This window comes from Oreochromis niloticus, linkage group LG3 (genome assembly GCF_001858045.2).
Source record: "Oreochromis niloticus isolate F11D_XX linkage group LG3, O_niloticus_UMD_NMBU, whole genome shotgun sequence".
Lineage (NCBI taxonomy): Eukaryota > Metazoa > Chordata > Actinopteri > Cichliformes > Cichlidae > Oreochromis > Oreochromis niloticus.
In genome coordinates, this window is record NC_031967.2 from 53087431 (window position 1) to 53196842 (window position 109412).

Here is a 109412-nt window from a genome sequence, read left to right on the forward strand (position 1 = left end):
CTGTTCGGTGGTGTCGAGCCAAACGGACTTTAACGTGTGTTTGAACGAGCTGACGGTTCACTCGTTAAGCTGAAAGAAAGATGCTTTAATCACAGGAGTCACACATGTGTCCACTGGACCATCTGGAACTCTTCTTGTTTAGCACTCGTAATAACACAAACACTAAATCCTCCTTCTCTTGTGCTGTTTTGTAGCAGTGTGTACACCTGAGACTGTCACCTGTCTGTCCTGCACTCTCTCTCTGTTTCTTTCTCTCTGATTGTGGAATAAAAGTATGAACATGTATTTATAAGTTACACTTGTGTTTGAATCCTGCAGCTTATCACACATTTGATTTCCATGTGTGACAACTGCAAGTGTCCAGAGTGAGGACAGACTGAGGGACCCACTGCTGCACATCATCTGTGAGGCTTTGCACCCCTGATGATCCACCAGGACAAACTCAGCAGTGTGTGAGGAAGAGGAGGAGGAAGAGCCAGCAGCAGCTGACAGATGGAGAGAATAGACAGACTGTTCCTGTTTGTGAAGGACTGCTAGGAAAGTTTAACATAACTAATTGTCTGTCCTGAATCAGTCTTATTAGGTAATGTTCAAATAATGTTATCATCCCAGTGTTTTCAGTGTGGGAGAAAGTACTCAGGGCCTTCAAGTTACACACTATGAAAGGCAGCAACAAGTTTAATATTCAGAAACCTAAAGTATGTATCAGCAGCAGAATGGAGCTAAAAATAAATGTTTATTTCAGTTCTATGAAGCTTTGAGTATTTTGGATTAGTAGCACTGCTGTGTTTGTTGCATCATATTGCTGTAATTGTTTATATGCTTTATATATTCTGAGCTAAGTTGATCTATAGTGTTACATCATATTCTATAAGGATGTTATGTGTTTGTTTACTTTCTGCCCAGTTTGACCCATTTAGCAGAAGTCAGCCTGTTTAAGGCTCTGATATCTATTCTGTATGACTTAAAGCAGTTATGACATGGTCTGATTTTCTCACCCAATAAAGGAATATTTCATATATCAGTCTGATCTTCATTCTATCAGAAACAGTTATCACAGCTCGTACGTTTTCTTTTTACACATATATATAAGCATTGAGCCAAATTTAGTAATGCCAACATATTAAAAGAACAATGATTGTCTCTTATATATAATATATCTGTATATACACTGTCAGAGATACTTGTCTTTGAGTGAAGATTTAAGGTGATAGGAAATATAAATAACTGCTACCTGCATCTTTGACCCAGAGTTCAAGCTCATATATATATATATATATATATATATATATATATATATATAGATATATATATATATATATATATATATGATAATCTGACAATACATATAATGTTGTCCATATTATATTAACATTACCACAGTGAGATGACTTTAGTCTCATGAACAACATGAGCTAATTGTTATTTACTAACTAATCTTGAAATGACTGTTCTTTACAGAAATGAAGCCCAACTATCATGTTTTACAGTCCTGTGGTCTCAACTAATCAAAGTGATGTCATGACAAAAATGAATGACCAACAAAACATTTTTTCTCCTTCATTTCTGTCAAACAATGCTGTAAACGTTTCGCGCGGTTAGTATCATGCTTGCTAGGCAACCTGAACAGCGCGACGAAGGCTAGACCGTCCCAATTCACAAGCCTCTCACTTCCGCACTTCCCGTACTTGTAGTACGCACCGTACGTAGTACCCGTAGTGTGCGTACTTCAAGCGTGCATACCCTGAATTGGGACACAGCCAACAGGGGGACCTCTTCTTTCTTCTTCTTTCTTACATTTGTATTGGCGGTTGGCAAACAACTGAAAGGTGCATTACCGCCACCAACTGGTATGGAGTATGGCCTGGAACGACGCTCAAAAAAAAAAAAAAAAAATTCCTCAAACCCTTTCAAACAGTTTCCCTTCCTTTAAAAACTGAAATAAGGCCTGATAACTTTTACTTCCTGATTCCTTTCGCAACAAATCAACAAGATCCAGTTTGATTTTTAGGTTACTGAGATTTTGAATCAATTGTCTCCTCTCAACCTGATACCTCTGACACTGCAATATGACGTTCTACAGTTTCCTCTACCCCACAGTAATCACATTTCCCAGTACTATGTTTCCCTATCATGAATAATGTGGCATTCAAGCCAGTATGTCCAAATCGCAGTCTGGATATGATCACCTCCTCCCTCCTAGTCCGTCCTGCATTTCTCATTCCTCCCACCCTCCTTTGAATTTCATACAACCAGCGTCCCGTCCTTTCCTCCTCCCACTGCTTTTGCCATCTCGCTCTCATATCTTGCCTTACCATACTCCTTATCTCTGCTTGGCCAAAACTAACAGCCATGTCAACCACCCCATGTTTTACGGCCTCCTTTGCAACTCTATCTGCCTTTTCATTTGCCCATACTCCACAGTGCGCTGGAACCCATAAAAACACCACTGCAAGTCCCATCATGTGTATCCGGAAAAGTGACTGCTGAATGTCCGCCAAAACATCTGCTCTACTGTCTGAGTGACTATGCTGTAGACTGACCAATGATGAACTGGAATCTGAACAAATGACAGGATGTAACGGCCTCACGTCTTCCACCCACTGAACGGCTAGTAATATTGCGATCATTTCCCCAGTGTATACAGAAAGCCCATCACTAATCCTTTTACCCATTTCCACCGAAAACTCTGGGACCACAACTGCAACACCGATTTGACCGGTTGTGTTCTTTGAGGCGTCTGTATATATTTGAACATAACTATAATACTGATCAATGTAAGCCTGTACCGCATGAGAGTTCAAAGTAAATACCTTATCCTCATTCTTCTTGGTCAACAATGTTAAGTCTACGCTAGCATCAGGAAGTATCCATGGAGGCACTGCTGGTAACGGCACTCTGTGACTAATGTTTAACTGATCCAGATTTAATTCTGTTGCTTGTCTCCCCACAATCCATCCAAAGCTCTTCGTTTCGCTCCTTTCCTTCTCCCAGCAAGGTTTAAGTACGTCATGCGTTGGGTGATCCTGTGCGTGGCCCTGTAAATTAGCCCAATAACTAAGCATGAGCTGCTCCCTTCTCAGTCCTAATGGCATCTCTCCCATCTCCACCAGTAAAGCTGCTGTTGGAGTTGTTTTAAAAGCACCTGTGCAAATTCGTAGTGCCTGATACTGAATATGGTCTAATTTTGCCAGAGTTGTGTCTGCTGCTGAGTTATACGCTACACACCCATAATCCAACAGCGATCTGACCAACCCAGTGTATATGGCCCTCAAAGACCTAACAGGGGGACCTCGATCAACTACCTGTGAATAAATATTGGTTGAAAGTACACGTGGATGTCTGGGATAGGTCAGTCATCCCATTGTGCTCTCTGCAGAGGCGGTCCCGGGAGAACGCTCTATCTATCTATCTATCTATCTATCTATCTATCTATCTATCTATCTATCTATCTATCTATCTATCGAGGGAGAGAGAGTATGCAGACGGCTAACAAACAGCCATTTTAATTTGTTGAGAATAGCAGACAAATCAACAATAAATCTCTTCCAATTAATGAAAAAATAATATTATGCTGAACACAGTCCAAAAGATCCAATAAGCCACACCAGCGTCTACTCTGTCTACTGTTTACTATCATAGCCAAGTAGCTAACAAAGATAAACAGAAGTTTTCACTATCCCTACCAATAAATGTTATCTTGTTTCAGGATGCATGTCGTACATAATACCTGCCATTATCCAGTGACACATCTGCTTACCTGTATCTTCTGCTCCTTTCTTCTCCTCTTCTTTTTTAAAGAAGAAACTGAGCATCTGATGGCTTTGACGTTCTCCTGGCTTGGATTTACGTTACATTACATCACTTTACACAAATATATTGCACAAGTTGTGTATGAGACTTCAGCACAGCAACAGCAGCAAGCAGGTGCACCGAGGACCCTCACGCTCACTTTTCGCGTATATGTGTGTGATAGAATTTACAAAACACATTATTACATTAGCACACATTACAAGTTATAAGTGTATATCATGATGTGTGGTGTTTTTGTGTTTGTTGGCCCCCACCACGATGCCACCGTGGGCAACTGCCCATATTGCCCATGTAAAAAACCGCCACTGGCCCTTCTGGTGTGAGAAAGAAGAATAACTGGATTTCCCCATAATTCAGTTAAAAATCAGTGACACACAAGATGCTTTTCGAGCAGGAACTTAGAGGGTGGAAGGTCTCATTATGACATTTAAACATATTCAAGGTATCAGTTCATCCAGAGAGTAACATCATCAAGTCCACCTTAAAAGTTGTGTAACATCATCAAGTCCACCTTAAAAGTTGTTGGGGGGTTTTTTTGTTTGTTTTTTACGGTGTTGTGCCAAAAAATGCTTGCAGGATTTTAAACTGTTAGAAATGACTTGTTGGGAAAACATGTCAAACATCTCTCATGAATGATATGAGGTCATTTTGAGCCAGAAAAGATATTCCTTCTAAAAAGCAGAAACCACAATGAGTCTTTGGCTATTTATTTCTCCAGATAAAAAGTGTCATCAACAGTAAAAGTGTCTTTTTCCATAGAGCTCGGACTAAAAGGGCAGTAGAAACTAACAAATACAACATCACAGACCTATAAATATACTTTAAGTGTCCACAAAGATAACACAGTCATACAAAATGACTCAGACAAAATGTAAGGGTCAGGTAAACAGGTAATGTTATCTCACAGAGATAACACAGTAAAGATGGAGGTAGAGCAGACAGATGGCAAGCGAGAACAGCAGAAGATACGGATGGAGACAGCCTGATGACTTTAAGATCAGAGCATGAAGTCGGTCTAATATTTGATCTTATGTTCAGTTATACTGACTAACACAGGATCAATGCCAGAGCACTGACTGGACGGGAAACAGTCTTTAAAGGAGGCACTTTACTTATTTTGGGATTAATTAAAAAAAATCTATCTATCTATCTATCTATCTATCTATCTATCTATCTATCTATCTATCTATATGTTTATATATATAAACATATATAACATAAAAAAGGAGAGTGTGCACTTACAGTGTTATTTATGCTTGCACTCATACAAGCAGTCCAATAAAGAAAAGTTACACAGCTGATTGTCTTTGTTGTAAAACTGACTTCACAACTAAAGCACATTTAAAAACAATAATTCTGTAAAAGTAAAACAGTGAAAGTTTATCATCTTGTCCACATCTGATCACCAAACCTGCAGCCTTTCATCCACCCTCCACTGTGCTCCGCCTCAGTGGTCAACTTCACCTCCTCAGCTCTCCTGCTCAGGCCTGAACCTGGATTTCACTCTTTATTTGCTCGGATTAGTTCTCCACACTCTGGACTCTCTGCTCAGGTCCACTTCCCAGCTGCTCTGCACAGCCAAGTGTCACGGTCCTGGGTCGGTGATCCAATGTTCTGACACCTCCATGAGCCTCATTTCAATTCTGCACCTGTCCTTTCTTCTTAACTTTATCCCATATTTTACGGCCTCAGATCACATACCAATGAAACATCTCAGTAAAAGTCTGTCTTTATTTCTGTCAAGAATGGTGCAGAAAACAGCTAAAGCGTCCAGATGTGCCGTTGCAGTGCAGGAATGGTTCTGCATGGGAAAGAAGTTAATATTTACTCTATGAAATCATGATAACATCCACTGCTTGATGGAAAAATTTCATATTACATGGAACGTATTTTTCAGATTTAGAGATTCTCTACAAATGTTTAGATAATTTTAACAAATGTATGTTCCTATTCTTCATGAATGAAGTTTTGTTTTTTTTTAACACTCTGGGGCTTTCTCTTTAATAAATGAACAAACCCTTCAATCCTTAAAAGTGGCTGCCCCCTGTTTCCCAAACATGTGCTACACAAACACAGAAGCAGGAAGAAAAAGCAACATCTGTGTGTAAAAACTATTTCAACCTGGGAATGATCCACTCAGCGCCGTAGCTCCGCAAACGCACATAACGCACACTGCGTAGGGCACCAAATGGCCGGTAGGGCACCAAAAAAATCAGGGTCGTAAAAAAAAAAAAAAGTAAACCATATTAATACTATAAATATCATATGCATTAATATGGTTAAACAATACAAAAGCAACATAAAACAATTTTCCCGAGAAAAGGGGTGAATCTGCTTTGTGCCCTGTCTCCAGTCTCCTCCTGGTGCCCCCCCCCACTCCCAGTGGTCTGTTCTATAATGCCTCAATTCGGTATTGGTAAACACCTGTTTGAACATGGCCTCGAAACGGCAACAGGAGTCGGGAGCGGAGAAAAGAAAGAAGAAGAGGAAGCGTGATGAAACTCAGGCGTCGCTTGCCGGTAAGGCAATGTTTAAATAATAACAATAAAAAAAGTTCATTATTGTAGCCCTTGCTTGCACGCTCATGTCCGTCAACTCTGTGATAGCTCCTGTTAGCAGTGTTCATACTGTGTTAACAAATGTTGCAAATGATTGATGTTGGGTAGTTTGTTTACGTTGTGGATATGAATATAGAATGGACTACTAAAAGCAACTCATCATGGTCACTCAATTGACGGTTTTCAGATAACGTTAGCAATCGTGAGACTAGCATTTCCCTCCTCAGGTTGCTAGCTGGCTAACGTCATGCATGCTACTGATTAACCTTAACTTTGGGATAGGTCAGTGATGCAGTCAAGTATTATTATCAGATTAGACAAGATTACTTTGTATGTTGCTGCATTTCAGGATATCTATAAAGACGCATATCTTATTTATGCGGCATAAATAAGATATAGGTTTCATATTACAGTGTAATATGAAACCTATATCTTCCAGTAATATAGATTTCCTACTTGCGCATTTATATCAAATTATGTACAGCATGTTTATATTGCCATTTGCCATTATGAAAATCTATACATGTAAAATATAGTTAGTAATTTTTAAATGTACCAGTGACTTACTTAATTTATTAGTCTTATAATGCAATTTTTCGTAGGCCTACTGTAGATTCAAAATTGTATTTCTGTAAAATCCCTGAATATTTTCTCTTGTATGCAGGGTCAATGCTTAAATATGTTCAAGGAGGATCTCAAGGACAGGATGAACCATCCAGTAGTAGTGCCATCCCTGGACATCAACCACCAGCCATTGTAGACCCTGCAACAATCCCTAGCCAAGAAGAACAAGAACCATCAACCACCAGTTCAGGTACAGTTCCATACACAAGTACCACTGAGAGTCCTGTCACTGAGAGACTATCAGAAAGTGACACTGTGGAGACATGTGTGCCCCCTTCAACCGATCCTGCTCTTTGGCCAGCTCACATTGTAGATGCTGATCGTGTTGAAATTGTGCGGAGAGGTCCTTTTAATGTCAGCTCTGATTTTAATTTTCCAAAGGGGCCTGAGTATTTATTTGTAACAGTATTTTTAACCTCCTTTAACCTTATTTATTTGTTTAACTGTCATGTTTGTTGTTATTTAATTAAACAAATTCCACTGAGAAATTCAAAAGTATTAATGTTTTTTTTTTTTTTTTTAAGTGGCGGGGGGGGGGCACCATAAAGCATTTGTGCTTAGGGCACCCAAATGGCTAGCAACGGCCCTGGATCCACTAAAGAGACAGGCTGCTCTGTCAGTCCAGAGTATTTTGTAAAACTGGCACAGAGAATACATCTTTGTATTTGCATAGTATCTATAGAAAACCCACTCAGACATGGAGACTGAAAGTGGAGAGCATGACATGTCCACAGAGAGACCCCAAATGAGGACACTCATATCAGGATCCTTCTACCTGTGATGCTGCAAAAACCTGGAGCAGAGAGTAAGATGAATGAATCTAAACTGCCTGAACCAAATCCTGGAGGTTCCTCAAATCTGTCATGACCCGTCTGTTAAGGTCTACAAACATTTTAAAGATGGACGCAGCATGTGTGACGACACCCTCTGGTTTTGGTCACATTTTAGCATCAATGATGTCACCACGTTGTTGTTGTCGTTGTTGTTGTTGTTTTTGTTTGTAAGCAGAAGTGACCATATTTGGACAGGGGTGGGTACTAATTTATGAGCTCATGATGCCAAGCTTAGTTGCTTAGCATGCAGATTGAACAACTTTTAGAGGCAGCTCCTAGTGGACATCAGATGAACTGCAAGTTTTGACACTTAGGTGCAGGCTTCAGTTTACAGCTCTGCAAGTTGATGCTTTCTGAGGTAATGACAAAAAGGTAGGAAACACTTTCTGCAGTCTACAGGAAAATTAATCTTGTGTCTGTCAATATGAAACAGGATTGATAAAGAAATCAAATATTTTCAGTAATGCAGTCATTAAGTTCAGTTTATCTGTGAAAAAAGAGCTGAAACACATCCCTCTGATTTATTTGAAGTGTAAGTGAAGGCACCACAAAGGTTCTGCTTTTGTAGAGTTGTGGGAAAACAAGAATGTTGACACCAAGTCAAACAGAAGAAGTAAGAAGATGAAGAGGAGGAGCAATGTTTTACTTGACAGTGAATTGATATCAGTGTTGGTGTGATATGAGTGAGCAGTAGGATGGAGGAAACATCTCTGCTGTGTCTGCTCAGTAAGTTCACTCTGTTTTTCATGCCTCTGCTGTCTTTGACCGGGATGGAGATGCTATGGGCTGTTTTAAGGAGGAGGAGGTGCCTAAAAATAGACAGTGGGTCCCAAGATGTTTAGCAAGTTTGAATGTATTTCTTTGAACTGTGTCTCAGGGTTTGCTTCTGTTTTTAATTCAAAGCTGAGATTTTTGTTGAATTTGTTTTTATTTATTCTGTTCTTATTCTGATGAAATAGCACAATTCAGTGCATATAAACATATTTCATCATACAGTATTCATCATTTTCAGTCACATGACCGACTCACCACTGTTGTGCAAAACATTACTTCATTGTGACAGTCAGCAGTCCTGTAGTCTTTTTCTTTTTCACCTGTCCTGAGCCAAAACTACTTGGATCACCTATCCATGGAGGAAAAACAAAGATATGAAAAGAAACTGTGAATTTCTGGGGCTGTGATAAAAAGACATAAGCTTTCATAGTATGGACAGCTAAGTGTAGTTTCAATCTGGATCAATCTGTTTATTGTTTATCGTTAAAGCAAATGTAAGCTCTACCTATCGCATGCAAGCCTTACTTTTTGTTGACTTGAACGTTTACAGTGTACGGCCAGAAAAGTTCTGGTTTTCTTGCCCTACTCTGTCATAACTAACAGTATGTGTTGCTAAGGAGAAGCAGGCATTGGTGTGATTTGGTCTGTAAGGCAGGGTTAGGAGAGGTGTGCTCACATGTTGGTGTCATACTCTACATTCTTCTGACAGCTGTAAATAAGCACTGATTAGTGCATCCGAGAGCACAGCAAACATCTGGCACTTTAGTTAAACTCGAATGACTGGAGGGCAAAGGACCCAGTATAGTTTTTGCCCTCCAGGTGGGCGTGTCCCAGTAGCTCTAACATCATGTGAAAATTATGAATATCAGTGAGTCTGTGGGTGTGGGCAGGATTAAACACAAATATTGCAGGAGTGGGATTAGAAATACTCCCACATGGGGCTCTACTCTGAACTAACCTGAGTTTAATTTCTCTTTAGTTCTGATCTCACTGCTCAGCTGCACCACAAACCAGGGTCAGTAACCTTCTTCTGTCACACTGTAAACATGACTCACTCTTCCAGGAGACTGTGGGACACATTTAGTAAGACCATGGTGCAGCTAACTGCAGACAGACTCGTCTTCAGTCACATCAGCGATATCTCACAGATGTAATATTATCTACAGATACTTTTAGTACCATTGATATTTATTTAGACTCTTTTTCTCCAATTGATCTTTCTGAGTTAACTTCAATAATTAATTCCTCCAAACCATCAACGTGTCTTTTAGACCCCATTCCTACAAAACTGCTCAAAGAAGTCCTGCCATTAATTAATGCTTCAATCTTAAATATGATCAACCTATCTCTAATAATCGGCTATGTACCACAGGCCTTCAAGCTGGCTGTAGTTAAACCTTTACTCAAAAAGCCATCTCTAGACCCAGCTGTCTTAGCTAATTATAGGCCAATCTCCAACCTTCCTTTCATATCAAAAATCCTTGAAAGAGTAGTTGTCAAACAGCTAACAGATCATCTGCAGAGGAATGGCTTATTTGAAGAGTTTCAGTCAGGTTTCAGAGCTCATCACAGCACAGAAACAGCTTTAGTGAAGGTTACAAATGATGTTTTTCTCTGTATGTATTATTGTAGAAAGAGAGAGCACATTTTTCAGTATAAAGCTCCTTGAGGCGACTGTTGTTGTGATTTGGCGCTGTACTGAATGCAACTGAAGTAAATCTTACTCCTCATAGTCCAAAGGTTTTCATATCCTACTTTCTTTAAACATACCAATATTTCCTGTTTTTGATAATGAGCTAGTTTAAGAAATAATGTCTGTTTTATTAAACATCTAATACTGAGAAATGGCAGCTGATGTGAGGAGTTTAGTGTTTGTAAAAGCTGTCTGATTACAGAAATATTTCTGTTTCCTCTCCATTTCCTCACAGTTCGTCTGACTGTGAGTCCCAGCAGCTCTCAGCTCTTTAAAGGAGACTTTGTGCTTCTGATCTGTGAGGAGGACGACAGCTCTGCTGGATGGACTCTGAGGAGAAACACAAGCAAACAGAGGACTCAGTGTGGAGATGTGTGGTTAAGTTTACCTAATTCTTCCTGTTATATCAGGAGCCTCTTGGCAGCTGACAGTGGGGTTTACTGGTGTGAGTCCAGAGAGGGTCCCATCAGTAACATGGTTAACCTGACAGTCACTGGTAAGCTGAGTGTGTGGAGTTAGTGTTGATGAAGCTGTGTGTAAATGGATGAAATGCTGTAGTTTGTCTCTGTGTTGAGGTGGATCAGTGATCCTGCAGAGTCCTGTCCTCCCTGTGATGGAGGGAGATGACGTCACTCTGCTCTGTAAAACAAAGACCACTCCCTCCAACCTCCCAGCTGCTTTCTATAAAGATGGCTCCCTCATCAGGAAGCAGCCTACAGGTCACATGACCATCCAGCATGTTTCCAGGTCTGATGAAGGCCTCTACAAGTGTGACATCAGCGGTCATGGAGAGTCTCCATCCAGCTGGATCACTGTCACAGGTGAGGAGCTTCACTCTGATTTCACCTCTTATTTCAGCCACATATTCATTTGAACAGGTGGGATTCTCTCTGCAGGTACACTTACAACCACAACCTTACCACCTACCTCAGCTCTGCCCCCTCACTCATTCTCCCTCCACCGTGTGTTCAGAGTGGTCCTCCACCTGGTGGTGTTCTGTCCATACCTCATCTCCACTCTCCTCATGGTGTCTTTGTATCGACACAGAGCCAAAGGTAACATCCTGAATCATTCACTGATTGATCAATGTGCTGATGATTAACTTCTCTCTCTGTCTGAACTCTTTTTTTTTTTTTTACAGGAAATTACCTGCATCCTTCAGACTCACCCACTCAGCAGCAGGGATTGGATTATAAGAATAATGATGTCACCACAGAGCATCACCTCTGAATCAGAGCTCTATTGTTTCTTGGCGGGTCTCATTTACATTGTCGTCGTCACCTCTGTTGTGGAGATGACTTGAATAAATAGACTCTGATGTACATCTCTGGGTGTTTTTTTGTAGAATAAATAACAGCAATTGTAAATATTCCAACTCAAAGGAGGATATTCATCATGCGCTGTCTATGTATCACTGCAGCTATAATGTGTTGTGCAAAGCATTCCTTTTACTTCTTGACTGATTGATGGGATTTTCTGTTTTCTCTTTGTTGCTCTAGCTTCTTTACCTTATGATATGAAACGCACTGAGGCAACTGCTGTGGTGATTGTTTGCTATATAAATAAAATTGAAAAGGTACTGGATCAATACTAGTGAGAGCAATACCTTTTTCTATCCTTTAAAATCAGTATGTAGCCCATTGAATTGTGTTATTTTTTAAAATGAAAATATATACTTCAAACTTTATTATGACAAATGTTTGAACCTTTTTGTGTTGCCTGTCATGTCTATTTGTGTCATGTCATGTGTGTGAATGGGTGAATGACTGGATATGTAAAGCGCTTTGGGGTCCTTAGGGACTAGAAAGCGCTATATAAATACAGGCCATTTACCATTTACCATTTGATTTATAGCCTATATGAGATTTAAACAACAGAGGAAGTTGACCCAAAGTGCATTAGTGACAGATACATTTACATTCTATGTCTCAAAAAAAACCTGGCTTCAAAATACATGAAAAGCTGAAGGTGTGTTTTGTTGTGTTCAGTACTTACTGTAGAAAATAATCACATAATAAGAAAATAATCACAGTAGTTTGATCATTAAAATGTGTTAAGAATCTATCCAAAATTGATCCAGCTTTTTGAAGGCTACATTTTTTTTTAAATAGCCCAGCTACATAACAGTACAGGTAATGACTTGTTTATGTTACATATATGGTTTGTAAACTTACAGTCTGTATAGCAGGATGCAGACAGACAGCAGAGAGACTCAAACTTCCCAGCACTCATTTGTGAGCCTCTTAGTGAGGACATCAATGTGCTCACTGAGTGTATCGGTGATTACATAACCTTCTGCAGCAACTCCATTGCCCCAACTCGGACTTTCCATTGTTACCCAATAGAGCTCTTGATGCCCCCCCTTCCCTCCCCACTGATTTAGCTGTAGTAAGCCTGCAATCCACAGCCATGCCACTCGTTGTCCCTCTCTCCACATTGCACTATGGCCTCCTGTGAATGTCATGGCACCTCTTTCCCACCTATCCCTTTCTTTGATAAACTCTTCATAATGAGCGTGAGTCTACAGAAGGTCCCAGTGTTGTCAAAGACAGTATGCCTTGTTCCTGTACCAAAGACACCACATCCCATTGGCCCCCAGGATCTCCCAGGATCTCCCAGGATCAGGTTCCTCAACATCGGGAAGCCTGGCGTTAACTTTCATTGAGTGGAAAAAAGTTAGCGTTCATCATCCAGCTTCACTGTTTATATTATGCTAACATAGCTGTGTCGCTAGAGACCACGTAGCACATCATCATATACCAGCCAAACTTCAGTAACTCTACAAACGTCACTGCTGTTTAGTTTCTTTTTTTCATTTAAGAAGTGATAGCAGAGCTGTACGTCTCAATTTGTTTCAGAAATCTCTCAGTCAGAACATGCTATATTATATTTAACGAGCTAACTTCCTGCTAACGTCTAACTCCGTTAAATTTAATAAATTCTGTTTCCATGGATGCCTGGATGTTAAACTTAATTGTTACACCTGTTAAAGCAGCAACGTTGATCATTTTTATTACAGATAAAATAATTTAGACATTATTTAGAGTTGAAATTAGAGTTTTTCAACTCTCAGTGATGCCGCATTTTTCATTTGACTTTGGGACCTGCAGCAGAGTTTGTGCCCAGACACGGCTAATGACATCAGACTTAAAGACCGGATGGTGAGGCCACACTGGGATCCCCTCAGTTCGCTTAACAGCACTGTCTTGGAGTTGAGGACATCCACCTACATATCTGGATGCCTCTCTCGTTGCCTGGATTGTTGCTTAACTGACAGAAAGATCACAATACGTGCATCTTCAACATTTTGTGTCTAACAAGGCGATCAGCAAAACAGGGGCACCACAAGGGACCATCCTCTCCCCTTTGTCATTCACAGTCTACACCACAGACTTCAGCCACTGCACAGAGACCTGCCATTTTCAGACGTTTCCTGATAACGCTGTGTAAGTTGGCCCCCACCTTCTTCAAATCAAACAAAATTAATGTCAAACGTTTGTTCTGCAAAAGTTTTTGTTTGTGCCTCTATCATTTTAAAGATATTAATAAAAGTTTCTAGAGGTCATCCAAAGTCAACCAACCCCTTTCTTAACTGTGAAAAGGTTGTGAAACATAAACCAGTGTTGGATATTTTTTTTATCATGGCCACAGTCGGTTAACATATAACAGTCAAAATAAACTATGCATTCTGTTTTATGTTTTCTTTACTCACATCAATAAACTGGGTTAAAAACACCACTGCACTCCAGGGGAAGAGCGAGAGTCGGCTTTATTCTCCGAGGCAGCTGGGCTCTTTTAACATCTGTCGGACAGTGCCCAGGATTTTCTATGAGTCTGTTGTGGCCAGTGGCATCCTCTTTGCTGTTGCATGCTGGGGCAGCAGGTTGAGGTTTGCAGATGAAAACAAACTCAATAAACTGACCGACAAGGTCAGAAAGTTGTCAGAAGGAGCTGGACTCTCTTAAGGTAGAGACAGAGAGCTGGATGTTGTCCAAGGTAAGGACAATAGTGGACAATACCTCCCACCCACTCCATGATGTGCTGGCCAGTCACAGGAGCATGTTCAGTGAGAGACTGAGATTACTGATGTATTGTATTGAATGTACGAATGAACGACACGGGAAATCATTCCTACCTGTGGATTTGTCTCAGTACAACTTTTGCATCTAATGCACAGGACACACTCCAATAGCTGTACACCCTTGATATTTGCACATCCCCTATTGAAAGAATTAAGTTTTAAAGTTTGGTAAGAGGAGTACTAGAGGGTAATGGTCTTCAGGAGCTGTAATTCTGGCCCTTTACATAGAGAGAGCAGGTTGGGTTTTCTGTTCCACAATCATTTTAATTAAACCGTCATCAGTGGAGCTCTGATATAAGGATTCCTCGTGGTCACAAGTACAACAACAAAGCCAGAAATTCAAAAAGACGTTTATGCATGTAATCAGTACCTACCTAGCTTACATTTTCAAGTTATCAGCAATAACTTTGGATTTTGGACAAAGCCAAAATGGACTTTTTGAGTAAGAATGTCATAAAGTTTTCATGTGTCAGTTAGAATGATTATTTTCTTTGTTCCCTGATTAGATTTGAACAATTAAATAAATATATAAAAATACATATTGTGATTGTACAGGGTTCAGGATGGGGTAAACCCTCATGAACAACAGTAACATCCTGTAAGAGAGTCAGAGAAACAATTTTTAGCTGATAATTCCAGTGATCGCTGCCTCTGTCCTCATTCAGATGAGTATATTTTATTACAAAAATAATGAACTCTTACCTAACAGACTTCAGTGTCTGTAAAGACCCACACTTGTGTAGATTAGAGCTCCGATATCAACCGTACGATACAGGACATTAGAAAGTCTGACGTGACAGGAGGATTCAAAGAAAACCTGCCTCCTTCATCCATCCTCAAAATTAAAGCCTGTCTGCTGTGGGAGACCGAACCTGCAGAGTTCACATTAAATGGTCACACTTATGGCTATATAGCATCACACAGACTCTGACATTTATAAAAAAAGACGAATACATCAGAAAACCCCCCCCCCACAAATATTTACTTCAATCATTAACACAATTAGACAACATGTAAAATCAAATAATTTAATTTAAAAAAAACAAAAAACAAAGAAACAAATTTCATATATTAGCATGTTTTTAGCATCTTAAATACTACACAACAGATTTCATGATAAGGTGTCTCCATAAGTAAATACATACAGGTTCAAATGTCCACCTTTGCACAGGTATAAAAACAGGTTCATTCTCTCTGGACAGTTTCTTACTTTATAAAAACTCTACAGGGGTGATTTTTTTTTAACATCCACCTGGATGCTGGAGATAAACTTATCCACCCACACATGGAGGCTTTCAAATGTGGAGTCTAACCAAAGGTTGGTGTCACCGTGTCCAAGTCCTTCATTTATACAGTTTATAATTGTACCAGGAAAGTTAAGCTCTCTCCATGACCCGTTGATCATGTGTTTAATCTACTCTTAAAGCTGAAGTTAAAGGAACTCGGAGATGTGTCCGTCCTGCTGCTGTGGTCATCATCTTAATGACAGGATAACGCTGCAGGAAAGTCTGGTTTGTCTGATGTTGAGAGGGCCAAACCCAGAGTGCAGTTAATGTATTCATGAAAAAAATAAAACCACTCCTCTCCGTCTCTTTTCAATTTGTTACACCGACTTACAGAAAAAAAAGGTTTGCTTCAGTCAAACGTCTTGATCAGGAGGAAGGTCGTGTGAATTCTTCTCCTTGCATGTAACGAATTTATAAATTATCCCAGCCAAGACTACAAAGATCAACAAACTACCAACTCCCACTGTGAGTCCAACAGATTCAGCCTCCTTCCCTCCATCCTCTGTGAGTCCTCCTGGTTGACCTGCAGGTGAGAAACAGATGTGAGGTGTCAGTTGTCAGGTAGGTGATGAGTGAAGAACAGAACAGAATCCATTTCCTCTTCAAACTGCTGTCAGACATTATCGTCTGCACTCTGATCACATCACTCAGACCAGCTGTGGCTCAGAAGGTAGAGTACGTCAGGTCGTGATTCAATCCCTCTCGTATATATGTCAAAATATTCTTGAGCAAGACACTGAACCCCAAAATAACCCGTGCAGCTTTCACTGATACGGAATATTCAGTTCAAATCAGGTTATATCGCCATGGTAACTCATGTTACTCATAGCACGGAAAGCTCTTGAAATTTATTGTACCATTTAGCTTTGTACTACGCCCACCCGGTGGTATACCCAGGGGAGGTAATGTTGTGAATAAGCCTGTCTCACCTGGGTCAGTAACATTCAGGAAGACAGTTTTATTAAAGAGCTGTCTACCATGGTCCACCACTTGAAGCTCGTATGTCCCACTGTCGTTTCTGGTCAGGTTCTTCAACGTTACAGAGACGGTGCCGCTGATATTGCTACAGTCCATCCCCTCCACCCGACCCTTAAATGACTCCTCCTGGTCACTGGGACGTGTTGGTGTTAAGTCTTTGCAGTAGGAGATATATTTCTCATTGGGAAGTCTTTTTAGCCATACAGATTTGGTGCCAGTGGGAACCTGAAATGTCAGATTGACACTCATCCCAGCTTGTCTGAAGATCTGCTGGTCTGAAGCTGAGGAAAAGAAAAAAAGCAGAGTGAGGACTCATCACCTTCACAGCAGCCAATCGGTTTCTGTTCAGAGCCATCCACCAAACTACTGAGCCAAACTTTAACACTAGAAGTGATGTCTGCTTAAAAGTAAATCACTTTTAAGTAGACATCTGATGACCCTCTAAAGTACTTGTACTGAAAAATGCCCACTTTGCATTGCCAATGTAAAAGGTTAAAATGTATGTTTAATAAATTTGGATTAAATTAATAGTTAAAGAGTTACAAGATAAAAAAGACTTATGGGGATTTTAGTTCAGTTCATGTCTTCATACAAGAAAAAAAAGGGAACACCCCAGTTATATTTTTTTGTGTTTGTTATGTCTTGCCGATTCAGTATTTTCCCACTACACTTTACATCTTCCATGGCATTACTTAAAAAGGCCACTAGGTCAGTGTTGCCAACTCCTCAGTAAGGAAAATCGCTATTGGCTGTCCTAAAAGTCGCTAGAAGTCGCTAAATGACGTCATCACCTAATTTGCATAATTGGTCACGCTAATGTAATTGTTGTTGGAGAGAGAAATAACATCGTGGAAGAGACATAAAGTGAGTAAAAAACGTCCTAAGTGCATTTAGAGTTTATTTAGAACTACAAATTAAATTTCTTTTAGCAATTATTATTTTTTTAATGTCACAATTCCAACCCTGCTCCTTCACCCGGGCTTGGACCGGCAAAAGTGACCCGAAATAGGCACTCTGGTGGCGTTACTTTGTGTGTGTGTGTTTATAAGTAGTTTTAAACCTTGTGATCCACAAAACAGCATAAGAGTAAAAGAGTAAAAGAAGAACTGACTGCGTTACAGCACCCGCTGCTTGTTGAGAGTAAAAGCGATACGCGCTTTCACGTCTTTTTTTAGCGACTTTTTATAGAAAAAAAGTCGCTAGGGGGTCTGAAAACTCGCTAAATATAGCGACAAAGTCGCTAAGTTGGCAACACTGCACTAGGTGGCGCATAGCGCTCAGGAGGAGCGTGAACCCCCCTTGGAGGCAAATCTGCAGAATAAATCCTGCAACTGTAAACTAGTTCATGATCTGTGCCTCTTTATTTTAATACACAGGTGGGTTACTAGTCCTCAAAGTGACTCATAGATAACACAGTAGAAGCAATAAGACTGTTGTGAACATGTCATTCAAAGTATAACGTTATAAGTTAAGTAATGCCGAAGTATTGTGCTTAGAATGAGATCGTAACGTGAACGTGGTCGTGCTAGGCTAATGGACTTGCTGCTAGCGGGGAAAGTGAGCTTCAAATACCGTAGTGATGCTAATGAACGTTTTCAGTTGTAGTGTGTTTTCTATATGTCTTGTTGAGGTAAGAAGAGATGCAAAGGCTGTAATTACTGCTTACAGAGCCCACTAATGTGCTGTATATGAATGGTTATTTGCTATTCACTGGCTGTGAGTTACAGTATATTGTTTAGTGGTGCAATATGTATGTGTAACCTGAACAAAGGCTGAGGTACCACGGCCGGTGTGAGCCAATGTTATATATTGTTATGATGGTCAATGTATACTTGCTAACGTTATTCCTGTACTTTTGGACAATTTATTGACAGCTGTTATGCCACACCCCCGAAGAGACTGGAGACTGCACTGCACAACCAAATATTGTTCACCTTCTGTGGTGTTTGGCCACCATGTTGTTGCGAATTACTTCCAGTGTGTACAAGGCTTCAGTGGAGAGTTAAGAGACAGGATCTGCTTACCCTGTGATCAAAACCCCTTTCCAAGGCAGTCATCTACCTGCCAATTAAAACTCTGAATTGCAATCCAAAATACCTCACTAACCTATAAATCTCTCTTTGAGGTGACAGTTCACAGGTCTCAGTGGATCATGTCATTTAGACTGAGATCCTACTATTCAGATCAGTCACAACATTAAAATCAACGCAGTATTATTAAACGGGTTTCTTTAGATAACGTGTTTTACAGTTACGACAATCTGCCTTACCAGTACTGTGCTGTTAATGCACAGTACTGGTAAGGCTGCCTTACCAGTGAAGGCAGCCTTACCAGTACTGTGCATTAACAGCACAGTACTGTACATGCCCTCTGGTGTTGTTTCAAAAACTGGTTTCTGTAGGTGTTTTTTTTCTCTCCCCTTTTGCATGCGTTTCACATTTTTTAGGCCAATAGTTCATTTACAACCATAAATACCGGCAATCTTCTTGTGACCAATACCTGAATTGATATTGGCCAATATCCAATTTTGACACAAGACCCATTAGTAATGCAAAACCTGCTCTTGTTTTAAACAGGCATTTTAAAGCCTGAGTTTACTGCTCAGATTAATATTTGGATTGACATTTGGATCAGTGGAACTCATGTAGTGCCTAGTTTACCATAACTCTGTGAATATGAGCATCCAGTGTAACGGAGAAGAGGCGTCCCTCCAACTTGTCGGGCGTGGGGGATTTGATACAGTATAACGTATCATATCTAATGGAAACCTCAGCTGATACTAGAGGCGTTAAATGGAAGAGTCACGTCATCTCCCTTCACTCCAGTGGACCAGTTTTGTTTTTTGTTTTTCCTTTTACAGCAATGGTAGACTGAGCACAAGAGAGAGGATTTTATTATGGATTTCTAAATCTTATCTGGTTTTCTTATGTACCTATTTTTAGTCATACCAACTTTAACAACAAGAAATTAACTAGGTACATATTTTTCTCTCTCTTTTTTTGCCATATTTTTAAGTAACCTATATTTGACAAAAGCGTAATAACTAGGGGTGGGTTTTAATAATCGATTCATCGATTAAAATCGATTCTGGCTTGGATAACGTGAAATCGATTCATTAAAATCCTGAATCGATTTTTTAATATAAATTTATTTTGCCCGAAACGCCAGAATCTCAGGTGAAACCTCACAAAATTTCAACAACCACCAAACAGCTAAGACAGTAAATGAGAGCAGGTACACGGATTCTGCACAAGGACGTAAACACACAGCGCGGACCCGCGGATCAGAATCAGTGAGATGTCGCCTTTCTCACCCGACGGGCGCTGCAGCTTTAAGCGGCTGCGCGCGCTCCCGCGGACGGCAATCACTTTCTGGCAGACAATCACTTTTTGGCACAACAACTGCACGGACACGGTCGGGGCTGAAAGCCGACAGCTCGCTGATTCTGATGTTTCGGCGGGTCCGCGCTTTGTGTTCACGCCCTTTTTGCGCTGATTCTAAAGCTGTTAGTTTTATCTCTCTCCAAACAATATTGACTGAACCAGCAGCAAAAGAAGATCCAAACTACGCTTCACATAAACATCGTCATGAAATCACTCTGACTTTTACTGTTTTGCTTCCACCATGATAAAATCACACTTCATGCACAGCTCTCTCTCTCGCTCTCTCTGTACTTCAAGAACAGTTTCCCGTCTAAAAATCTGTTTTCTGCATTATTCGCTTGCTTGTTACGCACAACTCTACCGTTGTTTACAGCGCTGTCCGCCGCTGTTTTTTCCTTTTTTTCATTTTACATACTTCCGAAAAGAAAACCTAATTTCTGCCGTTCAATACTGAACAAATTTAAACTTTTTAAAATTATGCAAAATGCAAAACGCTTAGCCGTGTCTCTAATAAAACCGCTGTAACGTCAGAGGTAACGTTCATATGTTGATTAATGGTTTTCTTTCGTTTTTGATGTACTGCAGAATATTTTTATAAAATCCCAGGCCAGGAAAACCACCTTCATGTTTTTCTGTGTTTTATCTTCAGCTACTTTGACACAAAGGCATCTGCTGTGACGCTCACACCTTTGATAAAGTCTTGCGTGTGTCAGCTTCCTTTTCATAGATACAAAAATATGTAAATGTACTGATCTGAATTATAATATTTCTGACTGTCAAAATTTCCCAGATTTAAATCGAATTTAAGTGAATCGAATCGAATCGTGGATCGAATCGATTCGGGACCTTGTGAATCGGAAACGAATCGATTCTAGAAATCAGTGACGATACCCAGCCCTAGTAATAACACTGGAGCCCCCATATGGCCACCTCTATGAAAATTTCTGGAGGCGCCCCTGTTTGCAAGCATATTTGTGCCTGAGGCTTTTTTTAAGCCAATTAAAACATCTTTAGCGAATTAAAGAGATATTGTATATTGGCCCTCTTGAAAGGTGTTTTTTTATAGCTATTAAAGTTTTTAGTTGGAAAAAAAAGGATTGAAAAAAAGACACTTTGCCAAAAATTGATTGCAGCATCTCCCTTGACAGCAATGTTGTTTGTGGCTCAAAATGTTTGACATGTTTCAAGTAACCACTGTAGGGAACTATCTGAAGGCTCCATGTTTAATGTCGCGACTCTTCCATTCAAAGGCTCCCAAACTTAGACCAACACGCCATCTACGAAGACGTGACGTCGCCACAACTTTGAGATTTTTGGACCATTTCTATAACCAATAAAAGTCACCGAATACTTATTCACACATAATGACGTTTTCACAGTCAGCGGAGTGATTTGTTTTGTTCGGTTCGGTTCGGCGCCAAGGCGAAATCTCACCGGCGACAGTGGACGCGGTGGCGACGACAACGAGCATCAAAATCCAGCAGGGCCACGAAAACGTTACAACAGCCATTTGCGCTTAACCCTAAAACAGCAAAGAATGAGGAGGGAATAGACGCAGGATTAAAGTCACGGAGTCCAGTTAGTTTACATTGCACAGTAAAGATTTACTGAAATATCCGTTTGTTTACCGTCGTTTTACACTACGGCAGAAAATGATGTGACGTTTCCGTACCAGCTCGTACCGTGAACCCGTTAAAACGTTAGCGCTTTACAGATTAAAGGTGAATAACATGGTAAACATCGACGGTCACGTCAATGTCTCAGTAAAAACAGAGGAGCCGGTTAACGTTTATCTTTCTAAGGTTTTCCGTCAGTTACTCACGAGCTCTCAGCCACGTACCGCCAACACGATCACGGTGAAAACTACTCTGAATGAGCGCGCCGGTTCCGGTGAAACTTCTTTACCGGCTCCAGAACTTTCCGGAGTTTTCCGGACCAGCGGAGGAGCCGAGACTGCTGCGAGGCACCTTAACCGACAGTTGTTTATTCGTTTAGATTTTTATGTTGCGATTTTACATTAAAGTAAACATGGTTCATTTAAATAGCTGATTGATGTCGGTCCTTAATTTTTTTCAATAAAAAACTGAACTAATCACACAGAAATCATTCAGGAAGTCTGTGGGCGGTTCCCGTTCATATAGGAAGTAAACAAACCGCTGTTTTTTTCCTCTTCAAACTTAGTTATAAAACACGTGATACCCCGCCCCCTCCCCTACAAAAACAAACAAACAAGAAAGCACTTGCCGTAAGGTACAGCACTAAGAGAATCACTTGTAAGTAAAAAAACAAACAAAAACAAAAATATTTAATTTATATCATAGAAAGGGAAGAGTTTCATCTTAAATAACTTTTAAACTCTTGGTGCTCCAGTTCTTAGCACTGTTGCCTCACAGCAAGAAGGTCGTGAGTTTGATTCCTCCACCTGTGCTTGTGCATGCTCTCCAGGTAATTTGATTATAGATTTTAAAATGCCACTGTTCCCATTGGCAGTAATGTTTCAAAAATAATGTAACCATTTTTTGTTTTTCCTGGACACCAGTCCTGACATCAAAGACAATCACATTTTGGCCTCCATGTGATATGTGTAACTGCTTCTATGCTTAATATTTACTCTGTGACATGATGATGATGATGATGATGTCCAATGTTTGATGGAAAATACATAAACATTGTTTTCAGATTTACAGGTTGTCTACAAAGTTATTACATCTGCATGTTACATCTGTCAAATATTTAAGTAATTGTAACAACTGTATATGCATTAAGTTTTTTACAAACAGTCTTTGGCTTTCTCCTGTGCATCAGTGTCCAAACATGGATTACACCAACAAAAACAAAGCAGGAAGAAAAAAGGATTATCTTTCTGTAAAAGATGATGTTTTCTGTTCAGACTGTTCTCCCAGGAAGGTGTCATTTAGTGGTGATCAAATCACTGATATATAACCATTTATATTTCAGATACAGTAACTATTAGTAAGTGACTTCTTAGCAGCTCATCTAAAGTGTGATTGCCTGTTTGATGTCACAGGTTATTCTTGTTTTGATAGCAGGAATTAAATCTGGCTCATTTCCTACAGGGAGACACAACTAGTTTCTATCGATCTGCAAACCTATTATTTAAATCAATCCTTTCAATAATGTAGCTCAGATTCTTTTTTATTTATGATGAAAAAACTGCAAAACACACCCCTCTGAGCAACCACTGAGGTTCTGCTTTTTGTTTTTGTAGAGTTTTGGGGGAAACAAGAATGCTGACACCAAGTCAAACACAAGGAGGAAGAAGAGGAGAAGGAGGAAGGTTTTGCATGAACTGATCTCAGTGTTGGTCTGATATCATTGAGCAGCAGGATGGAGGAAACGTCTCTGCTGTGTCTGCTCTGTAAGTTCACTCTGTGTTTTTCATGCCTCTGCTGTCTTGTTGAATGTGAAACTCTGAACTAACCTGAGTTTAATTTCTCTTTAGTTCTGATCTCACTGCTGAGCTGCACCACAAACCAAGGTCAGTAACCTTCTTCTGTCACACTGTAAACCTGACTCACTCTTCCAGGAGACTGTGGGACATGTTTATTAAGAACATACAGACAGACTCCTCCTCAATAATGTCAGTGTTGTCTTATTCCTCCTGATAATGATTTCATGTCCTACCTCATTCAAATAAAGCAACAAGTCATGCTTTTTGACAATCAGCCTTGTTTAAGAAATTGGTTCTGCTTTATTAAACATCCAGTACAAGGATTGTTGATGTGAGCAGTTCAGTCTATCTGAAAGGTCTGATTATTGAAAAAAGTAAATATATCGATGTGTCTTCTTCCTCACAGCTCGTCTGACTGTGAGTCCCAGCAGCTCTCAGTTCTTTGAAGGAGATTTTGTGTCTCTGAGCTGTGAGGAGGACGACAGCTCTGCTGGATGGACTCTGAGGAGAAACACAAGCAGACGACAGAGAACTCAGTGTGGAGATGGGTGGGGAAGATTGGCTGGTTATTTCTGTAACATCACAGTTTACCCATCAGACAGTGGAGTTTACTGGTGTGAGTCCAGAGAGGGTCCCATCAGTAACATGGTTAACCTGACAGTCACTGGTAAGCTGAGTGTGTGGAGTTAGTGTTGATGAAGCTGTGTGTAAATGGATGAAATGCTGTAGTTTGTCTCTGTGTTGAGGTGGATCAGTGATCCTGCAGAGTCCTGTCCTCCCTGTGATGGAGGGAGATGACATCACTCTGCTCTGTAAAACAAAGACCACTCCCTCCAACCTCCCAGCTGCTTTCTATAAAGATGGCTCCCTCATCAGGAAGCAGCCTACAGGTCACATGACCATCCAGCATGTTTCCAGGTCTGATGAAGGCCTCTACAAGTGTGACATCAGCGGTCATGGAGAGTCTCCACCCAGGTGGATCACTGTCACAGGTGAGGAGCTTCACTCTGATTTCACCTCTTATTTCATCCACATATTCACCTGAACAGGTGGGATTCTCTCTGCAGAAAAACTTACAACCACAGTGATGCCATTCACCTCGGGCCCACACCCTGATCTCCCCTCCCTCCAGCTTGGGTTTAGAGTGTTCCTCATCCTTGTGGTGTTCTCTCCATACTTCATTTCCACTCTCCTCATGGTGTCTTTATATCTACACAGAGCCAGAGGTAACACTCTGAATCATTCACTGATCTGGTTAACTCATCTCTCTGTTTAACCTCTTCCTGAGTTTAGACCTGATACTTCTTTTCTTGTTTCTTTTTTAAACAGGAAATGACCTTTGTGCATCAAACCTGGCCACTCAACCTGAACAGGGATTGGATGATGAGTATGATGATGTCATCACTGATGTCACTACAGAGCATCACTTCTGAATCAGAGCTCTGTTGTGTCTTTGAGCATCTCACTATTGCCTCAGATATGCTTCTGTGGGAAATCTCGCTGTAAACTTCAACATGACCTGATGTGCACCTCTTGAGAAATGTAACTACACACACAGCCTGCAATGACTTGAATAGCGTGGAAGATTGTGTTATGGGGATAATGGGAGTTTCCAGTGACTAGGACGTCAAGTTCCCGCAGACTTTTATATCAAGTTTAACTTTGTCAGCCTGTCACCTCTTTTGTGGAGATGATTTGAATAAATGGACTCTGATGTTCATCTATAGCTGTTTTTATATAGATAAAGTATTCCTGCTCTGAAAAAACTACAAACATATAAATATATGAGTTAAACTAGACATCTCATACATTTCTTGGTTTTGATTCTGGTTCTTTAATCAGCACAAATCCCACAGAGCTTGAAAAGACAAAGTGGAATTTGAAAGGTATTTGATTCACTTGTACAGTCTGCTTCCACCTGCTGGTAATACTGGTGTATTACAGCAGAGCTGCAGCTTTTCAGTGTTTCTGCACTTGTTTTAAATCCTGAACCTCTCCTGGTACTAAAGAGCTGATCTGCTTCAAACTGCTGTTTCGTTTCTTGTAGAATAAATTATTTTTTTCTTTCTATTCTTTAATAGTAATGTAGTGTTTCACTGCCAAATATGTTGTACTGACCAGAACTGACCATGTTTGGATAAATGAGTAACATGCTTTAGCCAGCTAATCCTTACTAGCTCAGCTAGCATATTGCATCTGTAACCAGGCTCAATCACTTTGCTGTGACTGGCTGTTCAAAAAAAAAAAAATCACTTGTCTCTGTGTTGTGCAGTAAATGATGAACGAGACTTGCTTATCTTTTAGTTCTTATTAACAGTGTCACGGCGAGTGAGGAGAGCCGTGTAAAAAAGGAAAAGAGGATCCAAGCGCAGGCAGTCGTGAAGGTGTGAAGGTGATTTATTGAACGCAAAGCACAAGAGGAAAAACGGCAAACACAGATCACACTAAACTATACTGGAAACAACTAAGCTACAGAATACGAACCGGAACTCAAACATGAAGCAGGGTAGACAACGGTACATGATGGTGATGGCAGGGAGAACACACGAATGAGACATGGTGAACACACGAATGAGACATGGTGAACACACGAATGAGACATGGTGAACACACGAATGAGACATGGTGAATACACAGACGGACCAGCAACTACAAACACAGAAGACGCGACTTAAATACACACAGAGAAACACAAGGAGATTACACACAGCTGGGAATAATCAACAAGACGAGACAGGGGTAAAACTGAACACACTCACATGAGACGCGGACCTTCACAATAAAACAGGAAATGAGAACACTACACCAAGACGCAGACCTGACACTGAGAGAGACAGAAAATGACACATGGAACTAAACCCACACAAAACATGAGAACACAAATCCTAAATACCAGTAAACAGAAACATGGAACTCAATAACAATAATCATCACCACCACCACCACCACAAAATGAGAAAATCCAAAACACCAAGATAACTGAAACACAAAGTGCCAGAGAAACATAAGAAACAATCCATAATGCAAAAGTAAACCAAAATATAATAAACTCAAAATACTGGGTCCAACGGACCCAGAACCGTGACAAACAGTCATCAGTGGAGATTATTTTATTAACAGTCAGACAATATACAGTGGTCATATTCTCCATATAGTGATAGCAATAATACCAATATGTAATGGTGCCAGAAAGTGTACTGTGATGCAGAGTGCTGTGATCTGCAACCCACTTCAACCTTGTCCCTGGTAATCTGGCAATGTTTTAATGCTGCCAGCGGCATTTATTCACTGCTTATGAGAGAGGGCGCTATTGAGCCAATAACCCTCACAATACTGTGGTTAACCTGGCATACCACATAAACATACGACATAAACACTGTTACATGTCCATAGAAAGTGTAAGCCCAACATACAGACACCTGCTGGTCAGTGGTAAACAGTAAGTACATCAGCTTCATTATTCATCTCCAGATCTCACTGTTTGGTAAGGCTGTGACACAAAGGATGAAAAAAAAACAGGCTTTTGAGACAAATGATAAAATCATCACTTTCCATAATATATTCTACATTTTTACTAGTCTAAAAAAAAGAAAAATGCAAACACTCCCGTCAGGTCTGGTCAGTGAAGGCATCACACAGGTGTTGATGTTGCCTTCAGGTTCTGCTGTCAGTTGAGAATTTTCCTGCTGTCCATCATCATCATACTTCATGTTCTGGTTCAGTTTTAACATTTAAAACTTTATTTTTGGAGAAGCAGAGAGGAAACCACAGCATTGACACCCAGTTATACACAAAGAGAAGGAGGAGGAGGGTTTTATTTATTTTATTTATTTACTCTGAACTAACCTGACTTTAATTTCTCTTTCTTCTCACTGCAGACAGTCTCCTCTTCAATTATGTCCTGATCTGTTTCGGAAACACAATCTCCTCTACATGTGTGAAAATCTCATACTTCCTGTCACCTTTACACATTCAACTAAACCTTCTTCTTTCTTCCACTGGACGTATAATATTCACATAAACCTTAATGGTAATAAATAAAAATGAAAGCTGTATATTATTGCTTATTAATACAAAGAGGTCTTCTTTTTCTTAGAGTTACATTAGATTTTTTTTAGTGACACTCATGTGTTTTATAAAGAAAAGCTCAGATTTAAGCCACAAACAATATTATATTTATATGTGCAATGGTGGAGAGCAAAGATGTTGCAAAAAAGTATGGAATATACAAATGATGGATAACTGGTTAATATATATATGTAACCCTACCAGTGCAGGAGCTTCACTCTGATTTCACCTTTTATTTCATCCACATGTTCACCTGAACATCTGCTTCCTCAGACACCACATCTGTGTGTTTCTGAAGGAAACAAACTGAAGGAGGACGTGCTCTCTCTGACATTTTATGTTGTTAAAGCATCATCTGATCCAGCTGCTCTCCACTAGACTGCTTCAAGAACCAGTTTCAACAACATGGTGCAGGAGCCTTACTGCCCGTCCTCCAGTCCAACCATATGTCTATAGTTTACCTTTCCAACTGCTTCATGATGCACATTAACTAGTCAACATGATTTTGCATAGTGAGTACTTTTACTTTATCTGCTTCAAGTAAATTCATATATGAAAACCTTTGGACTGTTATGTAAGTGAAGAGTCTAAATACTTCTTCAGTTCTTCAACATGAAATCATGTTTAACCTTCAGATCACCAAATGGGTTCATTTGGGTTCAGATGTTTATGGGTTTTGGGGGGGTTTTTGTAATTTTTTGATGGAAAAATGTTTCCTACATTTTTTCATAGTTTTTCTAGGATGTAGTGTGAAATAAATTATATGTATATTTTGTGAAATTAAAGATTTTATTTATTTATTTGATTTTAATTTTTCCACTTTGTATAACTACATTTTGATGTTTGATTCATGGCTGACAGAAGTGTCAAAGCAGATAGTTTGAGTCCAAAGTGACTTTTCGGTAGAGATGGTTGAGTTGGTTTAACCCCTCTCTGCATTAAAAATGATTGAAAAGGTCAAATAAGTAACATTTTAAAACGAAAGAACCAGTACAGGCATGATAATCACAAATAGAGTAATTACATCTCACAAACATAGCTCGGCAAATTAAAGAGTTAAACTCTTGAGTAGCCACTTTTTTATAACATGTCTGTGTGATGACAAGGGGTCCAACATGAGCCTGGAAAATGTTTTTCTTTATCATAATTTTACACTGCATTTATTTCTGATGTGACACCCTGAGCGGTGTTTAATCTGGATTCATGTCTACTTACCAGCTTCTTTAATCGCTACACTAAGATACATTAAAGTCCACAAAGTCTTTTAAAATGATTGTGAGTGCCTTGAGGTAACTGTTGTCATTTGGTGCTAAATACAATAAATACATAAATAAAACTGAATTGAATGTTACTAATCTCTTTCTTGTTGATGCATTTGGGGATTTAGACCAAGACATTGAAATCAGATGAGGAATTCCTCCACTCGGTCATAACTAACGGACTGACTGCACTCATAACACAGACTTGCAGGATTAAGTTCAGTGCGTTTATTTACAGTGAAGTAACAACAGAATGTGACAACAGAAGGATTTCCAGTTAGTGAATCCAAAGCTTCAGTTCAGGCAGGTCCACAGGAATTCTCTCTCTCAGTGGGTCCCAATTTCCTGCATAGAGAAGGTAAGATGAGGTGAATGAGCCGAAGCACGCAAAGTTTCAGACTGAAAGAGCCGACTTCCATAACTGTTTCTGAGTCTAATAATGCAGCATTTGATGAAATCCCTCCTCCATCGTAAGTAGTGGGCAGCTGATCAGAGCTTTACCAGTATGTGAGTTAATCAACCCAGGTGTGCAGAGCTGAAGCACAAGAAGCAGAGGAAGAACCTGCCCTTTGAACACAGGGTGTGGTTAATTTATTCACACTCTCTATGAGTCAGCATAGGGGGAGGGCCATTACACAGCCTGTCTCAGCCTCTTAATATGCTGGTTAGATAAGGTAGAGTGCAAGATTTATCAGGTGTAGTCCATGAAGGGAGATGACTGAATTCATTTAAACAGGCACCTTATCAAGTGTTTAAAAATGACAAATTCAAAATTATTCACCCACAGAAAGATGAATGAACAGAATGAAATGTAGGAAAAAAGAAGGCCATTCTTATGTTGTCATTTATTTTTAGAAGCCACCAATCTCACATCAGCTTTTTAAAGTTTTCTCCAATCACTTCTCAGAAACAGATCAAACTCCAGTCCTCAAGGACTGAAACTTTTAAATGTGTCCCTTTTGCAAATCGGCTAAATAAGCTGAATTAGCAAGACTATAGAACTTGACTGTGGCAATGTGCTGAAGTGGCTATTCAGCCATTTGATTCATGTTATTTGCACTATGAGTGAATGAACATTGTGCAATAAAAGTAATTAAAGTACACTTTTCCAAAAACTTACTTACATTTATTTAAATTTACTTGAGTAGGGTTAGATGTTGCCATCTCAGCATTCAGTCAAGTTCTATAGAGTCTTGCCCTCGAGGACTGGAGTTTGACACCCCTACTCTAAGGCTACGTTCACACTGCAGGTCTTAATGCTCAATTCCGATTTTTTGATCAAATCTGATTTTTTTGTCTGCTTGTTCACACTACAAATAAAATGCGACAGCAAACGCGCTCTAGTGTGAACCCTCGAAGCGGCCCGCATGCGCAAAAGAAGACGTCACACACAATGCGCTCTGTTTAGACCCAGAGCAAACAATATTGTTTGACTGATGGCCCTTAATATAAAGACTTGTTTCGGACTTTACGTTTCCCAATTTTGCTTTAAGTCATTGTGTTATTTACATAATAATGTAGATAACCTAATAATTATCCTTATTGCTGTTTTAGAGGAGCGGTGCTTCAAAGGATAGTTGCAAATTTCTGTCAGAATCTGCAGAAAATACAGTACAAATAAAATGTTCACGTTTCTCCAAAGTTGTCTTCCCAACAGTTTCACTAACATCTACACTGGATGGCCAGGAAGTGTTCACGATGTCTTCTCAGATGCTGATAATTGGTGTCTGGCTTGTGTCAGTGATGTAAAAGACGGATTTAATGTGACATGACCGTTCACACAGCAGTCGCTTTCTAAAACATCAGACATGTATCGGATTCAGTACCACATACGAATGTGACCGGGGTCAGATTTGAAAATATTGGATTTGTGCTGTTCACACTGTTATACCATGATCAGATATGGGTCACATAGGGTCAAAAAACATTGGATTTGATGCACTTTCGTGTGCAGTGTGAACGTAGCCTAAATGGACCTCTCTTCTGTACTGAAATGAAAATTACTCAACATACTGTCAACCCACATCTGTGTACCTGGAAGGCCTATAACACTGAAAATGTTCATGTTATGAAGGTAAAAGGTTAGAAAGACCTGGAATGACTTGCAGGCTGTAACTGACCTGCATGCAGTAGATTACCCTTAGTTGTATGGCAGTAAGAAACTTGATGTAAGCTCACATTGTGGTTGTATCAGGCTGTCTTTTGCACCTTAGGTCAAGATCAAGAACAGTTTCAGTGCTGCACATTATAGTGTGCTTAAATCTCCAAATGAAATCATTAAAAATAAATGTTGCATAAAAATATAATCAAATGTGTATATGAAAAAGTAAAGGAATAAACTAACACTACCATTCTGTATTAATTCATTTTGGACCAATTTAAAAGTAATATAATCTTAACTTAGAGATTCACAGACACAATATCATACATGCATGTCCAATTAAACCAGGGGTGGGGGAACTCCAGTCCTCAAAGGCTGGCATCCTTGATCCAACACAGCTGATTTAAATGGCTAAATAACCTCCTCAACATGTTTTGAAGTTCTCCAGAGGCCTGGTAATGAACTAATCATGTGATTCAGGTGTGTTGACCCAGGGTCATATCTAAAACCCTTTAGGCCTGGAGTTCCCACCCCCGAAGTAAACCATAAACATGTTTCAGGATTATTTTCAAAAATAGTGAAAAACAGGATTTTTTTTCGGTTCTAAGTCAGGTAGAGTTATCCAGGTATTGCAGTATAGTATGCTGAGCCTATTTATGGGTGGAGCCTCAATAGTGCTTGGCGTGTGGCTTATTTAGTGATAATACAAATACACAACAACGCACCATTAAACTTTGGTGCGCTGATGACTCTTGTTGATTCCTCAAGGTACAAATGTGAGGCCTCCTCACTCCTGTGGCACCAGCTGGTCTGCAGAAAGAGCAGGAAAACACATATCTTTAGTAAGACTGAGCATTTGCATTTAGGAAAAACTAATAAAGGTACATGCTGCCTTACTGTTATTGGAAGAAAAAGGAACATGTCATGTAACCCCTCCTTACACAGCTATAGATGCTTTAATACGATTATAAAGTCTTACCCTGTCTCTTGCCTGCTAAATGATCCTTTCAGCTGCTGCTAGGTGGCTCTAGGCGGTGTACCTGCACTCCAGGCTGACCTAGCCCATCTGGTGCCATTGTACTCAAGGCAGCCCACGTCCTCAGGAAAGCTGTTTCATTACTATTGCCCTGTTGAGGTTCTAGGATTTAACTAGATACAAACGTCACTATCGTGATTTCATGTTCTAGATGTCGTTGGATCTGAAAGAGATTTGAAAAACAATTAAAAACAAGTCATTTCCCTTGTTTGTTTTTTTAAACATTGTTTACCAGCAAGCACAAACCACTGCAAATCATGTAAACTAATTTTACCCATTTTGGTGCAAATCAAAGACACAACAAGAATACTGCCCTAAAGGGAATCTTTAAGCAGGTGGTGCAGACAGTTGCTCTCTCCTTTTACCTCCCGACTGCTTTTTACCTAGTTTTCCTTGTTGTTTGTGTTCTTGTCAACTCTGATAGCATGAGAATTCTTCTGGACAAGCTCGTGATTGGATGATAGACAATGTCATCACGGGACCCCTATCAAATCTGGATCAGGCATCAGTGAGCTCCTAGAAAATTCAGGTTGTCATTTCACAGTTACTTTTATTTGCACCAAAGCAAGCAAAATTGATTTACAATTGTTCCTAAATGAACAGATTGAAATTTAGTTGAGTAGGTATTGTACTGTGTGCGGTTTTTTGAGCAAAGTGAAAACTAATCTTAATCCACAAGCTGACCTTTACTCAACTGGTTGAACCAGTTCATGTTTTAAGTCCAGATGCAACTACACATTTGAGTGATTGCATCTGGCCACTTCTTCCAGATCATATGCGGGACAGAGTCACTCGCAATCTAGTCATGATACACAATCTCCTCTGTCAGTCCTGAGGCCTCCTTCAGGTTGGAGAAGGCTAGAAACACCTCACCATGCTCCATTTGATGTGAAGGACCAGCAACTTTACCCTCAAATGACCAAGCTCCTCACCCCATCTCTAAGGGAGAGCCCCGCTCCTCTATGAAGGAAGCTCACAATCCATCACTACAGATGTGTGCATCAGAGCACCAGGACCTCTGCCCGATCCACAAATCCCAAAATAGTGTCCCACAGAAGAATTGACCCATTTAGCTTCTTCAGCTTGAGCCTGGCTGGGCCACCTGGAGTTCGCCCTTGAGCCATCCCCCCAGGCTTGGCTTCAGATTAGGACCCCAGTAGCCATGTCCCAGAAAGGGTATACTGGTATCTTGATTTTTCTTGGCATTGGAGTTATCTAAATCACTTTTCCCTGCATATTCTTTTGATTGGATCATGATGCCCAACATTTCAACATGCTCATACGACTACAGATAAGTCGAATACACAACGCATTTAAAGTAGGTATTTATTTAAGTTTCCCACACGGGCAGGTTGGGGCACGCTTTCGGTTCCCCATCTGCCGACGTGCCAAGTTGGGGCCCGCTTGCGTTTCCCCATCCGCTGACTTCCCAGGTTTGGGCACGCTTGCAGTTCCCCATCTGCCGACGCCCTCAGTTGGGGCATGTGCTTGCCTTCCTCATCTGCCAACGTGCCAAGTTGGGGCCCGCTTGCGTTTCCCCATCCGCCAACATCCTAGGTTGGGGCACGCTTTCGGTTCCCCATCTGCCGACGTGCCAAGTTGGGGCCCGCTTGCGTTTCCCCATCCGCTGACTTCCCAGGTTTGGGCACGCTTGCAGTTCCCCATCTGCCGACGCCCTCAGTTGGGGCATGTGCTTGCCTTCCTCATCTGCCAACGTGCCAAGTTGGGGCCCGCTTGCGTTTCCCCATCCGCTGACTTCCCAGGTTTGGGCACGCTTGCAGTTCCCCATCTGCCGACGCCCTCAGTTGGGGCATGTGCTTGCCTTCCTCATCTGCCGACGTCCCAGAACTTTGGTGGGTTCAGATGTAGTGGTCACCCCACTTTGCTAGAGACTTGTCTTCACTCCTATTGTTTCTTTTCATACCGATGCACTTGGTTCTTTCAAATTGCATAAAGACAAAATGTTGGGTGGGGGGGGAGCTGACTTAAGGTAAAAGATGGGGCACTCTCTGGACGGGTCACCAGTCATCAGAAACCAACACAGACACAACCTCACACTCAAATACACATCTATGGCCAATATAGGACCGCTATTTAGGCGAGCATGCAAACCTTTGGACTGGGAAGAAGCTCGAGTACACAGAGAGAAGATATGTAGGGACAGACAGAACGACCAAACTGTATCTGTCACAGGGATCTCTATGCTGTGAAGATGCAGTTTTTCAAGCAGTAATCTCAAAACCCCCTCCACTTTATTGCAGTGGAAAGGTTTTTGTAGAATTTGAGCTTTGGACAAGAATGTGTTTGTGGTCTCACTTAGAATTGCTAGACTACTGAATTATTTGCAGATTGCTCTACTTTTCTGTCAGCTTCGTTGTTAGGAAGAGAAGAAAAGGGTGAATTCTTTTTACTGTGATTTTTAAGCCACTTCACACACACAAGCACACAGACCAACAGAACAACAAAAGGCCCGACTAACAGTCCAAGATGTCCTCTACTGTCTCCATTGTTCTTCCCTCCTCCTGTGTGACCTGCAGGTGAGAAACAGGTGTGAGGTGTCAGCTGTCAGGTAGGTGATGAGTGAAGAACAGAACAGAATCCATTTTCTCTTCAAACTGCTGTCAGACATTATCTACTGCACTTCTTATCACATCACTCAGACCAGCTGTGGCTCAGAAGGTAGAGCATACCAGGTTGTGATTCGATCCCTGGCCCCTCTCGTATATATGTCAAAATATTCTTGAGCAAGACACTGAACCCCAAAATAACCTGTGCTGCTTTCACTGATACGATGATATTCTAATATTCCCCACCATCTATTATCCATTTGAATGATTTCAAATTATGAAATACACTTTCATTAACAGAGTGCTTTTTATTTAACCATGGCATTTTGTCAGGTTTGTAGTTTTGTCTGTGTATATAGTATTATATCATCATTGCTCGTTTTTCAGTTACAGAAGATTTTTTGTTTGTCCAATTACTTTACTCTGGCAAAAAAAGGAGAAAGAGATACAAGTTCTCTCAAAAGATATTTCAAGAGATGAAAGTAGGGGTGTTTCTAGACATTTTAGAGAAAGAAGATTAAAATAAATCTTATTGGTTAAAAGCGTTACAACAGCAACAGAACGGCATCACAAATTTTGGATGTAATTACTAACCATTTTCCCTGATCTGAAGTAATTTTCTCGTGATTATTGAGACTGGTGTGACTTTAACTGGGGTCAGGCAACATTTTGAATGTCACACAGTTTCTTTGGTTCTAGTTTACAAATTTAATTTGTGACTTTCACAAGAAACCACATCTCAAAAAGATGAGCTGGCATTTGAATCCATTCAAAGCAAAACCAGATAAAACAGCCTCCAAATCAGGTTATATCGCCATGGTAACTCATGTTGAACAAACAATCTCTGTAGTACGGAAAGCTCTTCAAATTTATTGTACCATTTAGCTTTGTACTACGCCCACCCGGTGGTATACCCAAGGGAGGTAATGTTGTGAATAAGCCTGTCTCACCTGGGTCAGTAACGTTGAGGAAGACAGTTTTATTAAAGTATCTTCCACCATGGTCCACCCCATGAAACTCGTATGTCCCACTGTCGTTTCTGGTCAGGTTCTTCAAAGTTACTGAGACGGTGCCGCTGATATTGCTACAGTCCATCCCCTCCACCCGACCCTTAAATGACTCCTCCTGATCATTGGGATGTGTGGGTGTTAAGTCTTTGCAGTAGGAGATATATTTCTCATTGTCTTTATATTTCTCAAGTCTTTTTAGCCATACAGATGTGGTGCCAGTGGGAACCAGAAATGTCAGATTGACACTCATCCCAGCTTGTCTGAAGATCTGCTGGTCTGAAGCTGAGAAAAAGAAAAGAAAACACAGTGAGGACTCATCACCTTCACAGCAGCCAATTGGTTTCTGTTCAGAACCACCCACCAAACTACTGAGCCAAACTTTAACACTAGAAGTGATTCGCTCGCTGTAAATCACTTTTAAGCAGACATCTGATGACCCTCTAATGTACTTGTACTGAAAAATGCCCACTCTATGTTGCCAGCACTGCACAACCAAATATTGTTCACCTTCTTTGGTGTTTTGTCACTATGTTGTTACGAATTACTTCCAGTGTGTATAAGGCTTCAGTGGAGGGTTAAGAGACAGGATGTGCTTACCCTGTGACCAAAACACATTTCCAAACAAGCCATCTACCTGCCATTTAAAACTCTGAATTACAATCCCAAAATACCTCACTAACCAATAAATCTCTCTTTGAGGTGACAGCGCACAGGTCTCAGTGGATCATGTCATTTAGACTGAGATTAGAGATGGCACGATACCACTTTTTTATGTCTGATACCGATACCGATATCATAAATTTGGATATCTGCCGATACCGATATGAATCCGATATAGTGTGTTTTTTAATCAATAAAACTGTTTTTTAATATCTTGCTGCATTTTGTATAAGTTCATACTCAAGTTTAAATAAACAACAACACTAAAGCTATTCTGTTATACCTGCATGTAAAAAATACACTGCACCCAAAATATTTCATAGTTCAGCAACACTGATCAATCTAATAAACTTAAACCTACACATTCCTCCCTATTCTGGTATTTTAAAGAGTACTTAGCAGAAATATTAAGCAACCTAACTAATAGGGTTGCAAACTCCCAGCAAAAAAAAATGGGGAACCACCCCCCACCCTCCACCTCATGATGCTTAATCGACATAATCAACTTTAATTTGATGCAGGGTGAAAAAAAAATGCACAGAAATAAATTATTTTTCAAGAATAATTAAATAGATTCAACATCTTTCTTCAACAGAATTGCAGACTGCACAGATGGTATCTTCCCAAAGGAAAAAGTACTATAGCTTACTAGGGTATATTAGACTTAACAGTTACTATATACAGTAATGGACTTTTATACATTTTACATCAGATTAAAACTTTGGGTGTAAGATTCAGATAATTATTTATTAAAAGCTAGACATTTTAAATGAGAATAAGAAAGAAAAGCATGTCTCTGTGCCCCCTTTTCCCTGTTAATGCCCTATCGGCCCCCCTGGCTAAACTTTGCTAGATCCGCCCCTGCACAGTTACCAGCCGTCAGCTACGTAGAAAAAGGATCCTGGTGTAGAAAGTAATATTAAATAAATTCTAACAACAGCTTATCAAGCTTAAACGTGCTGCTGTTGTTCAGCCGTTGGTTTCCTCTTTCTGGTGCAAAGTGGGCCAAAAACAAAGAAGAGAGACGGACTCGCGACAGAAAAGCCGATCAGCTGATCATTGATCAGTTTCACGATTGAAATAGCAGCAGGAGAGGGAGGGAGAGAGAGAAGAGGCAGTCGCTCTATATATCGGTTGTTAAGCTTAACATGGGAACGCTTTACAAACATTCAGAGATGAACTTACACACTTGCTTTACTTCTCTCTGGGATAACTTCCTCAGAGATGAAATGCTGGATTGCTAGCGATGCTACAAATACACACAGCCGCTCTATCACATGAGCACACTGCTCCAACGTGCTACGGTTATGAGCCGAGTTACTCCGCGTCACAAGTTTTGTGAGGTGTTTTTTTTAATATTTAATGGATCGGATTACATTTTTTATTTCTCGCCGATATCCGATCCAGTAAATCCAGTAAAGCAACAAAGTTACTACAATCCATCTGACCAGTGAAGGCAGCATGAACTGCACAGTCCACCGGTGTTGTGTCAAAAACTGGTTTCTGGTTGTTGTATGGGGTGTTCTCCCCTCCCCTTTTTCATGAGTTTCACATTTTTAGGCCCAATAGTTGTGTTTTACACAGGAACAGCCACAGGCTCTAAACGGTTCCCGGGACTCGCCGTCAGGAGCTGTCCACTGAACCAGTGACATTAGACACAGGATTGTAAACAATCTGGACATAGTCTTTAGTGATCGTGTGTTGAGCCACGGGTAACTTTGCGGATTTTACCTGTTACCACATGTGGGGACCTGTCTATAGTTATTTTTTCTAGACGTTTCCTTTTCCACTAACTTTAGGAGAACAGTTTGATACGTTTAGCCTGAGTTTACTCCTCAGATTTGCATACGTTTCTAATTGGTTCAGTCCAGCTTTACTTTTGACGTTAAACCTGTCCGGTCACCAACACACCCATCGACATATTTACCAAATGTGAACTTATTTATTTATGAGCTTCTGTTATTTTACAAATCATTACAAAACAGCAGCATTTAAAACCACCTCAGCCTTACCTGCAGAGCCCAACGAGACGCAGATTCGACACCCATCTGTATGTCAAATTATTGTTGAGCAAGATACTAAACCACAAAATTACCCCTGCTGCTTCCATTGTACACATGTAAGCTAGTTAGAAAACATGTGATAATGTGCTGTATGAGTGTCTAGATCAGTGAATTTGGCTTGAAGTAAAAAGTGCTTTGGAACCTAAGAACTCACTAAGATCGCTAGCAAATAATAGCTCTAAGCTTCCACATACCTTCTTTTGTGGAGTTAAAACCAGATAAAATTAAAAGGTAGGATATGACAAAATAAAATTGCCCAAAATCAAAGATTTTGAGCAAGTCCCAATGTAGAATCAAATAAAAGAGAATTCAAGCATAATAGAGAGTAAAACACCTTTGTTATAAATGTGCTATAGAAATAAAATTCTTACTTCCTGAATAAAATTATTAAAATCAAATAAAAATATTAAAAAGACAGCATACTTGCAGTTTCTTTGCAAATCCTCTACAAAGAAAATAAAGTGCAGGAATTACAGTGTAAAAAGGGAGGCACCTCAGTGTCAACCATAATATAAAAATACATACGTATTTCATTTTGTATAATATACTGGGATATTTAAAATTGGAGCCATTTGTGTCTATTAGAGCCATGTTATATTTTGTAACTTTGTAATATATTTTCTTTATGCATGCTCAATCATCCAGGTAAGGAAATTCACAAAAAGTAGATTCTGTTCAGTTGGACTGGCATTTTCAGTGGGAGAAACTTTTCCACACTCATCCAACTTTTTGGGACATGTGGTATTTAATCAGTTACTGTTTCTACTGTGTTGGAGCATCTGTGACCACATGATTTCCTCTGGGATTAATTAAGTACTTTGATTGTTACCAAATGTTGAAGAAAATAAGTAAATATCTGATGATTTGTCATATATGTTATATAGTGATTTTTGTTCTGTATACTTTATCTGCTTAACCATCACTGCTAATTTAAAATCACCAGTTAACCTTATGTACACACACACAAACATGCATTTGGACTGTGGAAGGAAAAACATGTCAACTCTAAACAGAAAGGCCCCAGATGGGGTTTGAACCAAGAGTCTTCTTGCTGTGACAGCAATAACCACTGCAACCCCTCAAAACAAATAATCCCCCTACCATGTATCTGAATCATGAATCTATATGCATCTCTCTCTATGGGGATTATTATCAACATATTCAACAAAACTTTATTAATTAGTAAATTTAATCATTTTTACTTATTATTTATTGGTTACTAATTGGTATAATTACTAATTATAGCCTAAACCCACGGCTCACATCACATAATACACAACAGTAACAGCTATCCCTCAAACACTGCCCTCTGCTGGATTCAAGTTTTCTAGTAGTCTACCTGGATTAATGAGCCCACAGATCAAAGGAATGTCATGTGTCAGCTCTCTTTCTCCAACTGTGAGGTTCATACGTTTTTAGACAGTGACACAGTACTTGTAGTCTTGCCTAAGCTGCTATTTTTAAACAATCTCAGATTCTTTGGTTTGTTAAGTTACTTTTGATATGACAAAAAAAAAAAAAAAAAAAAAAAAAAAGCCATTAAAAAAAGATTTCAAGAGATGAAAGTAGGGATGTTTTTAGACATTTTTTTCTAGCACAGTTTTCTGAGGGGCAATTTTAGAGAAAGATGACTTAAAAATCATTTTGGTGAAAGGAATCACAACAGCAACAGAACAGAATCACAAATTTTGGATACAATAACCAAAACTTGCTCTGTCAAAAAAGACTCCCTGAAGTCTGACTCACCTGGAGGATCAGTGATGTTCAGGTTGATGGTGATGATGGGACTCTTATTATTATTACCAATTTCCATGACAACAAAACATTTGTATGTTCCACTATCAGTAATCATCACATTCTTCAGAATCAAAGACACGTCACCATGTTTCAATTCTATGTCCTGCAGTTCCACCCTGTTCTTAAAAGATGTATGCTGGTTGGCTGGATATAAGCGACCATCCCGGTACAAAAGGCCATATTCATCCAGGTTAGCTCTTTTCCACTCTACAACTAGAATGCTGTTGTTTGGAGCTTGACATGTCAGAGTGACATTCTGTCCAGCCTCAGATGAGATGATTTTCTGGTCTGAAAGAGAAAACGATACAAAGCAGTGAGGTTGAAGGGATAAAAGAGTAACTGCTCACTTCTAAAGCAGACATACAGTGTAAACTGTAAATTAGATATTCAATGTGCGTTAATTCAATGTGCAAGTTTAAATTTAAGTTTAACTTGACATTATACTTTTAATTCTTCATATGAAGTTAGGTTTGTGTCTCTAAAGTTGCAATCAGTTCTAGTCACTTCCTGGCCACTAAAGGGTTACTTAAATCAAGTGGTTCAGAAGAATATAGTGTTTTTGGTAGTCCTTATCAGGGTTTTACGCTTTAGGTGTTGACTCAGATCGTTTAGGTAACTAATTGTGAATTAGACGTTCACAAAAAAATATGTCACAATACTGTTCATATAAAGCCATATGTGGTTGGGCTGTAAGAAAACTTTTTATGATGTGGCTCCAGTAAACATGTAAATAAATAAAACGTAGAGTAAAGGAGAGATGAGTAGTCAAGTTAAATGCCTGTCCTCATATTCCCTCTCTCCTCAGGCGTCCTCCTCTCACATGACTCATTTTCCTCCTTTCTCCTGGCGTCTCTGGTGGGAGGGACTTGTGAGGAAAATGAGTCAGGTTGTAGAGAATTGGATTAGTCCCTCTCGCCAGAGGTCCAAGCAAAGGAATCTTTTTTCCCCCAGCTGTTTTTTTCTCTCCCCTGCACACCCTTTCAAATGTCAGGCAATGTTTCAAGGTGAACATTTCAAATCTAAGAAATCTAATTAAAAACTGATGACTTTCTCTCTCCTGAAGTCTTGACACGCCATTTTCAATTGACCCGAAAGCTTTGATACAACTTTAATATAACTTGCTAAAACATTAATTTACGCTAGTGAACTTGGGGAATTCTTGTGTCCTTTAAAAAATCAGAAAACTCAGTTTTAAAATCTTACCTGCAGAGATCAACAAGCCCCCAACCAGTAAAGTGAAGAAGACGAGTGACGCAGTTCTTTCAACAGTCATGTCCTTCTTGTTTTTGGTTTTCCTCCTTCAGCTGTTAAAAACAAACTTCCTCAACAACAGATACTTGGTGACAGATGAGCTGTTTCATATAAACTAAATAAATTATGTTTCAGTAACTAAACTCTGAACCTGATATGGCTCCTTCGTGTTTTAGGGTCGACCAAAGACTGAATATACCGAGTCCACAGTGCGCATTTATACTGTGACCTAATAGCTTCCTGCCATGTGGCCTGACACCTGTACAGATTTCATTGGTTGTTCTGCTGGATCCAGCAGATCCTCCCATTCTCTGGAACAGCTTAAAAAAACTCTAAACTCAGTGTAAACCCACACTATAAGAGCGGTGTGTTTCATTCTATTAATGGAGTTTTTCTTATTCCTTATATTTGACAAACATATTTTCTTATACTCTAGTAGTTTGTATTTTTTCTCACCCTTTAAAGTTACTTCCTGTATCTGTTTCAAATTAAAGCCCTCTGGAGATTCAATAGACAGAAACCCTTCATTTCTTAATGTGGCTTTTATTTTAAAATATTTGCAGAAACATTTGGAAAACACTGACATTAATTCTTAAATTTAAAAAAAATACAGTACACATTATTATTTATGGCTCTGGCATTGACCTTGACTAAGTGGTTTATTAATTCAGGAGTTATTGTACAACACCAGAGAATGAGACAGAGAGAAAATCTCACAGGTAAACAAGATGAAAGCAGCAGATCTAGGCAGAGCACCGAGATGTCAGGAAGCTGTAGGAAGATGGGCAGCAGAGATAAACATGAAGCTGGTGATAGCGCTGACATTATGGTCTGTCCATAAAGTCTGTCTAAACTAGGAAAAGCTCTCCGTCATTATTTCTTTTGTTTAAAAAGACATATTAGACTTTTTTAGTAGGATTGAAAGCAAATATTTACCATTGCGTGACATGTCTTCTGCTTTTAACAACAGTCTGTGAACATCTGGGAACTGGTGACAGCTCCACATCAGACTTCTAGGAGAGGAACGTTTTCCCATTCTTGTGTGATAGAGGATTCTAGCTGCTCAGCAGTTAAAACAATGTTTTAAGCTGGTGAAAGGTCTGGACTGCAAGCAGGCAATTTCAGCACCACGATTCTTCTACTTCAAAGCCATGCTTCTGTTATAGCTGCAGCATGCAGTTTAGCATTGTTTAGGAAATATAGTACTTTAAAACGTGCATATACCTTTAACACTGATGGTGTACTTCCTGATGTGCAAACCGCCAATTCATAGGCACCAATGCGCCCTCATACCATCAGTACTTTTGAAATGTGTGCATATAACAAGCTGGATAGCCCTTGCAGCCTTACTGCTTGTTGTGGAAAAATAATTTGAGCCCCAAAACCAAATTGATTTTCTGAGAGTCATTTGCAGCCTTTGCAAAGAGATCAATAACACACAAACAGGGTTCATACCAGCAATAAAAAAAAATAGGCAAAATAGTTACAGCTCCTTTATATCCATTGTGTGGATACAGCCTATTCAGCTCAGTTCCCACAGTCATGTATGCATCAGCCTGATAATGAAGACATACAGACTGCACCATGAGCTTGAACACAGTCCATACAGTGACTCAGACACAGTCATTCATACATTTACAGATCACAGATGTTTCTAAAAGTACAGAAGTATAAAATCCTCACATGTAAACAGACTAATAATGCTGCAGTCACACGATCACACAACGATCAACGGCTTTGACTTTTTGTGATTTGTGTGTCCAATACAGAAGACATAATTGAACATTACGGATCTCAGGAGGATATATCAGTGGTATTCTTCACTCATTGATAGCCGCTTCCGTCACTTGTCTGGAAGTCGAGGAAAGCTTATTGCCCACTTTGCAATGCCAGCATTTAGCTAAATAAATGTTTGTTTGTTTTAAAAAAAAAAAAACACCAAAATACCTCACTAATCTATAAATTGCTCATTGAGGTGACACCCATTAGGTCTCTGTCTTTAAAACTGAGATGCTACTATTCAATTCAAAAACTGATGAGTCATAAAATTTAAATTCACGCAATCTAATTTTAATTTTCTTATTTTCCTGATGGTATTCTTAAGCACTCAACTTTTACAGGTTTCTGCAGCTAACATGTTTTACGGTTAAAATTAACAAAGTTAAGGCAATCCACCAGACAATTAAACGCAGCATGAACGGCACACTCTTCCAAGGTAGTTAGCGCCTGCGTCAGGAGCGCGCAATGGGCAGGAGGAGCGGATCTAGGTGGGAGACTCAGTCCACATGAACGGATACTAATAAACGTAGTATATTAGATCTAATCATTAGCCTGGACTAAATAGAGTTAAATAAAGTTATGCAACTGAATAAAGTAACAAATTTCGCTCTTTTAACCACTTTTAACAAGTTGATTAACTTTTAGCCAGTTTGTTTTTCTAACAGGGCGGATAAAAACATAAAAAGCCACGCGGCTTTATACATTAGCAGGTAAATAGATCTGAGTAGAGTTAGCGTTAGCTTACAGTTAGCTTGCTAGCTAATCGTTACTGGTTCGTAAGGTAAAGCCAGCCCGCTCTTGTTGTACACAGGAACAGCCACAGACTGAACGGTTCCCGTGACTCACCGTCAGGAGATGTCCGCTGAACCAGCGAAATTAGAAACAAGACCGTAAACACCCTGGACATGGTCTTTAGTGGTCGTTTGTTGAACCACAGGTGACTTTCCAGTGTTTACCTGATGACACATGTGGGGGCGTGTCTATGCTAAATAAGGTTTTAAAGAGGTAGGGGTGTTGGTTGCATTGAAGTATAAACATCAGTACATCACTACTATCAGTACACTTCTTCTCCTAGTTCAAGAATTTTGTTATACATATACAGTACTGTGCAAAAGTTTTAGGCAGGTGTGAAAAAATGCTGTAAACAAAGAATGCATTCAGAAATATAAACAATTGTTTTTTGGGCCCAAATCTATTCTGCAGCAGGACAACGACCTCAAACATACAGCCAAATTCATTAAGAACTATCTTCAGCGTAAAGAAGAACAAGAAGTACTGGAAGTGATGGTATGGCCCCCACAGAGCTCTGATCTCAACATCATCGAGTGTGTCTGAGATTACATGAAGAGACAGAAGGATGTGAGAAAGCATACATCCACAGAAGATCTGTGGTGCATTCTCCAAGATGTTTGGAACCACCTACCAGCCGAGTTCCTTCAAAAACTGTGAGCAAGTGGACCTCGAAGAATAGATGCTATTTCGAAGGCAAAGGTTGTTCACACCAAACATTAATTTGATTAAGATTTCTCTTTTGTTCTTCACTGCATTTTGTTGATTGATGAAAATAAATGATTAACACTTCCATATTTGAAAGCATTCTTTGTCTACAGCATTTTTTCTCATCTGCCTAAAACCTTTGCACAGTAATGTATCCATCACACTCCCTGGTCAAATAGCTCTTACACAACCTGGAGGTGTGTTTGGGGTCATTGTCCTGTTGAAAATTAAATGATGGTCCAACTAAACACAAACTGGATGGGATGGCATGTCACTGCACACTGCTGTGGTAGCCATGCTGGTTCAGCATGCCTTCAGTTTTAGAAAAAACAAACAAACAGTGTCACCATCAAATCACCCCCACACCATCACACCTCCTCCTCCAGGCTTCATGGTAGGAACCATGCATGCAGAGACCATCCGTTCACCTTTTCCGTGTTGCACAAGGACACGGCAGGTGGAACCAAAGCTCGCACATTTAGACTTATCAGCACAGATTTCCACTGGTCTAATATCCCTTCTTTGTGTTTCTTGGCCCAAACAAATCTCTTCTGCTTGTTGCTTTTCCTTAGGTGGTTGCTTTTCCTTAGGTGGTTTCTTAACAGCTATTTGACCATAAAGGCCTGATTCACACAGTCTGAAAAGTTGATGTAGACATGTGTCTGCTACTGGAACTCTGTGTGGCACTTACCTCGGCTCTAATCTGAGGTGCTGTTAACTTGTCATTTCTGAGGCTGGTGACTCGAATGAATTTATCTTCATTATCAGAGCTGACTCTTGGTCTTCCTTTCCTGGGACGGTCCTGTGAAGTGAAAACCATTTCAGATGACTACATCATGAAGCTCATCAAGAGAAGGCCAAGGGTTTGCAGTGGTGTCAGCAAAGTAACGGGTACTTTAAGGAATCTAGAGTATAAAACATAGAGTTATTTATCATTTTTTTTCTTTGCTAAATAATTCCATATTGTAGCGGGTCAGGGCTGTTTGGGGTTTGACAGCTATGTTCTGTTGTTCCAGGCGGCAGCGTTATGTTGCCATGGTTACGGGTGACGCTCTCTCTCTGCAAGTGCGTGTTCCTGGGTGGAGAGAGTGCCTTTGTGTGGTTGTTGTTTTTGTTCTGTTGAATGCTAATAAACGGCTGTGCTCCCTGGCTAACTTGTGGGAAGCAAGACCAAATGACACCTCTGTCTCCTCCTGGAATGAGCTCGCCACATTGGTGTCAGAAGTGCGATAGCTCACTCTCGCCGGAATGGAGAGAGACATTCAGAGGCCGTCGAGGAGAGCATTCGCTGCTTGGGGAGCTGGGGATTGGGGCGGGAGGAAGCGACCAGCCATGTAATCCCCCGAAGGGTCCCGACGGCGTGAGCGAACCGCGGCGGCTGAGGAGGCGGGGAAGTAGCGGCCCCTCGTGACAGACACTAGGACAATGCTTCGTGGGCTGCCTCTGTTGTCCGACACGCCGAGCCCCCAACAGCGAGCCGTGTTGCCCACAATGCCAGCTAACGTACCAAAATACAACAGGCTAACCCCGCTAGAGCCCTACCTCTCACAAATCTGGCTAGCAGCGAGGCATAGTGGCTGGAGCGACGAAGAGGCTGCTACACACCTAGTGCTAGCATTAGAGGGAGATGCACTGCAGGTACTCCTTGACCTAGCCCCGACAGAACAGCATGAGCTCCAGGCCCTCACCATGGCCCTCGAGAAGTGATTTGGGCAGCGGCACTCCACTGATCAGAGCAGGGAGAAGCTGACCAACTGGAGCCGTCGGGCAGAGGAGAGCCTGGGCTCCTTTGCAGCTGATATGTTGCTATATGCTCGTCGTGGCTACCCGGAGTTCCCAACAGCAGCCCGTGAGGAGCTTAGCCTGCATGCTTTTCTGCGAGGACTCTTTCCAGAGTGACTGCGCCAACACGTCCGCCTGGCCATGCCTCGAACTCTCCATGAGGTGCTTCTTGAGGCTGAAAGGGATAAGCTGGTGCTTGTCTCGCGACCTAAACAGCAGGTGACCCCCCCAAGAGCCGCGGACAGCAACAGGGAGGGGAGGTCGCGGAGATACGCCAACTGCAGCCCTTGGTGCCCCAGAGCGTCCCTGTCGACCGACCGACCGCTGCTGGCCACGTGGCACGTGACTGCCCGGCGCCCGCCCCGAAGACCAGAATTTCGCAACCTCAGGGAAACGAGGGGGGGGAGCAGTTTAATGAGTGGACCACCGCTCCAGATTCCTGCCACCCTCCAAGGGCAATGCACGGTGGTGGGCTGAGTCGGGCACATCAAGGGACTCTACCTGAGCTGCTGTGTTGAGGACCAGCCCTACCAGGCCGTGGTGGGTAGGGGGTCTACCATTTCCCTAATACGACCTGGGGTGCTCCCTGGGATCCGAGCCGGTTGGTCACCCACCGACACCCAGCTGATGACGGTGACGGGGGAGAGGACTGATATGCGGGGGAAGAAACCGTTGCAGATCCAAGTGAAGGATCTGGAGCTGGTGCATGACTACTACTACTCTTGTTGTACACAGGAAACCAGTGGAAACTGTTTTGAAATAAATTTCTCACATGTCACTCTGATCTGTTCACAAAGACTCAACAGAGAAAAAGTGTTGCATTGATTTGAATACAGTTTCAGGTAAATTTACAGGTAACTACAGACAATCAATCATAAGATGTCAAACTCGCAGCCATAAAGTGATCTCTGTGCAGAGAAGAAACAGCACAACAGTGAGCTCTCAACAGCAAAGAGAGACAAGAACAACAAACTGGAAGCTCAAAGGTCTATTTGACTTTAATCAACTCTGCAGTGACTCCAAATCCAAAAAGACAAAGTCCAGCATAGAGCGGCTGAGTGAATGTGGTCTGGACTCTGTGGAGGAGAGTCATGGTTTCAGAGACGCTGTAGAAAGACAGAATACCTGCTCTGTGATCCAGGTACACTCCTACTCTGGAGGACCGAGGACCTGAGAGGACAGTTCGGACTTTGTTGTGAAAAAATATGTAACTGTTTGTGTCACAACATAATGCCCAAGATTTGTCATTGTATCCAAATACACATTCATCGCCCCTCCCTGCTCTGCTGATATTCTTGTATGCAACTGCTACACCAACTCCCCCTCTCCACTCCACCTCCCAGTAACAACGTCCAGTCAGACTCTCTCTACTCAGGACCTGAAGCCATCCAGTGAATCTGTCTGGATGATCAGAATAAGACTGTTGTTGTTTCATTCTTGTTACTTTTCTGTTCCCCTCAGATAATAACAGACGTGTGTGCGCTGTGTTTGGATCCAGTGTGATTTCACGTGAATATTTTAAGAATCCAGCTCTGGTCTTTGGCTCTGGTGGTGACAGTAAAACATCCTCTTCAGTGACTGTCAGTGAGATGTTTGTCCATTCCTCTCTCAGAATGTCCTGTAGTTTATCTCTGGTCTCTGACACAGCTGCTGTCACATCCTCAAAGTACCTCAGAGGACGAATATTGATGCTGGATGAGTGTGTAGACTCACTGAGTGCTGACAGTGAGGGGTAGTTGTGTAGAAACTGGTTGTGATCCTCTGTGTGTGAGAGCTGCTCCAGCTCGCCGTCTTTCCTCTTCAGCTCAGCGATCTCCTGCTCCAGCTTCTCCTGAAGCTCTTTGACTCGACTCACTTCAGTTTCCTGCTGGGATCTGACCTGCTGCTTCACATCAGAGCTTCTTTTCTGGATGAGACGGATCAGCTCAGTGAACATCTTCTCACTGTCCTCCACTGCTTTATCAGCAGAGCCATTGATGGCCTCCACCTCCTGTTGAAGCAGCTTCACATCTTTCTCTCGCTCCTGGATTCTCTGCTGGATGTTTAGTCGTCTCACCTCGAGCTCCTTCTGCTTCTCAGTCCTTTCTGCTGCAGCTGGGACTGTTTCATGGCCTTTATGTTCATCCATTGTGCAGAGATAACAGATACTCTGCTGATCAGTACGACAGAAAATCTTCATCACCTCATCATGACGAGAGCAGATGTTCTCCTGGAGCTTCTTGGAGGGGGCCACCAGCTTGTGTTTCTTAAATGAAGGTGCATCATAGTGAGGTTGGAGGTGTTTCTCACAGTAAGAGGCCAGACAGACTAAACAGGATTTGACAGCTTTCAGCTTCCTCCCAGTGCAGACATCACAGGCCACATCTTCAGGTCCAGCATAGCAGTGATCAGCTGGAGCAGCTTGGAGTCCAGTCTTCTTCAGCTGCTCCACTAAAGCTGCTAACACGATGTTTTTCTCCAGGACAGGCCTCGGTGTGAAAGTCTTCCTGCACTGAGGGCAGCTGTGGATTCCCTTCCTGTCCTCTTCATCCCAGAAACTTTTAATACAGTTCATGCAGTAGCTGTGTCCACAGGTTGTAGTCACCGGATCCTTCAGTAGATCCAAACAGATGGAACAAGAAATAGTTTCTCGGTCCAGCTGAACTCCTTTCTGCGCCATTTCTCCTCTCAGTTTCTCTTTGGCAGAAACGAAAGCATTCTGACCTGTGATGTCATAACATACTTTTCTGCAGTGAATGGAGCCTGTCGGCTCTGGAATGTTACAACATGTTTGTTATACCCATCTTCAAACTGCAGATCTAAAGGGGAGGGAACAAGGAAATACATTCACAGTGTTTCAGGAAGAAGAGGGAGGAGTTATCAGGCTTTGACACAGTCCAGGAAGTGGAGCAGTTTGACGTAGACGCTGTTTGTTTAACACTTTGAACATGAACAAAGGAGGCGGATCAGTTTTTACATTTATAATATATGAATGACAAGTAAATAAAAAGCTGTCACACTGTCACACCATGGCACATATTATACCATGAATTGTTTTTTATTTCAAAAATGTTCACATTCAGACACAAAAATCATTAAATATTACACAGTTATTAATCCTTCAAATATGAGATATTTGGCTTTCAGACACAGAGCCAGTGTCTTTATTTTTACTGCAAGTATTTTTGTGTTTTACGCTGTTGAATATCAGGTTATATATGCTGCAAAATGTGAACATTTACAGAATAAAAGGTCAGAATGTGTAGAACAGGTTTTTCTTTCACTTATATTGATATTGATATATACATCAGCTTTCAAATACATTGAAAGCTGCAGACTTGCATTTCAAATTTTACTCTTATTTATTATTTTTACTACTTGGAACCACAACTCTGTGACTCCAACCTCTCAGATCAGTGAATACAAGTGCTCGTGTCATGATTCGGGGTGTCGGTGGTGTTTTAGGGAATGTTTTCTTACTCAAAGCTCAGGTCCTGCCTCCAGGTGAAGTTCTGGGTCTACATCTGCCTCCACATGCGGCTCATTGTCTGCAATCAGTGTGGAAGTTTTATGGTCCACCTCAGACTATTTGCCAGATTTTCATCTAAACAGTAGTTTTAAATCAGCCTCCATGTTCTGCTTGCTCCAAGTGTTCCTCTGTTTAATTTCACCTTCTTTGTGTCTCCAGTTTCCTGCACCTCCAGATCATTATCCACTCACCTCCACTCTTATCTGGATTCCTTCTGTCACTGGTCCTTCCCTCCAACCAGCTGCCTGCCTGAATCTTACCTGTCAGGAGCCGTCGCTCTGTTTCACCCAACTTCCTGTGGAGAATCTGGAAACCCACCTGCCTGCTTTCCTGCTCACTGTAACCATCCATCAGTACAGAAAAGAAGGTCTCCCTCCCTCCAAAACCCAGATTCACCAGCCTGTCAAGGAAGCAATCTTCTTGCAGTACAACTCATCTGCACTGGAAATAATACAGCTCTCCTCTGTTACAGTGGATCCAGCCTCTCAGAAGTTTCCACCTTGTAACACTTTACAGTTGTCTATCTGTGTCTTTAATGAAATCAGTTTGAAGTTGACACAGCCGTGACTTGAGTCTGCTTCTGGGTTCATTTTCACGCTGGCCTCTCGGCCCTGAAAGCTTGACTTCTCCCTCTTGAGTCACAAATTCACACATTGTGAGCTTCGACTTTTGCAGCTCTTCTTAAGAGAAATCTGGTACAAAACTTGTACTTGTAGCTGAAGCGGGACAGGGGGTGGTGATGGGGGTCTGTGTGGTTGAAGGCAGAGTCCATAGGAATGGAGGTCAGCCAATCAGAATATTGATAACTGGTACATATTGCGGCTCTTTGTGTTGCGTGTCTTTCTGGGGGTGTCGATCAGAACAAGCAGCAGCCAATCAAATGCAGTCCAGTCATTTATTTAGTTGGCTCAGATATTTTCACAGCACAGTAATGAAGGGCACAGTACAGGTTTTACAGCCTTTGTAATCTGTGAGTGTGCATAGGTTTGCTCTGAAGAGGAAATAAACAACAAGAAATAACATTTAGATTCATGTCACGTCTGTAGGTTTATATAACAGTTATAATTACTTAAACTAAAACTCGTACACATATTTCTGTGTTAAACTAAGTAGATCCTAACTCTGACGTTGCAGCGTTCACAAAGACAAACACAGTCCAACAGCACCATCTACTGACTACACAGGTTTACAGCAGAGTGATCATGTGACTATATTTGCACAAACATGAGTATCAAGCTGCAAACTGTCTGTATCAGTGTTTCCATTCTGAAAGACGTGGAGAGGTTTTACAAAATAAATACACATGAAATAAAATAAACTAATAAATCATAAAACTTTAAGATTCAAATATTTAATTAATTAAGCAATTCCAGATTCCCAACTTATGAGGACAACATAAAGTCTATTCATCTATTTTAATGACACAGTAAGTATGTTATATTACTGTGAACATTCAGAATCATCAATATTTAAAGACATGATTAAAAACATCATCAAGAAATCACTATTGAACCTCTTATAAATGTAAAAATGCTGCAGATGTTTGCTAAAAATAGATCCACAACGGCTGCATCTGTTTCCTTCCTGGTAATAATTAAAGCAAAAATAATGATGATACAGTTAACAATAAATAAATAACAATAAATAAAACAATAAAAACAAAACAAAAAACAATAAAAACAGAAGTGCTACTCAAAACATAAACCCGCTTAACAGATGCTGATCAGTACGACAGAAAATCTTCATCACCTCATCATGACGAGTGCAGATGTTCTCTGTGATCCAGGTTCACTCCTACTCTGGAGGACCGAGGACCTGACACATTAGTGTGACTTTTGTTGGAGAAAAAGTGTAATTATTTGTGTCACAACATAGTGACCAAGATTTGTCATTGTATCCAAACACGCATTCATGTGAGCTCCCTGCTCTGCTGACAATCTTTTATGCAACTGCTACTTCAACTCCTCTCCCTCTCCACTCCACCTCCCAGTAACAACGTCCAGTCAGACTCTCTCTACTCAGGACCTGATGACATCCAGTGAATCTGTTTGGATGATCAGAATAAAATATATGTTACTTTTCTGTTCCTCTCAGATAATAACAGATGTGTGTTTGCTGTGTTTGGATCCAGTGTGATTTCACATGAATATTTTAAGAATTCAGCTCTGGTCTTTGGCTCTGGTGGTGACAGTAAAACATCCACTTCAGTGACTTTCAGCTTCATGGCTTTCAGCTTCCTCCCAGTGCAGACATCACAGGCCACATCTTCAGGTCCAGCATAGCAGTGATCAGCTGGAGCAGCTTGGAGTCCAGTCTTCTTCAGCTGCTCCACTAAAGCTGCTAACATGATGTTTTTCTCCAGGACAGGCCTCGGTGTGAAAGTCTTCCTGTGCTGTGGATTCCCTTCCTGTCCCCTGCATCAAAATATATTTTAATACAATTCATGCAGTAGGTGCGTCCACAGCAAATAGTCACCGGATCCTTCAGTAGATCCAAACAGATCAAACAAGAGAAGATTTCTTCTTCCAGTTGAGCTACTTTTTGTGCCTTTTGTCCTGGCAGTAACAAATGAATGTGTTACTCGGTGTGTGTCTGTGAGTTTCTCTTTTGTCGAAGTGAAACTAGACTTAACAACCTGTGTCTGTGCAGCGAGTGGGGGCTGTCAGCTGTCAGATATATGTGTACAGAGTGTAACTGGTGTGTTTATAGAAGAGTAGGGAAGCGATATCAAGCTTATTCTTATTCCGGGAAGAGGAGTGATTTGAAGACCCTTTTTTTAAAAGAACATCCCATCTTTAAAATGTTTGTAGGCTCAGTTTTAGGTGATAAATTTCAATCAGTTCCAGTTGGAAAACTAAAAAATCAGTAAAATCATATGCTTAAAGAAGAGACTGTCTATGAATCAGTCACTGCAATACCTGAAAATAAATGAGTTCTGCAACCAAAAAAAACAATGCAACTAAACACTCAACATAATAACTACTACAGTAACACTTATAACTAAACATAACTCCCACTTCTTCAAGTTCAAGTTCAAGTTGGCTTTATTGTCACTTCAACCATATACTTTTAAAAACGAAACATATACAGTTAAAACGAAACAACGTTCCTCCAGAACCAAGGTGCTACATGCAACATAAATTTACAACATAAATTAACAGAAAACACTAAACTAGCTAACTAAGAGGCCCAGTCTCAATGCTTTGAGGTAGTTGAGTTAAGCTGAGTGATAGTGTGTGTGTGTGTGTCAAAAATGAAAGCACATGATGAGTTTTCAGTTGAGCACAAAAATGGTTCGGAAGCTGAAGATGAACCTTTAGTTCCTGATTAATGTTTCAGGATTTAGATTGAGGTCATTGTTCCCTCTACATCAACCAGAAGGTTTTCTGGGTCAGTTACCCTTTATCTTAATATGTTCTTTTAGTATTTGCTACATAGATAAAAGTGACATACATTCCTTTCCATCCACAAGATAAAATAATATTTCTGTAATTAATAAAACATCTATAAACACATATCTAAATGAACATGTTTAACTCTATTAATGTTTTGCTTTCATTTGTAGTGCTGTTGCTCCATTAATGCTGCTGCTGTGGTTCCTCTCTCCTACAGTTTTGGTCCCCATGTAAACTCCACCTCCCAGAGTTTGATTTCATTACACTGATATTTGCAGTTTCAGTAATGAAATGTGCAATAAAATATGCACTTTTTAAAATCATTATTATTTTTTTTAATAGTACATTATTAAAAAGATAAATATGTTAATGTATTTAAAAATCAAAGATTTATTGCTGATATTTAAAATGGTGATGATGGAAGGGTAATGCATTTTCCTTTCCTTTTAGCTCACAGATTAGCTATTATATTTACAAATGAATTAGCTTTGGAATTAACTATGGGATTAGCTCTTATATTAGCTAACAGAGCATGGATATATCATGGATATATTAAGAATATGAAGGGACTCTGCAAGGAAATGTAGAGCTGAACGTCCGAGTGTGTGCCTGTGGGCAGCCTGACCACCTGTTGAAGCTAACATGCTAACATGACTGTCTGATCATCTTTGCTTAAAAATGATTACGTCCCAACAGTATTAGCTAGCTACTGTTTTTAGTAAGCTAATGTGCTCTTCAGAAATAAAGCTTGAAGCAGCTCAAACTGTAAGAAGCAGCATGAGCCCTGTTATATGTATACATAGTGTTAGAGCAATGGCTGCAATCTACAGCCATTAATTTGTGATTAAAATGCTGACAGTAAACATATCAGCGTGATCCCCATCAGGACCAGCTCCTTCATTCAATCATCCTTTTCTGGAAGAACTTCAACATTTCAAGGCCTGAAGTGTCAGACATGACATTTTAAATCGTTATGCATTTGCCATTTTCATTAGTTCAAGTCGAAGGAACTTGGAAGCGTCTGGATGACTGAGAACCTTCACAGACATACATATGTTCAACAACTCATTAAAATAAATATTTGTAGACAGGTCCAAGACAACCTGTTGAAAGTCAGACTGAGAATCAGGGGGAAGATTAAAGCTGATTTTGGACACTGCTGGTCTGCCCTGCTGATGTCAGAGGAGTGGACACTCTTTCAATGATGAGGATGTACAAATGCTGACCAGGGAGGAACGCTGAGTGTTGAGTCCAGGAGGACATTTATGTGAAAAGGGAAAGACGATCGCTGAATCAAGGAGGGGGCCTCTTTCACCTGTGTGAATGCTGAGACTGCAATGATCAGATAATATTGACAATTTATCAATACTGCTAAATCTAGAATTGAATTAATAACTGCTCATAGAGGGTCATCGGATTGTTGGGGTTTCTTTGTATTATCTCAGAGTCTTTACCTTATAATATAAAGCGTGTTGAGGCAACTGTTAAGCTGCATTGATTCATTCACAGACACTCACAATTTTATACTCTTCGTACTGTACTGATATTCATTTGTGTGTGCATATATGATTTAATAAATGCATTTATTTCAAACAGACACACTATAAAATGAGGAAAAAGGTTCCTGAGAATTGTGAAGGTTAGAAAATAGTTGGCACAAGCAATGTTGGGATACCGCATTAAACTGAATATTGTCTTACTTTATTTACATTTTTTAAATATATTTTTATATTGAGGCAAAATAAAAACAGGAATTGCAAGTTTTATTTATTCAAATAATTATTGAGGAAAATATCCTTGTTATAAACCAGGGGTGTCAAACTCATTTTAGTTCAGGGGCCACATGGAGAAAAGTCTATTCTCATGTGGGCCGGACTAGTAAAATCATTGTATATATAACTTAAAAACAACTACTTCAGATTATTTTCTTTGTTTTAATACGATCAACACAACAAACAAAGCTAGAGCCTGAGGACAGTGTGTCCAAAAGCACAACATAGCTATTACTTACAAAACACCTCAGGTTATTTGAAAATTCTGAGGACAACGAACACACAACCACACAGTACCTCAGTGATTTACAGAAGTATATCACAGATCACGGAACTCTATCAGTGTCTCATGCAGCACGTTCAGTGGGGTTGCAGAGTTTATTTGACTCCTGATACTTGGGATCTTTTAACTTTCACCAGCTCATCAATATCAGGCTTCATATCCTGAGTGGCAGCCAACTTCAGGATGTGATTCAAGCGCTTGTGAGTGAGCCTTGAGCACAGTTTTGTTTTATTTATGCTCATTACAGAGAAAACTTGCTCACAAAGATATGTGGTTCCTAACATGCACAACAGTTTTGCAGCAAGGGCTGTCAAGTTGGGGCAACCTGGCAAGAGATTCTGAGAAAATGTGTTCAAGCCAGCTGCGGCAAATTTGCTCTTCAAATCCGCGTCACACTGCAAGTCTATTATTTCAAGTTGATTGCTGACGGGCAGATCAGAGGGATTCACGGTGAACGGCGAGCAAAAAACTTTGAAGTCTTTCTCCAGTTCACCAAAAATCTGAAATCGTTGCTCAAACTGTAGTAACAGTCCCGTTATTTTATCTTTGAACCGCTTCATGTCTGTCACACTTTGGGTCGTGCACACATTTTCAGACAGGGGAAGTGAGCTGCATCACCGCCAGCCAGCTGTGTCTCCACAATGACGGCTTCAAAGCACATCAGGTTTAAATTTTGTGGGCAAAACAAAGTAGCTCACAATTGCTATTGCGCCATCCAATGGACGCAAATGGAACAGCAGCTTCTTTTTTGAAAATTTGCAGCTCATTTTTAGACTTTACAAAATCATCTTGTGAGCCGGATTAAACCCGTTTGCGGGCCTGATCCGACCTGTGGGCCGTAAGTTTGACACCCCTGTTATAAACTGAATGTATTCCAGTAAAGTAAATATATTTAAACAGAAACCACAAATATATATTTATATATATTTCATTTGATCTGATTCCATGAAGTATTATTTTGTGATTATTATAAGGTAACTAATAAAAAGTATTCAAATGTGCTAACCTGCAACGCAGTGAGTGTGTTACTTCACTGCGTTGGCTGTAGCTCAGGTGGTAGAGCGGGTCACCTACCTCCAGTCTACATGCCAAATATCCTTGGGCAAGATACTAACCCCATGTTTGCCTGCTGGTGGTGGTGGTCAGAGGGCCCGGTGGCACCAGTGTCAGGCAGTCTCGCCTCTGTCAGTGCGCCCCAGGGCAGCTGTGACGACAATGTAACTTGACGTCACCAGTGTGTGAATGAGTGGATGATTGAATGTAGTGTAAAGCGCTTTGGGGTCCTTAAGGACTAAGTAAAGCGCTATACAAATACAGGCCATTTAGCATCAAAACATGTACAAACTAAAATGTATCGTCTTCCTTGTTGTTGTAAGGTAATATTGAGCTTTTGGCTCAATGATATTTTTAGCTTTTCAGGTTAATTTCTCATATTTAATCGTGCCATAAATGATTATGTTTAAGTTTTCTTAAACACACAACTTAGAGAGTTACCTATAAACTGTCCATGCATAACTTTTGACACACCGTGTGTGTGTGTGTGTGTGTGTGTGTGTGTGTGTGTGTGTGTGTGTCTGTCTGTCTTTCTGTCTGTTTGGAAAGAAAAGCCTTCAAACACTGTTATTATTATAACATGAACACATACAGTACAAACAAACAAAAACCCTTTTCCCTCTGGTGGACAAACTCTGTAACTACAACATGTTTCTAAAAGGCTTCAAGCCTACTTTGATATTTTTGCAGTTCCTCATTATGTCTGTTTGGAGATGTTGTAATGAGTGAATGAAGTCAGACTGTAGATTTTCCTTCTTCTAGCTGTACTGACTGACCTTTGACCTCATGTGTTGATGACTCCTCACCTCTGTCTCATCTCACAGGGAGAAGATGATCTGCAGGATCCTGCTGCTCATCATCCTCCCCTCATGTGTCTCTGGTTAGTTTACAGCTTCACTTTATGAACTCCAAATAAAGCTCAACAACAGATTTGTTCCAGTTCTCAGTGTGTCTGCTCCTCTCTTTCCCTCTCTGTCTCCTCAACAGGATCATTTGTCGTCAATGTGACACAGACCTCCTATCAGGCAGAGGAGAACCACAACAAAAGGAAGAATATTAATGTATTTCTTTATAAATCACCATATTCTTTTGATGTTGCATTTTGAAATTATATATTAAATACTTATAATAAATGGGACAGTTGGCCAAATGGTGCCAAGTGTAAAATGGATTTAAAGAATTTCTTGAATGCGAACCAGTTTGTAATGTCTGACAAGGAAAACACATATCATGTCTGTCAGCGAGGGCAGCAGTCTAAACACAGATACCCAGAGATAATGTTTTTCTCTACATGATACCATATAAAATATAAAATTAAAAATATCTGATCAAATCATTTCATGCAGGAATCTTACAAAATGAATTTATAAGCAACAACAACCTCTCACCAGCTTGGAAGATCAAATAAGTTACATTGAAGGTAAAAATAAACAGTTCTGTTGTCTCCTTCCTGGTGGTTTGGGAGTTGTTTTTGTCACGGACCCGGTTCCAGGACTCAGGGTTATTAGTATTATTATTATTATGGTTGTTGTTTGAGGGTTGTGTCTTCTGGGGTCTGTTCTTCGTACCTCGCTTACTACATCCAAGATCAAATGACACATCCAAGATCAAATCATCGCGCTAATCTTGAGCTCGCTAATCCGGTTCTCCGAACACACCTGTTGTTGACGATTAGTATAGCTGGATGAAGTAATGCGAGATCATTGGGTGGCTTAAAAGAGGCTACGCATCGATAGTAGAAACATTGATCGGCAACCCTGTGATTGGTCGGCGAAGATGTCGAAGGCGCGCGCTCAGTATTTCACGGCAGCAGAGCAAGAACTCTTGATTGAGGGATATCAGGAGTTTCAGAGTTTAATTAAAACACAAGGGAACACTGCAAAGGCTGCAAAAGCAAGGAGAGAGGGCTGGCAGGAAGTTGCTGACAAATTGAACTCGTAAATAATTTATTATATCACATTCCATTATATCCTCTTTCACATTAGAGCAGGGGTGCCCAATCCCAGTCCTCGAGAGCTACTGTCCTGCAGCTTTTAGATGCATCCCTACTCCAACACAGCTGAATCAAATAGTTGGATTACCAATTCGGCATGCCATCAAGTCTGGCAAAGGCCTGATAACGAGCCATTCATTTGATTCAGGTGTGCTGGAACAAGGACGCATCTAAAAGCTGCAGGGCAGTAGCTCTCGAGGACTGGGATTGGGCACCCCTGCATTAGAGCCACAACAGGACCCACTAGAACATGGGGACAAGTAAAAGTGAAATATAAGAATATTCTACAGAATGGTAATATTTATCACTTATATTGCTTTTAGTCTCTTGAAAAGAGACCCTGAAATAATCTGTTTGTTTGTTTATAACAGCAACCAAGAAAAGGGCAGAGCAAATAAAGACAGGTGGTGGTCCTGCACCCCCTCGTGTGTGTGTGTGTATGTGTATATATATATATATATATATACATACATATATATATACATATATTTATACATATATATATATACATACATATACATATATATATATACATATATATATATATATATATAAGGACGAGGAAGGACGGGAAGGATCCTGTCTATCCCGCAATATACGCTGAATTCTGTAAACTCTCCTTATCAATCTTGCACCTTCCGCAATGGGTTGCTCGCGTATACGAACAGACAGGACGTGGCTGCGACAGACTTCCCAAATCCACCTTCGCTTTTATAGCCGTGGTCTCTCATCTTGATTACACGAAGTAATTTACTATTACTACTCTAAAATATGAATTACATCTGAAATAATCAAATACATGTAATAGAATGATTACTAGTACATTTCCCTTTTTTTAGGAAATGACCTGTATGTATCTGTATGAAATCAATAAAAGAATCAAATACTGCATTATCTTTAGTTACACTGATAATATTTATTTATGGCAAAACTGGAGAAATATCGCTGTTGCTTTCGTATAAATGAAGCGGACATACCTGAGTGGCCGCGATCTAATCCTGTTTACATAAAGTAAACCTGCTCCCGAGCAGGTTTACGCTTACGGATCTGTTGCTATGACAGCAAGTCCCAGATGAGCTTCGGAGAACCGAACGATCCAAGATCACGCGAAATCGTCAACAATCAAATCTGGCTAACTTACTTAGCGAGGTACGAAGAACGGACCCCTGCACTGCTGCTGTCCTGTGTTTGTGTACTGTCAGGTGTGTATGGGTGTGTGCGTGTGTGAGGGTGCGGTAGTGGCAGGCACCTTCAGGCCTGGTGGGTGTGGCCCTGCCAGCTGACCGGTCACACCCAGGAATCTCCACACACACCTGGTGCCGATGAAGCCTCGTCAGAGGAGCTTCAAAACAGTGTGGCTGAGAGCTCCTCGACGCTGGATCGTTGAGTGACTTCCCATCAGTCTCAGTTTAATGTGCAAGGTTCGTGCAAGTCTGCCGTTGGGTTTTGTACTCACGGCTGCCTTTTGTATGCGTGTTTCCCCAGGAGGAATTGTGGCGACCAGGAGGCAGCACACGGACAGTCCACAGGGAACGGAGACAGAGCATAGAGCACGGGATAAGGGAGAAGACACGGAACGGGAGTTGGGATCGTACTGGGGATTTATTGTTGTTTGGATTTACACCACTGTAAATAAACGCACTGCCTTCGTCATCAAGTCCTGCATTTTGGGTCCTTATTTCCCTCATCCTCACGGTCTGCCAGCCAGACCGTGACAGTTTTGGACTTCTGAAATTTACCAGTTATTAAAGTAGGTACAAGCTGCCAGTTATGCTCGCTCTTAGACTGTTTGTGAACTCAAGAAAAGCCTGCACAAAACCTCTCTTTAGGCTGGAGTGAGTTTGTCTTACTGTCACTAACTCTCACTAACTCACTGTCAGACTGAGTTAAAACAACTTTTTCCAAAATGATGGACATATAAGAGAGTTTAGAAGTTGGCCTGTAGTTAGAAATCACATTTGGATCAAGATTTTTCTTTTTATTAATTGGTTGCACAACAGTATGTTTGAAAGCAGCTAGTACACAATCTGATGACAAGGAAGCGTTTAATAAAAGTAGAATACTAGGTCCAATGACAAGAAGAGATTCCTTGAAAAGACAAGAAGGAAGAATACACTGAGCAGAATTAGGAGGTCCTAAGTGAGAGTTTACTTCCTTTAAGACAGAAAAAGTCACAGGCTCAAACTGCTGAAAAACAGTAGAGCACTTACGTCTAACACTCCCTGTGAATGTTGAGACCTTAAAGCTGAGATTTTTTCAATTAAGTGTTTCAAAAAGTTTTCACAAAGTGCAAAGGAAGCCTCCATAGCAACAGTGGCACAGGGGTTAATCACAGAGTTAAAAATGTTAATGTTAAAAAGAACTCGGCACCTTGTGTGCCAACCACATTATAACACACCCATAATGCAACTTATTGCACAATACTCTTGTATGTATGAGATCCCCAAGTTGCTTATTTTACACACGGTTCCATACAATCTGAATATAAGAGAGAAACCATACAAAGAACCAATAAGCTCCATTATTATTATTATTATTATTATTATTATTATTATTATTATTATTAATATCATTATTATAGAAGCCTCTGTCTGTGGACATGGATCAGTTGACTCTTATTAAAAGTTGTGGACAAAGTCATTGAAACAGACCAATCAGCAGACACAGACTGATAACCGGCTGAAGGCTGTTTGTGGGTCTCATTTTGATTCTGAGTGAAGCTAAAACATTGATTTGACTGTGGAATTAATTTTTAATGTTGCTCAAAGTATTATTATAGCTCAGACAAATATAAGGTGTAAAAAATATAAACACTGTGACGTGATGACAGTATGAGGACTTTCATCTAGTACAGACCATCATACTGTCTCTCTCCAGGTACATATTATATGCATTTAGTGACAGCAGCAAAAGAAAGAGGTAATCGTAAAAGCGCTCCTTCCTTGTGACTGAAAACCTTTCTGCAACACTTTCATGATATGAGGTAATAAGACACAGTTTCTTCAGCACCAACAGCCACTCTGATGCCACTCGGGAACATATCGGCCACTCTGCCTGCTGTAAAGTCAAACGGCTCCGGAGGTCCAAATTTAGCCATCTCTTCCTCAGCGTGAAGTTCTTAATTCTGACACCATGTATTGAACTGTAGCAGCAGTGTACGTGGCTGCATCAATGCTCAGTAACAAACACACATAGGGGGGGTGAACATTTAGAGACTGCATCCTCCTCAGGCCGCAAATGGCAGAAAAATGCGTCTCTTTTTTCCCAGAAATTGAAGGATGGGTTGAGTGTATCCTTCGTGAATAAATTAATTCTTAATTTGTATAATTTAATGAAGTTTACCGAAGGCAAAGCCGGAGCTAAGGCTAAGACCCGCTCATCCCATGCAGGGCTTTAGTTCCCCGTGGAAAAAAAAAAGCAAGATAAGTGTTGACAAGAAGCTATCAGCTCTCTAAGTTAACTCAGGGTTTTTCCAGAGCGTTCTTGTGAAAGTGTTGGCAGCATCAAACTAATCTAACTGTCATCTACGGATCTAATTCACGGGTCATATCTGTTCTCCCACAGAAAATGATCCTTATTACTGCCAACTCTTCCAGAGATGTGAAAATCGACAATACAGAGATCATTAAAATCTACCAGTCAAACACAACACTGTTGTAAAAAGGAAGATGAGAGACGGGCGCTTGAGTTTGTGCAAATCAAAGTGGAATGAATGTGATTGGCTGAACAGGTGTTCTTGCTGTGTGTTCTGTGTTATCCATCAGCATCAAAGAGACTCAGCAGCAGATTAAAATGAAACAGAACAGCATTTATATATTAGAATAAATCACCAAATGAATACTTTTGCCCATGTTCCTGTGGAAATGCAACGCACTGTTTGCTCTCCCTCTCTTTATATATGTACATATATATATATATATGTAGGGTTCAGTCTAATATGTGCGCAACAGTGAGACATATTAGACTTCAGTAAAACTATGCAGTTACCTAATTATGCCCAGTGTTTAATCTCCACTCAGAGCTAAAACTCAGCGAAGTTTTATAGCTGTGTGCTGGTGACGGTAAACTGTGACTATCACCAGGTTACATGGGCACTACAGAAACACAGAGACACGAAACCAGGTGGAATTGTTATTCAAATGATTTCATTGTTGGCTGAAGATAATACTGATACTAACACATCCATATCTGCCACACAGAGCTCTACATTTACTGCTCATTTAGAACAAATGACTGTCTCAGCAAACGAGGACACAATCACACAGTCCACTGTCTTTGTTAGATGCGCGCCTGTTTCAGCAAAATTCACAAATTCCCTCCAACACAACGTCCGGCCCACTGTGCGGCTCCACCAATGAGCTCCGAGGGCCTGCGCAGTGGTATTAGCATACAGCCTGTATAAAAAGCGCTGCTCTCAGTCACGGAGCTCATTCGTCGAGTATCGAGGAAAGAAAATGCCTGAACCCGCCAAGTCAGCGCCCAAGAAAGGCTCCAAGAAAGCCGTGACCAAGACCGCCGGCAAGGGCGGCAAGAAGAAGAGAAAGACCAGGAAGGAGAGCTACGCCATCTACGTGTACAAGGTGCTGAAGCAGGTCCACCCCGACACCGGGATCTCCTCCAAAGCCATGAGCATCATGAACTCGTTTGTCAACGATATCTTCGAGCGCATCGCTGCCGAGGCATCTCGCCTGGCCCACTACAACAAACGCTCCACCATCACCTCCAGGGAGATCCAGACCGCAGTGCGCCTGCTTCTCCCCGGTGAGCTGGCCAAGCACGCCGTGTCTGAGGGCACCAAGGCCGTCACCAAGTACACCAGCTCCAAATAAGCTGACTGGCCGTCAGACGTCAACACAACGGCTCTTTTCAGAGCCACACACTAAACTAACAAGCATAATTCCTACAGTCTAACATCCTACTTACTGTGTTGTCAGCTACTAGAATCGCGGATGTGCACCTTGTGTCACTGGGTGATATTAATCCGCTGTACTGAACCCAGCCTACAGAAATGTGCTCCTGCTTTTTACGTTGTGCAAAGACAAACTCACTACAAACATACAATTAATGTGACTTTGTATTTGACACTTGGTTTTAGTTCCAAGTATAATTGTTCTTTAATTCCTGATATGCAAAGTTCACTTGGTCATTAGATTAAAATGCTTTGGTGCAGAAAACTAGTATCAACATTATGTTGCAGCTTTTTATTGCACAGTCGTGTCTGTATAGTTTTAGTCGTCTGTATTGTTGTAGTTTCTCCATACATACATTCATGTGGTCCTGTCTGTTATATGCAGCACTATGCTCTTGCTTCACTGTGTACTGTACTGCAGCGGTCCCCAACCTTTTTTGCGTCACGGACCGGTTTATGCCCGACAATATTTTCACGGACCGGCCTCTAAGGTGTCGCGGATAAATACAACAAACTAGTACCGGTACCGAAAAAGATCTATTCATGACACACGTGAAAAGACCCAGGAAATCAGAGTAAACGATAACACGCTGAAAATCGATTTAAAAACCCTGAAAAACATACATTTCACACCTGAGCCTCAACTCTCGCGGCCCGGTACCGGTCTGAGGCCCGGGGGTTGGCGACCGCTGCTGTACTGCACATAGTTGAAATGACAAACCCACCTGACTTGGTGTGCACTTTAACACACAACTAGACTAACTAGGATACAAAGGGCTTGTTTGTTGGACTATTAGAGGGCAAAAATTGGCTAATTAGATGCCAAAATGTATACAAAGAAAAATATGAATTGGTATCATTTTTTTTTTGTATTTTTTTCCTCACTTGTGGTGCCCCTGGATGGATGACACTGTATCAATTTGCCTATACTGCCTATGCCACAGGCAGGCCCTGCTGTGTCCTTCACATCCAGCTTTCCTAGCAATGCCCAGAGGAATTTCCATCAAAGCTTTCTTCAATCTAATTTGGTGGCTCCGTGGCCACCTTTCTATCTGCCTTTATATAATGCAACTATTGTAGTAAGTGCTGTACAGGAGATGGGTAGGAATGATTTCCTGTGGTGTTCAGAGGGGAATTTTGGTTCTCAGTCTCTCACTAAACCCACTCCTGTGACTGGTCAGCACATGATGGAGTGGGTCAGAGCTGTTGTGCAGCATTTTACTTATCATGCACGAAAAATTGTGGTCACATATTTTTCAGTAGGTGGGAGAATTACAGAATCCTCCAGAAAGAGGAGCAGAGACATACTGGGCATAATTAAAAATACTAAATTAAACTGAGGTCACTATCCAGGACATGAGATAAGCTTTATTAGTGCCAGAGCTGGGAAATGCACCGACATGGGCAGAGCAGGATAAAATAAATAGCAAATAATAACAACAAAAATATTATATTACAATAATAATGATGAAATTTCACCTTGTGGGATTAAAGGTATATCAAATCAAATCAAATAATAAATAAAATAGATACAAGGATAAAATGTTCGACTAGTAGTGACAAAAAGAATGTTTAACAGTGAGATGGTGGATGTTTTTAGCAGGTATTGAGTATTACACATCGAGACACTTGGTGATCAGTTTGTGGATGTGTGTATTCACGTGTTCATTGACTGCTGTTGTTTATTGTAGAGTCAGTAACTGTAGAAGGAAACAGAGTCAATGCAGACTAAGAGATCAGAGCCAAAGTGTGGAAGCGAGCTGCTGTAAGGTCACTAATGAAGCTTCTGATGTGCAACAATGTGAGTGAAACTGTGCTTTGGTTAGAAGTGAGCAGCTGTCACAGAAGTGTCGCTGCTCCGTGGGCCTCCAGCAGCATCGGTGTGTTTGCTGGGAGCTCGCGGCGTCACTTTGTCCCACAGCCGCGCTCACCAGATGCTGCTTTTAATTCGGAGTGCGTGAACAAACATGTGTATCAGCTGGAAAAGGCTTTTTACGGAGCTCTGCTGCGGCTCCATCGGTTTTAGCAGAGAAAAGAGTGCAAGAAGCCGCCGAGCAGCGCTGAGCTCCGCACCGAGTCACTGAGCTTTGGGAGCTCCACGAACCGAGAGCAGGGAGCACGAGAGCCCGACACGAGGCCTGCACGACGAGACACAAGCCCGCTGTGGACTGCTCCACTGTCGGCCTGCAGTGCTGCTCACAAACTCACTTTGAGCTCTTTGATCCCGAGACACGAAACACAAAATGAAGCATTGCGGGGCACACGCGAGAGCTGCGCGCGCTGCCTTCACTCTCCACGGTTCTCATGGTGCGTTTAAGTGCAGCGTGGCGCTTCCGACTTGCCATCACTGTACCGTGAATCTCGCTGAATCTCGCCCAGACTCGAAAGGGGAAAAATGTCCGAGGAAGCTCCCGCACCTGCTCCCGCCCCGGCCAAGGCGGCCAAGAAGAAGACGACGGCTTCCAAGCCCAAGAAGGTCGGCCCCAGCGTGGGCGAGCTGATTGTGAAAGCCGTGGCCGCTTCCAAGGAGCGCAGCGGCGTGTCCGCAGCCGCTCTCAAGAAGGCTCTGGCTGCCGGAGGCTACGATGTGGACAAGAACAAGGCCCGCGTCAAGACCGCCATCAAGAGCCTGGTGGCGAAGGGCACTCTGGTGCAGACCAAGGGCACCGGGGCCTCCGGATCCTTCAAGATGAACAAGAAGGCTACTGAGAGCAAAGCCAAGAAGCCCGCAAAGAAAGCCGCTCCTAAAGCCAAGAAGCCCGCTGCTGCCAAAGCCAAGAAACCGGCAGCAGCTGCTAAGAAGTCGCCCAAAAAGGCAGCAGCAGCCAAGAAGCCCGCGGCCGCTAAGAAGTCGCCCAAGAAGGCCAAGAAGCCCGCAGCGGCGGCCAAGAAAGTGACCAAAAGCCCCAAGAAGGCGGCCAAGAGCCCCAAGAAGGTGTTGAAGAAGGCTCCCGCAGCAAAGAAGTCCCCCGCCAAGAAGGCCGCCAAGCCCAAAGTCAAGAAGGCAGCCACAGCAGCCAAGAAGAAGTGAGCTGCCACCACTCTCACACTCAACAACGGCTCTTCTCAGAGCCACCACAGCAACTCACAAGAGCTCCTTCCTCACACTCACTCACCACTCTATCATTCACAATAATGTCCTTATTATTAAAACACACTTTTTTTTTCTCCATTGTCCTCATTACATTTATCAATCATATTAGTATCATGGTGCACATTAGTGCTGTCTTCACAAGTCTGCAACTCCAGAAAACACAACAATACAAATATTAACAACTCAATATTTACAATCATACCTTCATAGTACAACACATCACACCACTTCCTGTTTTACTATGAAACACTATCATACAAGAAATACACCTTTAAAAGTTATCACCTACATTTTAAAAGATTCTATTTCTTTTGCAGCTGATCAAACACACACATCCACACATGTGCAATAAGACTGCTCTAAGTGCAATTCCTTTTTTTTTCTGACAAAGTTGTACTTTTGTATTTTCTCACTCAGTTGTATATAGCATTTGGATTCTATTTTATGCTATTGTGTATATAGTATTTTATTTTATTTTATTCAATTCCAGTGTCACCTACTTCTTCAGTGTCTTCTGCTACATAACTTTGCACTTTTGCTGTAACGAAACGAACAAACCTGTGGGACTAATGAAGGTTATCTTATCTTAAAAAAGGCAACAAATGTGACTGAAAATATTACATTTATAGATACATGTTATGATCTATATGAGATATTTCACTTCTATTTTTATTTTTTGAAAGCCTACACTGGCTGTTTTAGTGGAAGTACACTGTATATTTTAATGATACTCAGCCAATATAATCCACTTGAAATGCTCTACTCTACAACCTTACCTGACTAAATCTAGACCAGTTGAATTGATATTTGGTGATTTCAGGGACACATTTTACTCCAAGCTGAATTTTAGCATGTATTTATTTCATTACTCATTTAATAACCAATTTCATTCATGTACATTTGAACTAATGGAGTTCTGTAGCGTTAAGGATGCAGGGAATTGCGTTATTTCAAAATATAGTCTTGAGGTTTACTTCTTGACCTCACCGATCCTTTTGATATCCCAGCTGAAGAAGAGTCCGGGGCTGCCCTGTGTCCCCCTCCTCTGTAGTATTTATACTACTTCTATTGTTCAGTCTGGGGGGGCTGTCCTCTCCCCAGACTAGTAACTGTGTAACTCTCATTTTATTGAATAAATTCTTCCCACTATACAGTTACACACCAAAGTTTATAGCTAAACCAACTGATTTGGCACGTCAGAGGTCAGGGTTCAGCAACTTAATCTCAGTCTTGAGAGCTTTAAGGTTGCATGAAATGCTTTGAGAACAAAAATCCACTATTGTCCTTAAAACAGGGGTTGACAAAGTCATTCTAACAAAACACACACGTAGGAATGATTTCCTGTTCTTCTGCTCTCCAGCTGCCCCCTGTTACATAAGCAAACCGAAGCACATTCTATTGTAATCGTTGTTTCATTCTACTCACAATAGACAAAAAAACAAACAAAAAAAAAAAAAAAAACCTAAGTGTAGATGTAAGTGACTTTGCAAAATGTCCTAAATTCAGCAGCAGTGCTGAACATGTTGCTAACAGCTCCACATTTTCCTCCCTCTGTACCTGGATAGTCCCTGCAGCACCAAAGAACTCCACCCGTCCTCTTCATCTTCTGTGTTAGGATTTACTATTGCGTTTGACAAGATTTGTGGTCTTACCACACGTGTCATGAACCACGTGTGGTCTGTTTCCATGAGCTTAGGATCTGCTTTTACTATCAAGGAGTGAACCATGATACCATGATTTTTGGATGTAATGTTAAGATTTTTGAGTTAGAATTTCTACTCTTGCCTGATGACAATAAAGTAATGGTAGTAATTTCTTTAAGGTGCATTTGAATCAATTACTTTGAAAGATGACATGAATGAATGTACATTTCGAAATAAATTTGAGATGCATCCCCACTAAATTTCCCAGTACACAAGTTGTTAAAATCACATTAACAGCAAGAAGGATGTTTGCTCAGAGTGAAGTGTGTGGCTCTTAAAAGAGCCTTTGTTTTTGGCGAAGCCGAGCGCTTTGCGTTTACTTGGCCTTGACGGGCTTCTCGGTCTTCTTGGGCAGCAGCACAGCCTGGATGTTGGGCAGCACACCACCCTGAGCGATGGTGACTCCGCCAAGGAGCTTGTTGAGCTCCTCGTCGTTGCGCACAGCCAGCTGCAGGTGACGTGGGATGATGCGAGTCTTCTTGTTGTCGCGGGCTGCGTTGCCAGCCAGCTCCAGGATCTCAGCGGTCAGGTACTCGAGCACAGCTGCCAGGTAAACGGGGGCGCCGGCTCCCACACGCTCCGCATAGTTGCCTTTGCGCAGCAGCCTGTGGACACGACCCACGGGGAACTGAAGCCCGGCACGGGATGAGCGAGTCTTAGCCTTTGCTCTGGCTTTGCCTCCGGTCTTGCCGCGCCCACTCATTTTCACAGGTTCTTTTCTTCGTAGTATCGAGACTAAGAGAAAATGTGGACCGATCGGCTCAAAGCCTCGCTTATATTTCCGCAGAGCGCGCGCAGCTTCGTCACGCACCAATCGCAGAGAGGCTTACGGCAGCGCGCAAATTCTCCAATGAGCGGCACACACCGAGGCGGGGCGGTGCTCCTCTGAACGGTGCTGAGCACCACGTGGAGCCCCTCACCAATCATGAGCCGGAGCGGCATCGCGTCACAGCCAGTCACATGCTTTAAGAGCAGCGAGTCTCCTCTGTTTGCTACATTTTCTGCTGTTAGCACAGTAAAAAGCAAAGAGAGAAAGAATGGCAAGAACCAAGCAGACCGCTCGCAAATCTACTGGCGGCAAAGCCCCCAGGAAGCAGCTGGCCACCAAGGCCGCTCGTAAGAGCGCCCCGGCCACCGGAGGCGTCAAGAAGCCCCACCGTTATAGGCCCGGTACCGTGGCTCTGCGCGAGATCCGCCGTTACCAGAAATCCACCGAGCTGCTCATCCGCAAGCTGCCCTTCCAGCGCCTGGTCCGCGAGATCGCCCAGGACTTCAAGACCGACCTGCGCTTCCAGAGCTCTGCCGTTATGGCTCTGCAGGAGGCCAGCGAGGCTTACCTGGTCGGACTCTTCGAGGACACCAACCTGTGCGCCATCCACGCCAAGAGGGTCACCATCATGCCCAAAGACATCCAGCTGGCTCGCCGCATCCGCGGAGAGAGAGCTTAAGCTACACGCTCTCCTACTAACAACGGCTCTTTTCAGAGCCACCTCACTCACACCAAGAGCTCGCTCCCTTATTGTTTTTATAATATTCATCTTGTACTCGCACTTCAATGTTCTTGCTGTTTCTATACTACAAACTACAGTTGGCATCAACGTTGAATTCATCATAAGTGGCTCAATGTGTGTCAATGGGTGGATGACTGCTTGTAGTGTAAAGCGCTTTACAGTCCTTAATAAAGCACTATACAAATACAGGCCACTTACTATTTACTTCTGTCTCCCAGAGTAGGAGTTCTAATTTTGATTGAACTGTCAGAGAAAACAGCAGCCTCGAGTAAGCCAGGATATTAGTGTACAGGGCTGTTTTCCAACAAAAAACAAAGTGAAACTTGTGTTTGAACCGCCCCATGTTGTGTAGCTTTCTGGATTTTATACTTATTGTGCTACATATTTATTTATTATACAGGCTACAGTACATACATAAAACATGTGAGTTTTGATTGTAACTAAAGTGTGTAATTATGTGGGCTACAGACAATAATTAAGTTATAGACTATATTTATATGAAAAGTGTGTATACTTACTGCATTTGAATCATTTTAACCATATGTAACCACCTGCATATGTGTTTGGAAAAAAAGGCTTTGATTTTGCCACCCCATTTGATTTCTTTGCCACCTTAAAAATTTTTCTCTAGATCCACCCCTGCTATAGATTAACTAGTATTTATTATCGTGACAACTGTCGGGCTACTTTTAGTCATCCCAGTATCCTCAGCTGAGGCTGAAAGAAGCTTTGGTGCTCTCACAAGACTAAAAACATGGCTCAGGTCAACAATGACTCAAATGAGATTAAACAATGCTGCTGTGTGCCATGTCCACCAGGAGAGACTGGACAGTATAGATGTAAAACCAATATAGTAGTAGTTCATGTTTAGAATCAAAAATCTCAGCTCACTGATTTGATCGGGGCAATAGTGCCTAAAATGTTGCATCATTTTGCTGAGAGATCTTTTACTTTGTGGTCATCTTAGATGAGTAGTTTTATGGACAAAAACCAGCAGGTCATTCAGTGTTCCCTTAGTGCTAATGTATCAGAGATGTTGGTGTACTGTAACTGAAGGAATGTTGTTAAGTCCTTTAAGTCATATTCTTTTATTGTCATGACTCTATTTTTATTTTTGTATGATACCTGATTTATATGGAATATGGCTGAAGTAAACTAAAGTCTAAAATACTAAAAATACTATACTAAAATCCAGCGACTGTCCTCACCCAACTAACAGCTCTTTTAAGAGCCACTCACAACCTCTGAGAGTACACTTGCTTAAAGTAATGAAACTAAATCTTTAATCCACAGGTGTCTGAGATTCATTTAGACCGACAGCGTGCCACAGCTGTGTGCTACATGCAAACACACTTTATGTATGATGTATTTTCTGTAATTCTGATCTGTAAATGTGGTCTTTGTCAAACGAGCTGTTGTTGTTGTTGTTACCTGGAAGCATGTCAAATAAACAGACAACCTTTCTTGTTTGCGATGTGCGTCGTTTCATCACAGCATTTACAGTTGCTGTTGATACTTTGTTTGCAGTTTAAACAGACATGTTGCATTTCAAGTGCATAACATCTGGGTACTAAAAACATCTTTAATAATGTTCCTCGTATGAAGGTTATTTCAGGATAGTGAGACTGTTCGGTTCATGTTATTGTCTGTCAAGTCATCAAGACCATGATTTTTACATCTTTTATTTTACTTTTTCCTTTAATCCCACACTCATTCAATACTGAATTTTTAACCCTTCTCAGAAAGGAAGATGACACATCAGGAAGGTTACATTGAAATGATTGGTGAAAATTATATTTCAGGCACACATGAGGAAGAAGTTTCAAAAGCTTTACAGGGCTTCATCCATGTCTATAATTACAAATTAACAAAACTTTAAATTGAGCACCACTCTCCTAGATTGAAGGTGGGTTGGTCATCTTTAAAAAGAAAATAAACTTCTGCTTTAAGCAGATTTCTGGCCAGAAGACATATACAAATAAACTGATGAATCAGTGAAATCTGTTTTGTTTTTCATTTGGTCTATGAATGTTCACACTCCTGCTATAGGAGAGTATTAAAAACAGTGGCATTGGTTGGACCTGGAACCTCTGAAGTTCAGTTTGTGGCTATGTCAATTATTTTAAGTTTAAAATCAAAATCACGCATTACAAATAGCTTAATTTTGTATGGCCTGTAGCAAAGCTACGATTGATTGAAGCTGTAATTGATTGTGATAAGTTACACCGTAATACTCTACCTCTGAATCTCGTGGGGAAGATCCTGTCACGTGTTGAACTACTTCCAGAACTTTTTGCTAAAGCAAGACAAAACACCGCAGAACAAAGCTCTTAAACTGAAGTGTGTGGCTCTTAAAAGAGCCGTTTGATGGATGAGGCCAAATGAGTTTAACCGCCGAAGCCGTACAGAGTGCGGCCCTGCCTCTTCAGAGCGTACACCACATCCATGGCGGTCACAGTCTTCCTCTTGGCGTGCTCAGTGTAGGTGACGGCGTCGCGGATGACGTTCTCCAGGAACACCTTGAGCACTCCGCGAGTCTCCTCGTAGATCAGACCGGAAATACGCTTCACTCCACCACGGCGAGCCAGACGGCGGATGGCGGGTTTGGTGATGCCCTGGATGTTATCACGGAGAACTTTACGGTGACGCTTAGCGCCTCCTTTGCCGAGTCCCTTGCCACCCTTGCCCCTTCCACTCATGGTTATAGTTTCTTCCTTGAACGAACAAAGTCGAATGAACACCAACCCCACGGAACCGTGTTATTATGTGTGCTCGGCGGACGTAAAAGAAAACAGACGGTTCGCTGGACGGCTCGAAGCTCAGTGGCTCCGCCCACTCTTCTATTCTCTGAATGTGGAAACGTTGTCTTTTGTTAATGACAAATGACGTCTAACCGAAAGGAGGCTCACACCAAATCGCACCCACAATGCCTGAGTCGAGTCCACATTTTTATTTCACAAACTAAACCCAAGTGTCCGCATTAGTAACAAAAACCAGACACCCTCTTAACATTTTTCCCAGAGTCTAGCATAGCTGTTCAAGCTAAATTAAAATTTATTACCATCAAAACGATTACCACATGTATAGATCACACACAGAGAGGATGTCACTGTAGTTTGAAATATGAAACTAAAGGCTGAAAGTACAAAAACAAATCCCGTTTATTTATTGTATTTGTAAGCCTGGCCAGCAGATTTTACAATAAGAAATGTGAAGCCAAACATTTGCTTCACCAGGATGAGCTCTATAAGCTCTTGTTCACATGTCATTTTATTCCTGAGAAATCTACAAGTGTATTTATTCAGTGTACAGTAAACTGCGATGGAGACAACCAGCGCTGCTCCACCCGCAGTCACAGTCATGCTGTTCCTCATTTCCGACAAAGGCCAGTAGATGGCGGTAGTTTAAGCTGCTCCTGTTTTCTTTTACATCTTCTTTTACATGAGATGTAAATTTAGGAGTCCATCAAGCAACCCTTGAGAGTCATTTCCTAACAGCAAAAGTGAGTGGAAGAGTTTAGTCTTTGTTCATTCAAAGAAAGAACTGTAACCATCAGTGGAAGAGGCAAGTGTGGATTCATTTCTGAACAACAAAAATAAGTGGAAGAGGTAAGGGTGGCTTTTAGGAAATATTACTAAAGATGAAGTAGAATGTGTGATCAGTCAGTTAAATATGAATAAAAGCCCTGGTTTAGATGGACTTCTGTCTGAATTTTATAAAGTAGTAGTGAATGAAATATCTGAATTTTTAGCCGCTGTTAACTGAGTTAGTAACTGAGTGTCAATATTCTAAAAGTAATTAATTACTTGAAAAGTAACTATTGCGTTACTTTAAACGTTTAACCCTCTGGGGTCCAGGGTATAATTGGCCATTTTTAACTACTTTTGATTTTCCCTCCACATTTCACCACTAAAAACTATTTACTTTGCCTTGTTTGGTATCATCATTTTCAGCACAACCTCACATATCTGAATTTACAGTTATCCATTTACCTTTTACCTTGATTTTTTAAATAACCATTTCAAACTATTTAAAGAACAATCAGCTGTTCTTCAATAAGATGCCACACAAATTATTTGTGCCACTCCAAAAAAATCATTTCTGTCCACTATAAAGGAGAACATCACAGCCTGATACCTGCAGGTCTGACAGCAGCAGGTGTATCACTGCTGTTTCTACCTGGAGACAGCAGTCACCTCATTGTTCTAACACACAACACAAAACTATCCACAACACTACACACTAACTACACAAGACAACACATTAACTACACACTCCAAACACGCTAAACGTCACAAATCTCTCACATCTCAAAACTCGCTCTCTCTCTTTTTCTGCTCGCTCTCTCTCTCTCTCTCTCTCCGTCACTCCTAAAACTTCCCCTGTTTTGTTGTTGTTGTTGTTGTTTTTGCTCATAAGCAGAGAGTGCTTGCTAGCGCAGTAAACGTGATGAAACTATTGAGGAAAAAACGCCGCGTATATATTGTTTATCACGACTCTGGTTTTACGTGGCCTATCGACACAATTTAAAAACTGGTATATGTCACCTTGTTGCTTTGTCTTTAAGTGGTCATGTGATTGGCTTATCACGACTACTTTATTCTTCCTCAGTCAAACAGCAGCACTCATGCGATTGTTTTGCCCCCTGAGCTCCAGGTGTTGTGACAAAAAGTGATCGTGATTGCCGTCCGCGGGAGCGCGCAGCTGCTTAAAGCTGTAGCGTCCAGATTACTTACAGCTACTTCCGTGTGACTGATATAAGATGCGGTAAACTGAACACAGCTTCAACCGTCTGTTTGTTGAAAAATAATAACGGACCGCATTTCCTTGTTAGTAACTGTAACGGCGTTGTAACGATAGGAATAGTAATTAGTTAGATTATTCGTTACTGAAAAAAGTAACGCCGTTATTCCCATCACTGTTTATGATAAAGGAATTTGAAAGTAGATAAAACACATTCGTGTCGGCCTTGGCTCATTAGAGTCTTTGTCTTTAAATTAACTTTGTATGTTTCAGGTGCTGCACTCTCAAAGACTGAATGAACCAGCATTGTAGCCATGGGTCATTGTGAGCATCACAGGGAAGGTTGAAGCCGCCCACTGCACCTGTATGGCCGGAGTCGTGGAGACCTGCAGCCATGTCGCTGCTCTTCTGTTTAAAGTAGAAGCAACAGTGTTGATCTGTGGCACAAGGCCTGTTACAGATGAACCTGCATACTGGGTTTTGTGGGTAATGTGACCAAGATGCAGCCAGAGGTTGGCCATAAGATAGACTTCTCCTCTTCAGCTGCCCCGCAAAAAAGGCTCTCAATCAAAACATAAACAGACCATCCATAGTGTCACGTAAAAGAAGCTGTCCTCAGAAAAGAAAAATCCCACCTGCCACTGTGGAGGAGTTGTCTCAATTGATGGGAAAAAACGCAAGCAAACCTTCACCATCTTATCCAGAAGGCTCACCTCTTCACCCTCACATGGATGAAGTAATCTGATTGGCATGGTGGTGTGTAGCTGGGATGTCGTAGTGCCCCATGTGTAGCATTGGAACCCAGTCAGGATTTGTTTCATCCATTTCATAGGCTGGTTTGCTGCAATAATGAAAAACAATTAGCAACTCTATAAATAAAATGTATGTTTACAAAATCACTCAGTAGGATGTTTGTTCTAATTTGCTATGACCTCAGAGCACATTGAACATAAAACTAATAGGCTATAAAGAGTAATATGAACTTATTTAGAACTTACCTGAATGAAAATGTCTGGAGCGCCAACAGATATCTGGGGATGGTAGAGAACTGAATATCAGCTCGTCTCACAGCTGCTGTCCAAGCTAGATGCCTTCTTTTGGTAACGTCCGATACATAAGCTCCCTCACGTTGCTTCCAGGTGGGGAAATGGTAAAAAAAGAGCCCATTTTCCAGCTTATTCCCTTCCCAATCGTGCGATCTAACATTACAACCGACAACATAGCAAGTGTGTACCCAGTGTTGGGGAGTAACGGAATACATGTACCGCTGTTACGTATTTAAAAGAAAAAATACCTCAGCACAAAAAGCACATGCATTTTAATACACCATACAAACACAAGACAAGCAACAGGGGTGGGTATGGGTGAGAGTGAGCCGGTGCAGAGAGCGCATCCGGTCCTGCAGCATATCTGTGCTGGTCCAGTCAACATTCCATCTGTATTGGGAGAGGACAAGCATCGAAGGGGATGCTTCTCCCTTTAAACAGTGATGTTTAAAGAGGCGGGTGCTCAAAGTTAAAGAGGGGCACATGGAACCAGGCTGAAGAACAACAACACACATTCTTTAAGAATCTAATATGGGATCTCATCATACCATATCACTGTCATCGGGTGGGGACAAGGCAAAGCAAACATAGCCTGCGTTTTACCTGATGGGTACAATGTTACTGTTGAGGTGTTGCTGCTGCTCCTGCTGCTGATAGTGCTGGAGGGCAGGGCTGTGCTGATCTGAGGCTGCAGACTATAAAAAGTCCATATGAGAGATGGGAGCTGATTTAACTTGTGTTATGAGATAATAATAAAATGCAAAGATTGATGACAGTGCGTGGAACCATAGGGCAACAAAACTGTGGGAAATAAACTGGGCTCTGCCTGTGAATCACTCTCTTCCTCCTTCATCTCCTCATCTCATCTATCACTCTCCACTTGCTGTCCATCTGAGAACAAGGCACAACCTGCTATTGCATTGAGCTATTATTTAATTATCCACACTTAAAAAGTTAAACCCAAAGCAATATGAACATCATTTCATTTGAAATATGGTTTTTTAGGGTTTTTATTTCCTAAACTGTTTCTTGGCACTTAAACAGATGTTGAAGAGTTTGTTAAGGGGTTTATTGGTTGAAGCTCATTTAACTCATCTTGATAGAAAGTTCATCCTCCAGAAGGTGTCCTGCTACTGTTATTGGCTGTTTCTCTGAGGTATTCAACATAAGGTTGTGTATCATCAGGAGAGCTGCCGATAATCCCAGTACTAATCCAACAACAGAGGCCTGTCTGCACTTCATCAAAACAATCTGTAAAAGTCAATAAATTAATTAACAAATAAGATTAAAAAAAAGAACAGTCTACACAGTCGGTGTAACAGAAAAAAAAAAAACTCAACTTACTAGTGATACAAAATTTATAGCTGGCAGAGGTGAAGCCTTAACCTGTGTCCACCTCACACAGGTACAGACCCGAGTCCTCAGTCCTGAGTCTGGACAGCTGGAGTCTGATTCGTCCTTCTCTGAGGGCGTCTTTGTCACTCTGGACTCGTCCTGAAAACACTTCAACACCTTCATGAACATGATACAGGACTGAGGATTTATCACTGATGAAGAGTTCACAGAGGATGTTGAGAATTTTGGTGGATCTGTCAGGGTTGGGTGTGAACATCCACTCCAGTGTGATGTTGTGGTTCTCCTCTGCCTGATAGATCCTGCAGATCATCTTCTGCTGTGAGAGGAGACAGAGGTGAAGAGTTATCAACACACGAGGTCAAAGGTCAGTCAGTACAGCTAAAAGAAGGAAAATCTACAGATCAGTCAGATAATAACATTGACTGATCAAAACTACAAGAACTACAACCACAGCAATAGAAACAACCAGAAGAAAAACCTGCACTTTGATTTATTCTGAAAATAGTTCACATTTGAAAGTCTTCATAGCTGCAGAAATGATTGTTATCCACAAGGTGGCGCAATGTTTCAACTAATGAAGCAAATGAAACTATAAAAGTCTTTTTCTCTGGCTGTCAGTCCTTCACTGACTCATGATTAAGTACAGAAAAGTTTATCAGTTTCACTGATATTAGTCGATATTATCTGAAAATGTTTCATTTTGACCTAAACAGTGTAACAGCAGTATAGAGGGCACCTGATAATTAGAAGCAAGACTGTGGCTACACATAAAATATGAGTAGTTTGATAATAATCACTTTCAGACATGTATGTAGACTATTTATCCTTAAAAAAAAACTGTTTTAATGCAAGGTATTTTTGTTAAATACATTTTTCTCCAAGCACTTCTTAAACTGTCTGAATGTGTCAGTGTGGCTCTTATCTGCGCAAAGCTGACAGCAACCACACTCACACCTCAATATTGTCATTATTCACACAATGTATTTATTTTTCATTGGTACAATGTGTGGCTAGCACAAATGATAACCATGAACTGAACGTAATAGGGAAAGCAGCTGCTTTGTTATAGTTCTTACAGTTTTAATACAACCTCAACTTTAAAGTTTAAGTTTTTGTACTGAAGGAGTTGAAAATATGCTGCTCATTAACTCTGGTGCTCATTGGAGCTCCTTCAGTTTTTTGTAAAGCTCTCTCGGTGCTCTTTCAGTGTTTTTTATATCAATAGCCAAACCCATCTGTTCTCTGATTGGATAGTTACATTTGTGATTGACATGACATTGGCCAATCAGATGAAAGGAACAATAGGGTCAAAATTCTTACTTGTGACTTGAAACTTGAGTGCAGTTTCACATGTATTTTTTGGCTAAGTCCACACACAAATTCTTTTTACACATAAAAATCTTTTTTACACACACACAAATTGTTTTTACACAAACAAATCCTGATTTATAAGTACAAAATATTTATGACCACAATTTGAGCTCATACTCACCACCTTTATTGGAATTTGGACACTGTGAGGGTGCACTGCAAAGTGGGCAGACTCTGAGGGCACTGACTTTTTTGCAGTATTTATGCTGATGTAGTCTTTTTCCCACATAGAGTGTTGGGATTTAGAGATTCTTTTATTGCTGCCATATAATCTGCCTTATGATGAATGCATTAATAACATGTTTTACAGTATTATTTTATCAGTAATATTTCTTATAGAGTTCATATTGCATTGAATATGTTTGTCATCACATTCATTCTATTCACAGGTTGAGTTCATTTTATACACATTGCATATCTGTGCTTGTTTAGAGTTGATGTTCCATCCAAGAGGGTTTTAAGCTTCACTGGTGAGAGTGTCCAGGTGATACATGTTGAGGGAAGATGAGAACATAGCAGGTTAATTGCATGCAGGCTTACAATACACATATTAATCTAGTAGCAGGCCTGAGCAAAGGCCCAAGTGTCTTCTGCTTTTCTTTGAGACCTGCGCCAATTCTGTCTACTTAGTGATTGATGACGAGGGTCAATTATTACCCTTAGAGACCCTGAAGCTTGAAGTTTATTACCTTAAAAGGCAAGTGTTATAGAAAAGAGAAGTTACATGTCTGTTTATAGTTATTAGAGATGTACAAGATGTACCCTTGTCTGTAAACAATGACTCTACACAATGTATTTTTGACCTGTATTGATGTGTATGTGTGGGCGTTAATTTTCTATGCTATAAAACCAGAACCCAGTGTATTTTTGTCAGAGCAAAACAGGGCATATGCTGATGGTTGTTCTCCTGTGTTAATAAACTCATCGTTTGATTGCACTTTTCTGGAGCCTCCGTCGTTTGTTGTTCTGGTCTCCAATTGATTGATCTCGCACGATAATGGCAAGAATATCATCAGCATAGAGGAGGAGTTTGTGTTCCTGCTGCCCACTTATGACGCCTTTAATCTCCTTGTTTGATCTAATACTCACTGCCAATGTTTCTATAAAAATTAAGAACAAAAGGGGGCTTAAAGAACAACCCTGACGAGCTCCACGTGACAAACTAAAAAAAGGTGAAACCATACCATTTGATATTACCACAGCCTTTGGTTCTTTGTATAGCACTTTAACCCAGTTTAAAAAGTGTGGACCAAACCCGAACCGCAACAAGGTTGAAAAAAGAAAGCTCCATTCAACTTTGTCAAAAGCCTTCTCCGCATCTAAGAAGAAAGCTGCTATTGGAGTATCTTTAGACTGGCTCAACCACATCAAATGGAGTAGCTTTCGAATGTTATCTGAGGAAGAGCGTGTTTTCATAAATCCAGTCTGATTTGGATGTATGATAACACCCAAAACTTGCTGCAACCTTAAGGCTAGAACTTTTGTAAGTATTTTGCAGTCCAAATTCAATAGGCTTATTGGTCTGTAATTTGATGGATCTGTATTATCTTTATCTTTTTTTGGTATTAGTGAAATCAGTGCCTCATTAAATGTAGCTGGGATCTGCCCATTTTCAAAAGCTTCTTTATACACTTTTTGTAGCACCGGAGCAGGAATGTCAATAAATGTTTTATAATACTCAGCTGGTAGGCCGTCGTTACCCGGTGATTTCCCCATTTTCATCAAAGTTATTGCCTTTCTGATTTCCGCATCAGTAATGGGACCCTCGAGCCCTTCCATTTGATCCTGTTGCAGTGTGGGCAGGTCCAGTTTAGACAGAAAAAGGTCTTCACCTGTTTGATTTCCTAAAACAGTAGATGTATATAAACTTTTGTAGTAATTCATGAATATCCTATTTATTTCTCTAATTGATGTAACCAAATTATTTTCATGTTTAATAGCTGGAATGAAGTTTGAGAAATCCTGTTTTTTAACCTGTCTTGCTAATACTTTACCTGTCTTTTCACCACCTTCATAAAATGTAGTATTCAGGCGAAGCATAGAATATGCAACTTTTTTGTTGTATATCTCATTCAATTGAAATTTTAATCCACATATATCCCTATATAGTTGCTCTGTATAAACCCCTGAAAGCAGGTTTTCTTTATATTTGATTTCTTTTTCCAATATTTGGATTTTATTCAAACTTTCTTTCTTCTTTTTAGAAGCATATGCTATTAGCTTCCCCAAAATATATGCCTTAGAAGCTTCCCACACTGTTCCTATGTGTTTGGTGCTTCCAATATTGATTTGGAAGAAATATTTGAGGTCTTCCTCAAGTAAGGTCTGAAAAGACTTATCCAATAAAAGGGAGACATTCATTCTCCATCTAGATCCTACTCTGTTCTCTGTGCCTAATTTAATACACAATTCCACTGCTGCATGATCAGTTAGCCCAATACTCTTAATATCACAACTTTTTAGACAATTAAGCAGAGTATTTGAGATCAGAAAAAAATCCAATCTAGAAAAAGATTTGTGAGAATGGGAGTAGAAGGTGTATTCCCTTTTAGTTGGATTACTTAACCGCCATACATCTGTCAACCCCATGTTGTCTTTTAACATGTGGACTGCTTCTCTAGTTTTATTACCAACAGAACTCCCGAAACTACTCCTGTCAAGGGCACCATCCATTACTTCATTAAAATCTCCAGCTAAGATTATTTGTCCTTCCATCTCCCCCACGATTTTATTAACATTGTGATAAAAAAGTGGGTCTCCCTTATTTGGGCCACAGATATTGCAAAGAATCATCATCACACCTTCAATCTGTGCCTGGACACATATTATTCTTCCCTCTGCATCTTTCAGTTCCTTTACCAGTATAAAGTTAATATTTCTTCTGATGAAGATGATAACCCCATTGTGAGCACTTGAGAAGGAGCTGTAGAAAATATAATAATTTGTTGTTTTCTGTGTTTAGCATGATCGGGAACAAGATTGAGTCTCAGCATTTATTCAGTTTCATAGCAGAGGTGTTACGTACAGTGGCAATTTTCATTAATTATTTCTGCCCGGGAAGCGGTGTGTAGGGACGGTGCCTTGCTCAGGGGTACCTCAGGGTAGCAGTTCAGTGGATTCGATCTTCCGATTATGGGGCCACCACTCTACCTACTGAGGTACCTCTGCCCTACTTTCAACAGTGAAAAACTTGCACTGCACTGCAAATAGTCACACCTTGTTTCAGAAGTAAACAGTCAGTTCACATGTGTGCCACACACTGTAAATAAACCAGGTGTCAGTACCAGTAATTTGAGTCAGTTGAAGATTTAAACAGAGAAATAAAATAAAATAAAATAAAATAAAATTAAATTAAATTAAATTAAATTAAATTAAATTAAATTAAATTAAATAGGAATCCCCTTCACATGATGCCCTCCTGGTCGTGTACATCTATTAGCCTGAAAGAATGGGCGAACTCAGAAAACTGCAACTACATGAAAAAAGAACAGCAGGAGAAAATTGTTTTTCACAACAGCTGCAAAACACAAACAGAATGATCAAAGAATAAACAAAACAAGTGCATCACACAACAAAAACATCCATTTTAACAAACCATTTTAAAATAATTGTAAATGTAAAAAAATATTCTGTTTAAAGAAATTCATGAAATTGGGTGGTATCTATAACCTGCTTTTCTATAACTAATGAGCACTGTGGTGCAAACTCTGTCACTTCTGCTTGCATGACATGTTTCATCAAATAGATCAAATCAGCTGTTCCTCACATTACATATGATCAATAAGACTGAGATCCCTCGGCTCAGACAAAAGCTTGTATGTGTGTTAGGATTTAGCCTAAACAGCAGGCACAGATATGCAAAAATGGAAAGGTGTTTGATTTGATTATGTAAACAATGAGACGAAGTAATTTTTAAGTGTGTTGTGACTGATAAATACTAAAGTTCAACTAAAGTTCAATAACAGGTGTTAAAAAGAGGCACAGATAAAATAAGTACTCAGAAATAAAAAAAATACATTGAATGATGAAGGGGGAATAATATATTTCTGTTTGAGATTATAAGAAATGATGAAATGATGAAATGCATTTATGCGGAGAACGGAGCTCAAATCAGATTATTTCACATCACATTAAGTGATTGGATGATTGTTAACATCGGATGTTGTTTGTACCAGTGGATTCATAAAAACCTCTGCAGGTAATGATTATTCGCAGTTTCCCCGGGGCATCGTTAAAGTGAGCAGAAGACTGGAAGACTCTGTTTCACATAGTTGATTTTTTATACCCACTAGAGATACATTTTTTTTTTACTTTTCTTTAAACTCTTACATTTTGAATGTGAATATTATTAACTGATTGAGCCGTTCCGTTTCTGCAAATAAAGTTAATTTTGTGGACTTTCCAATTTTTTTGACGTAAAGGTGGAATTTGGGCATGAGTATTAACATCTACATTTTTAAGGTTCTTGCAGGTTATTCTAGTGTTTTAAAACTAACAGATCCATGGGGTCTGTTTTCCAGGCCACTTAAGTAAATCTTAGCAAATTTCTTAGCAAGTGCCAAAGATCGTTAGAGAGGAGCTACAGTTAATGAATGTGACTGTTGATCATACTTTACTCAGGGTTGCTAGTAAAGTATGCAGTTCGCTAAATGATTGTGAACTGTGGGGAGGCATTCAGACAGAGGTAGTGAGTGCTGACAGATAAATAAAATCTGTTAACCTATCGTGGTAATACCCCTGAGATCAGAGACTCTGACCCTTTCAACTAGAAAGCCAATTTTATGACTATGCTGCAGTTTCTTTTGGCTAGAACTGAACAATGAACCACCAGGTGGTGCAGTTGTACATTTTTATATTTGTGTTACATTTTGGGATATTTAGGCAGCATCATGGAGAGTTAAATCTTTAGTTTCACCACATCTCAAATAAAGCGTGCCAGACAACATTCTTCATACTATCACACCATCTACTTCAGTTGTTAGAACAAGGTAGAAGTGACAGTCGTTTACCACGTCTTGAAGATATCCTCAGTTGAGGTCAGAAGCGCTCCGTCTTCACTGGACTCAGTGCAAAAAGAGATGAAAACTATTAAAATAATAGAAAACAATGAAACATTTCACAAAGAGTGAAAATAATATCACAACCAAAACCTTCATCTTGTGAATGTTGCTACCTGTAAACTTCATGTATCCAGTGTGTTATGATTCAGTGTTATGGATATTTTTTTTTTGTACTGTGTTTTTTGTCTGCCACACCAGAGGGTGGCATAGTTTGTGTCCTGTGTTATTGCTGCTATGTGAGTTCCAGGTGGAGGCTGACCATTGGTGGAGGACTGGGAGAGGCCGGCTATAAATGAGGACCCTTTTCAACCGGCACGCCCTCCGCCTACTTCCTGTTCCCAACGAACTGTGCATGTGGCTGCGTGTGAATTTGTATTCTGGAAGCTTTTGCCGTGTTGTAAATAGTTTGTTGTATATAGATGTAAATAGTTGTCAATATATATATATGTTTTTTTTACTCGGTAGCTGTAGGGGTGAGAAGCCATTTTTCTTTGGGAACCTTTTCTCCTGTTTTTGGTTAGGGAGGCAGGTAAGACACCTGTAATTTTCTTTTGGGGTTTTCTGTGAAAGTAAGCCAGCTGCATTTCATTTCTAGAGTTTTTGTTTGTTGTTTTGGCCATGCTCACCCTGACGCCCGCTACCTTTTGGGACTTAATAAACTGACTGGCTGTTGTGAAATCTGTGCCAGCTGTTTTTTTTTTTGGGTTCGTCTTCCTTGAGAGCAACACATGCAGTGATACGTAGGATGTATTCCAGATGTTGTGTTAAAAACTACAATTACAGAAAAACAATTCTACATGCAGGGGCCACTTGATTAGGTAAACCTGCACATTAAACTCATTGAAATGACCACATGAGAGATGATATTGCAAGTTAACTGCTGCATTCCTGCCTGTTGGCAATGAAGGCGCTGGTAGTTAATACCAGTGCTCACCACTACTCTTTGCCAGATCTTCAGCTAACCTCAGTTAGTGCAGACCATCATGCTTATTGAAAACTGTCATAGTGATATTCTCTGCTTACCTTATGTTTCTTTGCTCACAGTCATCCAGCCGACCTCTAAGCTCAAATTCTGACATCACTCACCTTCATTCTGATGCTGGTTGTTGTGGCTTTTCCACCTCAGCTCATGCTAGCTTCATCTACCTGCACATCATCACTAGCTGGAACCCTCATCCTCTCACCCGAGCCACTTACCCCTCCTGTGCCAATAAGTAAGACAGTTATAGTTCATGATTCATTCACACCCATTCTTAATAGTTAATAGTTTAATAGTTTAATTATTTATATACAACATTTAATTACAACAGGAGCGTTGACCAAAGTGCTGTACAAGAAAATAACATACCTAATAAAATAACTTAGAGTATTGATAGCAAACACCAACTATGAATTAACAAATAACTCTCATGCTGTATTAAAAGCCAGTAAATAAAAATGCGTTTTAAGATAAGATTTAAAAAGACTGACAGTGGGAGCCTGTCTGATGTTGTTGCGGGTTTCAAATATTGAGGAAGAGTATAAAACAATAATAGTCCAGAACGGTTGGGTCAAACAATGATTTTAATGAACACACGCGTGGGGAGATGAACACTGCAACATCAGCTGTAGATCTCCGCCCAAAAATACACTTCAGATTGCTTTTATCACGTCAGGGTTGGTTAACGCCCCTTCACGCGTTAGAATAACATAATTTGCATTTTAAGAACATCATTTGCATGTTTTATAGACAATGAGCAATTTCAAGAGATAAATGCAGACACAGAAGTTCCCCTCTCTAGCATCTTCTTCCAAATAGGGTGATGATCTCAGGCCTTTGAGGTCCCCATGGACTTGTCCTCTTCTTCTGTCACCTGTTACTAAGCAAACTCAAGTGCAACATGTTGCTGAATACATTCAGGCCTTTGCTCAGGCCTGTTTCTGGATTTTATGCACTACATGTGTTTTGTAAGCGTGTATTGCAATTTTACCTTCTCCAGCTCCAAGCCACTTACTCTGGACATAGCGCCAAACAAAGCTCCTGACCTTTAATTGATTGACTGAGCTTCAACTCTTTAATAAGCACAGAACTGCAATGTGTGTATAAAAGGGTTATAACTGCATCTATAATCAAAAGGTTAATGTGAGGCCAGCATGTTTAATAACCATCTTAATGCAATATCAATGCTGTAGATTATATTGTTAATGCAATGTTAATACTGTAGATTATATTGTAGCAGTAAAATGATTTCTTTAATCCCACAATGTATAGGGGTAAATTATTCCACAGCTTAGGCGCTACGACTGCAAATGCTCGATCGCCTCTATGAACCAGCCTCGACCTTGGTACAGCTAAAAGCAAAAGGTCACTTGATCTAAGAGATCTAAGGGGGGTATAAGTCTGCAAGAGGTCAGACAAATACCCGGGAGCCTGTCCATTCAGGGCTTTGTAAGTCAACAATAAAATTTTAAAATTAATTCTGAACCAGACAGGGAGCCAATGAAGAGAGGCAAGCACCGGGGAAATGTGTTCACATCTTTTAGTACGTGTCAGAAGACGAGTTGCAGCATTCTGGACCAACTGCAGCCTTGCCAGGCAGGTCTGGCTAACTCCAGCATATAAGGAGTTACAGTAGTCCAGCTGGGATATAATAAAAGCATGAATCGCCCGTTCAAAGTTTTTAAAAGATAAAAATGATCTCACCTTAGATAAAAGCCTCAGTTTGAAGAAAGACCGCTGTACGACTGAGCTAATCTGTTTTTCAAAGGTGAAATTGCTGTCAAATATAACCACATTTTTGGCATGTGATTTGACAAAAGGCTGAACACTGTGCAGGTTAAAATTAGAGGTGCTGGGATAGCCACTTGGTCCAAAAATTATCACTTCGGTTTTGTTCTCATTGAAGTTAAGGAAGTTAGAGACCATCCAAGATTTAACTTCACCGAGACACTGAAGTCAGGGTTCTAGTGAGGAAGGACTGTTTCCCTTCAGTTGAAGATAGATCTGAGTATCATCGGCATATGAATGAAAACAAATGTTATCTTTTCTAAAAATTAGACCTAGAGGTCTTCACAGAAACACATTATGAACCTTGTCTCCTCTCATTGCAGTGATTCAGAAACTTCTGGTTTTGTTCCCCTGCCTGAAAACTCCTTTTTCCCTCACGTCACAGAATCCCTGTGTTCATAGTTATTCTAGTGTCTTATGTTATTTTTTACAGTTCATGTTTTCTACTTGCATTCAAGTAAATCACACATCTCTCACAGGTCACGTCACACCATGGTTCACAGTTCACGTCAAGCCATCTCTATTACACTCTGTAAATAAAGTCTTGTAAATCCCATTCACCAGTGCCTCTGTGTGTGATCTGCATTTGAGTCCGTTTGTCTGGTTCAGCTTTCAGACATGACCGAAAACCGAAGGTAGCCAGTATGTAGTGATAGGCCAAGTGGAATGTGTAGCGCTCATTGTTATCATAAATGATCAATCACATAATTTGTATTCTATGCCATTTTTTTCATGTCACTGTTATAATGAAGTACTTTGTCATGTAGTTTTCATCAATCATACATTTTTTGTTTTTTATTATTGCTTTGTTGTGTAGTGTCATCATGGTTTTGTGAGAGTTTGCCCTTTTTGTAGGGTGGCTACAGTCCGGCTTTCCCCTACAACCGACTCAGATGAAATTCTCTTCATGTGCACCAGTGACTGTAAAAAAACCATGGACGACCTAATAGCTCCCAAAAAGTGGAGCCAATCTATATCGCCACCCTGTGTCTCGCTGCAGCATGGGTTAAAAACCCGCCTTCTTCATGATAGCAGATGGGACTGGGGCCAGACTAAAGTAAAATATTCTGCTCAGATAAATTTTCCTAAAGATTTTTTCATTCATTATCAGCAGTTCTCATGATGCTGATTTGTCTTCAAGGGCTCTCCTTTATCATATGTTTGATTCTAATTACTACCATAATGCTGTTAAATTGGGCTGTGACGCCAGCTTTAACTGGCAGCTGCAGTCACAGAGAAACTTGAGTCTCATGTTTGGGAATAGCAGATCGAGCGGGGACGCTGAGAGGAGGTCCAGTGTTTATGTTACAAAACCACGACCGACTGTTTCAACCTGACAGCCTGAGGTGTTCTTCAGTAAACTGGACTGAATATGTGCAAACAGCAGCATCTTTTCTGTCTCTTGCCACATCTGTAAGGACAGTAACACCAATTTGTTTGTTGTTTTTTAAAAGCTTCCACTGCAGTAACCCCTCATTAATCATTAACTATGGATTCAAATAGCAAAGCCCAATATTTATGTGCTGAAACCAGTTACAGCCATTTGGCAGCTTAAGTTCAAAGTTATGTTTAATTTTTCCACTGATGATTTGTTTTTTTTAGAACTGACTCTGTGTTTATTTATTTATTTATTTTACTGAGTCTTTATTAAATACTCAAAAAAACAGTCTATGAACGATACCTCATTAAGAATCATTCAAAGTTACATGTGCAGTACTCTGTACAGCTTACAACCTTAGAGAGGAATCACTTCAAGGATTAACCCTTTGAGGTTCACACCAAGAAAACTGCAATTTAAGAAATATTTCTTTGCATTGTTTATTCCTTTAGAACAACAGCAACAAAGTTGGGTTTTTCCTTTAATAAGCACAGGTGCAGGTAATTAGTCTTTCTCTTGTGTGAACCTGGAGCTGTGCGAATGCCTCGTGTGCTCTGTGCTATTTGGCATCTTTTACTTTTCTATGACAGCTGTATGTGGGTCCCATAGCCTTCTATTGGAGCCGTAGGTCACAGAAAATGTTCCACTTGCATTTTGGTAATTTGGTAGAGGTTTAAAGTTATTTGTGCCCCTGTAGGAAGAAAATATTGTTTTATTCCTGCGGAGAAACTTGTAGTGGACTCCGCCTCCACTTGCTGATACTTATTAGGGTGTGACCCTAACCCTAGATATGAAGCAAGGTGGGAGGGATATTCCTGCTGAGGTCAGCTGTTCAATGTAAGTGATGTCCTACTTTAATTTAGAGATTGCTGAGCTGCTGCTTTGCCTGGGTGGATTTCTGGCTGCTGGGCCGAGGTCCTTATACACTGGTGGCTATTTTCATTTGTTTTTAAATTGGTTTAACTAGACAGGAGCTGAAGGCTATTATGGAGTAGATGACCTGCTCCACCTCCTGAGCTATAGTCACCTCAGTAGTGTTGCTAGCAGAAGTTGAAGTAAATTATGTAGAAATATTCATATTCATTCATTTTCTTTTCTACTCACAAAAAGCATGAATTCAGTCTCCTTGTTATTAAGGGTCAATTTATTGATATCAAACCACATCTTAAAAATTTCCAGTTCATTTTCAGTTGCATACAAGAGATCCTTTACATTTTATGTCCACAACACAATAAATTTGTATCTTCTGTATAAACAACACAGTTTTCCATTTTCCAACCAGGAATAGGCGACACATCTTATTCCATATCTCTTGTGGAATTACAGGGATTATTTTACATAACCATCATCTTTATCATTGTATTAATTATCATTTCATCCAAGCATTTATTGAAGTTGCTGGCATTATGTTATAATTTGTATTGCAGGGGTTATCATAATCAAATATTAACATGTTTATTACAGGTGCAGTTATAACCACTTTAAATCGTTGAGTTAAATCTATAATCTTAAAAGCTTATATGCTGAGTATATTGCTACAGTAAAATAGTAGCTGAGCAAAGGCCTGAATGTATTCAGTTTCTTGTTGCATTTGAGTTTGCCTAGCAACAGGTGACGCAAAGAGGAAGACAAGTCCATGGGGACCTCAAAGGCCTGAGATCATCACCATATTTGAAAGAGGATGCCAGAAAGGGGAACTTCTGTGTCTGCATTTATTTCTTAGAATAGATCATTGTCTGTACAAGGGGCAAAGAATGTTCTTAAGATGCAAATTATGTGCTTGTAAACACATGAGGGGGCGTCATAATACCCTGATGTTATAAAAGCAATCTGAAGTGTATTTTTGGGTGGGGATTTACGACTGATGGTTTCCAGTGTACGTCTCCCCACGCTGCATGCATTCATTAAAATCAATTGTTTGATCGACCTTTTCTGGACCATCATTGTTTTACTCTCGTCCTCAATTTCGGACCCGTAACATTTGGTGCATTGGCCGAGGGTTGAGGCGGAGAGAGAGTTGGAGATTGAGACCGAGAGGGTCCGAGGCGCTCGAACGGCAGACACGAGTCAGTGGTCGAAGTGAGTGGACATAAGCCGGCTTATTCAAAGGTAAGGCACTACCTGTTGAATTATTTCCAAAATGTGCCAATTGGATATTCCAAATTAAAAGTTTACTCACTGAAATTACTGATAAATGTCTGTTTTGATTTTGATGAAAATCTCATGAGAATTGAAGTTGAAGTAAAGATAATGAAACGTTGAAAATAAGTAAAGAGTAAAGAGAATAAGTGTATTTAAAGCAGTTGGACTGCAGAGTGAATTTAGAGTTATAGGTTATTGGCGAAGAGTTTGTGACAGTTAAGTCCTAATTGAATATAAAGCCGGGCTTGGACATCAATAACATTGCTTGTGTAATTTTATGGGGTGTCTTCAAAAGTAATTAAATTTTCGTAGTACGGGATTCTGGGAATTCTGAGAAGTGCATTGTTCGGAGGTGACGCTCCAAATTTCCTGGCGACGGTCAGGATTTTCCTTGGGAAGGGATAGTCCGATTGGCAATCGTGGGCAACTGGGGACGGCCCAAAATAGCTACTGACTAGGTCAGTTTACCGTCCGGGGCGGTGGTTTGCACTTTTTTGGTCAGTAGAAACCGGGTTTCGGGCGTGTAACTTTAACTTAAAACTTCGGGGAAGCCTGGGATGTGAAATGCCCCAAAATAGAGCTTTTCAGCAGGGGTTGAGTTGGTTGACGCTTTTAAATTGTGTTAGGGCATTAGATATGTGACCACGGTCCGGGGCCGATACTGGTTAATTGATCGCAAAAAACTTGGAGTTTGTCCCTTGGAGGGTTAATTTAAATTTGTCAAAATTCTGTAGGTTGTGCAATCTTAGGCCTGATAATCTCTGCAGTTGTAATTATAAAGACGTCTGTGTAAAATTGTGTGTGAGAGGAGTCTGTGAGTCAGGCTGGTATTATTTTTAGACTGTGTGTGTGTGTGTGTGAAAATGCAAATGAGGCAGCTGCGAGGTCCCTAGAGTTTTAGGAAGTTCATAGAGAGTGTTACACATTGCTGAACGCCTGTATTTAAGACGCTGGGTTTTGTTTATTACAATACTGTAAGTAAAGTTTTATTTCTTGCCATGACTGTATGACTTTTTGCTGGGTTTTGAGATAGGATACATAAACTGTTGATACTTAGGACCATTATTTGGGGTCTGAAAACTGAAATTGACTTTGAAACAATTTCATTAATACATATGTCTGTAAGTGATGTCTCTTTTGGTGTGTACAAGCAAGATGTTTTAGGATTTTTAGATGGGTTTTGTTTCAGTTTGAGATAATATACACAGTTACATTTGGTGTTTCTCAGGTATTGTTGACTTTGAGTGATACATATAGGTGTAAGTCATTTGACTTTTGTTGGGCAGAGGAGGAGTTTAGAAGATTGTAAGTGGTTTTTTAGTCCGATAATATATAAGTAGTTAGATTTGACAGACTTGTTTACATTTTGGCTTTATGTTAATATAGGTTGCAACGGGCACAGAGGAAACACAGCACAACATCTTAACCCTTTAGAGCCGAGCGTAGCGCCCCCGCTACGATTTGCGTATCTATTTTTAAATCCCTCTATCACTGCAACCACGTAAGCTAGCGCAATAATTTTTTTTGCATATGAAACTGGAGAAGTTGTACTTACATCTTATGCCATCAGCTTGTCCTAGGTCACGGTTTTCTTCCACATATAGCTTTGCAAAAACTGCATAAAAAGCGCTTGCAGCAACAAAAACATAATATTCCAGAAACACGTTTTGCCGATCCGATCAGCTGTTCATAACACTTCCTACGTTGGAATAGACGTCAGCGCGAACTTTCGCATGTCCGCCATTACCTGCCCGAAACCGGAAGTGACGTCATTTTCGCGGAAATGTAGTTTTTTTTACTGTCAGGGCCTCTGAGACTATACTAGTGTTTTTAAAAGTTATCTTTGACTTTATGACTTTCTGTGTCGTTTCTGGGATGCTTAGAACTCGAATTGCACTGCTGGAAATAGTTTATTTTGATGCAGATGCTGCTTTTTTGCAAATTTGCACTGTAATATTTATTTTCGTTTTTCCTGCAGTATATAAAAATTGGTGTATTTCAAAAGTAAAACTATGAAGACACTTCAAATAAATTTCCTGTGGTGGGAAACTAGTTTGTGCAACTTTTTTGTATTTACAGTTTTGAGGGATAAGCCTCTTAAATTTCTCTAACTAGAAATATATGTTAAAAAAACAAAAACGATTTTCAATTTTTTTGTAGTTGATTGCACTTTTTTGCAATTTGTGTAATTACTATGCACTTAATGCAGACATATTATTAAAATTTGGGCTATAATGGTTGTATTGATGTATAGCAACTTGAAATACTCCCAAAAATGGCACTACAGCATGTAAAAATATAATATAAGCTCTGGCGGACTTGGTTCTATGGTAGGTCTTAAAGGGTTAAGGGTTTAAAATAATAATAAATGAATGAATGAAGTTTCTTATGGGTTTTTGTGTGTGTTTTTAGGGATAGTTTTTTGTGGGTTTTTAGGGGGAGTGTGTGTTTGTGGTGTTTGTGTGTGTCAAACGGAGATAACAGGAAAACAGAGGAATTAGAGAATAGAATGTCCTAGAAGCCAATAAAATGCAAATTAAGAAGCTGTGAACTGCTTAAACCACAGTTGGTTTCACAAGTACTGCTGCAAACATTGTTGAATGCGTGTGTTTAAGACGCCATTTATGTTTATTAGAGGGTTATAAATAAAGTTTTGAGTTGCTGTAGTGGATGTATAGTAAGTGACTGAATTTTGATAGATGTATATATTTTGAGCCATAAAGGCTGGTGTGTTTTATTTTTCAGTTAGGTGTGTGTGGTGAGAGGCTGTGTGTGAGACGATGAGAGGTTTCAGTTTTTCTTTTTCTTTTTTCTTTTTGACTTGCTCTTTCTGATTATGGAAGGCATGTCCAAGATACTCGTATGAAAGCCTATTTGGAGTGATTTTAACCGTGTGAATGCTGTCAGTATTTGATTTGAATGTCTCTGCATGATTTGTCTGAGTGAGTGAAAAAGTGGGAGGTTGAGAGAAGAGGCAGTGTGTGTGTGAGACGATTATGAAAGTATTGTGTGAATGATGTCACAAAAACTGACAAATGCAAAAAACTTGGAATAGTTAAAAAGTGTGTATGAAATAAAGGAGTGTGAAATATATTTCTTTTGTGATGTAAAATAGGATGTTTAAAGTTTGAAAGTGCTTTAATTCAAGAAACGCATGAGTGATGGTATGAGAGGTTGAGTTTATTTTTCCTGATTGAAGCCTGAGGTTTGAAAGAGCTCTATTTAAATGTGTGTGAGTGAAATGAAGGTGTATTGTTTTTTAGATCAAGATTTAGTAGAATTAAAGAGGGTTTTTAGACTATAAATATAAAGAGAGACAGACAGAGAACAGGAAATAGTGAACAGGAACTCTGCATGCCCATAAAAGGAACTGAGTGTGTAAAGAAAGAACACAGAGAGACAGATGAGTTACCTCTAGGCACATGAAGCAAATGAAGCCTTTAAGAAAAAGAAATGAATATGATACTAATTATATGCTTTAGTGTGCCAATACAGGTGGACTTCTTTCAACATTGAACTTGAGTAACCGGCAAGAAAGTATAGAGGAACAATTGGGAAAAACAGGCCACTTTTGGCTGAAATTCTACAGCTTCACCTGTCACTTTGTCCCTGAAACTGGGAAGAAACTCAAAGGACAGTCAAGGACAGTCAATCTCCTGATGAAGACCGACAGAACATCGTGAACTTGAAGAATTAACTGAAGCTAAAAGCAGTGCAAGCGAAAGCAGTAACACTGACGACGACTGATGAGTCCAGCAGTATGAAAGATGCAACATGCATGCTGGTGAAGAACAGTGTGATGTGTCTGCTTGAAGGCACTGACTCTCATATTCGCTATGCTTGGAGCAATCTTGGAAGAGAAGACTGAAAGGATGAATGGAGAAGAAAACAGAACAAATGAAAATAAGACTGAAGGCACTGAATGTGATATTTTGCCATGCTGGGACTTAACTAAAGAAAGACTGTAAAGAAACAGAGAAGAAGACAACAGCTGAGTTGAGACTGTGTTTGGTGGAGCTTTGAAGCCCGAACAGGACACTGTGAATGAAAAAGGGACCAGTGAGAGGTGAAGCTGGACGAGTTTGACTATATAGGATATGATTGGAATGAAAATTGAAGCGAGAGATTATTTTTGAAATGAATCAGAAGTGAGATAGTCTGAATCTAAAACTCAGTGAAGAAATGCATGAAGTAAAACTGATTATAATTTAAGCAATGAAGAAGCAGCTTACACTCAATTAACATAAAAAGCAAGGAAGAACACGCTTACATGCATGGCATAATTGGTATTTCTGACCAGAGATAGAGAAATGGGTCGTTTAAGCAATGATGATAATAATGAAAATGTCTTAGTTTTGTTATTTTCAGGAGTAAAGCAGAACCGGATCAACTTTCCACAGCAGCAGTCGGAAGAAAGTTATAGGTTAACATCACTGGATATGTTAAGGCAAGTTTTTGGTTGAATTGTTCACAGAATCATGTGTCCATGAACCTGGAAAACAGGCCCTAGCTCCTGGCTGAAGACTAGGGGGGCTGTTATTTAAGGTGGGAAATCAAAAATTCTGGTTAGTAATTGGGGAAAGAGAAAACTGACTGTTTACGTGGAGAATTGTCAAGGAGTCTGAAATACTGCAAAGCAACATATGCAAACCACACATATAAACAGAGAATGCATTAACCTTACAAAGACAAGCTCATGAAGATTAAGGTATAGAGATATTGATTAAACCTGGCTAAGAACACAAGCATATGCAATGAAGATCAGCTTGCTGCTTGTATGAGTGAGAGAATGGTGTGAATGTTTAATATAATAGATGGAAAAAACAAAAGAAAAGTGACTAAAGTAGTCTAAAAGAGTGACTTAGGAGTGCTCTCGTACTGAGTGATTAAAGCACGTGATTAGTATAGAAAGAAAATGAAAGTAATTCAATAATGTGATAAGTTTTAAATATGTATTTCTCTTGCCAAGTTTACTTGTGGAGATATGATTCAGTATGCAAATTAGCTCGAGTGAGTGACGCAGAGGAGCTTCCTGTGTGTGTGATTGAGGCCTTAAGGAAGAGAAGCAAAGTAGACTGTTCAGAGATGCAGATTTGGACAAGAAATTTATAATTTAGTGTTGGCACATTGTTATAACGTGTTTATATTTTAGGCTGAATCTAAGTATGGTGAAGTGTCAAAGGAGACATTGTTGTGTGTAAAACGGTGCAGCTTTGACGAGGTGTTCAGTGCATTGAATGGGTGAAATTTAAGATTGTTTAAGATTTTTTGGGGCTGTTGTTTTTCATTTTAATAGAGGGAGTTTTAATAAACATGGACATGTCTAAAAGGGCCCATAGTTTTTGTAACAGTGCACTTAAAAAACCTGTGAGGGGATTTTGTTTTGTACTTTGATGAGCTAATGATCAGCTCTCTTTTTTTTTCTCATTTTTGCTCTAAGCAGGCCTGGAAGAAAGTGAACTAATAGCGCTGATAAATTTCCGGATAAACAAATATGAGGTGACTTTTCCGGATTTCAATGGGTAGAGGAAAGGCTACCTGTGGGGACCTGATCAGATTGAAAGTCCCTGTCTAAAAGATTGCCGCGAGCCAATCCAGACAAAACCATAAAGAACTATTTTCTAAAAAGAGAAAACAAAATAAAACAAATGAATGAGCTCATGTTGCTGAGAGTGAAGACTCTGATTATTTGCGAGGGAGTCCACACTATCAGCAAGACCTGATGTTAATGCACGTGAGTGAGTGTGTGACTGGACCAAGGTGGGGATGAATAAAATGTTGGCAAACAGGAGGAGTGGAAGACTTCATTCTGGGGATGCTGATGTTTGCTTGGAGGGAATTTTGTTTTATTTACTGGGGTTGGATTATGTTATTACATTATAAAATGCTAAAAGGGAAACATTTTTTGATATAACTCATGTTACCATTAACTGAAGAAACACATGATTGATGACCGTTCTGTTTTAAGTTTTCTTTGTGGTAACACAGATTGGATCATAAAGGGGGGAGTTGAGTATGAAATGTAAAGTATAGGTGTTGTTTCCAGGAAATTCCAAGGATCCAGACTTTTGCATGGAGCAAGGAGTTTGAGAAGATTTGACATAATGATTAAATTGATTTTATTCCTTAAACACAGGTTTTCAGGGCTGGAGCAGATCTAACGGAGAGGAGGATTGCTGAGCTGTCCTGAGAGATGATATGACTAACCTTTTTCGTTTGATTTCTTAAGCCCGGGTGATGCATTTTGAGTTTTTGAGTTTTTATTTATTTGGACACATCTGGTGTGTCCAAATATAAAGGGGGAATTTAAGCGGTAATTTGAGATGGGTTCTAGGATCATTTTGTTGATAATTTAATTTAAAGTAAAATGAACTGAATCCTGTTTAGAAGATAAAATGCTGGTGTTCATGAGAAGCGGTACACCAAATTTAAAGGGAAATTGCGGGACATTTTTGAATAAAAGATATGCTATGGGGAAAACTAGTGAAGATTTTAGGAGTAGAAATTGTTTGATTTCTTTTTAATTTCTTTGTTTCTGCTTAGTAACTAGTGAGGCAGACGGTGTTAAAGATAAGTATGTAATAAGTGAACAGGAAACATGTGAGGCTGAGACAGGTGAAACAAAATGTTGTAGATAATGGAAACTTGTCTAACTGGCATTAACAGTAACTTTTGCATGTTATGTATACGCCTGAAGCAAAAAGAGGCGTAAATCCTGATAGAAAGTTTGAAGCGTGCTTTCCAGCGCAGATTTAGGTTGACATGGGGATGGTGTATATTTTACCTGGGGTGTGTTTAATAGAACTAAAAGTGTTGCTCACACACATAAAGAGCATTGAGATTAAGTAAAGTTAATAAAAAGGATAAAGCCCAGAACATGATATTGTGAAACAACTTTGAATGATTAAAGGAACCTTAGATGAACACAGTAGATTAGTGAGGTGTAGCAGAGAGAGGCTTTTTGTTTTCTATCTTTTACAGGAGAAGATTTCAGGACCACAGCAACCACAGGGGGGCGAGAATCCTGGAAGCCCCAGACCAAACGGAACCAACCAGAGAAAGGAGAAAACAGAGCACAAATACACCTAGTTGTTTATATTACAAAGAAGATCAAAAGCTTGTTAGACGTAGGTTATAATGGAAGCATAAAAGGGATGAGAGGAAATTTACATAACATAGAAATCCTGCAACAATTCGTAAATTGCCCAAACACAGTGTTCAGACCGGATATGCGCTACCCGTTAAAGGGGGCGAAGAAATCAGGCCTAAGTTTGAAAAATGAAATGGGTTAACTCGATAGAGGATGTTTCCAAAGGTCGAGAAAATAATGTAGGACCTTTTACCAGGAGAAAGCTAATTGTATCTTTTACACTTTACAGTGTGCACTGAGGGAAGTCAGGAATAGTTTAAATTAGGATTGAAAAAATTAAACTAGGTGAAAAAAGGGGGTGTAGCAAGTAGATTTAGGGCAGCTCACAGCCTGGCGTAAACGCAAGGTGCCGTCACACAGCTTAAGTTATTTGTTTGATTTATTTTTATGACAAAATAATAAGGAAACATTGAAAACATACAACCCGTTGAGGAGACAGATAGGGTTGGGGAATTGAAGGGTTTTGTTTGTTTAGCATAATGCACTACAAAGTATACAAAGTTTATATAACATGATGCAAACACACGAATCAGAGACACGTAATGAGAAAACTGATTAGAATGTTCCTTACAACTACATGTTTATCGTATGCAATGATATTAACTATGGCTGTGTTGTTTATTGTCTATATTTTGCAGGGCACTCCGGACCACTTGTCTGAACACGGAGGTCAGTCCAGCCCAGCACTTCCTGAGACTGTAGTTGTTAAAACAGGATCGGTAAAAAAGACAAAAGCGCGAGGTGTCAGGTAAAGGTGATGAGTGTCTCAGCATGAATAATGGCATAGAGTTGAATTATGGTAAAGGGTCTACCAGCTCATTCATATTTGATTTGTGTGACGTCATTAAGGGTACAGGAGCTAGTAGTAGCTGGAGAGTGTATGAGGTATGGGTCTGCAATCACCCCATGATATGCTTAGGGTAAATTTAGTTGATGCAAAGTCTAAGCCGCTCGCAGAAAGCTTAATCACCATTCTGACTGATCAGATGGTAACTTCGGGAACAGTAGCTCAAAAGGAACAGGAACCAAAAGGGAGATTACTTCTGACAACAGATTACTTTAGACTGAAGCCTAAGGAGTTGATAAAGCATGCCACGGGTTTCAAGGACAGTAACCTCTGGCTTGATTGGGTGGCTCAAAATGCTAGAGAACAACATGTATCTGACTGTGTTGCCTGTGCTTCAGCTAGGTCACGGTTGTTCACAGAGCCCGCACCATTGCATTAGAGGATGAGTGGGGCTATGATTGTATGTTACAGTTAACTAGAAGTGCAGTGACTACTGGCAACTGTATCTTGTTGTCCAGACTTTTCCCTGTCATTTCAAAGCAGACAGCAGTGGGACCATTTATGCTAAAATAAGATAATTACATGTTTCAAGTTTTCTACAGATAATGAAAAGTACAAGGTGGGAGAGATCGACCCAACTAGGTGTGCTGTCACACTCACGGGACGAGCCACCAACAATGTAAGCGACCCTAGCACGGTAATTGGAACATGGGCAAAAAGTGGGCTGTATTATTACTGTGGGGAAAATACTCGTGTTCCTATGGGAAGCGTAGGGACATGTGCGATGGTGCGATTGGGAGCTCCGCTCATGCTTATTGGAAACCAGGTAAAGGCTATTCCACAACATAACACGCGAACTTTACCTGCCATACGTAAGAGATACATTTTGGCCAAAAGAGGGACCCAGACTACCCATGCATATGATCCTCGTTTGAACTCGCCGACCTGGATAGACTCCATAGGAGTGCCCAGGGGAGTTCCTAATAAGTACAAGCTGGTAAGTCAGGTAGCTGCAGGATTGGAGAGTATATTTCTTTGGGTAACGCCTAATAGAAATGTTGGCCGCATTATGTTCATTACAACCTGCTGAGACTCTCTAACCAAACCAGGGACGCCATGATGGGGTTCGCAGAACAATTGGGTCCGAGTTCACTGACGGGAGAGCAAAATCGAATTGTCTAAAACCATGCATGAGCACTCAGGTATCGAAAATCTGCTGGCGTCCTGGATGACATCTGTGTTTGGACAGTGGAAAGGTGTGGCTATGTCAGTGATGTTTTCTTTGACTGTATTTTCGGGAATACTGGTCATGGCTAGTTGTTGTATCATTCCTTGTGTCAGAGGATTGTTGGTAAAGATAATGGCAAGGGTTGCGAACCCTGGCTGGGTTGAGGACATCTATTAGATGAACTTAGAACCCATAGAGTGGGGCAGGGAGTGATGCAACATAAGGTGTGGTGACATTCCTTGTCGGAATGTCAGAAGGAATGTGGGGATTCAGAAATTCTTTTATTCCTACTATATAATCTGCATTATTATGATTGCATTAAGAACATGTTTTACAGCATTGTTTATCAGTAATATTGTTTACAGGGTTCATATTGCATTGAATATGTTTGTCATCACATTCATTCTATTCACAGGTTTAGTTCATTTTATACACATTGCATATCTGTGCTTGTTTAGAGTTGATGTTCTATCCAAGAGGGTTTTAAGCTTCACTGGTGAGAGTGTCCAGGTGATACATGTTGAGGGAAGATGAGAACATAGCAGGTTAATTGCATGCATGCTTACAATACACATAAATCTAGTAGCAGGCCTGAGCGAAGGCCCAAGTGTCTTCTACTTCTTATTTGAGACCTGCGCCAATTCAGTTTACTTAGTGATTGATGACGAGGGTCCATTCCACTAGATTTCCACTAGAGAGGGACCCAGGAAAGGAGCAGAGACCACTTAAGCATGAAGTGTTTTCAAGTGGGAGCTGGCGTTTTATTACTGGACCACCTAGATGACATGAGGTTATTGTCTGATTTGCTGAGTCAGGGGACGCCTAGAGAGGGTCAGAGCGAAGGCAGTGGACCTGGGAATGGATGGATGCCATTAATGGATCCAGAGGTGACAGAGTGGGTCGAAGAGTGACACAAGAAAATGGTGTAGTGACGTCTCGGGAAGAGACGTCAAAAGAGGGAATTGTGGAATTACAGGGATTATTTTACATAACCATCATCTTTATCATTGCATTAATTATCATTTCATCCAAGCATTTATTGAAGTTGCTGGCATTATGTTATAATTTGTATTGCAGGGGTTATCATAATCAAATATTAACATGTTTATTACAGGTGCAGTTATAACCACTTTAAATCGTTGAGTTAAATCTATAATCTTAAAAGCTTATATGCTGAGTATATTGCTACAGTAAAATAGTAGCTGAGTGAAGGCCTGAATGTATTCAGTTTCTTGTTGCATTTGAGTTTGCCTAGCAACAGGTGACGCAAAGAGGAAGACAAGTCCATGGGGACCTCAAAGGCCTGAGATCATCACCATATTTGAAAGAGGATGCCAGAAAGGGGAACTTCTGTGTCTGCATTTATTTCTTAGAATAGATCATTGTCTGTACAAGGGGCAAAGAATGTTCTTAAGATGCAAATTATGTGCTTGTAAACGCATGAGGGGGCGTCATAATACCCTGATGTTATAAAAGCAATCTGAAGTGTATTTTTGGGTGGGGATTTACAACTGATGGTTTCCAGTGTACGTCTCCCCACGCTGCGTGTATTCATTAAAATCAATTGTTTGATCGACCTTTTCTGGACCATCATTGTTTTACTCTCGTCCTCAATTTCGGACCCGTAACACTCTCTAGTTTCCTGAATAACTGATATGATCTACTGTATGAAAAGCTTTCTGTAGGTCAAGATAAAACCATCAGAGAATTCATCATTTTATTGATTTTAAAAGACTATGAAACTTAGATTCACTCTCATCAACACAGCGTCAAAGCAGTTTGAGAATTATTCACAACGTTAAATCTATCAGTTAATTTCTGCCACAAACTCCCATCGATCTTACTGAGTTCACGAGACATCACACACTGGACTGACTGAGAGACATGAACTACTTTTTGTGCAGGTTTTATTGTATTAAAACAATATTTTCTACTATGGAAGTAAATAAACAACAGAAAGGAAGAGAAATCCTGTCAATTCAGAAAATAGAACCAACTACATAATATGTAGTTGGTTCTATTTAAACTACATAAGACTGGCCCCCAATAAAATCCAAATCTTTAAGAAATAAAACTAAATAAAGTTCCAGTGTTATTGTTGTTTAAGCAATGAAAAAACTTGAGGCCCTAAAACTGTTGAATTATTGCTTGATTATGTTTATGATCATTACTTCCTTTACTTACTTTGGGGTCCAGTGGAAACTGTTTTGAAATAAATTTCTCACATGTCACTCTGATCTGTTCACAAAGACTCAACAGAGAAAAAGTGCTGCATTGATTTGAATACAGTTTCAGGTAAATTTACAGGTAACTACAGACAATCAATCAGAAGATGTCAAACTCGCAGCCATAAAGTGATCTCTGTGCAGAGAAGAAACAGCACAACAGTGAGCTCTCAACAGCAAAGAGAGACAAGAACAAAAACTGGAAGCTCAAAGGTCTATTTGACTTTAATCAACTCTGCAGTTGTTGCAGCCCCCCAAAGCCAAACTCCAGCATAGAGCGGCTGAGTGAATGTGTTCTGGACTCTGTGGAGGAGAGTCATGGTTTCAGAGACGCTGTAGAAAGACAGAATACCTGCTCTGTGATCCAGGTACACTCCTCGGTCCTCGGTCCTTACGAATCACTCACTCACTCACTCACTCACTCCCTCCTGCTCACAGCTTCTTCTTCTTCTTGGTTGGCAACCAATGTTAAGGCGCTTCACCGCCCCCTGGCACACAGCTCAGTGCACATTTAGATGAGAAAATATATATTTGACATATTTAAGGAAAATACTAAATAAATAAAATAAAAATCAATAAATGTTCCCTTTAGAATTTTTTTGCTCTTTTTTGCTCTAAAGGAAATAGTTGTTTTTCTTTTTCAATCATTCATCTTAGCAGTAGGATTTACATTAAAAAAGAAACAAATTAAGTTTGAGTGAAAATATACAGTTTTGCACTCTCTGGTCAACTGACTCAGTGACTCAAATGACTCAAGAAACCCGATTCACTTTGTTGAGTGACTCATTAAAACTCGATTCAGTAAAAAGAATCGAATTTACCATCACTAGTTTTGGACGAAATGGATTCTGGGATATTGCATTTCGTCATTTCGAGCTGATTGGAGACCAGAACAGCCAATCAGATATTTTTGCATCCAAGTCTGTGATTGGCTGGTTTTGTGCCACAAATATAACAGTGTACACAAAGAGTTGAGCACGCACAGGCAGAAATGTTGAGACCGCAAGCAACACATTGCGAGCAAGCGCAAATGCAAAAACTGAGTGAGAGGGGCTGCTATTGTGTGTGTGTATGGACAATAGCAAACACTGAAATACATTTTTTGCACACAGCAATGAATTTTGTTCACTCAAATTTAGCTTTTCTTCGCTCAAAATAAATTTCTCCTCAAAATGCAACACTTGCACCTGCAATTTTTACGTGCGCTCAAATTGTTTTTACGTGCGCTCAGAATAGTGGCACAACGATAACGCCATACAATAGTAGTATTTTACACAGGAACAGCCACAGACTCTAAACAGTTCCCGTGACTCGCCGTCAGGAGCGGTCCACTGAACCAGTGACATTAGAAACAGGACTGTAAACAATCTGTACATAGTCTTTAGTGATCGTGTGTTGAGCCACGGGTAACTTTGCGGATTTTACCTGTTACCACATGTGGGGACCTGGCTGTAGTTATTTTTTCTAGACGTTTCCCTTTCCACTAACTTTAGGAGAACAGTTTGATGCGTTTTAAAGCCTGAGTTTACTCCTCAGATTTGCATACGTTTCTAATCGGTTCAGTCCAGCTTTACTTTTGACGTTAAACCTGTCCGGTCACCAACACACCCATCGACATATTTACAGAATGTGAACTTATTTATCTGTGAGTTTCTGTAATTTCACAAATCATTACAAAACAGCAGCATTTAAAACCAGCTCAGCCTTACCTGCAGAGCCCAACGAGACGCAGACGGCCAATAAACTCAAGCAGAGACTCAAATATGTCCCAGCACTCATGGCGTTGTTGTGAGTCTTTCTTCTTCGACAATAAAAGGTTTTATATTTTATATGCGATAGATCCCCCGCGATAAATGGTTTATTATTATTATTATTACTAAAAAGTGAAAAAACTTCCCTGCGCCTATCCTCCGTGCGTCCTCCTTAACGTCGATGGGTCCACTGAAAACCGGTGAAAACTGGATCCTCACAAGTTCCGCATTTACACCCGCCTGTAAACCAATCAACAGGGGGATCTCTATCAAGTTATACTACCTGTGAATCTATCTATCTATCTATCTATCTATCTATCTATCTATCGAGGGAGAGAGAGAGTATGCAGACGGCTAACAAACAGCCATTTTAATTTGTTGAGAATAGCAGACAAATCAACAATACACCTCTTCCAGTTAATGAAATAATAATATTATGCTGAACACAGTCCAAAAGATCCAATAAGCCACATCAGTGTCTACTCTCTGTCTACTGTTTACTATCATAGCCAAGTAGCTAACAAAGATAAACAGAAGTTTTCACTATCCCTACCAATAAATGTTTTCTTGTTTCAGGATGCATGTCGTACATAATACCTGCCATTATCCAGTGACACATCTGCTTACCTGTATCTTCTGCTCCTTTCTTCTCCTCTTCTTTTTTAAAGAAGAAACTGAGCATCTGATGGCTTTGACGTTCTCCTGGCTTGGATTTACAAACGTTACATTACATCACGTTACACAAATATATTGCACAGGTTGTGTATGAGACTTCAGCACAGCAGCAGCAGCAAGCAGGTGCACCGAGGACCCTCACACTCACTTTTCACGTATGTTTGTGATAGAATTTACAAAACACATTGGTGCAAATTATAAGTGTATATCATGATGTGTGGTGTTTTTGTGTTTGTTGGCCCCCACCACAATGCCACCCTGGGCAACTGCCCATGTTGCCCATGTAAAAAAACTGCCACTGGCCCTTCTGGTGTGAGAAAGAAGAATAACTGGATTTCCCCATAATTCAGTTAAAAATCAGTGACACACAAGATGCTTTTCGAGCAGGAACTTAGAGGGTGGAAGGTCTCATTATGACATTTAAACATATTCAAGGTATCAGTTCATCCAGAGAGTAACATCATTAAGTCCACCTTAAAAGTCCACCTCTGTTGTTTTTTGTTTTTTTACGGTGTTGTGCCAAAAAATGCTTGCAGGATTTTAAACTGTTATAAATGACTTGTTGGGAAAACATGTCAAACATCTCTCATGAATGATATGAGGTCATTTTGAGCCAGAAAGGATATCCCTGTTAAAAAGCAGAAATCACAATGAGTCTTTGGCTATTTATTTCTCCAGATAAAGTGTCATCAATAGTAAAAGTGTCTTTTTCGAGAGAGCTCGGACTAAGAGGGCAGTAAAATCTAACAACTACAACATCACAGACCTATAAATATACTTTAAGTGTCCACAAAGATAACACAGTCATAAAGATACTTGTTAAACAGGTACGTTATTTATTTTATATATAACCCCCATTTCGATAGAGGTAAACAAGTCATTTCCTTGAAGCTTTTATTGTGAAATATTTGCAGGAACACTTTACAAAAATATAAAACCATTTCAAGAAAAACAGCTTATAATGATATCTATGATTGTGACATTAGCCCTTGGACAACCTGATGACTGATGACTGCCACAGCAGACAAAATGTAAGGGTCAGGTAAACAGGTAATGTTATCTCACAGAGATAACACAGTAAAGATGGAGGTAGAGCAGGCAGATGGCAAGCGAGAACAGCAGAAGATACGGATGGAGACAGCCTGATGACTTTAAGATCAGAGCATGAAGTCGGTCTAATATTTGATCTTATGTTCAGTTATACTGACTAACACAGGATCAATGCCAGAGCACTGACTGGACAGGAAAGGGTCTTTAAAGGAGGCACTTTACTTATTTTGGGATTAATTAAAAAAATACATCTATCTATCTATCTCTCTCTCTCTCTCTCTCTCTCTACATATATATATATAAACATATATAACATAAAAAAGGAGAGTGTGCACTTACAGTGTTATTTATGCTTGCACTCATACAAGCAGTCCAATAAAGAAAAGTTACACAGCTGATTGTCTTTGTTGTAAAACTGACTTCACAACTAAAGCACATTTAAAAACAATATTACTGTAAAATTAGAACAGTAAAAGTTTATCATCTCGTCCACATCTGATCACCAAACCTGCAGCCTTTCATCCACCCTCCACTGTGCTCCGCCTCAGTGTTCAACTTCACCTCCTCAGCTCTCCTGCTCAGGCCTGAACCTGGATTTCACTCTTTATTTGCTCGGATTAGTTCTCCACACTCTGGACTCTGCTCAGGTCCACTTCCCAGCTGCTCTGCACAGCCAAGTGTCACGGTCCTGGGTCGGTGATCCAATGTTCTGACACCTCCATGAGCCTCATTTCAATTCTGCACCTGTCCTTTCTTCTTAACTTTATTCCATATTTTACGGCCTCAGATCACATACCAATGAAACATCTCAGTAAAAGTCTGTCTTTATTTCTGTCAAGAATGGTGCAGAAAACAGCTAAAGCGTCCAGATGTGCCGTTGCAGTGCAGGAATTGTCAGGGTCCTGGGTCGGAGTGACCCAGGGTCCCTGAGCAGTTATGAGTTATATTGTTATAGGTATTGTTGATACTGTGCTGCTGCTCTGTGTCCACATTTCTATATAGGCAGGTATGTGTGTGTGTATATATGTTTGGCTGTAGGATGATGTCAAGCACCAGGAGGCCTGGTGGGTGTGGCCCTGCTAGTGGGACTGGCCACACCCGAAGCTCCTGCCACACACCTGCTGCTGATCAGGGCTCGTCAGGGGAGCTACTTAGGAGAGTCTTGGAGCTCCCACCGACGCGGGATCATTTCGTGAGACTTCCCGTCAGGTCTCCAGCTGGTCTATTTGTGAGTGTGAGCTTACCAAGTGTACTGAGGGTGCTAACAACTGCCTCTATTTTCCCAGGAAGGATTGCTGGACGAGAGGGCAGCAGACACAAAGTGCACTGGCACAAGGGAGCAGACACATGAGCACAAACACTGGGAGAAGACACGGAGTGGAAGTCGGGAGCACACGGGGATGTACTATTGTTGTGTATCAGTTCCATCACTGTGAATAAACGCACTGCTTGTACATAGAGCACCGCGCCTGGGTCCTCCATTCCCCATATCCCCACGGTCTGCCAGCCAGACCGTGACAGGAATGGTTCTGCATGGGGAAGAAGTTAATATTTACTCTATGAAATCACGATAACATCCACTGCTTGATGGAAAAATTTCATATTACATGGAATGTATTTTTCAGATTTAGAGATTCTCTACAAATGTTTAGATAATTTTAACAAATGTATGTTCTTATTCTTCATGAATGAAGTGTTTTTTGTTTTTGTTTTTTTTAAACACTCTGGGGCTTTCTCTTCAATAAATGGACAAACCCTTCAATCCTTAAAGGTGGCTGCCCCTTGTTGCCCAAACATGTGCTACACCAACACAAAGAAGCAGGAAGAAAAAGCAACATCTGTGTGTAAAAACTATTTCAACCTGGGAATGATCCACTAAAGAGACAGACTGCTCTGTCAGTCCAGAGTATTTTGTAAAACTGGCACAGAAAATACATCTTTGTGTTTGCATAGTATCTATAGAAAACCCACTCAGACATGGAGACTGAAAGTGGAGAGCATGACATGTCCACAGAGAGACCCCAACTGAGGACACTCATATCAGGATCCTTCTACCTGTGATGCTGCAAAAACCTGGAGCAGAGAGTAAGATGAATGGATCTAAACTGCCTGATCCAAATCCTGGAGGTTCCTTAAATCTGTCATGACCCGTCTGTTAAGGTCCACAAACATTTTAAAGATGGATGCAGCATGTGTGATGACACCCTCTGGTTTTGGTCTCCACATTTTAGCATCAATGATGCCACCACGTTGTTGTTTTTTTTTTTTGTTTGTAAGCAGAAGTGACCATATTTGGACAGGGGTGGGTACTAATTTATGAGCTCATGGTGCCAAGCTTAGTTGCTTAGCATGCAGATTGAACAACTTTTATGTCAGCTCCTAGTGGACATCAGATGAACTGCAAGTTTTGACACTTAGGTGCAGGCTTCAGTTTACAGCTCTGCAAGTTGATGCTTTGTGAGGTAATGACAAAAAGGTAGGAAACACTTTTTGCAGTCTGCAGGAAAACGACTCTTGTGTCCGTCAATATGAAACAGGATTGATAAAGAAATCAAATATTTTCAGTAATGCAGTCATTAAGTTCAGTTTATCTGTGAAAAAAGAGCTGAAACACATCACTCTGATTTATTTGAAGTGTAAGTGAAGGCACCACAAAGGTTCTGCTTTTGTAGAGTTTTGGCAAAACAAGAATGTTGACACCAAGTCAAACAGAAGGAGGAAGAAGATGAAGAGGAGGAGCAATGTTTTACTTGAAGTGACAGTGAATTGATATCAGTGTTGGTCTGATATCAGTGAGCAGCAGGATGGAGGAAACGTCTCTGCTGTGTCTGCTCTGTAAGTTCACTCTGTTTTTCATGCCTCTGCTGTCTTTGACTGGGACAGAGATCCTGTGGGCTGTTTTAAGATTACTGTGGGTGCCTAAAAATAGACAGTGGGTCCCAAGAACCTTCAAAAAGTTTGAATGTATTTCTTTGAACTGTGTCTCAGGGTTTGCTTCTGTTTTTAATTCAAAGCTGAGATTTTTGTTGAATTTGTTTTTATTTATTCTGTTCTTATTCTGATGAAATAGCACAATTCAATGCATATAAACATATTTCATCATACAGTATTCATCATTTTCAGTCACATGACCGACTCACCACTGTTGTGCAAAACATTACTTCATTGTGACAGCCAGCAGTCCTGCAGTCTTTTTCGTTTTCACCTGCCCTGAGCCAAAACTACTTGGATCACCTATCCATGGAGAAAAAAAGATATGAATTTCTGGGGCTGTGATAAAAAGACATAAGCTTTCATAGTACGGACAGCTAAGTGTATTTTCAATCTGGATGGCTAAATAATACCACTGTATAAGAAGACAAGAACAAGAAATTGTTTATCGTTAAAGCAAATGTAAGCTCTACCTATCGCATGCAAACCTTACTTTTTGTTGACTTGAACGTTTACAGTGTACGGCCAGAAAAATTCTGGTTTTCTGGCCCTACTCTGTTATAATAAATAGTATGTGTTGCTATGGAGAAGCAGGCATTGGTGTGATTTGGTCTGTAAGGCAGGGTTAGGAGAGGTGTGCTAAAATGTTGATGCCGTACTCTACATTCTTCTGACAGCTGTAAATAAACACTGATTAGTGCATCCGAGAGCACAGCAAACATCTGGCACTTTGGCTAAGTACAGTTTTTGCCCTCCAGGTGGGCGTGTCCTAATAGCTATGACATCACAAGAAAATTATGAATATCAGTGAGTCTGTGGGTGTGGGCAGGATTAAACACAAATATTGCAGGAGTGGGATTAGAAATACTCCCACATGGGGCTCTACTCTGAACTAACCTGAGTTTCATTTCTCTTTAGTTCTGATCTCACTGCTGAGCTGCACCACAAACCAAGGTCACACTGTAAACCTGACTCACTCTTCCAGGAGACTGTGGGACACATTTATTAAGAACATGGTGCAGCTAACTGCAGACAGACTCGTCTTCAGTCACATCAGTGATATCTCACAGATGTAATATTATCTACAGATACTTTCAGTAACATTGATATTCATTTAGACTCTTTTTCTCCAATTGATCTTTCTGAGTTAACTTCAATAATTAATTCCTCCAAACCATCAACGTGTCTTTTAGACCCCATTCCTACAAAACTGCTCAAAGAAGTCCTGCCAATAATTAATGCTTCAATCTTAAATATGATCAACCTATCTCTAATAATCGGCTATGTACCACAGGCCTTCAAGCTGGCTGTAGTTAAACCTTTACTCAAAAAGCCATCACTAGACCCAGCTGTCTTAGCTAATTATAGGCCAATCTCCAACCTTCCTTTCATATCAAACATCCTTGAAAGAGTAGTTGTCAAACAGCTAACAGATCATCTGCAGAGGAATGGCTTATTTGAAGAGTTTCAGTCAGGTTTCAGAGCTCATCACAGCACAGAAACAGCTTTAGTGAAGGTTACAAATGATGTTTTTCTCTGTATGTATTATTGTAGAAAGAGAGAGCATATTTTTCAGTATAAAGCTCCTTGAGGCGACTGTTGTTGTGATTTGGCGCTGTACTGTATAAATAGAACTGAATTTAATTGAAGTGAATCTTACTCCTCACAGTTCAAAGGTTTTCATCTCCTACTTCCTTTAAACATACCAATATTTCCTGTTTTTGATGATGAGCCTAGTTTAAGACATAATGTCTGTTTTATTAAACATCCAGTACTCAGAAATGGCAGCTGATGTGAGGAGTTTAGTGTTTCTAAAAGCTGTCTGATTACTGAAATAATTCTGTTTCCTCTCCATTTCCTCACAGCTCGTCTGACTGTGAGTCCCAGCAGCTCTCAGTTCTTTATTAGAGACTTTGTGTCTCTGAGCTGTGAGGAGGACGACAGCTCTGCTGGATGGACTCTGAGGAGAAACACAAGCAAACAACAGAGGACTCAGTGTGAACCTGGGTGGGCAAGATCAGCTAATTCTTCCTGTTCTATCAGGAGCCTCTTGGCAGCTGACAGTGGAGTTTACTGGTTTGAGTCCAGAGAGGGTCCCATCAGTAACATGGTTACCCTGACAGTCTCTGGTAAGCTGAGTGTGTGGAGTTAGTGTTGATGAAGCTGTGTGTAAATGGATGAAATGCTGTAGTTTGTCTCTGTGTTGAGGTGGATCAGTGATCCTGC

General features: G+C 40.4%; 7 protein-coding genes and 2 long non-coding RNA genes across 12 annotated transcripts; 5 read left to right on the plus strand and 4 right to left on the minus strand.

The window, feature by feature from the left end:
• Nucleotides 1-14671: 14671 nt before the first annotated feature.
• LOC102079562 (uncharacterized) lies at nucleotides 14672-41336 on the minus strand. Of its 3 annotated transcripts, XM_025905947.1 has the most exons (7): nucleotides 41200-41336; nucleotides 39946-40284; nucleotides 35417-35758; nucleotides 34379-34430; nucleotides 31843-32062; nucleotides 31589-31673; nucleotides 28968-29107 (listed from the first exon to the last, which is right to left on the minus strand). In XM_025905947.1, the coding sequence occupies exons 1-5, from the start codon at nucleotides 41267-41269 to the stop codon at nucleotides 32047-32049; spliced, it is 819 nt and encodes a 272-aa protein (XP_025761732.1). In that variant the 5' UTR covers nucleotides 41270-41336; the 3' UTR covers nucleotides 28968-29107; nucleotides 31589-31673; nucleotides 31843-32046. The 3 variants fall into 3 exon arrangements, with proteins under 3 accessions (XP_025761730.1, XP_025761732.1, XP_025761731.1); XM_025905945.1 differs by lacking the exons at nucleotides 28968-29107; nucleotides 31589-31673; nucleotides 31843-32062; nucleotides 34379-34430 and adding exons at nucleotides 14672-16185; nucleotides 16592-16815 and having other exon boundaries at nucleotides 35641-35758; XM_025905946.1 differs by lacking the exons at nucleotides 28968-29107; nucleotides 31589-31673; nucleotides 31843-32062; nucleotides 34379-34430 and having other exon boundaries at nucleotides 34481-35758.
• On the plus strand, nucleotides 24382-25232 carry LOC109199337 (uncharacterized). The gene is made up of 3 exons (XR_002059759.2): nucleotides 24382-24427; nucleotides 24503-24661; nucleotides 24765-25232. It is a non-coding gene; the product is annotated as an uncharacterized LOC109199337 (long non-coding RNA).
• LOC102082681 (E3 ubiquitin/ISG15 ligase TRIM25) lies at nucleotides 41200-49308 on the minus strand. The gene is made up of 3 exons (XM_019354613.2): nucleotides 48019-49308; nucleotides 45215-45325; nucleotides 41200-41300 (listed from the first exon to the last, which is right to left on the minus strand). The coding sequence occupies exons 1-2, from the start codon at nucleotides 48962-48964 to the stop codon at nucleotides 45288-45290; spliced, it is 984 nt and encodes a 327-aa protein (XP_019210158.2). The 5' UTR covers nucleotides 48965-49308; the 3' UTR covers nucleotides 41200-41300; nucleotides 45215-45287.
• Nucleotides 49309-57024: 7716 nt separating this feature from the next.
• On the plus strand, nucleotides 57025-57877 carry LOC112846439 (uncharacterized). The gene is made up of 3 exons (XR_003219395.1): nucleotides 57025-57196; nucleotides 57304-57377; nucleotides 57663-57877. It is a non-coding gene; the product is annotated as an uncharacterized LOC112846439 (long non-coding RNA).
• A 4542-nt stretch (nucleotides 57878-62419) lies between these two features.
• LOC109199328 (histone H2B 1/2) lies at nucleotides 62420-63188 on the plus strand. Its single transcript, XM_019354632.2, has one exon. It carries the CDS (start codon nucleotides 62764-62766, stop codon nucleotides 63136-63138), a length of 375 nt encoding a protein of 124 aa, XP_019210177.1. The 5' UTR covers nucleotides 62420-62763; the 3' UTR covers nucleotides 63139-63188.
• A 1967-nt stretch (nucleotides 63189-65155) lies between these two features.
• Nucleotides 65156-70995, plus strand: LOC109199322 (histone H1). 2 transcript variants are annotated; one of them, XM_019354619.2, is made up of 2 exons: nucleotides 65156-66245; nucleotides 70820-70995. In XM_019354619.2, exons 1-2 carry the CDS (start codon nucleotides 65614-65616, stop codon nucleotides 70836-70838), a joined length of 651 nt encoding a protein of 216 aa, XP_019210164.1. In that variant the 5' UTR covers nucleotides 65156-65613; the 3' UTR covers nucleotides 70839-70995. The 2 variants fall into 2 exon arrangements, with proteins under 2 accessions (XP_019210164.1, XP_019210165.1); XM_019354620.2 differs by lacking the exon at nucleotides 70820-70995 and adding an exon at nucleotides 66630-66669 and having other exon boundaries at nucleotides 65569-66245.
• On the minus strand, nucleotides 68297-68758 carry LOC100701240 (histone H2A). Its single transcript, XM_019354631.2, has one exon. The coding sequence runs from the start codon at nucleotides 68716-68718 to the stop codon at nucleotides 68332-68334; it is 387 nt and encodes a 128-aa protein (XP_019210176.1). The 5' UTR covers nucleotides 68719-68758; the 3' UTR covers nucleotides 68297-68331.
• LOC100704758 (histone H3) lies at nucleotides 68976-69506 on the plus strand. The gene has a single exon (XM_005459148.4). The coding sequence runs from the start codon at nucleotides 69053-69055 to the stop codon at nucleotides 69461-69463; it is 411 nt and encodes a 136-aa protein (XP_005459205.1). The 5' UTR covers nucleotides 68976-69052; the 3' UTR covers nucleotides 69464-69506.
• Nucleotides 70996-71219: 224 nt separating the features above from the next.
• LOC100702755 (histone H4) lies at nucleotides 71220-72297 on the minus strand. The gene has a single exon (XM_003454672.5). The coding sequence runs from the start codon at nucleotides 72223-72225 to the stop codon at nucleotides 71914-71916; it is 312 nt and encodes a 103-aa protein (XP_003454720.1). The 5' UTR covers nucleotides 72226-72297; the 3' UTR covers nucleotides 71220-71913.
• Nucleotides 72298-109412: the final 37115 nt, after the last annotated feature.

Excerpts from the sequence above, each read along its gene's own strand:
- LOC102079562 (XM_025905945.1), bottom strand. The coding sequence starts at position 41,269 with ATGACTGTTGAAAGAACTGCGTCACTCGTCTTCTTCACTTTACTGGTT. Across the intron at positions 40,285-41,199 it reads GGGCTTGTTGATCTCTGCAG|ACCAGAAAATCATCTCATCT; the intron begins GTAAGATTTTAA and ends TTTCTCTTTCAG. Across the intron at positions 16,186-16,591 it reads CCTGAATGTTACTGACCCAG|GTCAACCAGGAGGACTCACA; the intron begins GTGAGACAGGCT and ends TCTCACCTGCAG.
- LOC102082681 (XM_019354613.2), bottom strand. The coding sequence starts at position 48,964 with ATGGCGCAGAAAGGAGTTCAGCTGGACCGAGAAACTATTTCTTGTTCC. Across the intron at positions 45,326-48,018 it reads CCCCTCACTGTCAGCACTCA|GACCGTCCCAGGAAAGGAAG; the intron begins GTGAGTCTACAC and ends TTCACTTCACAG.
- LOC109199328 (XM_019354632.2), top strand. The coding sequence starts at position 62,764 with ATGCCTGAACCCGCCAAGTCAGCGCCCAAGAAAGGCTCCAAGAAAGCC.
- LOC109199322 (XM_019354619.2), top strand. The coding sequence starts at position 65,614 with ATGTCCGAGGAAGCTCCCGCACCTGCTCCCGCCCCGGCCAAGGCGGCC.
- LOC100701240 (XM_019354631.2), bottom strand. The coding sequence starts at position 68,718 with ATGAGTGGGCGCGGCAAGACCGGAGGCAAAGCCAGAGCAAAGGCTAAG.
- LOC100704758 (XM_005459148.4), top strand. The coding sequence starts at position 69,053 with ATGGCAAGAACCAAGCAGACCGCTCGCAAATCTACTGGCGGCAAAGCC.
- LOC100702755 (XM_003454672.5), bottom strand. The coding sequence starts at position 72,225 with ATGAGTGGAAGGGGCAAGGGTGGCAAGGGACTCGGCAAAGGAGGCGCT.